The sequence below is a fragment of the Dipodomys spectabilis genome, unplaced genomic scaffold (genome assembly GCF_019054845.1).
Source record: "Dipodomys spectabilis isolate Male_0828 unplaced genomic scaffold, ASM1905484v1 ptg000098l, whole genome shotgun sequence".
Classification (NCBI taxonomy): Eukaryota; Metazoa; Chordata; class Mammalia; order Rodentia; family Heteromyidae; genus Dipodomys; species Dipodomys spectabilis.
This window is the reverse complement of record NW_024870775.1, coordinates 9,600,191-9,740,736: the sequence shown is the minus strand read 5'-3', so window position 1 is coordinate 9,740,736 and position 140,546 is coordinate 9,600,191. Positions and strand designations below refer to the sequence as shown.

Below are 140,546 nucleotides of genomic sequence, written 5' to 3'. Positions count from 1 at the left end.
CATGGTTTGTTTTCTTGCTTCAAATGGCTTCTACCAGAGTACAAAGTTCACCGAAGAAACCTTACGAGTTGAGGTCACCTACCCCTTGCAGAACACTTGGCTTCTGGTAAGCAGGAATGTGTGTTTATAAAACTGGCTGGCTACTAGATGATAGGGAGAGGCATGTCTGCCAGTGAAAACAGCCAGGAGCCTGAGGCTGGTGCATTCCAGGTAAGAAATGAGTAGGGACTGAAATCAGACACTAGGCTGTTTAGGGCTGGAGGGCTCGAGGATCACAAACAGGAACCTCTTTGATGGCTTTTTTCCCCCAGTGTGACAGGACAGACACAATTTGATCTGTATCGATATGGGTGAAATTACACTGTAACAGATAACTTTGGGACTTTTCTTTTTAAATTTTTTACTTTTTTTTTATGAGATGAAGGTTTATGTTACCCAGGCTAGGCTTAAATGATTCTCCCATCTCATCCTCCCAAGGTGCTGGGGCTACAGGTGGCACCACAGTGCCTGGCTCTGTCTAAGTTGTTCCAAGGATGTACTGTGCGGCTTTAAGTAGGCTCACTTCGGGCAGCTGTCACCTCAATCCACCAAGGGAACTTTCCCTAAGATCAAGTCGCTGTCTTCCCAAGCCTGCACTAGTGACTGTTCTAGGGAGCTCAGGAGTATAAAATCACTCATGCAGACTCTCCGGCTCTTTCCTTCCCTCCCCTTTCTTGTGAGGTCCAGGCTGGTCTTGAGCCACAGACCCCCCTCCAGCCTCAGTCTTGTTCCCAGTGTTAGGATTAGGCCATGCTAACAATACAGTCCTTTTGTGACTGGCTTATTTTTCTTTTTAATATTCTTTTTTTTTTGGGGGGGGGGTCCAGTCATGGGGCCTGAACTCTGGGCCTGGGTGCTGTCCCTCAGCTCTTCAGCTCAAGGGTAGCGCTCTACCACTTGAGCCACAGCACCACTTCTGGCTTTTTTTTTTTCTGGTTATGCGGTGCTAAGGAATCGAACTCAGGGCCTCATGCATGCAAGGCAAGCGCTCTACCACTGAACCACCTTCCCAGCCCCTTTGGCTTATTTTTCTTAACACAAATGTCCTCACATTTCATCTAGCATAGCAAGTGTTCAGCATTTCCTTCCTCATTTTTAATGAAGCATGAGACGTAGCCCAAGTGGTACAGCACTCGCCTAGCAAGCAGGAGGCCTGGGTTCCGTCCCAGAAACAGTAAATAAACAAATTAACCAATCAGCAGCGCGCGGCTCCCGGTTCCTTCCCGGGCGAGCCGGCCGGACTGAACACGCTGAGCTGCGGGGCCGAGCCCACGGGGAGGGCAGCGGGCCTCATCCTCGACCTCTGGGCCTCCTTTCCAGGCCAGGACCCAGGAAGGGGTCGCCACAGAGTCCTCCGGGACCCCCAGAAGCACAGGAGAGGCCTAGGGTGAGCGGGAGCCTGGGAACCGCTCGGTCCCACCGCGGCCACACCCCACAGACACTGACTGCACCCGACTGCGCAAGCGCAGAAGGAGCCGCGCGGCTCAGGTACAGAGCGCATGCGTAGAAGGCTCCGCTCCCCCGAGTGGAAATCCGCCGATCCGGGGTTTCGACTCCACCGGGAGCTCTGTTTATAAACACACCGCGCGGCTACCAGCGAAGGGTAACCCTAAAGGCAGTGGGGTCGGAGGTCAGAGGTCACTGGGCCGGTGGTGTTGGGGATGCTGGTTGGTTGACCGGCCCTCTGCATTCTCAGGGGTCGCCGGCTGGACGGCCTGGCCAGCTAAGTGGCCTTGCCACATCCCTGCACAGCCGGGCGCCACGTGGTGCGCACGTGGTCTATCCCGGCGCAGCCCTCCCCTCCCCCACGGCTACTGCAGCGTCCCCTAGCGGCATCCGCTTCCCCATCGCGCATGCGCAGAACGCGGCGCGAGGCGCCTTCCGGTGTCCGGCCAGCGTGCGCCGTTGCCCCCTCGCGCAGGAGCTTCCCCTCCCACCCCTAGAGCCCACACGTGCAAGAGCGGGACAGACAGGGGCAGTAGGCGGGGCTTCTGTTTCTGGGAGGCGTGGCCTGCTCATGCCCCGCCCCTCCGTAGATGGTGGCGTGGACCGGGTGGATAGTCTCCATCACTTTAAATTTCTGAAGGGCAGGTCACTGTCTTCTGTCAGAGGCTGTGTTAAGTGTGCAATGGGCAGTTAACGAATGAATTCAGAGTTTTAAAAGTATTAATATATTCTAGGCTTTGTTTAAAAAATTATATCGGCTGGGCTGGGAAGGTGGCTCAGTGGGAGAGTGCTTGCCTTGCATGCCTGAGGCCCTGGGTTCGATTCCTCAGCACCACATAAGCAGATAAAGCCAGAAGTGGCGCTGTGGCTTAAGTGGTAGAGCGCTAGCCTTGAGCTGAAGAGCTGAAGGACAGCGCCCAGGCCCAGAGTTCAGGCCCCACAACCGGACCAAAAAAAACAAAAAGAGAGAGAGAGAAAGTTATATCACGGGGCTGGGAATGTGTCTTAGTGGTAGAGTGCTTGCCTAGCACACATGAAGCCCTGGGTTCGGTTCCTCAGTACCACATACACAGAAAAAACCGGAAGTGGCATTGTAGCTCAAATGGTAGAGTGCTAGCCTTGAGCAAAAGAAGCTCAGGGACAGTGCCCAGGCCCTGAGTTCAAGCCCCAGGACTGGCAAAAAAAAAAAAAAGTAAAGTTATATCACTTACTCTGTATATTTAATACAGATTAAAATCTGCATAAATCCTGTTTGGTGCTCCTCAGCATTCAGTCAGTGGTAGTTCTTATGGTTGATACTTGAAGAGGTTAAACTAAGTGCAAGTAGCTCACACCTGTAAACCTAGCTACTCAGGAGATTGAGAGCTGAGGATCCTGGATTGTAGCAAATCCCATGATTATTATCTCCAATTAACCAGGAAAAAGCTAGACCTGTGTTAAGTGATAGCATGAAGCCCTGAGTTCAAATCCCAGTATGGCACACATTTAAAAAAAATTTTTTTTAATTTAATTTTATTTTATTTGAGAACATACTGTACAGAGGGGTTACAATTACATGGGCAGGATAATGCATACATTTCTTACCAAGCATTGCAGCCTCCTCCTTTGTTTACCCTTCATCTCCCTTCCCAGCCTCCCCCCTCCCCCCCACCCAATCCTTCCCCCCCTCCCCCCCCCCCACACCAACATTGTAAAACTCGTTTTTGACATGACATTTTGTACTTCTCATTGTTGCAACAGGTCCACCTGAATCCTTAAACGACTTGTTTGTCCCCATCTCCACAAGTTATACTGACATCAAATATAGTAAAAGCGGGGGTTACACTGTGGGGGAGGGACATACAAAGCAACAAAGAAATAATCTTATAAATGCGTTAGAAACATATGCATGAAAGAAAAAAAAACATTAAAATACATATTTAAGGGTTCGTTTTCCTAACATCACATTATCTGACCTTTTCCGCTTGACTCATACATATACTAGATATTGCAAATAAGGGAAACCATGGGACCTATGTTTCTTTGGGCCTGGCTTACTTCACTTAATATAATTTTTTCCAAGCCTTTCCATTTCCTAACAAATGGGGCAATGTCATTCTTTCTGATGGAGGCATAGAATTCCATTGTGTATATATACCACATTTTCTTGATCCATTCATCTACTGAGGGGCATCTGGGTTGGTTCCATATCTTAGCTATGGTAAATAATGCTGCAATAAACATAGTTGTGCTGGTAGCTTTATTTAAAGAGACTTGCAAAGACACAAAACAAGCAAGCAGGCATAAAGCATACACACCTGCAATCCCAGCAATAGAGAGGCTGAGAAAGGAGGAAGACAAGTTCAAGGCCTGCCTGGAATACATAAGGAGACCCAGTCTGAGAGAGATGAGAGGAGAGAAGAAGAGAAGAGAAGAGGAAAAAAGAGGAGGAGACCAGAGGTAAGGTTAGTTTCCATGTTGAATAGCCAGCCAGTCTAAGAGTGCTTGTATATACGTGCATATATTATAAATTTGATTGGTATGAAGAACTCATATACATCACCTACAAATAATAAGTATATCCTTTTTTTTTCTTTGCCAGTCCTAGGGCTTGAACTCACTGCCTGAGCTTCTTTTGCTCAAGGCTAGCACTCTACCACTTGAGCCACAGCGCCACTTCTGGCTTTTTCTGTATATGTGGTACTGAGTAACAAAACCCAGGGCTTAATGCATGTGAGGCAAGCACTCTTACCACTATGTCACATTCCTAGCAGACTCCCTTCCCCCCCCCCCTTTTTTTTTTTTGCTGGTCGTTGGGCCTGAACTCTGGGTCTGGCCATTGTCCCTCAGCTTTCAGCTCAAAGCTAGTGCTCTACCACCTGAGCCATAGCACCACTTCTGGCTTTTTCTGCTTATGTGGTGCTGAGGAATTGAACCCAGAGCCTCATGCATGCAAGGCAAGCGCTCTACCACTGAGCCACCTTCCCAGCCCCCCTCCCTTTTTTTTTCAATGATAGTCCTAGGGCTTCAACACTGAGCCTGGGCATTGTCACTGAGCTTCTTTTATTCAAGGCTAGCACTCTACCACTTGAGCCACAGCTCCATTTCTGGCTTTTTTGGTAATTTAGTGGAGATAAGAATCTCAGAGTTTCCTGCCTGGGCTTGCTTCAATGCTGAGATCTCAGCCTCCAGAGTAACAAGGATTACAGGGATGAGCCAAGGAGCCTCCTCAATACTTTTTTTTTTTTTTTCTTTTAACTCCATAGAGCCAACTGATTACAGAGAATATTTTTCCTTTAGTTTTGCTGAATTCTTATAGCTATAGACAACCTGTGGTTGAAATCTAATAATTTGTCAGACTGAGCTGTCTCCTAACCTGCTATTTTCCTAGTAGATTATTGTCATTAAATGTAATCCATGACTTGAATATTGGTTGATTTTTAAACTTATATTAACCAGGAAGAAATGAAGCAAATAAAAAAAATAGGCTTAGGTCGGAGCCTTGATCATTCAAATATGAGCAATTTATTTGCTACATTGGATTGCAGTTTTCCATTATGTGATGAATGCTTTCTATTCCTGCTATTCACAATATACTAGTAACAGACTTGACATAATGTTAAGTTTAACCATGGTATTAATTTTCCCATTACTTTCTTGTATCTAGATTAGGGGTTAACCAATATGTTCTTCAAGCAATTGGATAGTAAACATGGTCACCTGTTCCCATAATGATATTTTACTCAATACTGGACCACATATATAACTTACATTAATTTATATTCAGCAGGGACATCACACCTAGCTTGAAAGTGCTCTCTATGAGGTTTGTACACATGAAAAAAATCAGCTAGGTGCCTGTGGTGGCTCATACCTGTAATCCTAGCTACTCAGGAGGCTGAAGTCTAGAGGTTCACGATTGGAAGAAAAGTCTGAAAGACTCCATCTCCAAAATAATCAGCAAAGCAAGGGATTGGTAGCTCATGCTTGTATTTCTAGTTACTCAAGAGGTGGATACCTGAAATTTTGGGTTAAAAGCCAGCCCACGCAGACAAATCCATGAAATGCTTATCACTAATTAGCCAGCAAAAAGCTGCAAGTAGAGGTATGGCTCAAGTGGTAGTGTACCAGTCTGGAGCAAATAAAGCCAAGAGAGAGCAGAGGCTCTGTGTTCAAGCATCAGTACTGGCACACAAAAAAAGTAAAAATGGAGAAAGCAAGGGCAGTTGGCAGGATTCACATAGCCCATTGTTTTCAATGAACCAGGTTGAATGGCCATCCCTTATGACCCTCCTCTCCGCTACATGCACACTTACTATGGAGCCATTGAGGGTCAGGAGGGCTGGCTCCAGCGCTGGGTGGGCCTAGGAGGTCATACACTAGTGATGTTCACCTATCCCTCTGCCAGTGACCTGGCCAGGTATGGAAGCCAGTTCTTGTCCTTTATTCCCAAAGGCACTTGGGAAAGATCAGGCACACAAGTCACAGGGACCTAGCTAGAAGGTTCTAGAAATGGTTTCCTAAGGTTTAAGAGGGAGCAGTGAAAAGAGCTGACCTCTCCCTCCCAGGATGCCTTGTGAGAGGGTAAGCTATGGACAGCTCAGGGCAAGGCATCTGCTTCCATCCCTGCTTCTGTGGATTAATGCATCTCAGCAGGAGGTAGCCCGTGTCTGAGCTGGGTTTCCCAGGACTGGGTGGGCTCAGTTTGCATGGTGATTGAGACCCAACCCCTTACCAAGGGCTGTCCCCGGGCTGGCAGGGGACTGCAGTGAGAGGCACTTGATACTGGGTGCATTGGAAGAGATGGGAAGGGCAGGAAAGAAAGCACCATACCTTGTATTTTGTGAACCTTCCGTGCCTTGGCTCCAGTTATTTCCCTGCTAAGCTCAAGGCTGCCTGCCTGACCGATGTCTCCCTGCTTTTCTTGTTTTCTCCCTCTTTCCAGCTTTTGCATTCTTTTCTTTGTGGTGCTGGGGAATCGAACTCAGGTCTTGGTTTGGTATGGGTGCTGTACCCCTTGAGACACACTCAGTCAGTCCTTTGGCTTTTGCGAGAGAGGCTCTCGCTAACTTTTCTCCCAGGATTGCTTTGAATAGTGGTGCTCCTACCTCACCTCTTCAGTAGCTGGCATTACAGACATGTGCTGCCACACCCGGCTTGATGTTTCCCTCTCTGTGTATCACTGCCCCCCCCCCCCCATCACTTTCCACTAGCCTCCTTCCCTAAGTCACTCCCACTCCTGTTGTGATATTTGGCAGTCTGAAAGTCAAGCCTTGTCCCTGTTTCCAGGCCACCTTGGTCACGGAGCTCTCCCCTCCCTTCCCTTCCCCCCGCGCCCCCCCCCCCCCCCCCCCCCGCCCCCAGGAACTCCTTCATCCTTAGAATTTCCACAAAAGAGCCCTCCTACCCCCTCCTTCCTCAGAGACCAGCCCTGTCCTTGTGCACGCTCTCTGCTCAGTAAGATCACAAAAGAAACCCAAGGTCCCTGGTACTTAGCTCCAGCCCTAAGCACTTTGCCAAGCGAAAGGCTCTGCTCATTCAACTCCTCCCCCACCCCCTGTCGTGCAGGCAGGCAGATATTCCCAGGCTGTTCAGGTCCTGGGGTTGGCCTGGTAAAGAAGACAGAACCGCCAGCACGGGACCAGGGTTATAAGCAAGCAGCCATGCAGGCTTTATCCTCTTTTTTTTTCCCCCTGTGGAACAAAGGCCTGGCTGGCCCTGGGAGCTCATGCTGCGGCTCTATTGAAATGTCGAGGTGGCTGTCTATTAATCAATCCCCCCACCCCCACCCTGGTGCCTCAGAGGCTGAGAAGAGAGTCAGACAAAACCCCTTTTCTAAGCAGGAAGAGCTTTGCAGAGGCCCAGCAGCAAGATTTCCTCCTTGCCCCTCTCGGAGGCTGACAGGAGACTAATCAGAGGCTGTGGCCTCCCGGAACAAGAGCTGCCTGGCTGTGCAGAGGGGCTGAGGAATGTGACCACCTCCACTTCCAGCTCCCTGGAGCTCTGGGGGAGAAGCAGGGTGGGTGTCTGACCTTCCTGAAGCCCCTCCTTTGTCTTATTCTAGAAGCCACAAAGACCCTGTTGAGTGATTTTTTTTTTTTTTAAAGACCGATATCCTAGGAGCATGGGAAAACAGAAATAAAAATAGTTTCCTTTCCTCCTCCAATGTAATCTTGGCCGGAGACTTCCCGATGCTGCTCATTAACAACTCATACTGTTCTTCATTCATCTAGGAATATGAAGTTTGGCTTCCATTGTTTGTTTATTTGCTGTTTTGGTGCCAGCACTGGGTCTTGGGTTCACTCTCTCACTCGGCTTTCTTCATTCATGGCTGGCTTCTACCACTTCAGCCCCATCTCTGGCTTTCTGGGGGTTCATTGGAGATAAAAAGTCCCATGGGCTTTCCAGCCCAGACTGGCTTTGAAGTGCAGTGCTCAGATCTCAGCATCCTGACTAGCTAGAATTACGGATGTAAGCTGCAGTGCCTGGCCTTGGCTTCTGTTTTTAAATCAAAGACACTAAGCTGTCCTGTTCCCAGATATGTCCTAATCACCCAGGTTTGTTATCTGTGGGTGTCCTGTTATAGAGAGTTGGCCACCTTTGTGATCCTGTGGTTCCTGTCAGGGATAAAGAGTGAGGATCTTAGACTTGTATGCCTGTGAATAGAGCTATATTCTGTTTCATATAATGTTGTAAAAGGGAGAAGAAGGAGCTGGCTGTTAAAGAAACATTGAATGACAGACATTCATAGCCATTGTCTTTTTTTTTTTTTTTAACTTTTTTTTTTTGTCTTTTTTGGTACTGGGGACCAAACCCAGGACGTTGCACTTGCTAGGCAAGCGCTTTGCCACTGAGCTACATCCCAGCCCCATAGCCATTGTCAAGGGGGAAAAATTAATCTAAAACAAGTGCCTGCCATTAGCTTGCAAAAGCAGATGAAAGGGCAGGGTGTCCATGGCTCACGCCTACAACCCTAACTACTCAGGAGGCTGAGATCTGGGGATTGCAGTGTGAAGCCAGCCTGGGCAGGAAAGTCCATGAGACCCTTATCTCCAATCTATCACCAAAAATCCAAAAGTGAAGCTGTGGCTCAAGTGGTAGAGTACCAACCAGCCTTGAGTCAAAAGGCAAGGAAGAGTGTGAGGCACGCGCGCACACACACACACACACACACACACACACACACACACACACACCACAAATCAGATGAAGGAAGAAACAAGAAATTATTGCAAAAACATTGTCCTTGGCTTATTGAAAGCAGGAGTAGAAATTTAGGAATGACTGCATATGTGGAGCACTGGCCTTGTGAGTCCCAAATGGAGCTGTTATTAATAGGAGGCAGGATGTGCCACAAGGAGCAAAAGTGTGTCCATTAGAGAGATTGCCACCCATGGAAAGGTGGCACTGGTTGATTGTTTTGTTTTGTTTTGCCAGTCCTGGGACTTGAACTCAAGGCATAAGTGCTTTCCCTGAGCTTTTGTGCTCAAGGCTAGCACTCTATCACTTGAGCTTTACTTCCAATTTTTTTGATGGTTAATTAGAAATAAGAGTCTCATAGATTTTTCTGCCTAGGCTGGCTTCAAACTGCAATCCTCAGATCTTAGCCTCCTGAATGGCTAGGATATAGGCTTGAGCCACCGGCGCCTGGCAAGGGTTCATAGTTTGATGGCTTTATTGGGAGGTGCTGGAAGTGAGGCGGTGGGGCCTGTTTGGAGGAAGTAGGCTGCTGGAAGTATGTCTTGGGAAGACATACCTTATTCTGTCCCTTTCCTGTTCTTCCTCCTTCTCCTGCTGCTTCCTGGCTGCCAGGAGGTGATCAGCCTCCTGACACCATGCTCCTTCCTCCTGCCTGCTGTTCTGTCTCACCTCAGGCTCAGAGCAATGGAGCCAGCTGACCCAATCATGTGCCAAAATAAATCCTTCCTTAGTGATAGAGTGCTTGCCTAGCATGCATGAAGCCCTGGGTTCAATTCCTCAGTACTGGTGCTGTGGCTCAAGTGGTAGAGTGCTAGCCTTGAGCAAAAGAAGGTCTGGACAGTTCCCAGGTCCTGAGTTCAAGCCCCAGGACTACCAAAAAAAAAAAAAGAGTAAGAAATTGTGACAGCATCTTTTGCCTAACTCTGCAGGACCCCCAGGAGAACAGGGGGCTTGGACAGTGTCTTCCCTGCAGGCTTAGGGACTAGCGGTGTGTGTAACCTGATTTGTCTAGTAGACTAGAAATAGAAGTTCCAAACTGAGGTGTAGTGAAGGCTAACACATTTTTTTTTCAGTTATGGGACTTGAACTCTAGGCCTGGACACTGTCCCTGAGTTCTTCAACTCAAGGCTAGCACTCTACCACTTGAGCCACAGCATCCCTTCTGGTTTTTTGGTGGTTTACTGGAGATAAGAGTCTCACGGAGGGACTGGGAAGGTGGCTCAGTGGTAGAGCGCTTCCTTGCATGCCTGAGGCCCTGGGTTAGATTCCTCAGCACCACATAAGCAAAAAGAAAAAGGCCGGAAGTGGTGCTATGGCTCAAGTGGTAGAGTGCTAGCCTTGAGCTGAAGAGCTGAGGGACAGCGCCCAGGCCCAGAGTTCAGGCCCCACGATCAGACCCCCCCCAAAAAAAGAGAGTCTCACGGAGCCGGGTGCTGGTGGTTCACACCTGTAATCCTAGCTACTCAGGAAGCTGAGATCTGAGGATCATGGTTCAAAGCCAGCCTGGGCAGGAAAGTCCATGAGACTCTTATCTCCAATAAACCACTAGAAAACTGGAAGTGGCGCTGTGGCTCAAGCAGTAGAGCGCTGGCCTTGAGCTGAAGAGCGCAGGGACAGTGCCCAAGCCCAGAGTTCAAGCCCCATGACCAAAGAAAAAAAGGGTCTCACGGACTTTCCTGCCCATGCTGACTTTGAACTGCGATCCTCAGATCTCAGCCCCCCTAGTAGCTAGGATTACAGGCATGAGTCACCAGCACCTGTATTTTTTTTTTTTTGGTCCGGTCATGGGGCCTGAACTCTGGGTGTGGGTGCTGTCCCTTAGCTCTTCAGCTCAAGGCTACCACTTGAGCTATAACACCACTTCTGGCCTTTTCTGCTTATGTGGTGCTGAAGAATCAAACCCAGGGCCTCATGCATGCAAGGCAAGCACTCTACCACTGAGCCACCTGCCCAGCCCCCGCCCCCCTTTTTTGTTAATAGGTTGTGGGACTTGAATTCTGGGCCTGGGCTCTGCCCCTAAGCTCTTCTTCAGCTCAAGGCAATTGCTCTACCACTTGAACCATAGTGCCACTTCCAGTTTTCTGGTGGTTAACTGGAGATAAGAGTCTCATGAACATTCTTGCCCAGGCTGGCTTTGAACCACATTCCTCAGATCTTGGCCTCTTGAGTAGCTAGGATTACAGGAGTGGCTTGAGCCACTAGCTTCCAGCAGAGTATATCTTCTTTAATCACTGTAGTGACTAATCTTTCCCAGAGACACCCTCCTGGAGACCCTTCTTAGAAATAGTGCTTAACCAGCTAACAGGGCACCCGATACTCTAGTCAAATTGGCACACAGAATTAGCCAAGCCTATGCTGGGACCAAATAGCAGGGCTACCATTTCCCTCCAGAAATACTTCTGGAGTTACAAGGTAATACAGAAGATTAGTATGTCTCAGCCAGGCACTGGTGGCTCACTCCTGTAATCCTAGCTACTCAGACTGAGATTTGAGGATCAGGGTTCAAAGCCAGCCCATGCAGAAAAGTCCATGAGACTCTTTTTTTTTTTCCCTCCCAGTCATGGGGCTTGAACTCTGGGCCTGGGCGCTGTCCCTCATCTCTTCAGCTCAAGGCTAGCACTCTACCACTTGAGCCACAGCGCCACTCTGGCTTTTTTCTTTTTGCTTATGTGGTGCTGAGGAATCGAACCCAGAGCCCCATGCATGTGAGGCAAGCACTCTACCACTGAGCCACCTTCCCAGCCCCCATGAGGCTCTTATCTCCAATTAACCATCAGAAAACAGGAAGTGGCACTATGGCTCAAGTGGTAGAGCACTAGCCTTGAGCTGAAGAGCTCAGAGACAGGGCCGAGGCCCAGAGTTCAAGCCCCACGACCAACAACAACAAAGAAGTTTAGTATGTCTCTTCTATTTTCCTAATTTTCAGCTGTGAACATAGGTTGTGGTCCTAAATGGTGGAAGGGAGGTTTTGAAAATGACGTTAAAGAGAAACTGGAACATCTTTCTAATATTCTGTCTTCCCCATATGTTCCCTCTTTTTAATGGTCAACATTTGTTGTCCACTGATGTTCCTTTAGTTCACTGTTGCTTAGTAACAATCATCTTTAATGAGTCCTTTATCTTGCTGGTACACTTGAGTAAGTCTGTATCTCAAAGCAATCTGGTGTGAAATGGTTTCTGGCCAGGGCAATAATGAAACTATCTGGCTTTCTGAATTACTGCATGAGAATGTGTGTATTGCTGCCAACTTCCCAAAACATTACATTTAACAAATGGACTAGAAAGAACAACAGCTTAAGAATCCAGGGTTCCTGGCTATTATCTCTATAAACTCACCCAGGAATATCCCTCCTTCCACATATTGCTGGACCTGAGATTTAGCTCATGACCCTATCATAACAAATGACTGCCAATTCCAGTTGGCTCATGTTGGTAATCCTGGCTACTCAGGAGGCTGGGAGCTGAGGATCACAGGTGGAATCTGGCCTGGTCACTAAGAGGAACATGCAGATTACAAATATCCTCCTCTCCCCCTCCACTCCGGGGGCTTGAACTCAGGAGGGCCTGGGCACTGTCGTGAGTTTCTTTTTCTCAAGGCTAGTGCTCTACCTCTTGAGCCACAGTGCCACTTCTGGCTTTTTTTTTTGTCTATGTGGTACTGAGGAATCAAACCCAGGGTTTCATGCATGCTAGACAAGCACTCTACCACTAAGCCAATTCTCAGCCCTCTATCTTTCGTTTTGTGTCTACCCAGCATGCTTCTTTGTGAATGGAAGTCCAGTGTTCAAGCTTATAATTTTGAGAGAACTTTGGGAATCCTGTGTGCTCTATCTTCTCTTCATTTTGTATGTTGATGCTATGTTTTGGTGCTTAGTATTTTTCTCAGATACTAATTATTATTTTCCTTTGGTACCTGGAACTTCTGTAATTGACTGGAGAGGAAAATGTTTGCAAGGCACCTAGGTCCTGGTAGCTCACACCTGTAATCCCAGCGACTTGAGAGGCTGAGAGTGGGGGGACCCAAGTTCAAGGTCAACCCAAGGCAGAAAAGTCTGTGATACTCCATCTCCATGGAAGGATTCTAGGTTCACTTGGTCAGAAGTGGAGGTATGGCTTCAGTGATAGAATGTCATCCTTGAGGGGGGAAAGCTAAGTGAGAGCTTGAGGCCTTGAGTTTAAGCCCCAGAACATTCTCTGGGTCTCTGGGTTTCTGGGTCTCTCTCTCCCCCCTTCTCCCTCCCTCCCTCCCTCTCTCTCCCTCCCCCTCTTCCTCTCTTTCTCTTCCCCTTCTGTCTCCCTCTCTCCTTCCTTCTCCCTCCCTCTCCCTCTGCCTCTCCCTCCCTCTCCTTCTTCCTTTTCTCCCCCTCCCCCCACCTCTCTCTCACTGGCTCCTATGATCCCCTGGATGAGAAGAAGCCTGTAAATTGGTGGCTCAAGGCTCAAGTGTACTGCATGAGAAGCAAGACTCTATCCTAAAATTAACCAATAAAAAACAGGGCTGGTGGCATGGTCCAGCAGTATCATGCCAGCCTAGCAAATATAAAGCCCTGTGGGTTCCAATCCTAAGTACTCTGCCCCAAATAAAATAATTACCAGGGAAGGTTTAAACCCCATAATTCCAGTATCATTTTGGCAGTTAGATAAACTGCATCTTATCTGTTTCCAATTATCCCAGCACTGGGCATGTTTAGTGTTATGAAGGGTACCAGGAACCAGGCATCTCAGATTCCATTTCTCCCTCTAGGCCATGAATGTCTTCTCCACTGCGGGGGTGGGGGGGTGGAGGGGGTGGGGGGGTGGCGGAGAGTCCCTGGTGCTTTTTCTGCTTGGCTTCCTCTTCAAATCAGGAAAGATTTCCCTATTCATTCATTCATTCGCTAATACTAGGACTTGAATTTAGGGCCTGGGTGCTGTCCCTGACTCAGAGCTGGTCCTCTATCATCACTTAAATCACAGCTCCACTTCTAGATTTTTTTGGTGGTTAATTCACGCCTGTAATCCTAGATACTCAGGAGGCTAAGATCTGAGGATCATTGTTCAAAGTCAGCATGGGCAGAAAAGTCTGTGAGACTCTTATCTCCAATTAACCACCAGAAAGCTGGAAGTGGCACTGTGACTTAAGTGGTAGAGCGCTTGCCTTGAGCTGAAGATCTGAAGTACAGCACCTAGGCCCAGAGTTTAAGCCCCACAGCTGACAAAAAAAAAAAAAAAAAGTCTCAGACTTTCTTGCCAGGGCTGACAATCCTCAGACCTCAGCCTCCTGAGTAGCTAGGATTAAAGTTGTGACTACCAGTGCCCTGTCCCCATATATTGAGAGTAGAAAGAGGAACAAGCCACCTACAGCATGTAGCTCACTATAGTCTGATCTCCTTTTCTCTCATTGTCTCTATGTAATTTCTTTCTTTTTTTTCCTACTTCACAACTCTGAGGATTTCTTGTTGGCTGCCTTTGGTTTTAGTTTAAACTTTGATTATAAGTGACTATAATTTGATTGTAATTTTAGTTGAATCATATGAAATAAATCGACTACATTTGGCCTTATTTATTTATTTTTACATTTTTGAGGCAGAGTCTCTGAAATGTAACCCAGACTGGCTTTGAACTCCCAATTTGAGATGACAGGGGTATGTTACCATACCCAGCTCCACTTGACCATTTTTTAGACAAACAATTGCATCTCATTCAACCTAATAATAAGTAGTATAGATTGAGAATTTGGAGATTTGGGGGAGGGGGAGCACTCAGTACTGAGATTTGAATTCTGAGCTTTGTCCTTACTAGGCATGTACTTTATTCTTGAGCCACACTTCCCAGTCTTTTTGCTTTTATTTTTTCAGATAGGTCTTGCATTTTGCCTAGACTAGCTTCATACAAAGATCCTCCTGGAAGCAGATGCTGATGGCTCATACCTGTAATCCTAGCTACTCAGGAGGCTGAGCTCTGAGCATTGTCTCTCAGAGCCAGCTTGGGCAGGAAAGTCCATGAGACTCTTACCTCCAATTAACCACCAGAAAACCAGAAGTGGAGCTATGGCTCAAAGTGGTAGAGCACTAGTCTTGAGCAGAAAAAGCTCTAGGACAGCACCCAGGCCCTGAGTTCAAGCAAAAAAAAGAAAAATATCCTTCTGTATTACAGATGTGTACCACCACTCCCAGCCCCGTATGTTGGGATGTTGCTGACATGCTAGACACTGCACCAGGTCCTTCTACATTTGACCATCATTTAATCTAGAGACCTGTGCCAACTGGAGAAACTGAGGCACATAAAGAGATTAATTTGCCTAGGGGCATGTGGTTAGTAAGTTTCTGGTAGGCAGTCAGAATTTGATGGCCCTGGCTCCCAGCTTGTCTGACATGTCTGATTCCAACAGGTCTCCTGACTCAGGATAGAGCTATGATATAGGGTTGTATTCTCCAAAGTGATACTTTGTTTCAAACATTTGTTATTTTCTTTTTAGGTTACAAAGTTTTTCCTAGAAAAAAGCACTATGTAGGAAGTGGAGTTGTGACTCAAAGTGATAGAGCTCTATCTAGCCTTGAGCACAAAAGCTCAGGCAAAACGTCCAGGCCCAGAGTTCAAGCCTCAGAACCACCACTACTACCACCACCACCACTAACAAAAGCACTATGTGAAAGCTCTGTGTATATGCACGCACGTACACGTGCATACACCGAAGCTCATATACACAAGCATGCTCAGGGCCTGGACATTGTCCCTTGGCTTTTTTTGCTCAAGCTGAAGCTCTACCACTTGAGTCACAACTTTACTTCTGGCTTTTTGATTATTAACTAGAGGTGAGAGCCTCAAGAACTTTGCTATGCAGGCTGGTTTTGAACTGTGATACTTAGATCTGTCTCCTGAGTAGCTGGCATTGCAGGTGTGAGCCACCAGCCCTTGCCACCATGTGGAGATGTCCACCGTCATCCCTTCTTCTTACTCACAGAGAGCCTCCAAGCAAGGTCTGGAGAAGATTCTGGGTCCCATTAAGGAGGCCTCTGCCCTGTGAAGAAGGGCCTTCCATACTCTCAAACTGGGTGTGGGGTGGGGAATTTGTAGGCTGAGATCCCAGAACCATTCCCCATCTTGGAACCATACCCACCACCTCTGAGCCACATCTCCAGCTAGGTTAATGTTGCCTTCTTGGACTTGGAATCTAAGGTCTGGCTTTTTATTTCAGATCCCAAAGAAATCCCCTGCCAGGCTGGGAATGTGGCTTAGTGGTAGAGTGCTTGCCTAGTATGGACCACATAAACAAAAAAGTCCAGAAGTGGCACTGTGGTTCAAGTGGTAGAGCGCTAGCCTTATGCAAAAGAACCTCAGGGGGCTGGGAAGATGGCTCAGTGGTAGAGCGCTTGCCTTGCATGCATGAGGCCCTGGGTTCAATTCCTCAGCACCACATAAGCAAAAAGAAAAAAGCCAGAAGTGGCACTGTGGCTCAAGTGGTAGAGCGCTAGCCTTGAGCTGAAGAGCTGAGGGACAGCGTCCCGGCCCAGAGTTCAGGCCCCACGACCTGACCCCCCCCAAAAAAAGAACCTCAGGGACAGTGGCCAGGCCCTGAGTTCAAGCCCCAGGACTGGCAAAGAAAAAAAAAAAAAAAAAGAAAGAAAGAAATCTCCTACCATCTGCTGCTGAAGTCCCTCTTCGCCACTGTGTGCTGGCCTGTGAACTCCTCCCATATCTGTAAGAAGTAGATAGAAGTGCCTCATGCCTGTAATTCCAGCTGCTCAGAAGGCTGACATACCTGAAGGATCGCAGTTTGAAGCCAGCCTCAGTAGACAATCACAGAAACTTATCTTCAAGCAGTAGAAAGCTAGAAATGGAGGTGTGGCTCAAATGGCAGAACACCACTTGTGACTTTAAATGAGCATCATTATTCCACAATACTGTGAAATTCGGGAAATTATGTAATCACTTAATCACAATCAAAAAAAAAAAAAAGAACCTGGGGAAGGTAGGGAGAGAAGGGATGGTAGGGGGAAAACAATGGAGGGGGTAACAATGCTCAATAGGAAGTGTACTCATTACCTTACTCATGTAACTGTAACCCTCTGTATAGTATCTTTACAATAAAAAAATATTTAAAAAATGGCAGAACACCAGCTGTGAACAAAAAAGCCAAGTGAGAATGTGAGGCACTGAGTTCAAATTTTGATGCTGGCGCTTGAGCACACACACACATGAAAGACTAGTCTGTGAGCACTAATTGTGGTAGCCTTACTCATAAAGCCAAAAACTGGAAACAAGCCATACATCCATCAAATTAGTGGGTTGATTGTCTTTTTACAAGTGCAGTATATTTATCCAATAAAGTACTAACAGCAATAAAAAAGGATGGATTGCTGATACAACATAAATGAACCCCAACACCTTGAGAAAAGACACAGGGGCTGAGAATGTGGCCTAGTGGTAGAGCGCTTGCCTAGCATGCATGAAGCCCTGGGCTCCATTCCTCAGTACCACATAAATAGAAAAAGCCAGAAGTGGCACTGTGGCTCAAGTGGTAGAGCACTAGCCTTGAGCAAAAGCTCAGGAACAGTGCCCAGGCCTTGAATTCAAGCCCTAAGACTAGCAAAAACAAACAAAAAAAACCATCTACCCTCCCCAACAATATAACCCCTGCTTTCACTGTATTTGATGTCAGTATAATTTGTGGAGGGGAAGGGGAAAAACAAATCGTTTAAATAGGGATACAGGTGGACCTATTGCAACAATGAGATGTACAAGTCGTTATGTCCAAAAAGAACTTTACAACTTTGGTGTGTGGGGGGGAGGGGGCGGGGAGGAATGGGGGGGTGGGGGGAGGATAGGAAGGGATGGGAAGGGGAAACAAAGGAGGCTACAATGCTTGATAAGAAATGTACTCATTATCTTGCCCATGTAATTGTAACCCCTCTGTACAGTATTTTCACAATAAAAAAACCCATCTAAACAACAACAGAAATCCCCACAGAAACAATAGATTATTCAGCTTTGCATAGGTCACTGAGGAATGTTCTTACCTGCCTCTGACTTTACCCAGTTTTTGCTGAGAATAAGCAGAATAGCAGCACTCTGCAGCAGTACTTACAGGGTGCCTGATGAGCTGGTGGGGTACAGAACCTTTTTTTTTTTGGTCAGTCATGGGGCTTGAACTCTGAGCCTGAGCACCATCCCTGAGCTCTTCAGCTCAAGGCTAGAATTCTACCACTTGAGCAACAGCACCACTTTTGGTTTTCTGAGTGGTTTATTGGAGGTGAGAATCTCATGGAATTTTCTGCCTGTGCTGACTTTGAACCATAATCCTCAGATCTCAGCCTCCTGAGTAGCTAGGATTACAGACTTGAGCCATCAGCAACTGGCCATACAGAACCTTTACTAAAGTCAAGCAGTGTCTCTCCTCCGGGAAATCTGATGTAAGAAGTGGAAAACTTGGAGTGGATTCCCTCCAGAGACACAATCCCAGGGGCCAGCCTTGGGATTTTGCTACTAACATTTCCTTGGCTGCCCTGGCTTCTGCCCTTTCTAGAACCTGGATCTGACTCTTGATTCCACAAACTCCCTAATGTCGGGCTCATGGATTTCCTTTCTGTTTAAGCTGGCTTGAAACCAATGAACCTTGTGGCCATCAACTATTCATGTGGTTCCTTTTCTATTCTCCACTTTGCTTAGTAAAATTCAGGCAGCATTAAGACTTAGTCCAGCATGGCACTGGTGGCCTGTAATCCTAGCTACTCAGGAGGCCAGCCCAGGCAGGAAAGTCTGTGAAACTCTTATCTCCAATAAACCACCAGAAGACCAGAAATGGTGCTGTAGCTCAAGTGGTAGAGCTCTAGCCTTGAGCTGAAGAGCTGAGGGATAGTGCTCAGGCCCAGAGTTCAAGCCCCATGACTGACCAAAAAAAAAAAAAGCTAGCCCAAGCAAGCAAGACAGTCTGTGAGACTCTCTCTCTCTTTCTCTCTCTTTTTTTTTGTCCATTGTGGGGCTTGAACTCTGGACCTGGGCGCTGTCCCTCAACTCTTCAGCTCAAGGCTAATGCTCTACCACTTGAGCCACAGCGCCACTTCCGGCGTTTTCTGTTTATGCAGTGCTGAGGAATCGAACCCAGGGCCTCATGCATGCAAGGCAAGCGCTCTACCACTGAGCCACCTTCCTAGCCCAAGTCTGTGAGACTCAACCCCAATGAACCACCAGAAAACCACAAGTGGTGCTGTGGCTCAAAGTGGTAGAGCGTTAGCCTTGAGCAAAAAGAGAGCCCAGGGACAGTGCCCAGGCCTGAGTTCAAACTCCACTACTGACCAAAAAAACAAAAAACAAAAACTAATAAACTTGGTCCAACTGAGCCAAGTGCTGTGACTCCCACTTATAATCCCAGCTACTCAGGAGGCTGAGATCTGAAGACTGAGTTTTGAGAGAAGCCTGGGCAGGAAGTCTAGGAGATTCTTATCTTCAGTTAACTAACAAAAAGATGGAAGTGGAGCTGTGGTTCAAGTAGTAGAGTGCCAACCTTGAGCAAAAGAGGTAAATGACAGCACCCAGACCCTGACTTCAAATCCCAGTACTGCCACATTTTTTTTTTTCTCTGAAGTCATGCATCACATAGCAATATCTATCTCTTGGTAAATCTTGGTAAGCCTCAACCTGAACATACTCTGTTAAGAGTATAATCTGGCCATGCTTTGGATGGAACACATTTCCTGTGGTATGTAACTCAAACATATCTCTTCCTGAATTGGTGCTTAAAAATATGTATGAGTTTTAAATGACAGGGCAGCTGTAAAAGCAAACCATATTTGCATTTTGGAAGCTAACTGAGAAAACAAGTTTATGTTACTGCTTGCTTGTTTCTTCCTTTATTTTTGCAGTATTAGGATTTGAATTCAGAACCTGATTCTTGGTGTTCTACCACCTGAGTCACACAGCCAGTATCTTTTTTTTGTGTTGGTTTTGGGGCTTAAACTCAGGTCCTGGAATGCTGTCCCTGAGCCTCGTTGTACTCCAGGCTAGTAATCTACCACTTGAGTTATGGTACCACTTCTGTTTTTTGTTTTGTTTTGTTTTGGTCAGTTGCGGGGCTTGCACCCTGGGCCTGGGCACTGTCCCTCAGCTCTTCAGCTCAAGGCAAGCGTTCTACCACTTGAACCACAGCACCACTTCCTGTTTTCTGGTGATTAATTGGAGATAAAAGTCTCACAGACTTTCCTGCCTGGGCTGGCTTGGAACCATGATCCTCAGATCTCAGCCTCTTGAGTAGCTAGGATTATAGGCATGCCACCAGCGCCCAGCTGTTTTTATTTTTTCTTGAGTGGTTAATTGGAGATGAGTTTCACGAGGACTTTTCTGCCCAGGCTGTTTTCGAACTACAATCCTCAACTCTCAGCCTTCTGAGAAGCTAGGATTACAGGCATGAGCCTCTGGTCTCTACTGTGTTTCTTTGGGTTTATTGTGCCTTGCACACACACACACACACACACACACACACACACACACACCAGACACACTTTTTTTGGTTTGTGCCTTTTGCAGTTTTCCCCTCACCCCCAGATTAGTTTTTCTGCTCCCTCCCTCATTTCTGGGTTTGATCTCAGGGCTTTATGCTTGCTAGGCAGGTGCTCTACTACTTGAGCCTCAAATCTTTTTGCTTTATTTTTCAGGTACCATGTAGAGTTTCTATCCTGAGGTAGCCTTGGTCCATGATTTCCCTACCTTTACCTCCTGTGCAGCTGGGATTACAGGAGTACCATACCAAGCTCAGTAGAGGACATAAAGTTCTCCAGAATGATCAAAGTGCTCATCACTGTGTGATGTGAAATCCCAGGGGCTCAGCAACAGGCAGGAAGTGATATTTAAGATGCAAGAGGACTTGAGAATGATCTAAGGCAGCAGGATGCGCCACTCAGCTGACAGGAAAAGGAAGAGGTCAATGAGAAGATGGAAGAATGACCAGGGTTCCCCCACCATACACCAAATATTTACAGAGCTCTGGACTTTCTAAGATATGATCTCTTTCTCTCTCCTATCTCTCCCCATCTCCCAAACACACTTTGTGAGATAACACATCCTGCAGGGAGAGGTAGAACACAGTTTCTATTTTTAATTTTAATTTTTGCTATTCCCAGGGGCTGGAACTCAGGGCCTGGGCACTGTCTCTGAGCTGTATGGCATGAGCCACTGGTTCCTGGTGGCCTTGCTCTTCTTGCTTGGACTTGAACTTCAATCCTCCTACCTCAGCCTCCCCAGCAGCTGGAATTACAAGTATGTACCACCATGCCTGGCTAGAGATTAAAATTTCTTGAATCCCCTGGCTTCTCTCCATCTCCTTCCTTAATCCTGTCTTGCATGCTCTAACAGCTTCCTAACTAGACTTCCCCAGTCATTCCTTTATTTTTTTAATTTTTATTTATTTTTTTATTGTGAAAATACTGTAGAGGGGTTACAATTACATGGGCAAGATAATGAGTACATTTCTTATCAAGCATTGTAGCCTCCTCCTTTGTTTCCCCTTCCCATCCTCCCTCCCCCCACCCACCAAATCCTCCCTGCCCCCTCCCCAGTCATTCTGATCCCTCTCCTGCCTGGGAACCATGACAGCCACAGTCACTAGATTTCAGATACATGGATGTCTGTGTGTTCCACCTATGGCTCACATCCCTTCCATGGCTTTCCTCTGCTCCTGGGCTCAGACCTAGATCTGTATTAGGACTCAGTTTGCCCCTCTGTCCTCCTTAGCCTCATCTGGCTCAGTTGACTTGGTCATGTGGTTGGGGGTTCTGGAATTTTTTTTGGTCAAGGCTAGCACTCTACCATTTGAGCCACAGTGCCACTTCTGGTTTGCTGGTGGTTAATTGGAGATAAGAGTCTGAACTACAATCCTCAGATCTCAGCCTCCTGAGTAGTTAGGATTACAGGTGTGAGCCACCAGTGCCAGGCAGTTCTGGAATTTGAACTCAGGATCTCAATATTATTAGGCAGGTGCTCTTTAATCATACCCTAGCCCTTGATTTGGTCACTGTTCCACACACAGTGGTCTTGTCTCCACACCTCCATGGCACCATGCTTCAGTCTTAGATGAATGAGGTCTCTGACCCTCCCTCCCGCCTCCCCCTTCAGTGCCACTCATCTCTTGAACTCAGCTCAAGTTCTCAGTTGTGCTGTCCTTTCCACCAATCAGATAGGTTCTCTAGCTACAGCTCCTTATAAAAGGTGTCCCTTCCTTCTCAAGCTCATATTTACCTGTTGGCATTCATATAGTCAATAACAGAATGCTTAGAACAATGCCTGTTTCTGCCAGAAGCAAGGAAGTTCCTGCCTTGGAGAAGCCATATCTCCCTTCTACACCCCAAGTCACCACACTGCCCACCTGACCATACCAGGTCAGGTTGTGATTACTCATTTATTAGTATGTGTCTTTGAGTGATGATGTCATTATCTCTGACTAGAACCAGCTTACTTTCTCACACTCAGTAATTATCAAATGATGGCTGGAGGCATGGCTCAAGTGGTAGGGCACGTGCCTAGTAAGTAAAGTTCAAGCTTAAACCTTAGTTAACCACAAAAGAAAACTATCAAATGAGCGGTATTTCATTATTTATTTAAATACTCATTTTTGGTCTCAGATAGCAATGTAGGATCAGAACACTGAATTCCATCCTCCTCCCCCCACATATGACTTTATATGCCTGGATAGGACACAGAAATCTTAAGGTGATTTTTTTTTTTTTGGTCGGTCGTGGGGCTTGAACTCTGGGCCTGGGCACTGTCCCTCAGCTCTTCAGCTCAAGGCGAGCGCTCTACCACTTGAGCCACAGCGCCACTTCCGGTTTTCTAGTGGTTTATTGGAGGTAAGAGTCTCACGGACTTTCCTGCCGGGGCTGGCTTTGAACCCTGATCCTCAGATCAGCCTCCTGAGTAGCTAGGATTACAGGCGTGCGCCACCAGTGCCCGGCTTAAGGTGATTTTTTTTTTTAAACAATGATGTCCAAATTTGCCAATCTGAGTTTTCAGCTATGAATTTTCTCCGGGGGGCGGGGAGAGGGGGGCTGGGAAGGTAGCTCAGTGGTAGAGCGCTTGCCTTGCATGCTTGAGGCCCTGGGTTCGATTCCTCAGCACCACATAAGCAAAAAAAAAAAAAAAAGGATTGGGGATGGGGCTCCAGTGGCTCACGCCTGTCATCCTAGTTACTCAGGAGGCTGAGATCTGAGGATCGCAGTTCAAAGCCAGCCTGAGCAGCAAAGTCCATGAAACCCTAATCTTCAACGAAGCACCAGAAAGAGTCAGGAGGGGAGCTGCGGCTCAGGTGGTCGAGCACTAGCCCTGAGCGAAGCAGCAGCTCAGGGACAGCGTCCAGGCTGAGTTCAAGCCTCAGGACACACACCAGAGAAAAAAAAAGGATCGGGATGGGCTGGACGCAGGTAGGGAGCCCGAGGACAGGGAGTCCTTGATTGTGGCTGTGGAGGGGGCCACGTTCTCGGGTGGCGGACGGGAGCGCGTCCCCTGCCCATTTGCTCCTGTCTGCAACGATCCGGGAAGACAGCTTCCCGCGAGCCGCGGAATCCTCCAGGACCGTCGGTCGCCGTCCCGTTCCGCGGCTCCAGCGCGCCGGCTCCGCTCCGCTCCGGCCGCAATCCGGTCCGGGTTTCCGCGCGCGCCCCGCGCCGCCCCGCCCCGCGCCGCCTCGCCACCGCCGCCGCCGCCGCCGCCGCCGCCGGAGCCGCTCGGAGCTGCGCGAACATGGCCGAAGTCGGCGAGGACAGCGGCGCCCGCGCCCTGCTGGCGCTGCGCTCGGCGCCCTGCAGCCCCGTGCTGTGCGCCGCGGCCGCCGCCGCCGCCTTCCCCGCCGCCGCGCCGCCGCCGCCGCCGCCGCCCGGGCCCGCCGCGTCCCCGCCGCCGCCGCCGCCGCCCGCCCAGCCCCCGCCCGGGCCTCCGCCGCCCGCGCTGCCGCCGCTGCCGCCCGGCGCGGCCCCGGCCCCGGCCCCCGACCCGGCCCCGGCCCCGGGCGCGGGCGCGGCGCCGGCGCTGGTGGCCGCGGCGGCCGCTTCGGTGCGGCAGAGCCCGGGGCCGGCGCTAGCGCGCCTCGAGGGCCGCGAGTTCGAGTTCCTCATGCGGCAGCCCAGCGTCACCATCGGCCGCAACTCGTCGCAGGGCTCGGTGGACCTGAACATGGGGCTGTCGAGCTTCATCTCGCGGCGCCACCTGCAGCTCAGCTTCCAGGAGCCGCACTTCTACCTGCGCTGCCTCGGCAAGAACGGCGTCTTCGTGGACGGGGCCTTCCAGCGGCGCGGCGCGCCCGCCCTGCAGCTGCCCCAGCAGTGAGTGTCCCGGGCCCCGCGGCCCGGCCCCGGCGTCACCCCGGCCCCGCGGCCTGAGTCCCGGGGTCACCCCCGTTCCGGCGGCCGGACCGTCCCGGCCCCGCGGCCTGAACCCTGGGGTCACCTCTTCCGGATCCCTCCAATCTGAACTCTCAGGGTTACTTGTGACCCCCCCCCCCCTCTAGCCTGAAACCCCTGGAGTCATTCCTTCTGTAACTTCACTGAGCCTGACCCCTCCCGCCAGTCACCTCCAGTCTCTCCCAACCTAAACCTTAGGGTCCTTCTCATGCCCTAAGCTCCTCATTCTGGACCCCCCCCACCCCCCAGAGTCATTCCTGTGTGACGCCTGATGATCCTCACCCCCTCTTACCCACATACCTGCTGCTGCCGGCTTGAACCAAGAGAGACGCTCCTCAGTCTGACCTCCGCCAGCCCCAGGGCATACCCCTGGCCCCACAGGTTTGGCCCTGGTGGTCGTTCCTCGTAGCCTGGATCGGTGGGCCACGCCACCCCTGCCGCCCAATCTAGGGGATGCTCTGGTGGGAAATCAGGCTTCATTCACTGTAGTCCAGCCTCAAGGGCATGTCTTGAAGGCATAGACTCAGCAGGGAGGGGCAGGGACAGGAAGTACCCTGCCTTAGTTTCCCCCCAGGAGGCCTGCAGGGGGCATTACCCCCTGGGTATAGACCTGAGTCCAAGGAGTCTCCAGCATTTCTACCCCGGCCCTTCCCTGTCCTCCCTGGCCCACACTCCCGTTTCTCTGTCCTCCTTACCAACCCCAGAGATCCCAACCTCAGGGTTTGTAGGCCTGGAGAAAGCCTATTTAATTACTCACTTCCTCTGTGGCACTTTCTTTTTCTACTCAGTAATTGCTGGTAACCCTTACTAGTGTTTGTGTTCCTCAAGTGCCTTCACGTTTAAGAGTGACTGACTGTCTCATTACCTGCTTTTATGAGGACCTGGAGTCCAGGGAGTTTCTGCTCCCAGGCCTCAAGCTCCTTTCTGTAAATGTCCCCGGTTCCTAAGGTCTGGGTAGGGTTGTGTGTGCACCTCTTTGAATAAAATTCAACCCCAACAGTGACTCATCCTATTAGGGCGTGAGAAGGAAGGTGTACTCCTGTTTTGCCAAACCTGAAAAGCGGGCACTTGTAAAGTCAGGACCCAGAGGAACAGTTGTCTGCCCAAGTGGTTTTCTTTCTTCCATAAGCTCTGCAGTATCTCCCACACTTCCTTTCCTTCTGTATTAGATGAATTCCTGGGTCTATGTCTTCCAGGAAAAAAAATGGCAGGTGAACACTCACTCTGCCTCTCCTGGATGCCCAGAGCCTGCCTGCACCATCATGTAACAAACATTTTGTATGCACCCCCATTGTACACTTATGTTCATGGGGTTCCTGCCTCTCACCCCTCAGCTTACTGGATCTTGAATGAAGCTTGCTTTTTCTCTGAAGGTTTTTCCTTCAGGGTGCTCAGCATCTGAATAGGGCAACGCCCAGCCCAGCATGGTAGGTAGGAAAAGTTACTGGTGTACACAGCTCTCCAGTGTTGGTGTGGTTGGTGGAGCATTTTAGAACAGTGGCTTAGCTGGCAAAGAGGCTTTTGCTAGCCCCCGAGTTGGTGCTTTTGATATGTGCAGACTGCATTGCCTTCCGTCGCTGTCTAAAAGGGGCTGTGCTTTGGAGCACCAGCCCTATCACCAGAGATGTCACCTGTAGAGAACAGAAGCATTGTGCCTAAGGAAACCAGTGGGAGGTGTGGTAACTGCCCTTCTAGGGACAAAAAGGAGCCTTCTAGAAGTTTTGCTTTCTTTGTTTTGGGAAGCTAACCTATGCATTTATTTGTACAGAACCCAATGTTGTCAACTTCTCTTTTAGCCTGTGTCATTGAAAACAAAACATTGAATGCAGAGCCAGGAAGGTAGATGAGTACACGTTTGTCACCCTGAAATGAGAAATTTCATTATTGACTTTATAAATAATGGCAGTATTGTGTGTTTGTTCCCAGGCTTCAGTATCATTTGTTGTTGTTTTGTTTTGTTTGTCTGTTTCATTTTGAGACAAAATCTTACTACTTAGGCTAAGCTGGCATCAAATTTGCTATGTAGTCCAGATTATTCCTTGAACTCATTATCTGCCTACCTTAGCCTCTTCAGTATTGGGATTATAAGTGTGTATCACTAAGCCCGGCTGACACCCAGTTGTAATGTTTGGAGTTTCAGATTCCTTCACTGTAAGCTGCCAGCTCTCATGTTGTGTAGGGATTTTGTTGACTTGACTGTGTTTGGATTTAGTCAGCTGCAGGTCTGGTTTTGCTCACATGGATTCCCAAAGCAGTCTTGTCCACAGCCACCTTCCCTGTCCTAAGGAGAGGTGATAGCCACGTGGGTGACATTTGTACATATCATTCTCCTGGGTGGATTCCATTCCATCTCCCTCCATCACTATCATCCTATATATTCAACTCAATTTATTTATTTATTTATTTTGGTGGTACTGGGATTAAAATCCAGGGCCTTGAGCTTGCCAGGTAAGTGCCCTAGCACTTGAGTCATGCATGCAGTCCTTTTGGCTTTTGTTAGTTTTTCAGTAGGGTCCCTTGTTTATGTTCAGGCTGCCTTGGGCTACAATCTTTTGTGTGTGTGGTGGGGGGGGGTCACAGGGCTTGAGCTCTGGGCCTGGGCACTGTCCCTCAGCTCTTCAGCTCAAGGCTAGTGCTCTACCACTTGAGCCACAGTGCCACTTCTGGTTTTCTATCTATTGGAGATAAGAGTCTCATAGACTTTCTGCGGGGGCTGGCTTTGAACCGTGATCCTCAGATCTCAGCCTCCCGAGTAACTAGGATTACAGGTGTGAGCCACCAGCATCCAGCTTGGGCTACCATCTTCTTATTTGTGCTTTTTATGTAACTGGGATGATAGGCTCAGACCACCACACCCAGGTTTTTATTTATTTTATTTGTTTTTTTTCTGTCAGTCGTGAGGGCTGAACTTTGGGCCTGGGCACTGTTCCTCAGCTCTTCAACTCAAGGCAAGCTGTTCTACCACTTGAGCCACAGTGCCACTTCCGGCTTTTTTCTGCCTATGTGGTGTTGAGGAATGGAACCCAAGGCCTCATGCATGCAAGGCAAGCGCTCTACCACTGAGCCACCTTCCCAGCCCCCACACCCAGGTTTTTATTGGTTAAAATTGGATCTCCTGAACTTTTTGCCCAGGCTGGCCTTGGATCTCAGTCCTTGTAATCACTGCCTTCTGACCTGCTAGGATCACTGGCTGCTAGAAATACCAGGTGGCACGGGCCACCTTGTTCAGCACAGATCTTCAGTATTTTTTATGACTCTTGAATCAGTTTGGAGCTGAATTTGTTTTGTCAGGTGTGGGGCCTGAGCTCAGGATCTAGGTACTGTTCCTGAGCTCTTTTACTCAAGGCTAGTGCTCTATCACTTTGAGCCTCAGTGCCACTTCTGCTTTTCTGGCAGTTCATTGGAGTTAAGAGTCTTACAGACTTTCCTGCTCAGGCTGGCTTTGAACCACAATCCTCAGACCTTAGCCTCCTGAGTAGCTAGGATTACAGGTGAGATCTACTAGCACCTAGTGGAGCTGATCTTAAACTGCTATGTATAACCCAGTGGAGCACAGTCGCATGGACCTGAATGTGCTTGGTCTTTTCTCATCTCAGAAGCTAAGCAGGGTTGAGCCTGGTTAGTACTTGCATGGGAGAATCACCAAGAACTGCCAGGTGGCTGGAGGGAGTGTGCTCAGGTGAACCTGGCACACTCTAGTACACCAGTGGAAGCATTTCTTGTGGACTTTAAGCACTTGACAGGGGCAGACTCTGCCAGGCTGGCGGGAGGTAACCATGACTGTGTTTTCTTTGTTGAATGAACAGATTGACACCTAATTTCACACATGTGCTTCTGTAGGGGAAACCCAGGTTTGTACGGTGGCTGCCTTTGGTCATTGTGCATGTGTGTTATGTATATAGGTCTTTGAGCCATTTAATTCAGAAGATGAATGAAATATGATTTGCCAATTTAAAAAGACTTTCTTGGCTCCTTCTTTGTCCTTCCTCCTTTTCTTATCTTTTTGTTGTTGTTGTTGTTGTTGTTGAGATATTAAGGATTTGAACCCAGGGTCCCACACGTGCTGAACAAGCATCCTACAGCCTGAGCCATGCGCCCTTGCCCCATCCATCTCTTTCTGCAGCCTGTCCCAGGTCCCTTGTAGGAAGAAGCCTGGGTTCCTCCAGAGATGAAACCAACTTTCCTGACCATAGCTTTAGGGACTAGGAGTAACCAAGTCTTTTCTACTTCTAGTCTGTTTTCAATGAGCATAGATATATGTATTTTTTTTTGGTCATCAGTCGTGGGGCCTGAACTCTGGGCCTGGGCGCTGTCCCTCAGCTCTTCAGCTCAAGGCTAGCGCTCTACCACTTGAGCCACAGCCCCATTTCCGGCTTTTCTTTTCTGCTTATGTGGTGCTGAGGAATCGAACCCAGGGCCTCATGCATGCAAGGCAAGCGCTCTACCACTGAGCCACCTTCCCAGCCCCGATGATATATGTATTTTTTTAATACCAGTCCTGGGGTTTGAACTCATGGCCTGGCCACTGTCCCTGAGTTTCTTTTGCTCAAAGGTAGCACTCTACCATTTGAACCACAGCACTACTTCTGCCTTTTTTTGTGTATGTAGTACTGAGGAATCAAACCCAGGGCTTCATGAATACTAGGCAAGCACTCTAGGACACATTCCCAGCCCCAGATAATTAAAAAAAACAAAAACAAAACACTTCACTACAAAAAGTTTCAAAACATAAACAGTAACACAATCCCATTTTCAAAAAAAAAAAAAAAATCCCATGTTCCCATTGCCCAGAGACATAGTTGCTGTCTGAGCTGTTTGATGATCAGCTAGACTTGTTCCAAATCTGTTCTAGCCCCAACTACAAAAAGTAAAGTGAATCCTGGGTGTCATATCAGGCTCAGAAAGATAAGGGTCCTTAAAGAGCCTCACCCCCAGTGTCCTTATCACCCCGCAGATTGGTCCCCAGCACTGCACTCAGGCTCCCTGGTTGGCTCGTGACTACTTCTCTATCTCATGGTGTTTATTTGGATCAGGATCCAAGGAAGAGCCCTGCACAGCTGGCTTTGTGTGGCCCTTGTGTCTCCTAACCTGAGTTTATTCATTAAAAGAGCAGGGTCACTTGTCCTGTTCCCCTGTCCCTTACAGATTGGATTCCCTTGGCAGTGATTAGCATGGCCTTCTTCCCTCCTTGCTGTAAATGGGCTGTTGGTCCCAGAAATTTGATCAAAGTCCAGTGTGATTTTTCTCCCCCAGAACTTGTGTGTGTGTGTGTGTGTGTGTGTGTGTGTGTGTGTGTGTGTGTGTGTGTGTGTGTCTTGCCAAAGTATCTGCTTGTTTCCCCTTTTTGTAACATGAGAGGCTTTGGGTAGTTGTTGCTTGGGGTCTCTCTCTTGTGGAAAGTGGCTAGATGAATGACTAGCCTGTTGACCCAGTGTGGGAAGTAAAGGGTAACGAATTGTTACTGAGGAATTGTTGGTAGACATGTAGATGTAACATAGTTTCTCATGATATTTCCATTTGATGTGGGTTTACCCAGGAACCAGCATCCAGCCACTTCTCAGTCAGACATCATTTTGAAATTAATGGGAAAGTGCCCTGGACTTAAGGCAGCAAGTTTGTCTCAGTGCCCACTGTGCACCTCGATCTGGCATTTCTCACCCTCAGCACCACTTTCCCAGTCTTTTTTTTTTTTTTTAAATAGTGTAATAGTACAGCTAAACTTTTGCCTCTTTTTTTTGGGGGGGGGGGGTCCGGTCGTGGGGCCTGAACTCTGGGCCTGGGCGCTGTCCCTCAGCTCTTCAGCTCAAGGCTAGCACTCTACCACTTGAGCCACAGCGCCACTTCGGCTTTTTTTTTTTTTTTTCTTTTTGCTTATGTGGTGCTGAGGAATCGAACCCAGGGCCTCAGGCATGCAAGGCAAGTGCTCTACCACTGAGCCACCTTCCCAGCCCCTGCTTCTTTTTTTTAATGTTTTTTATTGTGAAAATACTGTACAGAGGGGTTACAATCACATGAGCAAGGTAATGAGTACATTTCTTATCAAGCATTGTTGCTTCCTCCTTTGTTTTTCCCCTACCATCCCTTCCCTCCTGTCTCCAACTACATCCCCCCCCCCCTCTACTTTCCCAGTCCTGAGGTGTCAGGTAGGGCTCTTTCCAGGGGAGCTAGGGCTGTGTCTATTCCTAGCTGCCGTAGGGAGGGAGCTCCATTTAGAGCCAGAGAAGGTGGGCAGAGATGTGATTGGGAGGGCTCCAGAATGGGCCAGTTTTGTTGTAGCTGGGGTGGCAATAGAAGCTATCTGGGGGAGGGGAGAGGAAAGAGGAGATGGGTTGGACCTGGGCTCTAGTGGCCCTGGAAGACCAGAAGAAGTAAGTCCTGAGGGGCTTTATTTGTAGAGGAAAGCTGACCCGAGAATGTAGCCCTGCAGATCCAGGCCAGTAGCGCTGAAGTAGGCTGCCTGAGGCAGGGAGGAGAACAGGAAATCCAGCCTGGTCTCCAACCATAGGCTTTATTCTATTTTGCTAGCTGGCTGTTATGTGGATTAGCTGTGTTTGTTCAGTTACTGTGATCAGTCAAGCTACCTTGCGGAGTGGGAGCTGGCACATGGAGTGAGCTGCACATGTGATGCTCCGGCTCCACAGCAGGAGATTCTCTAAAACAGTTTTTATAGAATTTGAAGACAGCCCATGCGTGGAAATGAATTCCTGCTACATGTGAGGGAGCCTTTGTCACGGGTGGAGCCTTAGGCCTTGGGGGAGTGGCTTTGTGGGGTTCGTACTTCATCCTTGTGAAAAGACGCAGCTATGTTTAAAAGTATGTGCCTAAATGAAACACACATCTGATTTGCCGACAGGGTAATTTACTGCTGGTGGTTTTTGAGTATTGTGAAGGTCAGGGGGAAAACTTGCTGAATTAATGACAGCTTAAACGGCTCAGTGCCTCACTTGCATGATCACCCTGCCTTGCTTGCAGCACTTGGTTAGAGCCAGGCTTCTGTGAAGCCCTTTTACTTTCGCTTCCTGGAAAGGACCCCGGCGTGGACTCTGGCAGCCATGCAGCTGCTTTCCCTGCCATGGTGGCTCCTCCTGAGCTCCTGGTTTCCTGTACAGTGATGCTGCCTAATTGAGAAGGAGAAATGCACGTGGGAGCATAGTCTGTGGCTCTATGAACAGAAACCCAGAAGGCGAGCTGTACGTTGCTAGGGGTCTGAGGCCTGGCCAGGCTGCTGTGCAAAGCACTGGCCTCGCGTGGCTGTTTCTAGACCATTGTTCATGGTTCCTGCCTCCCTGCTTCCCTTGGACATAGTGAAGATGCCTGACGCATGCCTCATTGTTTTATTTACATAGAGCAGTTCCCACTGCTCGCCCTGTGTATCTGTGCTCTTCTAGGAGTGGCTTCTCCTAGGTAGCCAAGGCTGGTCCTCAAATGAACATTTTATGTGTGGTTCCTTGAAAAGAAGGGTGGAAACTGTCTTCCATTTGTTCTCTCTTCCCTAGTACTGCAGGGCTCCCTCTCCAGTACCTTGGGAGTCTGCCTCATGTGCTGTACATTCTTCTCTGACATATAGCTGCCAACTGGGGGGGGGGGGGGGGGGAAGGCAAAATTGCTCTGGATTTTTTTTTTTTTTTGCCAGTCCTGGGGCTTGAACTCAGCTTGGACGCTGTCCCTGGGCTCCTTTTGCTCAATGCTAGCCCTCTACCACAGCACACATCTGTTTTTGTTGTTGTTGTTGTTGTTGTTTCTTTCTGTGATTAATTGGAGATAAGAGTAACAGACTTTCCTGCTCAGGTTGGTTTTGAACCACAATCCTCAGATCTCAGCCTCCTGAGTAGCTAGGATGAGCTACCAGCACATGGCTTCTGTACTTTTCTGGTAGAGTTTTTAACTTTGTTGTTCGTCTGTACTGAGGTTTGAAATCAGGGTGTTGTGTTAGCTAGGTAGATGCTTTACTATTTGAATCATTTCCTCTTTTTCATTGGTTATTTTCTAGGTAGGGTCTTGCTTTATTTCTGCCCAAGCTGGCCTGCATTGGGATCTTCCTGTTTGTGCTTCCCCACATCTCTGCGAAGACTGTGTGCTCTACCTCATAGTCATAGAAATTCTCAAATAGTTTGGTCTCAGATCTCTTGATCCCCTTCCATGTCACCTGGGACCCCAGAGCATTTTGTTTATGTTCAGCACTGTTTTGATCAGTTGATGCTTCACCCAGAAGTTAAAACATTAATAATCTACTCAAGATGTAAGCAATAATAAAACTTATTTCAAAAGTAACTTTTTCTGGAAAAAGACTCTATATTTGACTGGGTGTAGAAGTACAGCATGACTCCAAGCACTTTGGAGATGGGGGCAGGAAGGTTGTGATCCGAAGCCAGCCAGGGCTGCACAGGAAGATCCTGTCTAGAAACAAAACAAACAAGCCCCCCCTCCATATTTTCTAAAACAAAACAAAAATTAGAATAAGGTTTATATTGTAAACCTCAGTGTCTGGCTTGCTAGAGGCAGCTGGACTCTGCTGGCTACTTCTAGTGCTATCTGTGTTATGTTGGCTGCAGTGCATGGGGTTAGACTCAGCCACAGCTAGGGAGGCTCTTTCTCTTCTGAGTCTGTGGATACTGCTCTGTGTCTCACCTGCACCTTACAGAGCCTGTTCTCAGGAGGAAGCCCTGCTTTGTGCTCTGCTTACATGACGTCCACTGCTCAGAAGTGTGGTGTGGAATTTGTTTTGTTTGTTTTCTTGCTTTTGTTTTTGTTTTTTGCTGGTCCTGAGTGTGAACTCAGGGCCTAGGTCCTGGCCTGAGCTTTTCTAGATCAAGGCTAGCACTCTACCACTTGAGCAACAGTTCTTCTTCAGGCTTTTTTTTTTTTTTAATTTTCCTGTTCAGGCAGACTTTGAACCACAATCCTCAGATCTCAGCCTCCTGAGTAGCTAGGATTACAGGTGTGAGCCATTGGTGCCCTGCACCACTCGCTTTTTAAATGTTTTACAAGTTCAGTAATATACAGTATATAGTTGTTTTGTTTTTTTGTTTTTTGTCTCCTGGGCCCTGTCCCTCAGCTCTTCAGCTCAAGGCTACTGCTCTACCACATGAGTCACAGTGCCACTTCCGGGCTTTTCTGTTTATGTGGTGCTGAGGAATCGAACCCAGGGCCTCATGCATGCAAGGCAAGTGCTCTACCACTAAGCCACCTTCCCAGCCCCATATAGTTTTAAAATAGATTTTTATTTTTGCCAGTCCTGGAGCTTCAACTCAGGGCCTGGGCACTATGAGCTCTTTTGCTCAAGATCTACCACTTGGGTCACAGTGCCACTTTTGACTTTTTCTGTTTATGTAGTACTGAGGAAACAAACCCAGGGCTTCATGCATGCTAACCAAGCACTCTACCACTAAGCCACATTCCCAGCCCCTTAAAATAGATTTTGAAAGCACTTTGAAGTTCACAGCAAAGCATATTTTTACCAAAAATTTAAAAAGTTACATAATTTAGTCATTGCCTCATTAGCCATCTTGTGCTACATTTAATTTTGTGTTTGTTCAATGTGTGTGTGTGTGTGTGTGTGTATTACAGCATTGGGGTTTGAACTGAGGGCTTCATGTTTACTCAGTAGGTGCTCTGTTACTTAAGCCAGGCCCCCCAGTCCTTTTTGCTTTACTTGTTCTTTTGAACAGGGCCTCACGTTCTTGCCAAGGCTGGCCTGGATTGTGAGCTTCCTATTCGTGTCTCGGGTAGGTGAGACCACAGGCACATAGCACCACCCCAAGCTTGTTGCTTGAGACAGGTCCCCACTAACTTTTTGCCAGGTCTGGTCTTGAACTTCCATCTTCCTGATCTTTCCCTTCTGACAGTTGAGGTTTATAGGTATGAGCTACCACACCAGGCTAAATTTAGCACTGGCATTTATTCCGGCCTTGGTTCTTCCAGATTGTCATTTCCCATAAGCAGGCGGGCTCCTGCTCGCCTTCTGCTCTCTGGTGACCCCTGTCCTTTTAGTGGCAGGTTAGGGCCCCTGGAGGAATATGGGCAGAGGGACTGTGGGCAGGCTGGGCACGGCAAGCAGGTGCCCTGTAAAAGTCTCCAGCAGTACAAGCCACATGCTGGGTTTTATGGGCAAAGTGGTGATTGTTTGGAACCTCCTTCATGAAACCTAGCATGCATACTTTAAAACACTACCACTTTTGTGACATAGCTGCATCTTTTCGTCTGACTCAGATACACTCCCTGTGGGCTGCTTCTGTCTCCGTTCCCCCCCCCCCCCCCCCCAGAAGTCATGTGGATAAGGCCTGGCTTTCCTGTGTGTGTGGTCAGGGTCTTCTGTTCTCCACAGGCAAGCCCAGCTGGGGAGGGCTGGCGGCTTCAGGATTTCAGAGCAGCTTCCCAGTTGACAGTCATATTTGTGCACGTGACAATGTGTCTACCTGTCTGGTGTGGGGCATCCACAGAGATCTGCAGCTGCACGTCAGTGCTGCCCTCCTGCCTGCTGGGGGCAGCACTGGGCCAGGCTTGGAGGCGCCACACACAGGGCACTGGGACCTGAGCTTCCCAGAAATGCCACCTCTGTCACATCAGCCATGGTCACGTGGCATGCTAGGCACAGCCTCCTTGGATAACAGAAGCTGTGGCCTGTGTGCTGGCAGGCCTTGAGCTGGGCTGGAAGGGTGTGAGGCTGGCTGCAAGGCTGCAGGGAGCCAGAGAGAAAAGTTCCTCGCTGCTCTGGATGCACGTATCCTGTCTGCCTGGCAGGTATGGCCCTGCGGTTGGGAACCAACAGTGACTCATCACCATTGCCGCAGCTTAGGGAAAACACCTCCCCCTCCTCTTCCAGAACAGCAGTTTCCCTGCTACTGCAGCAGCCATGTCAGCCCAGGAACTGGGGAGCCCTGGAACTGGGGCGTCCTGGTTTGGTCCTAGCCTGGCATAGCCCTGCCTGTCCAGTGCACGGGTCCCTTTGCAGTTGGTGTTTTCTCTGTAAACTGGGGATGAGGAATATTCCAGCCTGTCTAGTCCAGTTGGACCACCAGGGATGCTCTTGTAGAGTTTAGAACTTTCTCCAGCTGCACCGTTGCTGTGTGGCAGCCACAGGCCAGCAAGGGCTGTTGGGGTTTGGGGATATGGCTGACATGACCGAGGAACCACATCTTATTCTAATTTAGTTTTTCAGTCAAGTTGGAGTAGTCTCAGAGGCTGCTGCTGGCTGCAGGCCCGTGGTCCCCTGGCTGCTGGGCGTGGCTGCCATCTCACTTTGCCTAGTCACCTCAGCAGCACAGTGTGGCCCCTCACAGTGGAGGGGAGGCAAAAGTCATCCACAGGTCCGGCCCAGGTTCCCCGAGACACACCATACATAGCTGCGAGGGAAGGCACCTGCCAGCCAGCCCTTGCTGAAGGCTCCCCTGGAATGTCCTTCTGCTTATCACAGATTGGGTGGTAAGCCACCTGCACACCTCCCCTCCCCTCTGTCATCCTACAGTTCAGGTAGGGCAGGTGGGCACGGTGTGTCTGCTGTTGTTGTCCATGCAGCCCACATTCATCCCTAATAAGCTTTACTGGGCCTGTGCCTTTAGCTCGTGGGGCCTGCCATGGCAGGTCACTATGTGTGTGATGAATATTGAGTGTTGCCTGATGTGTTGTCCCATGAGAGCAGTGTGCTGTCTGGAGTCTGTAGCGGCATCTGTTCTGACTGGGCCTGCCTGGCTGCTGGCAGGAGAGGTGAGGGTAGGTTGCAGGGAGAGGAGCCAGTGAAGTTTGTTCTCATACCAGTGAGCAGAGCTCAGGCCCCTAACTTCAGGGAAGGGCAGGCTGCCAGGGTAAGAAGAGGACAGTGGTTCCCTGAACAGCTGACCAGTCCATTAGATCAGAGTAGCCAGCTCAGCTTGTGGCCTCCAAACCCACTAGTATCTGTGTTTATGAATAAGTTTTATAGGCACACATCATACCTGTGGATTTTTGAGCTGTTTCTAGTTGCTTACCCAAGTTAGGCCTATGGTCTTTGTGGCCTGTGCTATTTACTGTCTGCCCTGGATTGTGGCAGAGTCCATGTCAGCACATGTTACTAAGATACTTGTTTTGTAGGAGATAGGAGTAAGAGCAGATTCTTTTTCTTGATACCAATCTCGCTGTGTTTCAGTCCTCTTAGCCTTAGCTTCACAAGTTCTAGTCCACTAGTGTGCACTACCATACTGGCTCCTGTGACGCCCTTCAGAGCATCCTGTCCCTGGTAAGCTATGGGAGGTCTCTGGTATGGGATCCCACCTAGAACTGTTTTATTTATTGGCATGTCTCTTTCTAGGCTCCTTCACCCAGAGAAGTTCCTCTGCTTTTCTTAGGCGTTATTTATTTTGGTAGCACTGGGCTTCGAGCTTGCTGGGCAGGTGCTCTACCACTTGACCCATGCCCTAGTCCTTTTGCTGTTTAGTGTGTTCTTAAGATAGAGTCTTGTGCATTTGCTGGACCCATTCTCAGACCACAGTCCTCCTTACCTCTGCCTTGTGAGTAGCTGGGATGTGTTCTTAGACCCTGATCCTCCTGATGGCTGCCTCCTGAGTAGCCGAGATGACAAGCATGTACCACCATATTCAACTTTTTTTTTGGGTCCGGTCATGGGGCCTGAACTCTGGGCCTGGGCGCTGTCCCTCAGCTCTTCAGCTCAAGGCTAGCACTCTACCACTTGAGCCACAGTTCCACTTCCGGCTTTTTTCTTTTTGCTTATGTGGTGCTGAGGAATCGAACCCAGGGCCTCTGGCATGCAAGGCAAGTGCTCTACCACTGAGCCACCTTCCCAGCCCCATATTCAACTGTTTTGTGTGTGTCTGTGTGCCAGTACTGGGACTTGAACTGAGTAAGGGTCTTAGCTTTTTTGCTTGAGACTAGCACTTTGCCTCTTCAGCTAAGCCTTCACTTCTGGCTTTTTGGTAGTTAATTGGAGTTAAAAATCTCACATTACTTTTCTAGCTTTGAACATCAGTCATCACTTCTCAGCTACTCAGAACTAGCTAGGCTTACAGCATAAGGCACCAGTGCCTGCCTTCAACTTGATTTTATTTTATTTTTTGCCAGACCTGGGATTTGAACTCAGGGTCTTGCCATTTCGTTGTCCCTGAGCTTCTTTTGCTCAAGGATAGCACTCTACCACTTGAGCCACAGTGCCACTTCTGGCTTTTTCTGTTTATGTGGTACTGAGGAATTGGACCCAGGGCTTCAGGCATGCTAGGCAAGCACTCTACCAGCTGCTCAATTTGATTTTTGAGATAGTGTTTTACAGTCTTGCCCAGATTGGCCTCAAACTATAATCCTACAAATTTCCACTCTGCCCCCAAGTATTTTCCCAGTGGCTGGGAAAATAGGCCAGTTGGGCATTGGTGGCGCATGCCTATAATCCTAGCTACTCAGGAGGCTGAGATCTGAGGATCATGGGTCAAAGCCAGCCTGGGCAGGAAACTCCGTGAGACTTATTTCTAATAAACCACTCAGAAAACCGGAAGTGGTGCTGTGGCTCAAGTGATAGAGCGCTTGTCTTGAGCTGAAGAGTTCAGGGACAGTGTCCAGGCCCAGTGTCCAAGCCCCATGACCGGCAAAAAAAAAAAAAAAAAGAAAAAGAAAAAAGAAAATAGGCTGGATATTTTGTAGACTATCTCTCAGTTTAGAGTCTTCTGATTAGAATCAGATCAAGCCACCTTAGCTAGTATAGTAGAAAAGGGACATGTGGCTTCTCTGGGTATCCCTGAGAGCATTCATTTATATCACTCTTTTCCTAGTTCCCTAGTCTCCCTTTGCAGTTAATAAGTAACATTTGTAACATTTGTAACCATCACTGGTATAAATGTTTGGCAATTCCTGCTTGCCTCTATCAGCAGTGATTGTTTTGTCTTCCTTCTACTGTTGTATCTCTTTTCTCTTTGTTGTCTTCAGTTGGCTAGAACCTCTAAATAAACACTGCAGTGAAGCCTTCCTTTCTTTGTGTTCTTTGGAGGCACTAGGTTTTGAACTCAGTGCCTCGTACTTGATGGACAGGAGCCTTATCACTTGAGCCATACCTCCAGTGATTTTTCCCTGCAGGTGTTCTCCCCCTCCTCTCCTCTTAGAGTCTCACTAGCTTTTGCTTCTGTTGGCCTTGGAGGATGATTCTTCTACTGCTTCCTGTGTAGCTGGGAATACAGGTTTGTAGTGCCATGCTGGGCTTGTTTTTTGTTTTTGGGGGGGACAGTGCTGGGGTTTGAATTTAGTGCTGCTTCTCACTTGCTAAGCAGGTACTCTTCTGCTTGGACCATGTCCATAGTCTTTTTTTTTTTTGGCTTAATTTTACAGATAGGGCCTTGCATTTTTTGTTTAGACTGGGCCTTAGAAGCGAAGATCTTCATACCTCCTCTTCCTGAGTGGCTACTGTGCCACTGCACCTGGCTCAAAGTGCTCCTTTCTTGCTGCTAGGTGGACAAGAAATGCTTAGGAGGCGTTTCATAGTGAATATAGTTTAGCTGCTTAAGAATGACTTCCTAAGTGGCGCTGTAGCTCAAGTGGTAGAGCGCTTGCTTTGAGCTAAAGAGCTGAGGGACAGCGCCCAGGCCCAGAGTTCAAGCCCCACGACCGACCAAAACAAAAAAAAAAAAAAAAGAATGACTTCCTAGGGGTTGGGAAGGTGGCTCAGCGGTAGAGTGCTTGCCTCACATGCATAAGGCCCTGGGTTCCATTCCTCAGCATTTCATAAACAGAAAAAGTGGGAAGTAGCACTGTGGCTGAAGTAGTAGAGAGCTAGACTTGAGCTGAAGAGCTCAGGGACAGCGCCCAGGCTCAGAGTTCAAGCCTCATGACCCACAAAAAAAAAAAAAAAAAAAAAGAAGAAGAAGAAGAATGGCTTCCTAGCCAGGTGTGGAGTACAGTCTCAGCACTGCAGCTGAGGCAGAGGCTTTGGAGCCAGCCTGGGCAACAAAATGAAACACTATCTCCAAGTATGAAACAAAAGCAACTTTCTTCAAGAGGCCCTTGGTTATGTATTCTGCACCCACAGAGCCCTGTGATTATTGTGGTCTTTTGTAGCTACATTTTTCTGATATGCTTTTAATTTTTGGAGAGTAGGACCACATTTTTCCTGTTGATTTCTATAATCACAGTATATGCCAGTATGCTGGGCATATAGTTGGTACTTTGGAGGTAAAAGGAAAACCAAATAGTTCTGAAGAACTAGGAATCACCTTGGACCTGGTTGGGTTATGAGGGTTAATTCACTTAGCTTTTTGTAGTTGTGAGGAGACTGGTCCTGGAGCTTGATATTAGGACCTGGGTATTGTCCCTGTGCTTTTTGTGCTCAAGGCTAATGTTCTACCACTTGATCCACAGCTCCACTTCTGGCCTTTTGGTGGTTAATTGGAAATAAAAGTTTTATAGACTTTCTTGCCTGGGCTGGCTCTGAACTGCAGTTCTTAGCTCTCAGCCTCCGGAGTAGCTAGGATTACAGGCATGAGCCTCTGAGCCCACCAATTCACTTTAAAAGATGAGGCTTGGCTGGGCTGGGAATGTGTCTTAGTGGTAGAGTGTTTGCCTCACATGCATGCTGCCCTAGGTTTGATTCCTCAATACCACATAAACAGAAAAAGCCAGAAGTGGCACTGTAGCTTAAGTGGTAGACCGCTAGCCTTGAGTACAGAGAGGCTCAAGCCCCAGGAATGGCAAAAAACAAAACAAACAGATGAGGCACCGTCAGGTGAGTTGCATGTTGTCCAGTGAGGGGCCTAACCTGGGATCCTAGTCCCCTTACCTGTCAAGTGGGAGCACTGTCCACTAAGACACCAGAATGCATGTTAGAAGTTCAGCCTCAGGGCTGGCATGGAGGAAGTGCCCATGGCCCCCACACCCAGGTCTTCACTGCCCTCTCTGTTTTCATTGCCCTCATGCATGCCCAGTGTGGAAGACGTGGCCCGTACCCACGTCTCCACCCCACCAGCTTGTGCTGTCACTGCACATACCAGAAGGAGCCTAGGGTAGGAAGTGCCAGAGCTCTTTGCTGTGCTCAGGGCTGCTCCTGTGGAGCCCGCCAGCCCCCTCTGCACCAGCAGAGGGGCTCATCAGCTGATAGGTACACTAGTTGGTTCACATTCTTGCACCAGCTGCTGGGTCAGCCAAGTATCTCCAAGCTCCCTTCAGACTCTGGAGCTTGTATGATCCGAGCAAAACAGTGGCTTTTGTCTCCTTTGTTGTCGTGCAGCTATCTAGAAAACGGGAGCTCAAAGTGCAAGGCATGTGAAAAGACAAGCAAGCTTTACCTTGAATTTGTTTAAATAACCTTTGAAAGGGCTGGGAATGTGGCCTAAGCAGTAGAGCACTTACCTAGCCCTGAATTCAGTCCCCACAAGTTCTGTGTAACCACCGAGAATCATTGCATTTTGTTATATTTTTCTATATCCCCTTTTTGGATGGCACTGGTCTTTGAACCCAGACCCTTAGAGTTGCTAGGCAGGTATACTATCACGTGAGACAGTCCCCAGCCACGTTTGCTTCAGTTATTTTCCAGATAGGGTCTACACTTTCATCTAGGCTGGCTTAGGACCTCGATCCTCCCTAACTCTGTCTTCTGCATGACTGGGGTAACAGATGTGCACTGCTGTATACTGCCTCATGCCTTTTTAAGTAAGAAAAACACATTGCTGATGAACGGAGGTCCCCAGCATCCCCCTTCCTTCCTGCAGTGTTTCTCATCATCAGCAGCCACCCTGTGGCTGGCTTAACTGCCCTGTCCCAAACCTTTTTTTTTTTTTGGTTGTAGGGCTTGAACTCTGGGCCTGGGCACTGTCCCTGAGCTCTTCAGCTCAAGGTTAGAGCTCTACCACTTGAGCCACAGCACCACTTTTGCTGCTAACTGAAGATAAGAGGCTCATGGACATTCCCACCCCATTTGACTCTGAACCTTGAACCTCAGATCTCAGCCTTCTGAGTAGCTAGGATTACAGGTGTGAGCCACCAGCGCCCGGCTTCTCTCTCCCAAACTTTTTGTTTGTTTGTTGGTTTGTTTTTGCCAGTCATAGGACTGGAACTCAGGACCTGGGCACTGTCTCTGAGCTTCATTTGCTCAAGGCTAGCACTCTATGCTTGAGACACAGTATCACTTCCAGCTTTTTCTGTTTATGTGGTACTAAGGAATAGAACCCAGGGCTTCATGCATGCCTGGCAAGCACTCTACCACTAGTCATATTCCCAGCCCCTGTCCCAAACTTTTAAGAACAAAAATATCTAAGAGTAAGAGAGCTCAGTTTTGTGTGGGTTCCTAATTTACATTGGTGGTTTTTATACAGTTCTCTTCAGTAGACTGTTTCTGTTTGCTTTGCTATGACGCTATTGTTACTCATATCCAGGAATACCTGATACTCCTACTCTGGTCCTAGCTATGGCCACCACCCTGCTTTTGTTTTCTGAGTGGCATTGTGGCTTCCTGTTCATGGAAGGCCCTGACCACCTCTGCCTTGGGTTCCTCAGGGGTCAGACATGGCCTCCCTCCTTGAAACTGTGTGCCCCATTCTGAGGTTACACCCAACCTTCCTGTGTCTTTGGAGCTAGCAGTCTACCAACCTTTCTGGGCATACCTAGCATCCTTTGTTCCTCCCGTCTAGACCCCATTACTTTCATCCTGGGTTCCCAGAACCCATGGGCTGCTCCTGGACACTTCCTTGCTGAACTAGGTGGATGGGAAAATGTTCCTTCCCACTCTCCCCTCCCTTCAGCAAAGAGAGGGTGCCTTTTTTCACACCTTGGCTGGTGAAAGGTGGAGTTCTTGGCATGTGTCAGGCCTGTGTCTCTGAGGTCTTGCTCACTGGCCTGAGCTGCTAGGTACAGTGGGATGGGCAGAGGGACACAGCCCAGAGTGAGGTGGTCTTGGGGTCTGCAGAAGGCTTGAAGGACAGGAGGAGTATCATTCAACTTGGGTGGTTGGCAAGGCCCTGGTACAGAGACCAGGCAGGATCTCCCAGGTGCTTTGTGCATTGGGTGGAGGGCGACTTGGTAAAGGGACAGAGCAGTGGGCCTCCATGTGGAAGGAGGGTCCTAGGGCCTGACATGGACCATGGAGAAGGGGTGCCAGGACTCGGCTAGCAGATGTTTGGTAAGGGTGGGGATCTGTGCATTTTAGACTTGAGGACGGAATATCATCCAGGATTGCTTTTATTATCTATGGAAAAGTAAGATGGTTGAAAATGAAAACCAAATTATGCCTGGCATGGTGGTGCATACCACTAAATTCTAAACCTCTAATCCCAGCACTAGAGGCTGCGGTAGAGGGATTTCAAGTTCAGGTCCAGTCTGGGATACATAGTGAGACTCTGTCTCTGAGGAGAAAACCAAACCACAAACCCCCAAGTTATCTCCAGAAAGTCAAGGCACACTGGGTACACAGCATGTTCAAAAACCGAGGCAGAAGACTGGGTGTCTCTGGCGCTCTGCTGCAGACGCTTCCAGAAGCTTTCGGAACATCGTGCCATTGTGGCCATGTAAAAGTGATATCAGAGCCTCAGTCCACTGGCAGCTGTACAGGACTTGGAGAACAAGGGCTTCATCCCCATGGGGATGTGACAGGAGCACAGAGAGCCCAGGGCTTCAGAGAAGCATGTAGAGCCCAATTAGGAATGGGCTACTACTGGGGTCACAGTTAGGGCTCAGACCTTGCATGCTGCTGTCCCCCTCCTTCAGGTGACGGGGCTGCTTGGAGCAGTGCTGGCAGGTCCCCTCTGGCCACCCACAAGGAATAGAGCTAGCCCCATCCTGGCCGCTCATGCACCCCAGTGCCAGGTGGAGGTTGGTGCCATCAGGAGCTCACAGAATGGAAGGATGTGTCTGAGCAGGGGGTTCCTGTGCCAGTGGGTATGGTCTCTGGCATGGTCAAATGGGGGGGGGGGTGAAGACCGATGGGGCATACTTGTGTGTTGGGAGCGTCTCAGGATGAGGGACCCTTGCCAGGCCCTCTTAGGGTGACAGGTTGGACAAAGATGAAGGACAATACTCAGCATGGCCTGTGGGGTCAGGGGGCACTCCGAAGTGACAGCGGGGCAGTCAGGAGCCTTAAGTGACTTCTCTGCCATTCACCTACTCCACCCCGGCACCCGGGCTGCAGCCACTCACTCCTCAACGCCTCCCAAGTGATGGTCTATTGTTGTCACCATTGCCGTGGTAGGATGGAAATGAGCTGCCTTTCTGAATGTCCAATAAAGGGACCTGAAGCATGTGAACACTGTTGTGTAGCCATCACTGCTGTCCATCTCCAGAACTTTCCATCTTTCCACACTGGAGTTGTGTACCACTACATGCTGAGACCCCATCAGTGCTCAACCCTGACTGCCACCTTGTTCCGCCCTGTGGCTGTGGCCTTGCAGCCAGACTCCAGCACTCACCTACTTACTGTGCATACATGCATGCAGTGTTTGTGTCTGCCCCTCAGGGCCCCACCTGCCCATGCTGCTCGCTGCCACTTGCCCTTTGCCCTTTGCCCTTTGCTCTCACACTGCTGCCCCTGCCACTCTCTTCCATGCAGTGACCCTCGTCATTACGCCCTCAGATCCCCATGTGGGGTTCTAGTGTAGGTGGTGGCTGTCCATGTGCTCCACCTCCTCCTCCTGTCCTCAGCTGTCAGGGTTTACTTGGTCCCTACCCCTACCAAGTGGCAGGGAAGAGGCGAGGCTGCCTGTGGAGCCAGTGTCCTGGCAGCTCCACGGCACAGAGGCCTTCAGCCCTGGCCAGGAGGTCCTGGTGTCGGCACTGTCTGCTTTGGTGATACCTCACCTGCCTCTGGTGATGCGAGGGTCATCTGCAGACACCTGACTGCCAGCTCTACTCCACACTCCCCTCTGGTGCTCACCTCTCACTTTTCACCTGCCTTCCTATGGCTTCCAGCCTTTTGTTTGTTTTGTTCTTTTCTTGCCAGTCCTGAATTCAGGGCCTCTAATTTTTGCTCAGCCCTTTTATCCTATAGCAGTTGTTCTACTACTTGAGGCCCTCCTTCCCCCTTTCTGGCTCTATGCTTGTTAACTGGAGATGTTCCTTTAAAAGGAGTCCTCAGATCTCAGCTCTGTGTGAAGAGTATGTGACACTGCTTTAGCCAGGCACTGGAAAGGTGGCCCCAAGAGGATCCAGGAGGGCAGGTCCTGAAGGCAGTTGCAGCCCCAGGCTCAGGCCCAGCACAGTCCTGCCTGGGCTGTTTCTGTCATCCTCTCTCACCAAGGAGCCCAGGAGGATCAGGTGATGATGGATCAGATGCCCTTCAAAGGGCAGAACAGAGCAGAAGGTGATTGATTGCTGGTTCTCTGTGTGTCTTCTTGGTGGAGAGATGTCCAAGGTCAGCAGACATCTTAATAGAGACCTATCACAGTGGCCTAAGGGCAGATGTGACCTGAGTGAGGGTTATTTCTGTCCTAAGGTATTGGGTAAATTACCCTCAGCCCCTTCCTGGCCTGGACACCGCTGGGTTTGTCACCTTGTCTCCCCTGAGGGTCCCCTCTACAGGTCTGGCCTGCCACGGGCTTGCTCTGGTCCCACTGTGCTTCAGTGGTTGTGCAAAAATTACTGCAGGAACTAATTTGTCTGCTTCCCGGGCTAGTTGAGTTCTGCTGCCCTTTCTGCATCAAAACTGAGCACAAGGGGAAAGGCAGAGCATGGATACGTGGGTCTCTGGTAGGCCCTGGCTGAAGTTGGGGGGTGGGGCTGGGCACCCCCAGTGGTGTAGGGAGAGCTCTGGACTCTGGACTTCGGGGAGGGCGGTGGGGGACACTGGTGAGCATCTGGCTCATTTTTTATTCCAGAGAAAACTGTGCTGATGAATTGGCCGTCAGGGATGAATTGATGGGACTGAGGATGCAATTTACATAACAATTAAACTAGTTTAGTGTGTCCTGAAATGCTGCTGGAAGAGGGCTTCTCCCTGGGTGATTTTCAGTGTTGTTAATCTGCTTTATGACCCAGTTTCCCCAACTGGGTAATTGCTCCTTCATAGCATTAAATCTGTTTAGAGATTTGGGATTCTGCCATAGCAGGAAGTGGCATGGGAGGAGTCCATGGAGTTTTCTTTTTTAAATTTATTTTATTTCCTCCCATTCTCTCCCCCCCCCCTTTCTCTCTCTCTTTCTTTCTCTCCCTCTTTCTCTAGCTGTCTTTCTTTGCCTGTCCTGGGGCTTGAACTCAAGGCTTGGTTGCTGTCCTTAAGCCTCTTTCTGTGCTCGAGGCTAGTGCCCTACCACTTGAGCTACAGCATCACTCCAGCCTTTTCTGAATAGTTTATTAGAGATAAGAGGCTGGGGGACTTCCCTGTCCAGGCTGTCTTTGAATCATGATCCTCAGATCTCAGCCTCCTGAGTAGCTAGGATTATAGGCATGAACCACCAGCACCTGGTTTCTTTTTTCTTTTTTTAAGACAGTCTCACTGTGTAGTCTGGGCTGGTCTTGAACTCTCAATCTTCCTGCTTAATCCTGGGAGTTGGGGTTATAGGCATGTACCATTATACCCAGCCAGAGTTATTACTGGTGTTTCCTGATGCTTTTCACCTTGCTTGTCCTTCAGGTGGTGTGCCCTGAAAGACATCCTGTCCCTTTGACTTAGGTGTGTCACTAATTCTTAGTTGCACACGTGCTGAAATTTGGGCAAATGTGGAGGTAATGACTATAGACAATGATGCCACAGGACACCTGAGGTGTCTGGACCCAGCTCCACCTGCTGGGCTGGCTTCCAGGAGCCTGTGGAGTGGATCGCATCCTTAGAGGGTCGGCGCTCCCACACAATAGAGGCCCTTCCCAGTTCTCACTGGGGCTGTGGACAGGGCCCTTGGTTTGTTTGGGTTTTGATCTGGCTGGTGGGGAGGTCTCTGAGCTGCTCTGTGCACCAAGATGGTTGTTGATGCCTGGTCACCAGGGCGTCCACTGCCTTGGGCCCATTTCACCAGTGGCTGCTGTGAAGTGGTTTTGCAGTATCCTAAGACACTTACATAAACTTGTATCATATGAATGGCTCTTGGTTCCAAAAGGTAAAATTGGACTTTCCTGGGCCAGGGAAGGAATTCTGCCGTGATTCTGGTTGATGCTGGATGCATTGGCCTAGAGGCCGTGCCTCACCCTAGTCCCCAGCCAATTGGTAGCGCCCTTCCCCCCCCATCTCCAGCTTCTTGTTCCAAGGCTGGATGGCAGCAAATGCCACAAGGACTGGTGGGAAATTCTGCCTCCTGAGAGCATCTTGGGGTTGTGGACGCCCCAGCTTCTTGCCCATGCTGTTGGGTTTACTCTGGCCTTGCCACCTGGAGAGCACCACCCAGCCCTCAAGTCTGCCCAGTCCTCACCAGGTTTGTCTTGTCTCCCTGTGGATCCAGGGCCTCTCTGGCTAGCTAGCTGCCCTGCCTCTCAGGGGTCCTCTTTTCTTCCCATTCTTTAGAAGCTCTGAAGTCAAGGCTCACTGTGCAGCTGAGCAGTCCATGGAGGACTCATGCTGCCATCTCCACCTGCTGGATGAGGCCTCACCTTCCACCAAGCAGGCAGATGTGCTTGCTTTGCCACAGGAAAGTGTCCTTTGCCTGGTAAAAGCAGTCAGGTCTCGTGCTAGTCCAGTGCACAGGAAACCCACAGGGCACTGGTCATTTGGTCCTGGTCACATGGGTAATGGCCTGTGGGTCCCTCACTGGAAAATGGATCTGCCTCCAGTCATCCTGTGGAGAGGACTGTGTGCATTAGTGCTCATGTTGGCTGTAAGCCTCCTGTCACAGGTTGGGATGGAACAACAGGCAAAACACATGACTTTTAGTAATTAACTGTATGGTGTTGACAATTCAGCAGCACTTTCTGTGGTTTTAATTATATCATCTAACAAATGTTGAAGAATATTCAGTGTCTTAGTTTCTTCATCGGCATTTGAGAGTGGGAGTTGAGTACAATCTGTCACTTACTGCTTTGCTGATTCAGGCGCTTGCCTGCTTCTGGGAGATCCGTGTCCCAAGACACAGTCCCGGTGGGCCTCCCTTCTGCGGTGGGAGATACAGAGCTAGATTCCTTCCTGGATCTGACTGCTTGCCTGGCAAGACCAGAGCCACACACACACCCTTCTCTAATGTGGCACTCATCTGTCTTCACGAAGCTTTTTTAAAAAAAATTTTTGACAGTACTGGGGTTTGAACTCAAGATCTTGTGCTTGTTAGGCAGGGCCTGGCCTACTTGAGCCACACTCCTAACCCTTCAAAACTGCTTTGACTTTTTTTTTTTGGGGGGGTCCCAGTTGACTAAATTTGCCTTTGTTCAAAGAGCCTGATTGAATAATCTGCTGAGCTAGAATCCTACTAAAAATTATAATAAACAGGGCAAGCATGGTAAGTCATGCCTGTAATCCTAGCTACTCAGGAAGTGGCAATTGGGAGTATTAAAGATTGAGATCAGTCCAAGCAAATAGTTATTAAAACCCCATCTTAACAAAAAAGCTGGGTGTACATAGATCTAGCTGTGCAGAAGGTGTAAATGGAATTGAAGTCTATAGAGTACCCCATGACAATCTGGGGGCTTATCTGGTAAACAGAGCAGAAAGGACTGGTATGTGGATCAAGTGGTAGAGCACCTGTCTAGCAAGCATAAAGTTCTGAGTTCAAGCCCCAGTACTGTTGGATGAGATGCTCTTAATAGCCATGATAATAACGGTGAGCAGCAGAGCCCTGGTGCGTCTCCGTGGCCTGCCAGGCCCTGAGCCTGCTCCTGCTCCTTGCAGCCCTGCCTCTTGTGGTGTGGGATGCACTGTGAGAACCTGCAGGAGTCTTTCATGCACATGTTGAGAGTCAGTGCCTTGGAGCTGTTTTTTTTGTTTGTTTGTTTGTTTTTTACTTATTTTTGTCAGTTGTGGGGGCTGAACTCTGGGCACTGTCCCTCAGCTCTTCACCTCAAGGCTAGCACCCTACCACTTGCGCCACAACGCCACTTCCGGCTTTTTTCTGTTTGTGTGGTGCTGAGGAATCGAACCCAAGGCCTCATACATGGCAAGGCAAGCACTCTACCACTGAGCCACCTTCCCAGCCCCTCTTGGAGCTTTAAGACATAGTGGCCTTGTGTAGTTGGCGTCTTCCTTTTCTGAGCACTCCACAAACTCGTGGCCCTGGACAGTGTCTGCCTGCCCACTGGCTGCCCTTGTGTGGCCCTTGTTTTTCTTTAGTAAACTATAGCTCAGGCTTCTTTTCCTTCTTACTGCCAAGCGATTTTGGTTTGCCAAAATGTTGGATGGATGAGATTTTGTGCCTGGTGTGAGGATGTGGTCTAGCCGCCTCTGTGGGGACCATGGTTCTGATGCAGCTCCAGGCACAGCAGACACCCAGCTGTTCCCACCTGTCAGCTCACCAGTAAACCAGTGTAGGCTCCAGCTGGCAGGCGACCTTGCCACTCAGGGTAGCTGCTGGTGCACAGCCACTGCATTTCCATTCTTGGTGAGGAGTGGGAGGAAGGGCTGACAGGCACTGGTCCTCACTTCAGAGATCCTGTGTGGGCTGCCTCCTGGCTCTGCTTGCTTCCACTGCTCATCCCCACCTGCAGAGAAGTGGAAATGGAATTGTTACCAGGTCATGGGCACTGGAAGATGGGTGGGGGCCAGGAGATGGGGAGGTGGGTCTAATGAATGTTCTGCCCTCTGCCCTAGCTGGAGCTTGACTGTCCTGTCCTTGCTTATCACATCCCACTGTCAACTCTGCCACAGCATCCTGGCCTGTGTTCCTTACTCACTGCCTTTCCCTGGTTGTGTGCCCTCCCAGTGACTCAAGTTGCCCTCACTGCTGGGATGTAGGGGCATGTGTCCTCTCTGTGACTCAATTTCCCTCCGCTGCTAGGATGTAGGGGTATGTATGCACTCTGCAACTCAGTTTCCCTCCACTGCTGGGATGTGGGGTCATGTGTCTGCTGGGTGACTTGGTTTTCCTCTGGAAGCACCTCCCCCCGCCCTCCTTTACTGAAGCAGGGAACGGGATAGCTGCTCCTTAGGATGTGCAGGGGCAGCTTCTGTGGATGGAGGGGAGGGGGGAGGGGAGATCATGTTTCCAGCTGGTAGCTCACAGCAAAAGGTCAGGGGTACAGACATCTTCTGCTCCTTCTCCATCCCCAGCACACAGAACTCAGTTTCCTCTATGCCACAGCCTTGGCTGTCTGTTCCCACTGATGCTGGCCCGGCGTAGGCCTGGGTGGGACCGTGTATGGAGAGCAGGGACTGTCAGACTAGCACCTCCATGCCCCATGCCAGCATCCTGTCCTGGATTCTCCAGGAGCGTGGGTGCTGTGTGTGCTGCTTCTGTCCTGCCTGAGCCTGGGCCTGGCTGGGACTTCCATATTAGGAAGAGCAGTGGCCTCACTGCATTAGACATAGCCCTGGCTATTTAGACAGATGGAGCTCTTTTTTAAAGCATCAGAGCCTGGCTCCTCATGAGGTGTGGTTGAGTGTGGTCTCCCAGTTTGGCGACTGGCTCTTGAGAGAGAAGACAGGAAGTCTTAAAGCTAGTGAAAGTTTGGATGGGAATGTCTGCCAGGCCAGGCTGGGCCAGGCCAGGATCTGTCATTGGCCCACCTAGAACATTACTGTTCTGTGGAGGCTGGCTCTCTTTCTAGAAGATGAGGCTTTGCGGTAAGCCACCCTGCAGACTGCTTGTAGTGGGGACCCAGAAACTCCCATAAGCCTTCCTCAGCTCCTCAAAGGTTTCTGGGCCATGTTGGACAACCTGAGCAGGTAGTTGCAATGGAGAAAATAGCAGTTTGCCTGGGTCCCCTCCCTCATCCAGCTGCTGCTTCATCCTGGCTCTCTGTACCCCCCAAGAGTAGGGACACCAAGCCCCTTCTGTGAGACATGGGGCACTGGGACAGTTAATAGACTCATACCCGCTGTGTACATATACTGCAGGCATTATGTGTATTCTTGCATCTGCTCTGTAAAAGTCTATCCCTATAGAGACACACATGTATGTGTATATACATGTAGGTACGTAAGTAAATATAGCAGATTTTGTGGTATGTCCTAGGTCCTAGAACTCAGGGTTCTTATCCCTGAGCCTTTTTTTTGGGCTTAAGGCTAAAGCTCTTACCAATTGAGCCACAGCTCCACTTCTGGCTTTTTTGGTAGTTCATTGGAGCTAAGAGTCTCACAGACTTTCCTGCCTGGACTGGCATCCTCCGATCTCAGCCTCCTGAGTAGCTGGGATTACAGGTGTGAACCACTGGCACCCAGATAGATTTTTTTTTTTGGTCACTCATGGGCCTGAACTCTATCCCTTAGCTCTGTCCCTTAGCTCTTCAGTTCAAGACTTCTATCACTTGAGCCACAGCGCCACTTCCAGCTTTTTCTGCCTATGTGGTGCTGAGGAAGCGAACCCAGGGCCTCATGCATGCAAGGCAAGCACTCTACCACTGAGCCACCTTCCCAGCCCCTGGATACTTTTTAAATTTCTTTATTGAAATTGAGTGCTTATGTAAATTTCACATTATTGTGGGTCGTGATACTCAGCTAAAGTCACAAACGTATCTTAACTTTCACAAGGCAAATTGTCATTATAGTGTTCTATAAAGCTTTTGAACTCTACAGACTTTGTATTTCTTCCAAATTGGGTGATATGTCCATTTCTTTTTGTTTAGTGTGAGTTCCTCCTTTCTCTCTCAATCGCTTCCTCCTATCACTGCCCTTGAGTTGCTTAGTTCACTTTCATTCATGTCCAGGGCAGCTGATGGGCCCCTCTGCTGTATTTTTTTCACCTGTTTCTCTCTGATTCTGTTCAGCTAGATTTTATTTAAAAAAAAAAACAACTATTATTATTTCATGTTAACAAGGCAAATGATTTTGCAGATTCTCGTAAACTGTGAGGTTCCTGCCTTCCTGTGGAGGGCCAACGGCAGAGGCTGACTTCAGGTTTTGCCAGCCAGTCTACTGTCCACAGGGGCTGCCTGGCCAGCACTGTCTGGGCTGGGCACAAGTTAAATGAGGTTCAAAGCCAGTGCCCCCGAGGCGCAGTTGCACACCTGGCTCTTGGGCCCCTCTGGGTCTTAGGTCCAGGTATCTGGCAAAGTGCCCAGGCTCTTTCTTGCCTGCCAAACGTTCCCTGAGTCTTTGGCTAGTTGATTCAACATAGCCATACCTTTCTGAACTTAACCTGGTTCAGAAAGGCCTGGTGACTCCAGGGTAGTTTTGGAGGCTGAAGAGAACATTGTAGCCCCCAAGGCTGTGGCCCTGCACAGGCCTCACCCTGCGTCAATCTGGCAAGCCTGATACACATTGGCCTCTAGCCAGCTAAGAGTTCCCAGAAGACCTGCATCCCTGTGGCTTCCCTTTGCTGTGTGCCTTCCCTGTGTCGTGTGTCCTTTGTGCTGTGTGCCTTCCCTGTTCTGTGAATGAATGCCCTCCCTGGACCACGGAAGAGTAGAGCTGCCCGAAAGGAAACCCCACTGGCCATGATGAGCCAGCAGAGATGGGATTTTAAGGAGAGTGGTTTGACATGCATAGAGCAGGGGGTTCTTGCAGTCTTTTTTTTTTTTTTAAGGTACTGGTGGGACTCAGGACCTTGCATTTGTCAGACAGGCACACGACCTGAGCCATGCCACCAGCCTTTTTGCTTTTAGTGTGTTGGATAGGGTCTCAGGTTTGCTTTTAGTCTTTCAGGTAGGGTATCTCCCTTTTGCCTAGGGTCAACTTTGGATTGTGATCTTCCCATCTCCACCTCCCATGGCATTGTGATTGCAGGTGCATGCTGGCTTGCTGGAGGGTGGGTGGAAGTCGGGCTGAGCTAGTGTCTTGTTTAGCAACTATTGGACCTGGGGAGTAATGCTTCAGTCATTTAGGCTTTTTAATGTGCAGCATTTTCTTTAAATAAGCATAGGATAGAAATGAATGTGAACAAACACAGTCCCATGGCTGCTGAGAATCTGGCCTCTGCACCTGTCCAGTCTTTCTGCAGATGCTCAGCTGTGCAGGACGGGACATCCACAAATACGCTGTTACATTTGGGACTGAGTGTTAGGAAGCCAGGACCCCTAGAGGTCTGCCATTCACCTACCTGACTACGAGGAGACCCTTAAAGGAACCTACCTGTGCGGGTGGATTTTGCATTCTGCTCCATCTGATACAGCATGGGAGCTCTCCTTACCCCACCCCCCACCCCCAGCATTGTGTTTTACATAAATCCCACAAGCCCCTAAGGATGGTGAGATTCTCCCTGGGAAGGGTAGATGGAGGTTCCCTGACTGCTCCATCCGTGTCTGTGTGTGGCCCACTGCGCCCTGGGCCAAGCTTCCCTTCCTCACAGCTTCTCTCACCCCAGATGGATCTTCAGAGTATCTGGTTCCCTTCAGCTCTGCAGACTTGCCCAAGTCCCAACTCTCAAAAAGAGTCCCTTGTAGAGGCATGCTGTAAATGAGGATCCTTGGAGTGGCCGGGGTTGGATGCATCCCAGTCACCAGTGTCTCTTGGCACTGGCAAATGCCCTCTGAGATCACAGGCCTTGTCAAAGCCCTGGCCTCCTCCCTTCATCTTGAGAGTGTTCTGGCAAAAGTGTGTGTGTATTTGGCTGCACCATGTTTTAAACTTTGAGCTTGTTAGGTAGGTACTCTACTACTTGAGCCACACCTCCAGACCAAAATTGCTGTTTTCAGAAGAAGATATTTGGGGCTGTCGTGATGCTTTGCTTTGGGATTGGATATGAGGAGGACAGCATTTCACAGTGTGTAGTTTTGGTTCTTGTTTTTTGTAAGCTCACAGAGGCAGTGCCTCTCAGTCAGGCTCTGTTAGTCCTTGCCAGTCTTACCCTTATGCAGAACATAGGGGCTGCCTGGAGGGAGAGAGGAAAAAAGGGAGGAAGGCACCCTGCACCATCCCAGTGGCCTGGCAGTTCCCCCTCCCCCAGTGGCCTGGTGGTTCCCACCCAGTGGCTTTATAGTCTCTGCCCACTCCCAGTAGCTCAGCAGTTCCTGGCAGGCATATCCTTCCCTGGTGCCTGTCCCCCATAGGACTGGGCCCTCTCAGTGCATTGCTGGGCCCAGGAGCCACTTAACACCACACAAAATCTGAGTACCTGTTGCCAAGTTTCTAACAGCTTTTCCCAGTCTTAAATCCTTCTTGCTTTACTGGAAGCAACATATAAATCCTCCTGTTTGTGACTTTTGGTGATTCAGAGGTTCCCAAAGCTGTGCAACCAGCCATTCACACAGTCGGTGGCCTCACCCTGGCCAGGCAGGCACTCTACCACTCAGTCATACCTCTAGCTATTTCTGCTTTTGTTGTGTTTCCAATAGAGTCTCATATTTATACCCAGGTCAGCCTGGACTGTGATCCTCCTGTTTATGCTTCCTGGGCAGCTGAGGTGATAGCGACACACCATCTCACTTGCCTTTTTCTTGATTGAGACAGAATCTTGCAAACTTTTTGCCTGGGCTAGCCTCAAATGTCCATTCTCCCAGTTTCAGCCTCCTTTAAGTAGCTAGAATTACATGTATGAGTCACTATACCAGGCTGTTAGAACATTCCATACCTGCTGCCAGCCATTTTCCTCTGTCCAACCCAGGCAGCTGTGGGTCTGCCTTCTGTCTGTGCTGAGCAGGAGCTTGGGGGAGGGTGCCTGCTTACGCCCTTCCTTGCCAGGCATGTTGCTGGTCTGTCTTCACAGGGAAGAACTGGTGGCATATGTGATCAAGACAGTGTAAAACTTTCAGAAAGGACTTTAATTACAACCAACTCATTAAAATTCCACCTAGGAATCAGATGAGCTGGTTCCATCAGGTACTTGAGGCAGATGGATGGAGTTTGAGGGCAGGCAGCCTGGGGTATCTAGCAAGAACCTGTATTAAAAAAAATGATTGAAGCCGGGCACCGGTGGCTCACGCCTGTAATCCTAGCTACTCAGGAGGCTGAAATCTGAGGATCACAATTCAAAGCCAGACTGGGCACAAAAATCCATATGACATTTATCTCCAGCAAACCACTAGAAAACCGGAAGTGGTGCTATGGCTCAAGTGGTAGAGCACTCACCTTGAGCTGAAGGGTGCAGGGAAAGCGCCTAGGCCCAGAGTTCAAGCCCCACGACCGACCAAAAAAAAAAAAAAGCTGGTGGCTCACGCCTGTAATCCTAACTGTTCAGGAGGCTGAGATCTGAGGATTGCTGGTCAAAGTCTGCCTGGGCAGGAAAGTCCATGAGACTCTTACCACCAATTAACCACCAGAAAACCGGAAGTGGCGCTGTAGCTCAAATGGTAGAGTGTTCGCCTTGAGTTGGAGAGTTCAGGGACAGTGCCTAGGCCCAGAGAATTCAAGCCCCACAACCAACCAAAAAATAAAAAAAAGAATCAAGGGCTGGGAATGTGGCCTGGTGGTAGAGTGCTTGTCTAGCATGTATGTATCACATACACAAAAAAAGCCAGAAGTGGTACTGTGGCTCAAGTGGTAAAGTGCTAGTCCTTGAGCAAAAGAAGCTCAGGGACGGTGCCTAGGCCCTGAGTTCAAGCTCCAGAACTGGCCCATATGCACGAGCGCACACACACACACACACACACACACACACACACACACACACACACACACACACACACACACAAAACGAATGAATGTTCTGCTAGGCTCTCAACATGTCAGGGAGCGCGCACACACACACACACACGCACACAGAGAAAACGAATGAATGTTCTGCTAGGCTCCCAACATGTCAGGGAGCGCACACACACACACACACACACACACACACACACACACACACACACACACACACACACAGAAAACGAATGAATGTTCTGCTAGGCTCCCAACATGTCAGGGAGCGCGCACACACACACACACACACACACGCACACAGAGAAAACGAATGAATGTTCTGCTAGGCTCCCAACATGTCAGGGAGCGCACACACACACACACACACACACACACGCACACAGAGAAAACGAATGAATGTTCTGCTAGGCTCCCAACATGTCAGGGAGCGCGCACACACACACACACACACACACACACAGAGAAAACGAATGAATGTTCTGCTAGGCTCCCAACATGTCAGGGAGCGATGTGACTTACAGAGGCTGCAAGCACCCCACACTCCCAGGTAAGCAAGGCTGAGGGGCAGGCCAGACTTGCTGGGGTGATGGATGTAGTGCGCCTCCTCCCCCTTCATTGTCCTCCTCTTCCTCCCTCCGCCTCTCCTAGTAACAGGATGTCTGGCTGGCTCACTATGAGATTTAGAAAAGTGAGTCAGGAGCTGGTATTAAAATAGCTGTCACCACAGTTATTAGGACTGTGCTTATGGTTAGGTCTTAATTGGGAAGTAGCAGTTACAGGAGATTGTCCTGGGGCCGGGCTTAGGCTTTACTGACAGCTCAGTGTACACTCAGGGTACACCCCAGTGCAGGCAGGATGGGGTTCTGTGCTGTCAGTTGCACAGCACCTCCTTGTGTAATGTCCATCACTCCCTCCTGGCCAGGGAGCTGGTTAAAGCGTGGAGGAAGGTCTGTGATTCATCTGGAGTGGAGTCAGGCCCAGGTCTAGAGCCCTACACACCATGTCCTCTCGCCTCCCCTCTTGTCTCCCCACCCACGTGTGGCCAGGGTGTATCCTTGTCCTGGCTGGCCTTGGTGACTGATGTGATGGGATCTCATGCTAACTCAGGGCCTTTGCGGTGCAGGAGCTCAGCCGCTTCCACTGAGCTCTCCTGGCAGACTGCGGTGAGGTGCAGTGGCGTGGACACAGCTGATGTATAGGGCTGTCCTCCTGTGGGATGTAGGGCAACAGGGGTGTGTCACATACACACCACACGCTCCCTGTGCATTCACACATGGGCCCCTCCTTAGCCAGCCCCAGCCAGGCTCCTGGCGACAAACCGTTTCTTTTCTTCTTTTTTTTTTTTTCCATAAACTTTTCTTTAGGTCTCTGTCTTGGGTGGGTAGATGTGGGCTGTGTGACTCATAAAGACCGCTTGGCCTTCAGGACTGAGGAGCCACAGTTTAGGAGAAGGCCACTGGCTCTTTGTTGAGAAAGTGGAAATGACTCTGTATACTCTCAAACCTGTGACATCTCAGGGTCCCCCCCCCCCCATCCCCGCCCCAGCAAATGGAACTCTAGGAGTGATGCCGACTCAACACTGCAGACCCCCACCCCGTCTGCAGTATTGGGGCACCCAGCCTGTCTTCCAGAATGCCTGTTACCCCTGGTTTTACATATGGGAATATAAACATGCCTCCCACATTTTTGCTGAATGGCTGAAGCCTGGCTGGGTGCTTTCCAGCTCCTCTGCCAGGTGTACAAGTGGCTCCCAAGCAGGTGAGGGGAAGAGCTCTGTGGTAGATCTCCAGTAAAGACCTCCACCTCTGCAGTGGGTCCCCCTATAAAGAGCCCCTCATCTCTGCAGGGGATCCTTATATAAAGTCACCAGTTGTTCACCACATCTCACTGTTGTTGGACACAGATACAAGACCTGCCCTTAAGTCTTGTTCATGAAACACTTAGTGTGAAGAAGATGGAATGAGAGCTGTGTGCACAAGCACGTTCACAGGGCCGGGTGGCTTTGCCAGCATCAGGCTCCCTGGGCGGCCACTCCCGCTCAGGCCCAGCTGCATCAGGCCAGGGCATCTCCACCAGCCTCCAGCATGCTGGCCGTCTTTGCTGTGGGGATGTGGGCACCAGAGGGGGCTGTGCACAGTGCAGCCCATGTGTGCAGCTAGCTTGGCAGGTTTTGTTGTGATACTCTCAAGCTAGCAGCGTAGTAGGTGGCAATTTCTCTGTTTAGAAATTGGAAGGTGTCCTAGGCAAACTGCCCAGACTGTGACAGGCTGCAGTTTCTTAGAAAAGAGGACCATGCACATAGTCCTTGCCTATCTTGAGCCCCTGGCATGGTCTTGGTGCCTTTTTTTTTTTTGGTCGGTCGTGGGGCCTGAACTCTGGGCCTGGGTCTGGGCGCTGTCCCTCAGCTCTTCAGCTGAAGGCTAGCGCTCTACCACTTGAGCCACAGCACCACTTCTGGCTTTTTTCTTTTTGCTTATGTGGTGCTGAGGAATCGAACCCAGGGCCTCATGCATGCAAGGCAAGCACTCTACCACTGAGCCACCTTGGTGCTGCTTAAGGCCAAGTATATTGGCATGCTGCCTTGAGTAGGAAAGCCACAGGCTGGAGGCAGGGAAGCCCAGAGCATTTGTCAGGCATTGTTTGCGTTAGCCCTTCCTCAGCTATCGGGGAAGGACTGACATCTCTGTCCTTTCTGTTCTTTTCCCTGTGAACCACACACAAACCACATCTGGCATCACCACAGCTGCTGGCAGACCGATAGGGCCGCGTCTGCTGAGAGCTCTGTGTACGGCCTTGTGGTGTGTTGCAGGGCTATTTGGGTCTGTGCTGTTCCTGTGCACAGGCAGGGGCTAGCTGATGCCGTAGTGGCCCTATGCTTGTGTCCATAGGGGTCTTAAGGAGAGCACAGGAAGTGCCATCCCCATACCAGTCCTGTGAGCACAAGGGTTGTGTTGGAGCAGTCATGTGGTGATCAGGATCCATGTGATCAGGCCCCACTGGACCTCAGCCTCCTCCTTTCAGGACCTGACTTGCTGTTCTCCTCTTGTTACAGGTGTACCTTCCGGTTCCCCAGCACAGCCATCAAGATCCAGTTCACATCCCTGTACCATAAAGAAGAGGCTCCAGCTTCTCCCCTGCGACCGCTCTACCCTCAGATCTCCCCACTGAAGATCCACATTCCGGAGCCGGATCTCCGCAGCCTGGTCAGCCCCATCCCCTCCCCAACCGGCACCATCAGGTAAGCTGCCTTGCAGGAGCCCAGACTCTTCTTACCAACCTGGGTGGGCCTGGCTGTGGAAGTGGGCTCTGGTGGGTTCTCCTCGAAGGCTCGTCCCCTAACCCACCCCTCTTCAACTCAGGACTTACATGTTAGAGCCTGCTCAGAGAAAGTAACAGACGTTGAAAATGTTTAAAGTCATGTTGACATGCTAGGGTGAGGTGAACTTTGCTTCTGTAACCTTCATTTGTGGAAGTTCCTAGTTATCATTTGATTCTATTCTGTGAAGGAAAAACCCTAGAGCACAGCTTCAGGGGGGACTGGAGTAGCCAAAGCTCCACACAGAGCCCCCACTCTGATTTCACAAGTGTTCCTGGGTACTGCCACACGCCCCTGCCCCCAGCACAAGCCCTTCTGTGGACACCCACATCCTCATCCAGAAGAAAGATAGGGAAACAAGGGTTTCTCCATCTTAAGGTGTTCTACTGTTTTATCTCCGAGGTCTCTGCTTCTCTCTGTCTTGAAAGCGGTATGTGGCCCTCAAGGTGCAGTGTCCCATGGAGCCAGTACAGAGGCTGCGGCTGTTGTGACCTAGCAGCTTCTGCCGGCGCTTCTGTCTTACCAGCAAAGCTCACCCTGATGGGAAAGGAGCACGGTGGCTCCATGTTGTAAAAGGCTTCACCCAGCCCTGCTGGGCTCAGGGCTCTCAGCTACCCACCAGCCACACTCTGTAAAAAAACACTTCCCAGTGGGACAGGGTTGTGCAGCTGTCCCTGGGTCTCAGATGTGGGACCCTCCTGTAGCCAGCCTCACCTGATCCCCTGCATCTTGTACCTCACACCTCACCAGGTTCAGTTTGAAGCATCATATCTCCCTTTCCCTCTTTCCCTCCTATCTCTGTCCTGAAGATGGAACCCAGGTCCTGTTCCATGCTAGGCAAGAGAGCTCCAGCCTAGAGCTGCACTCCAAGGCCTTGGGTTTTTTTTGTTTTTGTTTTGTTTTGTTTTTGTCGGTAGTGGGGCTTGAACTCTGAGCCTCAGCTCTTCAGCTCAAGGCTAGCGCTCTACCACTTGAGCCACAGTGCCACTTCCTGTTTTCTGAATAGTTTATTGGAGATAAGGGTCTCATGGACTTTTCCTTCCCCGGGCTGGCTTTGAACTGTGATCCCCAGATCTCGGCCTCCTGAGTAGCTAGGATTACAGGGGTGAGCCACTGCGCGCCTGGCTGGTCTTGGTTTTTTTTTTTTTTTTTTGAGATAGGGTTTTTTCTTTGTAGCCCAGGCTGGCCTGGCTCCGCCTCCTACATACCAGTAAGGGCCACCACACTAGGCTGGACTTGTCTCTTGACTCACTGAGCAGCAACCAGATTGGCTTCCTGCACTAGTTTTCCATTGTTGGCTTTGTTTTCCAGTGATGAAATGTGCTCCTCGGGGAATCATTTGTGTTGGAGTTGGAGTTGATGTCCTCTTTCCCAGAGCCAGAGTGGGGGTTGTCCTCCTCAGGTCCTGGCCTTGGAGCCAGCCTGAACTTCATAGATGATGATGGTGGTGGTGAATGACTAGCAAAGCCCAGCGTTGCATTGGCTGTGCGGTACCATTCAGTGCCTGTATCTTTATGAGAGATTACTTTTATTCTCGGCCTCCCATTCTAATGCCCAAATTCTGTATGTGACCTTGTGCTCCAGATGTCTAACTTGGCTGCAATCCCACACAACAAGGCTCTGCAGGGGCTCTGTCCTCAGAGCCATGGCAATGTTCTCTCCTTCCCAGATGTATATGTAAGTTACACACGGATAAATGCTCGGTGGTGACATGATGCAGCTGCTGTGGAACAAAAAGGCTACACAGAGGGCCCCCCTATGACCTAGCAGTTCATAGTCACATAGCCTTAGCCTGGGTGTTGTGGCCCCACTGCTCACGATGGCCCCGGGGTGGGACTCACAGCCACATACCTGGGGAAAGTTACGGTGTGTGGCCTGATGTAAGAGGAAATCACAAGGGCGTGAGGAGGGTATAAGACCTGCATACCTGGTCCCAGTGGGTCAGCCTTGAAGACCTAATGCCCATATGAGAAGTGCCAGTCACAAAGGGCCACCTAGTACATGGTCTCATGGATATATTATGTGGTTGCGTGGATGTATTGTATGGTCGTAGTGCGTGGTGCCATTTGCATGGGATAGCCAGGGTGGGCATTGGCCACAGTCAGGAAGCAGGAATTGCTCTCACAGGTTTGAGGTTCAGGGGGTCCATGTGGCCTGGTAAGGATGTTTTAAACTAAATACGGTAAAGGCTCTGCAGCTTTGTGAACACGCTAAAACCCACTGAGTTGTGTGCCATAGTGGGCAGTATGGACAGTGTGTGATATGGTTTAGGCTATTAAAACCTCACGTGTGCTTAAATCTACTTCCAGTGTCACCTTAACGCAGCCGCTGGGACAAAGCTAAGCCATACCAATGCTGCAGGGGCTCAGATGTGAGTGCCCTGCTGCTTGTGGCCTATGGAAGTCAAACCAGGTGGCCACTAAGGGGCCTTGGCTAGTGTATCTGGCCCAGCTGAAGGAACTGTTTCTGGTAGAGTCAGGCATTGTGGATCCCCAGAGGCCTCGTGTGCCAGCATGTACCCAGTGGCAGAGGTGGTGGCAGCTCTGCTGTCAGTGAGTCCTCAGCTGAGTGCTTCCTTCCCTTCTGGTCCCAGGTGTCCGTGCTGCCTACCTGCTCTTCCCCATCCTCCTGTCTGTCCCCATCTTTGTCCCCCTGCTGCTTCCCATTGGCTCCTCTTGGGTTCCTGGTCAACTACCGGGACTAAGGGACCTGCTCTCTGGCTTGTGGACCTTTAATTAAGCCTTACAGCAGTGGGCCTCTGTGGACATCTGTGATTCTTCTCGTGTAGAGTTCTGCTGGGTGTTAGAAACCTCAGAATCTTGGTGGTTTTGCTGGCCTAGAGACTTCAGTTTTTCTTCCTGGGGCGGGGTTGCCATGTTTACAAACATGCCCGGCCTTTCCTCCCCTGATCCTGGGAGGAGAGGGTGGGGGCTGGCTGAGTGATTTCCTAATTTGGTGCTCCTGCACTTGGCGGTCCCCATTGGCTGCTGGCGCTAGGCTTGGGGATCTCGCTCCTCCCTAGAGCTGTGGGCACTGCCTTCCCTCCAGAGGCCCCTGAGGGGCGGCGGCCCTGCCTAAACCCCACCCCTACCCACCCTGGTTTTGCTTTGCGGGCAGGAGGCTCCAAGTTTCTCAGGGTGGGTGTGTATGTTGCGCTGTGGTTTTGTGTGTGTATATTGGGTGGATTTTTTTTCTGCCTTGAAGTACTCCACCCAGTAAATGAATGAGCTCTTTGAACTAAATTCTGTGACCTTTAGCAGCTTTATGACCTTTCTCTTGCTGTAAAGGAACCGTGTTTTTAGGAAAAAGGAACTCAGTTAATCATTTTCTAGGTCTTGCTGAAACCCTGACCAGTCTAAGCCGGGCTTCTTAGAGCTGCAGTTTGAAGAAAACTGTTGGGGTTGTACCAAGGGAAGAGGCCAAGAGAGAAAAGCTGGGGATTGGCAGGGAGAGAAAGTAGAGGCTGTGCTGGCTCCTAAGGGCAGGGTTTTTGAAGTTGCTTCTATAAAGCTTTGCTTGGTGGTTTGTGAAATCAAGTAAAGGTTAAGCTGTATATCCTATAAAATAAACAGTAGGTAGGTGGCTTCAGAGTCCTGGCCATCTTAATCAGGATCTTTAGTGTGATACTGCTTTACTGCCAGGTAATGCAGACTTTTTTCATTTTTCTTTTTAAATTTTGGTTAGCCCTGGGGTTTGAACTTAGGGCCTAGGCACTGTCCCTAAGCTTCTTTTTGCTCAAGGTTAGTATTCTACCAGTTGAGCCACAGTGCCATTTACAGCTTCTTCTGTTTATGTGGTACTGAAGAATGGAACCAGGGCTTCATGCATGCTAGGCAAGCACTCTACCACTAAGCCACATTCCCAGCCCTGATGTAACCTTTTTTTTTTTTTTTTTAGTCAGTCGGGCTTGAACTCTTGGCCTTGGCACTGTCCCTCAAGGCAAGCATTCTACCACTTGAGCCACAGCTCCACTTTCAGTTTTCTGGTAGTTAATTGGAGATAAGAGTCTCACAGACTTTCCTGCCTGGGCTGGCTTTGAACCGTGATCCTCAGATCTCAGACTCCTGAGTAGCTAGGATTACAGGTGTGAGCCACTGGCACCTGGCAATGCCGCCCCTTTTGAAGCAAGATCTTTTGGGTTTGGAGACCATGGGGTCTGTGTGTATACCATCTCTCCCTGCCCCATCCTTAGGTTCACTGTCCATGGTTTTAATTATTTACAGTCAGCTAGTACCACAAATAACAAATAGAATTTTTCAGAAGGGAACAATTTGTAAGTTTTGATGGAGTGCCATACTCAGCAGTGGGATGATTCCCTCCCCCTGTAGACCATCTCCCTGCTCATCCCCCCCCCCCCCCCCCCTCAGGCACTGCCTACCCCTGCGTACCTTAGTAGCAGGCTGGGTCATCAAGTCTCTCCTGAGATCCTGGGCAAGTGATTGAAAGTAATTCCTATTTTACTTAACAGTAGAGCATAGGTGTCGGATGCTACAATGATTTAAATATGCTGAAGCTAAGCCACAAAGCACTTCCTTAGGCGAAAGGTGAACATTACCATTACCATAGGTGCCTGCGCAGGGCCTGGAGGGGGTCTGGTACAGACTGAGGCTTCACCCATTCAGTAGGAGGCTTGTACTCCATCCCATGGATAAAGGGCTCTGGACTCTTGATTTTCTGGCAAACTCTGGATCCTTCAGGGTGATGTTTTCATGATGACTTGAGGATGAATGTGTAGAAATGTTCTAGAGTGTGTGGGTCACTGGAGTTCTGACTTGTTTCCTGCTTGAACTTGCAGCTCCTTCCAGCTTACCTTGTCCTTTTCCATTTCTGAGAGCCCTGGCTCTTCTGCACTAGGCGGTGGGCACCATTGTGCTCCTTCTCTCCACCTTCCCTCCTTGCCCTGCTCCTGGGGCTTGAACTCTGGGCTTGGGCGCTATCCCTCAGCTCTTCAGCTCAAGGCAAGCACTCTATCATTTGAGTACATTTCCAGTTTTCTGAGTGATTTATTGGAGATAAAAGTCTCAGGGACTTTCCTGCCTGGGCTGGCTTTGAATCGAGATCCTCAGATCTCAGTCTCCTGAGTAGCTAGGATTACAGGTGTAAGCCACCGACACCCATCCTGTGTACTCCTTTTATATGTCTGGGACATTTGTGTGGACTAGTGAAGCTGGGTGGAGACTTGCCACATGCGATCACATTGTGTCTTCTCAAGTATACCTGTGTGGCATCACCTGGACTCTGACGGGCCTGCTGTGTGCTTTTGGTGCCCACCAAAAGGATGTAGGGTACAGCCCTTCCCAGATTGCTTGCTTAGGGGAAGCAGGGCCCCTGCCATGCACCAATCTGCCGGCCCTCATCTGCAGAATGCCTTCCTGCCTTAAGCCTGTCCCAGAAGAGCTGATGTTCAGGCTGCCAGTCTTTTTCTCTGAGGAAAAAAATGTGTTTCAAAAACTAGTTAATCTTAAAGGAGCGCCCAGGTTTCTGGGGTTTTTTGTTTCTTGTTTTTGGCACTCCTGGGGGTTGAATCAGGGCCTTATGTTTGCTAGGCTGTCACTCTTCACCTGATCCCCGCCCCTAGGCGTGTTGTCTTATTATTTTTCACATAGGGTTTTGCCAACTTCTGGGCTATCCTGGGCCCACAATCTTGTTGCTGAGCCCAGGTTCTCAAACTCTAGTCCCAACCCTCTATTAGTCCAGCCACTTGCCCCCATATGCAAAAAAAGAAAGAAAGAAATTTATGAAGGGCTGAGAAAGGAGATTCATTACATGGCACCCATGGGAAGCCAGCACTTCCGTACATCTTCAGCATCTTCATCTTCAGTGGTGTTGGGAGAATTGGGACAGCGGGTGAGGTAGGTATGCATGTTTAAAACCATTCCAGGTCACAGGTATTGACCATTAGCTCAGTCTTTGTCTCTGGAGCAGTTCTGGAGAAGTTATCATCTTACCCCTGGAGTGAAACTGCACAAGTTGCCTGGAGGGTAGTCACCTGGGCTTTACAACAGTAAGACTATGGCATTGCTTATTTGAGGATCAGTTTTGCCCTCTGTCATATGTCACCAGGTGCTTATCGGTAAATCCTGTTCCTCCAAGAGCCCAAAGTGACTGCAAAACAGGGAAAGTCAGATCAAAGGGCATGAGATGCTGCCTCTGTGTGTGTGTGTGTGTGTGTGTGTGTGTGTGTGTGTGTGTGAGAGACAGAGAGAGAGAGAGAGAGAGAGAGAGAGGGAAAGAGAATATCCACATTTTAGTTAATTTACAGGCTTAGAAAAAAGCATCTTTATATAAATATAAATATATATATAAAATTTGAATTTTTGGAAACTTTAGCTGTGCTGTCAACTTTGGAAAAAGTATCCCAGTTTACTGTGTTGAGTTGGCATTGTAGAGAAATTAATAGCCATATTGGTCTAGAAATGTTTAATTTTTTTCCATTTGTACAGGGGTAAACGCACTGTATTAAATATGTAAGGTTTTATCTACTTGGGTTTGATTACAGAACCTAATAAAGTATTCTCTAAATTAAAAAAGAAAAAAGAAAAAAGCATCTTTTGGGTTGCCCCTTACACTGTCCCTGACTCCCAAGGAGCTGGGATTACAAATGTGCCCCAGAATTGTATAATATTGAACTTGTGTTTGGGGACCATAACTCTTTCAGGGTAGATCCAGAAAAAAAATTCCTCTGAAAATATGCTGGTCCTATTCTTTTTTCTCAAAGTTAGAGCTTCTGTGTACGCACCCTGTGATGAAAAACCCTTAAGATGAAAACCCCATGGGATGCTGCACTCAGGGCCTCTCACTTCCCACTGCCTCTTCCGGCTGTTGCTGGTTGGCTTCTGTGCCGAGGCCTGGCCTCAGCAGGCCCTGGCCTTTTGGTTTTAGGCAGTATACTTGGACTTCCTCCATGGAAACGAAGGAAGCTTTTCCTCCCCCACCCCATCCTCCCGATAAAGTCACATGGGTTTTGGTTCAGTTAGTGTCAGCATTTTCTTTATTGTAACTGTGTCATAATTATTGGGCCCAGCTATTTCCTTCCTTGTACTTTGGTTTGTTTTTCTCCTCCTTGAAGTTTGGAATTCCTCTTTTCAGTCAGTAAGCTCTGCCAGTGGCCATGAATATCCCTGGGAAGCCATTCCTCTGCAGCCAGCCCTGTTCCAGCCAGAGCCAGCGTCTGGCCCCTGCTCACCCTGGACTTTCCCCACCACCCTGGGGAGCCTCAGGTGGAAGAGGGCCTTTGCTGGCCTGGGTGGGTGGCTTCCTTTCTTGATTTGCTCTTTTTTTTTTTTTTTTTTTAAATTTTTAAGGCACATCCTTGATTCTCTTCCTAGAAAAGGGCACAAGAGAAGGAAACATGCATGCCTGTAATCCCGGCTACTAGTCAAAGGCAGGAGAATGGCAAGTGTGAGGCTGGCCAGGGTAAAGTTAGGAAGGTCAGGTAGTGGGAGTCGGGCCCCAGGATTGTTGAAGGGAGGGAGGGAGGGAGGAGGAGCAGGAGAAAGAGGAGGGAAAAAAGGAAGGAAGGAAGGGAGGGAGGGAGGGAGGGAGGGAGGGAGGGAGGAAGGGAAAAGAAAAGAAAAGGAAGAGCAAGCAGGCAGGGCGCTGGTGGCTCACACCTATAATCCTAGCTACTCAGGAGGCTGAGATCTGAGGATCATGGTTCAAAATCAGCCCAGGCAGGAAAGTCCATGAGACTCTTTTTTTTTTTTGGGTCCAGTCATGGGGCCTGAACTTTTGCCTGGGCGCTGTCCCTTAGCTCTTCAGCTCAAGGCTAGCACTCTACCACTTGAGCCACAGCGCCACTTCCGGCTTTCTTTTTGCTTATGTGGTGCTGGGGAATCAAACCCAGGGCCTCAGGCATGCAAGGCAAGCGCGTTACCACTGAGCCACCTTCCCAGCCCTGTCCATGAGACTCTTATCTCCAATTAACCACCAGAAAACCAGATGTGGCTCAAGTGATAGAGTACTGGCTAGCCTATTGCTGAAGAGCTGAAGGACAGCTCCCAGGCTCAGAGTTCAAACCCCATGACTGACCAAAAAAAAAAAAAAAAAGAAGAAGAAAAGAAGCAGGTCCTTGTTTTCCAGTGGCTTATTAGTGTCTCTCCTCCGTGCAGCTGTTAGCTCCATCTGGTTTTCATTTGGTGTTTTGTCTTTTTCTCCGGTGCGTGGTGGCCTACTCTGTGTCCTGTGCCCCCTGTTTGGTTCTGTGTGTCCCACCTGTAGAGGCTGGCCTGGACTACGGGTGTCTAGGTTGGCTGTTATACTTGAGAATGGAGTGGCCAGGGTCAAGGCTTGGTCAGGATCCTGGGCAGCCTCTGCATAAGGCTGGCCCCCTGAGGATGTTGCTTGAGCAGAGCCAGCCCAGAGCTGGCCAGAGTCCAGGGCTCTCCGGTAGCCTCTCAGCTCGCCAGACTTGTGGGCATTGACATCCCCTTCCTGGGGCAGCAGTCTCGGGTACGAGGGTCCCCTGTCTGGCCTACCTTGCAGACTATAGTCCCCCTTTATGCAACAACATAATATTCCTGACTTGAGTAATTTTAGGAGCTCCAACTGCATTGCTGGGATTGGTGCTGGAGGATGATGACCAGAGGTCCCTAATCCTCTAGGGCTCCTGGGCCAGTCCCCAGAGAGCAGGAACAGCAGCAATGTGGCTGCCATTGATGGCTCCAAGGGTAGTGAGGGGCTTAATTCCATTGGTTCTCAGTGAGATGGAGAAGTGTGTGTGCCTGGGCAGGCCGCAATGCCCGTGGGTCCCCTGGCCACGCTGAGCAGTGGTGAATGACCAGGCACTCTGCACTTACCTAGTACAAAAGCAGCTTCTGGGCCCGGCACTACGGGCCAGTGTGGGCTTGTCCAGGCCAGACCCAGGAAGCCCATATCAGGGTTTCCCCCAATTCTCACCCAAGGGAAAATGCAGAATGTGGCTTGTTAGTGGCCATCTTTCTCCACTAAAAGAAGAAAATTTACCACTGTTGGCCCAACGTGCACACCTCCAGTCTCACCTCAGCCTTAAAGAGAGGGACAGGAATTTATTTTAGGGCAGGACTCCTTCCTTCCCTCTCTCCCAATTTTTCCCTCCCATCCCCATCTATAAATTGTATAATTCATTTTCAGCATAGTGCCTAGTGAGTACCACGGCTGCATTTGTTTACCTTGAGGGAGGGGAATTTAATCCATGCAACAGTGGTGGCTCTCATTGTTCTACTTGGCCTCTACTGGGACCCTGAATACAGTCCCCCAAACATGGGGCCTAGTGGAGGGTTTTGGCCAAGTCCCCCGGGTTTGGGGCTCTTCCCCTTTCCATGAGAGATATTGGCTTATTCTGCCTTTTGGAGAGAGAGAGAGAAAAAGAGAGAGTCTGTCCGTCCCCATGTCCTTGTGCACTCTATCACTTAAACCACAGCTCCACTTCTGGCCTTTTGTTGGTTAATTGGAGATAAGAATCTCAGACTTTCCTGCCTGGTCTGGCTCTGAACCTCAGTCCTCAAATCTCAGCCTGCTGAGTAGCTGATATTACAGGCATGAGCCATTGTTGCCTGGCTCCTGCACAGTTTTTATTAGCTTAGGCCGCCCACGGCCATCTCAAAGGGTGTAGCATTTTTTAATGCTGGTAGTGGGACTTGAACTCAGTGCCTCACACTCTTGCTTAGCTTTTTTCTACTTAAGACTGATTTTTTTGTAGGTTAATGGAAGATAAAAAATATTTCAGATTTGCCTGTTGCCTTCAAACTGTGATCCTCAGATCTCAGCCTCCTGAGCCACAAAGTTTACAGTATGCGACACCAGAGCCACTGCCAGGAAAGCTGCTATATTTTCCCCTTCTTCCTCTCACAAACTAGTTTATAAGTACGGATTAAACTTTCTGTGAAAGTAGCCTTACTTGGGTATAAGTAGCTACCTACCAGTGCTCAACTCCTATATATTTTTTTTTCAAGGCTGGTCTGTAACTGCAGTCTTCTGAGCTTAGACTGAGCCTGGCTCGACAAGATTGCCTCTGACCTGGGTCTCGTTGATTTTCCCTGAATAGTTTCAGCAACAGACATTTTCAGAATCAAGATTTTGATGAGGTCTGATGACCAAAGCCAGTCCTAGTTCATTGGGGCAATTGGCCAAAGCTCCCGACCAGCTGAGCCAAGGGAGAGCCAGTGTCCCACTCCTGCCCTTGATTGGAAGTCCTCAGCACAGCCCAGCACCTTTCTTGTATCTAACTATGGCTCTTCTCCACTTCAGGCCTGTTCCTGGGGTGCCATCTTGTGGACACCTTGGCACTGACCAGCAGCTCCTGTGGCTGTGGACTCAGGTCTCTGCCAGGGAGAGGCTTCAATCCCCTCAGGTTCAACTCTTCACAGAGATCCTTGTGGGAAGCTGCATGGGTGCCAGCCGGGAGAGGCTGGGCACTGCCACCTGTGGCACTGGGGATGAGGTACCTTGGCCCTGGAGAGGGATTGCTGCTGGATAAAGCTTGCTTGCTGCCCCTGGTCCTGCACCAGGGTACACATTGTTGAGAGAAGTGAACCCTTATTATCCAATGGTGGTCCTGAGACCATGGCAGGCCCAAGCCCATCTCTGCAGGGAGAACTCACGGTGTGTCCTCTCTCTTCAGCGTCCCCAACTCCTGCCCTGCCAGCCCTCGAGGAGCCGGGTCCTCTGGCTACCGCTTTGTCCAGAACGTGACCTCAGACCTGCAGCTGGCTGCTGAGTTTGCTGCAAAGGCCGCCTCTGAGCAGCAGGCAGATACATCGGGCGGGGACAGCCCCAAGGTATGAGGAGCACACTATGGTGACCCACACAGGTAGAAGAGAGGGACCCCAAGGGCAGCAGACAGAGCAGTCACCTCTCCCCACTTGCCAAACACGATCGTGACATTGCTCCCTCTTCCCCTCTCCCTGTCCCATCTCCTGCCAAGTGTGGGGTTTAATGACAGTCATCCAGTGGGGTGATACATGCTTTCTTATGTCTGATAACTGATCGGTGTGTTGAGGGGGTACGGAATTTCAGGATTAAATTATGATAAAAGCCTGACTTTTCCGTCCTCCAAGGCAAAGCAGCTAATACATGAAATTTCATGAAAGTGGCCCACCAGCGATCATGGGGATGGGTTTAGTCTGGGAGCAGGCGGTGGGGGGCGTGGCACCTTGTCTTCTTCTCACCCCAGCACTCTGCTTCTCCCCAGGACGAGTCGAAACCACCATACTCCTATGCACAGCTCATAGTGCAGGCCATCTCCTCCGCCCAGGACCGGCAGCTAACACTAAGCGGCATCTACGCCCACATCACCAAGCATTACCCATACTACAGGACGGCCGACAAAGGCTGGCAGGTGAGGCCATGCAGTAAACAGGAAAGACATGGGGGTCCTTCTATAGAGGATGACCCACAGCACCTCTAAAATGTCAGGCTGCAGTACACGAAGCCTACAATGGGTGCCTGGTGCACTCTCCTGCTTCCTGCCCGGCATTGTAAGCACCAGGCACATGGCCGATCCAGCACCGGATGGGTGTCGCCACTGTGGCCCCATGGCACCACCAGCCCTCGGTGTAGTAGGTGCACTGGTATGTGTTGTTCCCTCATTCCCTTGTGTTTTCCCATAGTTACTGTTTGCTGCTTGCTAGCTTACTCAAGATGAGTTGTGTGTGCTGTGGGACTCAAGTCTTTGCTTTTCATTTTTCTTTTTTTGCCAGTCCTGGGGCTTGAACTCAGGACCTAGGCACTGTCCCTGAGCTTCTTTTGCTCAAGGCTAGCATTCTACCACTTGAGCCACAGTGCCACTTCTGGCCTTTTCTGTATTGAGAAATCAAACCCAGGGCTTCATGCATGCTAGGCAAGCACTCTACCACTAAACCACATTCCCAGCCCCTATTTTTTTATTTTTTATATTTTTTTTGCGGGGGCAGTGTCATACTGTGTAGCCTGGGCTGGTCTCAAACTCATGATCCTCCTGCGTTAGTCTCCTGAGTGTAGATTTTACAGATGAGTGCCACCATGCCCAGCAATATGTAGGTGGCTATTTCCAGATTCTTTTTTTTTTGGGGGGGGAGGGGAGGTCCAGTCGTGGGCCTGAACTTTGGCCTGGGCACTGTTCCTCAGCTCTTTAGCTCAAGGCTAGCGCTCTACCACTTGAGCCACAGCGTCACTTCCGGCTTTTTTTCCCCACTGCTTATGTGGTGATGAGGAATCGAACCCAGGGCCTCATGCATGCAAGGCAAGCGCTCTACCACTGAACCACCTTCCCAGCCCCTATTTCTAGATTCTTCTTTTCCCTTCCCTCCTCTCCTGGGTTCTGGGAATCAAATCTAAACCCTCGTGCATGTTAGGTAAGCATTTGAACTCTGAGCCAAATTCCTCTTTTTTGTTGTGGGTTTTGCAGTACTGAGGATTGAACTTAGGGCGCTACCACTGGAGCCATGCTCCTACCACTTGAGCCACACCTCTAGCTAAGTCTTTTCTTTTTTCCTGAAATGCTTTTAACACTATTCTGCTTTGCTCTATAATGATGGTGATGGAGGGCTGGGGATGTGGCTCAGCAGTAGAGCGGCTGCCTTGCAAGACCCTGAGTTCAAACCCCAGTATTACAAAAAGAAAAGAAAGCAAAACAAAATAACAGTGGTAGGTTTCACTGTGGGATCCAGGGAGGAAAGCCTGGGCTTTGCATATGAGGTGCAGTACCTGTGCAGCCACAGCACAGAGGGCTGGTGGTTCCTGTTACCCCTGTTGCTGCAGTTGGCTGCAGGCATGAGTCAGTAGGGTCTGTGGTCTGTGCTCAGCTGGCTGTGACAGTGACTATCTCTCCCTTCCTGCAGAACTCTATCCGACACAACCTCTCTCTGAACCGCTACTTCATCAAAGTCCCACGCTCCCAGGAGGAGCCTGGGAAAGGCTCTTTTTGGCGCATAGACCCTGCCTCAGAAGCCAAGCTTGTGGAACAGGCATTCCGCAAACGGAGGCAGAGGGGTGTATCCTGCTTCCGCACCCCCTTTGGGCCTCTGTCCTCACGGTAAGCCCCTGCTGCTGTCCTGAGTGTTCAAGAAGATGAGGTCCCGGGGCTGGTCTTGGCTTGTCAGACTGCCCCTTGACTGGGAGGCTGCCCCGGGACCAGTGCACAACTTCCAGACTATAGGCATCAGAACTTCTCCAGTGTGTACTCCCATGGCAGGGTCTCTGCCAGGGAAAAAGGGATAGAAGGCTCAGTGGATCCACTCTTTGTTGGCATGAGGAGACTCAGGGAAGCAGCAGCTGGCCCCTCTCTGGCACAGTGTAGGACCTTTGAGGGCAGATAGGAAGTGAGACTGGCATTGTCCAGAGTCTCCTCTGCTCTCTGGTGACGGGGCGAGTGTGGGGGTGCAGCGCAGTGCTGGTGGGCACGGTCACCAGCAGGCCCAAGCCTTCATCCTCCTGGCTGATGAATGCCTGGCCTTGCCTTTCCTGCTTGCTTTCTCCTGGCCATGCCCAATCCAGAGGAGCAGGCAACAATGGCTACGTGCTTCTTCCTACTTTGTAATCAGAAGGATGGCTGCTGGCACGGGCAGGAGTGGAGAGCACTCAGGAATTCCTCTGTGTTGCAGCCACCTCATTCTATAAGAGCTGGAGGCCCGATGGAGGTCTGGCCTGGGCTCCTCTCAGAGGAGCTGGTCCCAGTGACACAGCAGGAGCAGGGTCCTTGGACACAGGCAGCTGCCACTGGATCTCTCATTTGCTGGGAGCACAGATAACACAGTGTGTCCTCTTAATGGAGCCCCCTTCTTCCCTCTCCTCCCCCCCCCCCCCCCCCCCCCGGATTCCCACGTACAATATTGGCCATGGCCCACAGTGACACAGTGTTAGAGAAGCACCTGGAACGGGAGAGTTGACAGAGGAGCCCCAGGAAGGTGGGTGGGGATGGGGGATGGATACTGGGGTCACGTCCTGTCTGAGGTTCTCTATCCATGGCACACTTAGCACCGTGGTCCCTTCTGGCTCTTTGTCCTCTGTAGGAGCGCCCCAGCTTCACCCACTCACCCTGGGCTGATGTCCCCTCGTTCCAGCGGCCTGCAGACTCCAGAGTGCCTGTCTCGAGAGGGCTCCCCCATTCCACATGACCCAGACCTAGGGTCAAAGTTAGCCTCCGTTCCTGAGTACCGCTATTCCCAGAGTGCCCCCGGTAAGGCTTGCTTTCATCCACTTCTTGAAGATGACAGAATTCATCTAGCACTTGGAGTGGGTCTGGGCCTGTCCAGGTGATGATCAAGTGACTCTCTTCTCTCTCTGCTCCCTCCAGGCTCCCCTGTCAGCGCCCAGCCCGTGATTATGGCTGTACCTCCTCGACCTTCTAACTTAGTGGCCAAGCCTGTGGCCTATATGCCAGCCTCCATAGTGACCTCGCAGCAGCCCTCGGGCCACGCCATCCATGTGGTGCAGCAAGCCCCGACTGTCACCATGGTCAGGGTGGTCACCACCTCTGCCAACTCAGCCAACGGCTACATCCTTGCCAGCCAGGGCCCGGCAGGTGGTGCCCATGACACGGCAGGCACAGCTGTGCTGGACCTGGGCAGCGAAGCAAGAGGTAACAGTGCTGCTGCTGGCCTGTCTACCAGGGTGTGGCCCAGCCGGCTAGCCTGGCACTGTGGGCCCGAGCCTCAGGTTCAGAGCCACCCTGTGGGGCAGCACTCGGCCCCGTGTGGCAGGGCCTCGGACACACAGTGGCATGATTGGTTCCCTCCAGGCAATGCTGAGTTAGGTTGTGCAGTCTCTCTCCTCTCTCCTTCTCTTCTCTCTCCATTTGGAATCGGGGTCCCACCGATCTCCCTGCCTCAGCCTCCTGAGTGCTGGGGTGACGGGTATGGTCGCCATGCCTGCTGCACAGATCTGGAATTTAGTGTTTTCAAAGGAAGGGGGCGCATGCCGGGAGGAAGTCTCTGCCAAGGCCTCGAGTGCCAAGTTTTTGGGAGACATTAGGACTGAGAGTCAGGTCTGGTTCCCTAGGATAAACCTGATCTTGAGGACTTCCAGGGTGGGTATACCTAATTCCGAAACACGCCCTCTTGGGAGGCCTTGGGTTGACTCAGTCTCAGCTCATTTTATCTTAAAGTTGTGGTGGGAACTCTGTCTCAGTGAATGAATGGCTTTAGGAGCCAATCCTCGCATTTCCAAAGAATGTTTTCTTGCCCAGAGTAAATTTAAGCCAAGCATGGTAGCTCATACCTGTAATTCTAGCTACTTGAGAGGCAGAGATTGGGAGGATGGTGGTTTGTGGTCCAGTTGGGCAGAAAAGTTAGTGCCCCCATCTCAGTCAGCAAGCTGGGGTACATGCCCATAATTCAACCTACCCAGGAGGCGTAGGCGAGAACCGGAATCAGGCTGGTCCCTGGCAGAAGTGACCCTATCTCCATAACACCTAAAGCAGAGAGGCTGGAGTATGGCTCAAGTGGTAGAGCATCTATGGAGCAAGCTTGAGGCTCTGAGTTCAAACCCCACCCCAGTAGACAGACACACACACACACACACACACACACACACACACACACACACACACACACACACACACACACACACACACACACACACACACACACACACACACACACACACACACACACACACACACGTACGTGCTTAAAGTTCAAGGTCTATTCTAAAACCCAACGAATGGGTCTTCTTTGGCAACCTGTTTCCATGGTGAGGATCTCCTCGGAGCAGTTTTCCCCACTGCCACTCTGTCCTCACCCAGATCCTCTGCCAAGGCCACATGGGAGCTGATGGCCTCTCTGCCCTGGAGTGTTTCTCATCCACTGCTGCCCCACAGGTTTGGAAGAGAAACCCACCATTGCATTTGCCACGATCCCTGCAGCCAGTCGTGTCATCCAGACAGTAGCCAGCCAGATGACCCCAGGCGTCCCTGGGCACACGGTCACCATCCTGCAGCCAGCCACGCCAGTGACCATCGGGCAGCACCACCTCCCGGTCAGGGCCGTCACGCAGAACGGGAAGCACACTGTGCCCACGAACAGCTTAGCCGGCAACACTTACGGTGAGGCCTGGCCCATCCTCCAGCCCCATCTGGCCTAGCCACATGGCCTCCCACCCCATCAGAGCACCCTCGTGCCAGGCCCTGCCAGTGATACAGGAAAGGCCCCGAGGGTACCTGTGCCCTACCTGCCATAAGGCTGCTTCCCCCTTGACTGACTGGGGTGAGGCCAGTGGTTAGAGAAGGTCGGCCAGCACAGGGCAGGGAGCCGGGGGTAAGGGGGAGCCAGGATGTCTCAGGTCCAGGCAGAAGCAGAGGTGTGGGGGCCCAAGGCCAGGCTCCGGCCAGCTGGAGGGGTGAGCATGGGGCTTCCCCCCTGCATGGCGGGGGATAGAGGGCAGTGTGGGGGTCTGCTGAGTCCACTGAGCATTCTGTGTCAGACCTGCCAGGGTTGGTCCTGCCAGACCCCCGTGTGACCTCCTCTCCCTCCACCCCCAGCCCTCACCAGTCCCCTGCAGCTCCTGGCAGCCCAGGCGAGTTCATCCACGCCGGTGGTGGTCACCCGGGTGTGCGAGGTGGGGCCCGAGGAGCCAGCTGCAGTTGTTGCCGCCACAGCGGCCAGTACCACGCCGACCCCAGCCACCTCCACTGCCGCCCCCAGCTCTTCCAGCGGGGAGCCCGAGGTCAAGAGGTCCCGGGTGGAGGAGCCCAGTGGGACAGCCGCCACGCAGGCCACAGTGATGGCAGCCGCCGGCTCCCAGGGCCCCGGTACTGGGGAGTGACGCCACCCGCAGAAAGGTGGAGTGGGCCTCGCATACAAGAGCCCGCACGTGGGCCGCATGGTGGGCCGAGGTGAGACGCGCAGCCACTGCTGCACCCAGACGCTTTGCATTTTATCTCCTGTCCTCCCATGGTTTGAAACAAAACATAAATCCGTTCAGACAACTGATTGTATGTTCTGGGGGTTCTGTGTGCTTATTTCCCTCTTCCTCGCACCACCACCACCTCCCCCAGCCCCTGGGGCCTGGAGAAGGGCATCCGGAGAAGGTTCTAGCCCAGAGCCTCAGCAACCACCATGGCCCCCTGCCTGCAAGGACGACGGCGCCCCAGCTTCAGGTCTGTGGCGGTAGCTGCCACATGGGACTGGACGAAGCACAGCGAGTGCATGCCGAGACTGCCCCCCACAGGACTGGCACGAACCCCTGCTTGTGGTCATTGGGAACAGCCAAGAGAAAGGCCGGACTGCCAAACTGCACGCTGCTTTGTGGGGTCCCTTCCCCCAAAGCCACAGAAAACATCGGCATTAACTGGGGTACAAGCATCGACTTCAGCTTTGGGCCCTGAGCACTTCTTGATACATTTAGCCCTGGAAGCGGGGCTCCTCCCACAGAATGGGGCACAGGTCCAGGTGCCTGAGCATCAGCTCCTGCGAGGCCACCCTGCCGCTCTGCTCGCTAACTTAAAGAAGGATCAGCAGCTCCACTGGGTCCCACACCAGCCAGGCCTGACCCTAAGGGCTCAGGTGAACGTGACTCACCAGGGCAGAAGGGATGGCCTTGCAGGCCTGCCGCTCCAGCATCCTCCCCTCCATATTCCAGCTTGCCTGGATGTCAAAGCCGCCCATGGTTTGGAACTGGGACTGTCTCTGCCGAAGCCCAGGCTCAGGTCAGTGAGTGGAAAAGAGGCAACCTCCTCACCTTTCTGGTTGTGCTGGTCAACCCACCCATTGTAACCCAAGAGCAGGAGACTCAGGTCTCGAGTCCATCGCCGGATGTTCCTGTGGTCCCCCAATGAGATCAGAGCCCCTCTTGTGAAGTAGCTGAGTGAAAGCTGGCTCTGTGGTATTCCGCCAAGATGGACCGCAAGGGACAGCAGCACACTGGACATGGAGTTCCCAGAAATACAACCTGAGCGGGGCACAGCGCCCCCTGCTGGGGACGTTTCCGGGGCAGCACTGGGGCACCACAACCAGCCCCTGGCAGACAGGCCCAGTAGGGCCCACTGTCTGCTGGTAGAGGGAACCCACCTGGACGTTGAGCAGGAATCCAGCTGTACTCCGGTTCCCAGGCAGGAGGGCAGGTAGGCAGCAGGGAGCAGCCCCTGCCTCTCAACACCAAAGTCACTGGCCCTACCGGAGACCAGTGCTAAGTGTCTGAGGTGAGAAGTGGCGGCCTGGGCCTGGTGTGCGCCTGAGCTTTCCATGTGGCGTGCGTGGGAGGGGTGGCGGGTGGGGGGGGGGTCAAGAGGGCAGGAATGGGCAGCTAGGTCTGAGAGAAAGTTGTTTCTGTGGGCTGAGGCCACCACAGCCAGAGCCAGCCCTGCCAGTCGAGGACAAGGTCACCTTGTCACACTGTTCTCTTCCTCAGTCACCATCTCTTCGCAGAGTGCACATAGTCTCCGAGATGGATTCCTTGTCTTGGATTGTCCCTATGTGGTGGCCCCACACAGAACCCCATGCAGTGGCTGTGCAAGGTCTTGGCAGTTGGGCTCTATTTGTTGTGGTGGCTGCTGAATTACTCTGATCTCCATCACCACTGCCACGGCCTGGGAGAAGCGGGGAGGAGGCAGGAATGGGAGGGAGTTTGCAGCTTGATTGGGGTGACGGGGCATGTCTCGAGGATGTTGGGTCATCCCCAGTGGGCTTGTGTCAGAATCTGTCCTGGAATCAGTAGGCAGAGGCCCAGAGCAGCCAGCGCCCGGAGGGCACCGTCCAGCAGAAGGTTTCTGATGAGCTGTGGGATGGCAGGCAGAGCGCAGTGGGCTCTGCCAGGGCGGCCTGGGACCCCGCAGCATGGGCGCACATCCGGTGAAGGTGGGCTGGCCCAGCCAAAGGGTCACATGGGGCTCCAAACCTTAGCGGTCTGTGGTCCAGCCGGCAGAGCTCTGAGCAGGCCCCTCTCATCCTGCTGTTGACTGGGCACCCTCACCTGCCAGGCACCTGGTTACCCACCCTCCGCTTTCGCTGTCTGCACCCCACAGACCCCACACCTGCAACAGGGCATCATGGCCAGGCAGGGAGTCACAGAAGAAATGAGCGTGAAAGTGGAGCACATCCCACGCAGGCCAGCTGGTGTGCGGCGTGCACGTGCACGGAGCTGAGGACCCCTTCTCCCCACACACCACCATGCTCAGGCCGCGGGTGCCAGCCTGGCATCTCAGGCACAGCTTGTGTTTCTGCCTGCTGTTGTGGCACTTTTCCTTCAGGCAGACACACCGGGGTGGTCCTGTGGAGTGAGCATGGGGAGCGGTGGGCTTCTCTCCTTCTTTTTACCCCTAAAGAGCTCAAGGCTGATCACAGGTACCTTGCAGGTATCCCTGGGCGCATGGAGGGACCCGGGCTACAATGTCACCTGAGGCTGGCGAGGGGTCCTCCTTGGTTAGAGACCAGTACAAGAAGACACAGGGAGCTGTGGCTGGGAGCGAGCGCTCCGCCTCAACTCACCCCTTGCCTCACCTCATTCCCCCTCATTTCCCCCTCACCTCGCCCCCGTCCCACCCCTGACTTGCTTGCTGTTGGGCTGCCCAAGGTTCTGCTCGGGTTGGCCAGCCCAGGCTGCTGTGCCCTCACCTTGGCTTAGGATGGCAGAGCGTTCACCCAAAGCCCAGCACCCTGGGCCGGGCCTCCTTTAGAATACCTCTGCCTAGAAGCAATATTACCCAGAGAACAACTACAGTTGTTCCCACTGCTGCTATGAAGACAGGGCTGCTATGGATAGGCTCGGCTCAGGGCCCTCGGGGTGAGGGCTGAGCACGGGCGGTCACAGCGCTGCCCCGCCTCGTTTCCATCTGTCATTTTCACATTTGTCCCCGTCCTGTCGCTCCTGTTCCCTTTTCTAAGTCCCTTGCTCTGGGCCTTGTTCTCACAGTGGAGTTTTTAAGTGCTCAGGACACAGTTCTCACTGGGGCGCTGTGCAAGATATCAGTACCAAAAGCTGCTGTGTTGGCTCGGGAGGGTGTGGTCCCCATGCTGGCCAGATGGGTCACCAGGGCCGCAACTATAAGCTGACACACTGGGCTGTGTGCCTCATGAGGCGCCCAGGGCCTGTGGTGTGGGCAGTTAGATGAGTGTCCTGTTCAGAGCTGCTTTCCTTCCGCTCTCCTGCCTCCCTCCAGCCCCAGGCCAGTGCCGCTTGCTGAGTGACCACACATTGCCTCTGAACTGACGCTAAAACTCAGCCCATGTCACTGATATGGTTTAGAGAAAGTATATTTCATGTTGAAAAAATAAGAGTCACTGGTTGTGTTGGGGTACTGGTGGCTGTGGTCTGCCCAGCGTGGTTTCTCTGTGGTCTTTCTGTTGGAGGGAACGTTCTAGAATCACATCCCAGGTGGTCAGGGTGCAGCAGCCAGGGCACTGCTGCCCTAGAGGCCAGGCCAGCCAGAAGTGCCACTTGGGGTCCCCTGGGAGTGGTGTATAGTGTGGGGTGTGGAGGGCAGCTGGGAAGAGCTGTAGGGGAGGGCAGTCAGCGGTGCTGCTGTCAGTTGACAGTTTTTGTGCTTTTTAGTCTCTTTCTGGGCTGCTACGTGTGTGTAGTCCACAGGAAAGCAGGCATGCGCTTTGCTTTATTTTTAGGCATTCCCCACTCCTGGGAGAGACCTCATCCCCAGGACATGCTTCTGTACCTGCCTGGCATTCCAGCAACAGGGAAAATGCATGGGTTTCCAAGCGCGTATCTGTCCTTGGGTCAGGAGCTCAGCATTGGCTGCATAGGACCCCAGGAGCCCAGATCACCCCAAACCTCTTCAGCCCAAGGTGTCTGAATAGAAGAGAAAGTCAGAGGAGAATCCAAGGAGTGCTGCTTTTTATTCTTACCCTGGTTTTGGTTTCTGGAAAAATCCAACATTGCTTGGATGTGTCCTCCAGGACATGAGGCAGCCAGGGGACAAGTCTGGGTAGTGTGGTGTCCCAGGGCCCGGCTCCACCAAGGGACCTTCTCCCCTCCCCACACAGAAGGCACTTGTCCAGAGTAGGCCACGACTGGCACTGTCCCCAAATTCCTGGATGTGGTGGTTTTCCTGCGTGGTCTCCCAACTGAGCCCACAGCTTCTGAGATCCTGGCTTAGCGGGATCAATAAAATGAAATCTTTGAAATTCGCCCTTCTCCCCCTTCTTCTCCCGGGAGGCATTATGGACCCCTCGAGACCTTGGCTTGGTTCCTGTTTCAGGAAAGGGTTGTGTAGGGAGGAAAGGAGACACCAAAAGCTGGGTTCCAGACTTTTTGCAGCTCTGCAGGAGGGGTTAAAGCCAATACTGAGATTGTTCTTCTTACCTGAATAATTTTCCTGTAAAAAATTTTTTGGGGGGGCAGGTGATGTTTGGGAAGTATGTATGAATGTGTGTGTGTGTGCGTGTGTGTGTGTGTGTGTGTGTTTTATTTTTACATTGGCTGTCTAAAGTATTTTCATGATATGTTTAATTATCAATGCTTTTAAAAAGCAGTGGTATCCGTGGAATTCCGTGGGGGTTCTGGTTCCAGGGCATAGGGTGTGCCCCCTATTTGTGGGTGACACACCACCCAGGGGCAGAGTACCCCAGCTCCTGGGATCAGGAAAATCAACCAGCCCACGTGGCATGCAGCCCACCCACTTGGGTTCATTTCAAATGGGATACAGTATTTTTTTATTACGGAGCCATACATTTTTTTTTTTTAAGTTTGAGATCTGAATGTGATTTCTAATTGTATCAGACGTTAATGTTTTAAAGCTATAACAAAGGTTTAAAATTTCTACTTTTTGTTTTTCATTTAACTGTTCTTTTATCTATTAAATTGTTGTATGTGGATGGGGAAGTTTTGTTTCTCCTCTTAGCATTTGTTTCTATAACCAGAAATAAAATTATATATTAAAGAAACAACAGCAAGGCTGTGTGGGTCCTTGTGAGTGGGTGGCTGTGGACCCCTAAGGGATGGACGGGACAGGTGAGGGGACATGACTAGTTTCTCTCTCTATCTCTCTGTCTCTTTCTCTCACCATCCCCCTCACTCCCACCCCATTTGGGGAGTACTCCCATGATAGACTTTGGGACCGAGGGTGGAGAGGGGTACAGAGAACCTCCACGTAGTCAGGAACTGTATGGAAATCAGCCCTGGCCAGAAAAGAGCAAAGGTTACAACAGCAGTGTAACACTCCCTGTTGAAGCTGCAGATAGCATGGTGGGAGAGCAATCACTTGCCCAGCATGTACAAAGGCTCTGGGTTCCATCCTGAAGCACCACCAACAAAACAAACCTCTCAATTTACCTTCGGTACGTGGACATTGAGTTCGTTTAAGATTTGTGCACCTTGGAAGTGGCTCTGTGGCTCAAGTGGTAGAGCACTAGCCTTGAGCTGAAGAGCTCAGGAACAGCATCCAGGCCTCTGGAGTTCAAGCCCCATGACCAACTAAAAAAAAAAAAAAAAAGATTTTTGCATCACACTGCACTTTACCTTACCCAGCACGAAACATGAGCACATGTAAAGCTTCCCTTCCTGTAAATGTGCAGCTTCCCAGGCTTCTAGTCCTGCCCCACTCCTGTCTCTCTCCATACTCAGCATCAGCTCCTCAAAACCATGTATGGATTTCTCCTGTCCCTTTCCATCCCCCCCCCCCCCCCCTCCCAGCATCTTCTCAGTGTTGTCTTCTCAAAAGCCTAACCCTGGGTCTAAAGAACACCCATATCTAAGCCCTGTGCTGCTCCAGGAACCTAAACATTGCCCAGCCTGGGTGAGGTGCAGTTTGTGCTTGCTCACCGAATCCTTTTCTGCCCCAATACCACATGGGGAGCAGCAGCCAGTGCTCATCCAGTCTGCTGCTTGCCCTCTACTCCCACTCTTCCTCCTGCTCCACCATCCAGATGTCAAATCATCAGGGCCTTACAAGTCCCAAACCAGGTTTTTAGACCTCAGGCTTCCAAGACCCGAGAGATTCAAATTAGGTCTGGCTACTCATTCCCACGTGCCAAATCAAGAAACAGGATCAAAGGCAGAGAAAGGAGATTTATTCCATGGCATCCTTGCGAAGACAGCGCTTCAGAGCTTCAGTGTCCTCAGGGTACAGGGAGTTGAGGCCGGGGTGAGGAAGGTACGCATAGTTAAAACCGTCCCAAATCGCAGGTGTGGCTTGGTTGACTCAGTCTTTGACCTTGGAGGAGTGTCTGAGAAATTGTCAGAACAATTGTTAAACATTACTTGTTTGAGAGGCAGTCTACCTTCCACACAAGGTGGTCATCAGGGACTGCGGTCTTTCTTGGAGCCCATGGTGATGTAAAGTTGACTGTGGCAGAGTCTAGCTCCGACCACGAGGATAGGTACAAAGTGGGGAACTTGGCTACTTCACAGGGGCGGCAAAAGTAGCCTTGATAGATTGGTGACTGAATCCCCTCCAGCGCCATCCGCCATCCGCGCAGCCTCCACCCCGCCGGGCCTGACCGCGGCCGGACACCGCCGCGCCCCGAGGCCGGCCCAGGCCTCACCTTCGAGAACGCAGTGACGCCCTGCCGTGGGAGGGGAGGGGGCGAATAAAGCTTTCACTTGATTTGGTTTATTCTCTTGGGGGGGGGGGGGGAGAGGGCACAGGACTGGAGGGAAGGTTTTTAACGCGGTACAGTCCAAGGCCGGGGCTAAATATACCGAGGAGCCTTAAAAAATAAGCTGCTAAATGCGGCGGTGGCGGCCGCGCCCCGCGCCCCGCGCCCCGCAGGAGGGAGGCCTGCTCCGCGGGCCGCGCAGCTCGCGCCATTTCTCCAGACACGTGCACAAACGAGCCAGCACCGGGACAAGGGCTCTTTAAGGGCCGAGTCGCCCCCGGAGGCCCCGCCCCCCGGAGTCCATCGCGAGATGTCCCGAGGTCGAGGAGTGAGTGCCAAGGAAGGCTACAGTTCCGGAACGCAGAGGTTTCGTGGCCCACGAGGACACCGGGTGGGGCGCTTCCAGGCCCGCCCCCATAGGCTCTTCCCCGAAGTCCATTGGCTGGGAAGCTAGCTGCCGGTCACTCACGTGAGGCGGCACCGGAAACCGTGCCGCTCGCGCTACCGTTCGCCCGGATTGGGTGGTGTGTCACACGTGACACCACCCCAGCAACCAGAGACAGGTCTGCCCCTCCCCGTGACGTGCTCAAGGCGAAGCCTTCGCGTGCGTGCGGAGGCGCGACTCGGTCACATGATGCGTCACGTGACACGACCCGGAAGTCCTGGAAAGGCGGGGGATGTTCACGGCCGCCGCGGAGAATCTGCTCCACCAGGCCAGGTGCGCGCAGCCGCGGGCGGGCGAGGACGGGAGCTGCTCTGTGCCACGCCGGGGCCGCCGCCGGCAGGGAGTTCCAGAAGGGGCGAGCGGAGGCGGGCAGGACCCGCCGCGGGGAGCGGCCAAAGGCTTGGAGCGGCCTGGGTCGTTCGACTGCGGCTAGGCAGGCCCAGCTGCCCCCGAGCTGCGGAGCCCAGCGTCGGGCTGTGACGCTCGGCCGAGAAGTAACCCCCCCACCCCCCCACCTCACCCATCTCCAGGCCCTAGTAGTCGATAGCCTGCAGAACCCCAAACCACTGGGAGTAGTTTAAAATGTAAACAGGCCTGTAGCCCGACGCTGGTGGCTCACGCCTGTAATGCTAGCTACTCAGGAGGCTGAGATCTGAGAACCGTAGTTCAAAGCCAGTCAGGGCAGGAAAATCTCTGAGACTCTGATCTCCAATTAACCTCCGAAAGAGCCAGAAGTGGAGCTGTGGGTCAAGTGGTGCAGCCTTGAGCTTAACAAAGCTCAGGGACAGTGCCCAAGCCCTGAGTTCAAGCCCCAGAAGTGGCACGCTCACGCGCGTGCGCGCACACACACCACCAAAACATGGGGGGAAAAGGTCCCCGTCTAGAGAGGGGGACTGTGTTAGAGGCCCCTCATAGTCACCCTAAGTCTCCCAGGATTGAAAATCCATACTCTTAGCTTTCTCCACTAGTTAGGAACATGGCTGGCAGATCCTTGTCACTCAGCACCTACCCAGGGTTCCTGGGTGGGTGACGCCTCCTGACGCTTTTTCTTCCTCAGGGAAATCCAGGATGAGGAGCTGGGTAGATTCTGCGCCGGAGTCAGTAAGCTGCTGCAGGAGGCCCCTGGGCCTGCCACTGTGGATGCCTTGCAGAGGCTTTTCCTCATTGTCTCTGCCACCAAGTACCCCCGAAGGTGAGTACACCAGCAGACCCCAAATCTATACCCAACACGACTGGGGAGATTGACTACAGGTTGATGCTTTGGTGTCTCAGTGTGAAAAGTGTTCAGAAACACTGTTCATGGCAATGAGTGGCCTAATGATAGAGTACATGCTTAGCATGCATGACACCCTGGATTTGATTCCTTGGTACCACATAAATACAATAATAAATAATTTTAAAACAAAAGAAAAAATATTTTTTGGTCGGTCATGGGGCTTAAACTCTGGGCCTGGGCACTGTCCCTCAGCTCTAAAGCTCAAGGCAAGCATTCTACCACTTGAGCCACAGCTCCACTTCCTGTTTTCTGGTGGTCAGTTGGAGATAAGAGTCTCATGGGCTTTCCTGCCCAGGCTGGCTTTGAACCGCAATCCCCAGATCTCAGCCTCCTGAGTAGCTAGGATTACAGGCATGAGTCACTGGTGCCCAGCAGAAGTGTATTCTTTATCTGACTTACATACTGTAACTCCTCTGCACGTCACCTTAAAAAAAAAAAAAAGAGGGCTGGGAAGGTGGCTCAGTGGTAGAGCGCTTGCCTTGCATGCCTGAGGCTCTGGGTTTGATTCCTCAGCACCACATAAGCAAAAAGAAAAAAGCCGGAAGTGGCGCTGTGGTTCAAGTGGTAGAGTGCTAACCTTGAGCTAAAGAGCTGAGGGACAGTGCCCAGGCCGAGGTCAGGCCCCACAACCAGATCCAAAAAAAATTAAAAAAAAAAAAAAAAAAAAGAAACACTTCATCTCTAGACACACTCAGGCCAGCTCTCCTGAGCTTGCTGTGACTTGACGTGTCACCCGTGGGTTGCTGGGGGGTCTCATTTTCAGGTTAGAGAAGTCATGCGTGGACTTGCTGCAGACCACTCTCTGCCAGCCCTCCTGCCCCGAGCAGCTCCAGGTCCTCTGTGCCGCCATCCTGAGGGAGATGTCCCCCTCGGACAGCCTGACCCTTTCCTGTGAGCATGCCCAGAAAACCCAGCAGTTGAGCCTCGTGGCCTCTGTGCTTCTGGCCCAGGTAACACATTTTCATCACTTGGGGTGACCATCCTGTCTGCTGATGGTCCTGGGGCCTCTTGGTTTAATTTTTTTTTTTTTTTGATCAGTTGTGGGGCCTGAACCCTGGGCCTGGGCGCTGTCCCTCAGCTCTTCAGCTCAAGGCTAGCGCTCTACCATTTGAGCCACAGCGCCACTTCTGGCTTTTTTCTTTTTGCTTATGTGGTGCTGAGGAATTGAACCCAGGGCCTCATGCATGCAAGGCAAGCACTCTACCACTGAGCCACCTTCCCAGCCCCTCCTGGGGCCTCTTGGAAGGGCAGCCAGGGGCATCCATCTCGGAGTGTCCCTGAATGTTTCCCATTCTGTCACCAGTTGTTACCACTGTCGCTAAAAAGAGCCCACTCCTGCCTGCCTGGGAAGCCACCCCAGGCACTGTTGAAAGCTAAGTCAGGCCTCAAGGTCTGCGCTGCCCAGGTGACATTCCTGGGCACACGTGACCGTGGCATTGGAGCAGCAGTCCCCTTTCCAGATGTTTCCAGAGCAAATGCCATGCTGCTGGGAGTGCTGGGCACAGGAGGTGGCTCTGCAAGGGAGAGGACATGGGTGACTGGGAAAGTGGGTCCAGAAGCTTCCCTTCTAGAAGCTGATCCCTCCCTCATGTGTCCCAGAAGGGCAAGGGAGCCCTTGTCTTAAGTGATGAAGGCACCCACTGGGGTACATGTGATAGTCACGTAAGGCACTCATGTGGCTGACTAGTGACCCGGGCTGTGACAGTGGTAGGCAGAAGCAAGCTGTTTCTGTCCCCTGACTCCCGAATCACAGGGAGCAACCCCCCCCCCCCCCCCCAAATAGCACATCTCCACCTGCTTCCCTCCATTTTTCTTTCTTTCTTTCCTTTTTTTTTTGTCATCTGGGCCTGGGTGCTGCCCCCGAACTCTTTAGCTCAAGGCGAGTGCTCTACCACTTGAGCCACAGCACCACTTCCAGTTTTCTGGTGGTTTATTGGAGATAAGAGTCTCATGGACTTCCCTGCCCAGACTGGCTTTGAACCGTGATCCTCAGATCTCAGCCTCCTGAGTAGCTAGGATTACAGGTGTGAGCCACCAGTGCTTGGCTGTTTATTCTATTTATTTATTTATTTATTTTTGAGACAGGACATCGCTGTGTAGCCCAGCTTGGCCTGGGATTACAGGTGTGCACCACTGCACCCAGCAGCTATGTTTATCTTCAAGTACTGGCTTTTCTTTTTCCAGCAGCTTCCTTGTGGAAAAGCCTGGGTCCATCCTCTATGGTCCCCTTGGCCTGGACTGAGTGGATAGCCTTGGGGTGGGGTCTCCTGTACCCCCTCACTGGAGGAATTGGGCCACATCCAGGCTGGGAGGCTTTTCAGAGGGGCTTCGGGGATTTGGCACTGTCAACCCTTGCTCTACAACAGGAGCAGATCGGGATGCTTTGCTGGGGCCAGCCCTGCAGTCCCCATGGGAGAGGCTTTGCTTCTTCCCATCTTAGGTGCCAGGTGCACTGCAGCTGCCTGTGAAGTGCACACCTGGGCAGGGTCCTCCTGGGAAGGCGGGGCAGACTCCTCCCTCTTGGCTAAGTTTCCACCCAGTACCTGAGTCACCGAGGTGCCTGATCCCCCTGGAGGCAGTCACTTCCCTCTCCTCCGAGTTCACATCCTGGACCATCCCTAGTCAAGCAGGTACTGGAAAGAGACTTAGCCAGGAGGAGGCAGGAGTCTGCCCCAGCTTCCTGCCTAGCAGTTGCACTGATAGATTGACTGATTGATTGAGTGCCTGGAACTCAGGGCTTTGTGCTTTCACTTGACCTTTTTGCTGAAGGTGGCACTCTGCCACTTGACCCACAGCTACACATATAGTGGCTTTATGCTGGTTCATTGGAGAGAAGAGTCTCACACACTTTCCTGCCTGGGCTGGCTTCAAACCATGAATCTTTGTATCTCAGCCCTCCTGAGTCGCTTGGATTATAGTTGTGAGCCACTGACCCCTGGATGCCCAGAACTTCTACAGCCACCTGTCTGCCAGGCCCCAGCAACTGATGTGCTGTGCCCACTGTGAGGCAGATGACATTGGAGCCCCTTGACCATGTGGCCCAGCCTTGTCCCCTGTGGGGGTTGCTTGTCTCTGCCATGGGTTGTCTCTGGATATTCCCCTCTTCTGGAGAAGGGGACCCACTCCTGTGTGTGGGTGAGTTGTTGCTTAGCGCTTGCTTTGTTTGGTTTGCAGGGTGACAGGAGACAGGAGGTCAGAAGTGTGGGGCAGCGCATCTGCACTGTCCTCGAAAGCCGGCAGCTGGATGGATCCAGCCTCAGACCTCTCCTCCCCATCGTGTCCAAGGTTGTGGGCCTTGCCCCAGACACCCTCCAGAGTGGTGCGTGCCCCTGCCACGTTGCCAGGGGAGGTGGGAGAGTGGGGCTTCTGCATGGCCCGGCTTGTGCATGAGCAAGCTCAGTGAGCAAGCTCAGGGGAGGCCGTGGATCTGCAGTACCTCACCCTGCTCCTCCCTGAACCCCACTCCCACAGACCACACTGACCTGCTCAGCAAGAGGCTGGTGGACTGGCTCCGCTACGCCAGTGTCCAGCAGGGGCCTCCACACTCGGGGGGCTTCTTCTCCACACCCCGGGCCCGGCAGGTGAGGCCTGAAGATGTCAGGGAGCCCCTGACACCCTGCCCCCAAGCAGCCTCTAGTCCATCCTTCTCCTCCATCTGCGGTCTGTGTGGTCAGGGCCAGCCCTGTAGAGGCCGCGTGACACGGACCCTGGGGACAGTGTGGTGTTCCTGCATGTTGAGGCGTAGTGCTGTCACATCCTGTGCTCTCTTAGGATGGGGCAGTGGTGTGGACCCCATCCCCTGCAGCTTCCCCCCGTCCTTCCTCCCGCAGCCAGGCCCCATCACTGAGGTGGACGGGGCAGTGGCCTCAGACTTCTTCACAGTGCTGTCCACGGGCCAACACTTCACGGAGGACCAGTGGCTCAACGTGCAGGCCTTCTCCCTGCTGCGGGCCTGGCTGCTGCACAGCGGGCCTGTGGACCCGGGGAGCCCTGACACAGGTGTGCCCCAAGGAAGGCAAAGATCCGGTGAGGGTGGGGAAAGGTTGCCGGGCCCAGATGCCCCAGACGTGCTGCAGACTACCGAGAGCCTGCCTGGCACGGGTCAGTCGCCACCCAGCTGCCCTGGGATGCCTTCACACACCCAGGGTCCCCCTACAGAGGTGGCAAGGCTTGGGAGATTTTGGAGACAATGTCAACCAAATTCCACCTTGTCCATAAGTCCTTGGTTTATAGGTTCAAAACCAGCCCGGGCAGGAAAGTCCGTGAAACTCTGATCTCCAATTAACTACCAGAAAACCAGAAGTGGTGCTATGGCTTAAGTGGCAGAGCACTCACCTTGAGCAAAAGAGCTCAAGGACAGAGCCCAGGCCCCAAGACCAACAGAAAGCAAACAAAAAAATCAAGTGTTTCAGACAGTGTAGACTTAGCATGAGAAATGTCAGCTAATAGCCAAGTGTGGTGCTGCATGTCTAATCCTAGGATCCCGTGCTGCCCATCTACACCTGCCATCCCCTCAGCCCTGTTTCCCCACAGATGACAAATCGGAGCTGGAGGGCTCCACCCTGTCGGTGCTGTCCGCGGCCTCAACAGCCAGCCGTCTGCTGCCCCCGAGGGAGCGGCTGCGGGAGGTGGCCTTCGAGTACTGCCAGCGCCTCCTCGAGCAGAGCAATCGGCGTGAGTCCCTGGGGCCAGGGCCCGTCTTGTGGGGTGCTGCCCAGAGGCCGGGCCCCACCCCTGCGCGCTCCCTGGCTCTGGTGGGCAATCACTGTCCCCGAATGCAGGACCAGGACGTCTTCTCTCAGGGCAGCATTGAGGTTGACCTCCCTCTTCCCTCCCTCCCTCTTCCCCCCCCATCCTCTACCCTCCCTCTCCCATTCTCTCTCCTGCCTCCTCCCTCCCAGGAGCACTGAGGAAGGGGGACTCTGACCTGCAGAAAGCTGTAAGTGGCCAGTGGGGCAGGATGGGATGGTGGGGGATGAGACAGTGGGGGGTGCAGAGCCAAGCCCCTGTGACACAGCCTGGTGCCCCCTCAGTGTGTGGTGGAGGCCGTGCTGGTTGTGGACGTGCTGTGCCGGCAGGAGCCGTCCTTCCTCTACCGCGCCCTGTCCTGCCTAAAGGCCCTACACACACAGCTGGGCACAGACGAAGGCAGTGAGCGGGCCCTGCTAGCACTCGCCCAGTTCTTCCTGAACCACGGTGAGGCCTGGGGTGGGGAGGCCAGGGCTGGGAGGCTGATGTCGGGAGGCCCTCCTGCGGAGGCTCTTAAGCTTCACTCGGGAAGCGAGGTTTATTCCAGGCCCTCTTGGCACCAAATGGTGTCACAGTTACATTTTTGAATAGCAGAATGAAAGTGTCATGCTTGGACATCTCTGCTCAGTCGTGGATGGGCTGTGAAGCCCTGTGTGGCCTTGAAGGATGGCTGGGGACAGCCCTGTGGGATGTGTCCTGAAAGGAAGCACAGACAGCCCTAGACTGCGCTGACGTGCCAGCAGGTGGAAAGCGTCCTGCAGCCACTTTGCCCTGATGAGGTTGCGCTTTCCAGGGGAGGCGGCTGTCGTGGGCGCAGACGCGGTATACCAGCGCCTCTTCACCCGGCTGCCCGCGGAGCACTTCCACAGCCCCGTGCTGGCCTTCGAGGTGGTCCGGTTCTGTGTGGACAACCTGGGCCTGTTCCCCTCCCCCCTCCTCGGCCTTCTCAAGTCCAGCTTCCCTAATCTCTTCAAGGTACTGGGGGGGGGGGGGGTGGATGCCAGGGCCCAGTGCTCTGCCCTCTAGTTAGTCTCAGCAAGAACGGCGAGGCACATGGCACCATCCCTGGCTTTGTTATCTTGTCTTTATAAAGTTTGCGTGGACAGGTGGGTCATCTGTGGTACAGGGATTTGAACTCAGCGCCTCACGATTCCTAGCAGGCGCCCTGCAATTGAGTTATGTCCCCCCCCAGCCCTTTTTGCTTTATTTTTCAGGTAGAGTTTTGAATTTTTGCTCTGGGATATCCTTGGTCTTTGATTTTCAACTTAGGCTTCTTGAGTAGCTGATATTACAGACAGAACTGCCATACCTGGCTTGATGTGGAGATGGGGGGTCCTGAGTTTGGGCCCAGGCTGACCTCAAACTGCGATCCTCCTGATCTCTACCTCCTGGCTTTTTTGCTTTTGGGATAGGATCTTACCAACTTCACCCAGGCTGGCTTCTACTCAGTGATCTCCCTGCCACAGCTTCCCAAGCGCTGAGATTACAGATGGATGCTACCACACCTGGCTTAGCCATGAGGTCTCCGTGCCTGGCACATTCAGCCCTTAAATGCTGTAACTTGTAAACTGGCACTTCAGTGGGCATCTGTAGTAGAAAATGATTGATTTGATCTCCAGTATAAACATGGCTGCAGAAGAAAAACTAAAACAGTAGAAGGAGGGTTGCGATGGAACAGTTAGAAACAAGTCTAGGCCAGGGAAGGTGGCTCAGTAGAGTGTTTGCTTTGCATGCATGAGGCTCTAGGTTCGATTCCTTAGCACCTCATAAGCAGAAAAAGTGGGAAGTGGCACTGTGGCTCAAGTGGTAGAGCGCTAGCCTTGAGCTGAAGAGCTGAGGGACAGCGCCCAGGCCCAGAGTTCAGGCCCCATGACCGACCAAAAAAAAAAAAAAGTCTAGGCCAAAGAGACCCCTTCCTCGCTCAGTACCCCACCTCGCTCAGTACCCCCACCACGCTCAGTACCCCAGCTGCTCAGGCGGCACAGGTAGAAGGACCATGGTGTGAGGCAGTCCAGGGTCAAAAACAATGAGCCTGTGGCTTGAATGGTTGAGGCCCGCCTACCAAGCAATGAAGCCCTGAGTTCAAGTTAAACAAAAATGAAAAGAGCGAGCAAGCAGAAGGAGAACAGGAGCAGGCGTGTCCACACCCCTACCTGGTAGAGGGGGGGCAGATTCCATGCCCCTGCCTGGGGGTGGCTGGCCTCGTGGCTGTGGCCAGAGCCTCTGTGTCCCGCAGCTCCTGGCGTGGCACAGTGCACCCCTCACATCGGAGTTCGTGGCGCTGCTCCCGGGCCTGGTGGACGCCAGCCTGGCTGTGGAGATGCTGCACGCCCTGTTGGACCTGCCCTGCCTTACCGCCGCGCTGGACCTGCAGCTCAGGTGACCAGGACACCCCCCTCCCCGCTCCTCTGTACCTGGGGAGGAGAACCTGGAGAGGCCATGAAGCACCATGGCATTGCCCTGGAGTCTGGGGTTACTTTTTGTTGTTGGTGGTCCTGAGGCTTGAACTCTGGGCCTGGGTGCTGTCCCTCAGCTCCTCAGCTCAAGGCGAGTGCTCTACCACTTGAGCCATGACACCACCACTTCCAGTTTTCTGGTGGTTTATTGGAGATAAGAGTCTCACAGATTTTCCTGCCTGGGCTGGCTTTGAACTGTGATCCTCAGATCTCAGCTTCCTGAGTAGTTAGGATGACAGGCATGAGCCACTGGCGCCCAGCTGGGTCAAGGGTTACTTTGACCACAGTTGGTCTGGGCCAAGAGCCACATCCCAATGAGGCCTTGGGTCTCCATCCACCCAGGAACTCAGCCACCCCATCGGACAGGCCGCTGTGGGACACCTCCCTCAGGAACCCCAGCTGCCTAGAAGCTTTCAGGAGCCCCCAGTTCCAAGGACTCTTTCAGCACCTGCTACGCACCAAGGCCAGCGGCTCTGTGGAGAGGTCAGGTGCTCGGGTGCGGCGGGGCGGGGCGGGCTGGTGGCCCTGTGCTGACCCTGATGTCCTAGGCTCAGAGCTGGGCACAGGACCTGGCTGCTCACCGGCCCCTCGGCCCCCAGCCCCTGCCACCAGTGCAGCTCTGCTTTCCCGAGCCTGAGGACTAGCACCTCCAGAAGGGGAAGGGAGGGCGGGAGAGGGGATCCCAGGCTCAACTAACTAGGTCGCAGTGGTCTCCCCAAGCCCAGGACAGTGGCAAGAATTGGGCTTGGCGTAAATGTGGTGGGATGGCACTCAGGAGCCGCTGTCCTGCTGCCCGCATGGGCCTGTGGGCAGGCACTCAGTGGTCCGGCCATGTCCCAGGCTGACACCACTCCACCAGCTGCTGCAGCCCATGGCCAGCTGTGCCCGCGTGGTCCAGTGCGCCCAGGCGGTGCCCACCCTGCTCCACGCGCTCTTCGCCGCCGTGACCCAGGTGAGCCCACCGCCAGTCTCAAGAACCCCCCTCACCCCCATTCCTGCAGGCAGGGGTGCTGCCTGCTGGCCCCTACCTGATGTCTGGCTGCTGGGCACGGGCGCAGGGCAGTCTGGGAAAACTCTTTTGCCATGGCCTTGCAGTGCTGCGTCACAGGGGGCGCAAACGGAGTTGGGGGCTCAGACAACCCTCCCACATGTCCTGCCCTGGCCCAAGGCAGGGGACAAGACCTCCCTGGGCCTGGCTACCCCCTCCCTAAGCGTGGAGGATGGTGAGGTGGATGGAGCCCCTCTCTCTCCTCACCCCCAGTTCGCCGATGGTGCCCTGACCAACCAGCTAGCGCTGCTGATCCTGGAAAGAAGCGACTCGCTCTATCAGGTGGCGGGGTTCGAGGCCCGCGTGCACAGGTGCGCCTCACCTGCCGGTCTACCCCAGGCCAGCCTGAACCCCTCCCCCCTCCAGAGCATTCTCTTTCTGCACTAACTCCACCTTCAGGGCTGGTTCAAGTCCCCTTTCCAGGACCCCATGCCCTCTGGGTGCGTTCTAAGACCTCAAGGTACATGAGCCAGGGTCGACGTGCCCCGGTGTGAGGTTCTGGGGACAGGACAATCCTCAGCTGCTGACCCGAGTGTGGTGGAGCAGCTGTATCGAGGGGCTCCCCGATCCTCTCCAGTTGTGGGCCTGGGCTCTGTGCAGAACAGGCCGGCCCACAGCGCCCGCTGTCCCAGCAGGGTGCTGAGCAGCCAGCTCCTGGCACTGTGCCAGCAGAAGCCGGCGCTGGTGGTGGAGCTGGCCAGGGAGCTGCTGGGTGTCGGGGGAAGCGTGAGCAGCATCCGCAGCCATGGGAGCGTGCTCACCTGCGTGGTAAGCCAGGGCACGGTGGGCTCACCTGCCTCCTCCCCTCGAGGCCTGGGCTGGGCTGAGCCTCCTCCATCCGGAGCCTAGGTGTGGGCCGTGGGCGAGTACCTGTCAGTGGCCTGCGACCGGCGGTGCACAGTGGAGCAGATCAACAAGTTCTTTGAAGCCCTGGAGGCCCTGCTGTTCGAGGTCACCCAGTCCCGCCCCTCAGCTGACCTGCCCAGGTGTCCCCCGCAGGTCATCACTGGGCTCATGACCACACTGACCAAGCTGGCTTCCCGGAGCCAAGACCTGATCCCCAGGTACCCACGTAGGGATGCCATGGGACGCCCTGCCCTGCCAAGTACCATGCTGGCTGAGTACTCTGAGCTGGCTGCCTTGCAGCCTGGGGGAGGCTGGGCCTCCACTAGGGGTCCCAGCTAATTAATTGAGACACACACACACCCCACCCTGGCCCCTAGGGTGTCTTTGTTCTTGTCCAAGATGAGGACGCTGACCCAGAACCCAGTCCCCGGCTTTGCGCACCAGGAGGAGGGCACAGAGGCCATCCGCACACGGGCCACCGAGCTCCTGACCCTGCTGAAGATGCCCAGTGTGGCCCAGTTTGTGTTCACGCCAAGTGCAGACGTGTGCCACCCCCGCTACCACCGTGACACCAACACGGCCCTGCCCCTGGCCCTATGTACTGTCAGCCGGCTGGTGGAGAAGGAGGCCGGCCAGCCTGGGTGAAGGCACGGTGCCAGGGATACAGGCTGCTGATTCAGAGCCTGGTCTCCAACCAGGTCTTAGGGCCAAATCTGGGCCGAAGTGGTCAGTTATGTGAGGGGAGCAGAGGCTGCTGGGAGAGGCAGGAAGCCTCCAGAGCCTTTTCTCCACTCCTGCCTGCATGGCTGGGCTGAGCTGGGCCTTGGAGTGGCTTGGCCACCTTTGGGTTTTCTTTGGGCTGGACTCAAGCTGTGTGACCCGTTTCCTCTTCCTTGTCTCTTGTTTTAGACACATACTAAAATAAACCTTTAAAATCCAAGCACATCATGGGTCGCCCCTTCTGCACCCCGGGAGATGGCCGGGTCCCAGGAACCTGCAGCCTTCCAGCCTGGCCTCCAGTGCAGGACTGGCTCTGGCTGAGTCCCAGCACCCATCAAGATAAGACACTCCCAGGTAACCCAAGGGGTGTGGAGGCTGCTGCCTGGGCCCAGCACCAGCCCTAGGGCCCTGTGTAGTTGGTGTGGACTCTGCACTGGGGCATAGAGCAGCCAAACCTGCAGGTCCTGAATTCTGTGTTCCAGAAGCTTCAGGCCCCAAAGTCCCGGCTAGAGCCAGATATGGCCACCAGGTGGCGCTGCCCACCAGCTCCTGGCCAGCCAGGGCCCCACCCCATTGTCCAGGCCTCAGCACCCCTCTCCTAGTCTATCCGTGGGACCGGTGGGATCATGGACTGGGATGCCCTAGAGCAAGCACTTAAAGCAGTAGTAGGCCCACAGGCCATGCCTTCAGAGTTGAGCAAGAAGAGGTGCTGTTGCTTCAAGAGGCTTGGCACTGACACTGGCAGCAGCAGGGGAGGAGAGGACTTGGCAACTGGGTACCCATAGGAGCAGCACCCTCCCTGGATGTGGGCGCTGGCTCTAAGGATCTTCCTCTGGGTCCAGCCATGCATCTCCCACCCCTTGTTCATTCTCAGCTGGCATTCTACCACTTGAGCTATGCCTCCAGATTAGCTTTTTGCTAGCTAACTGTAGATGGAATTTCACTGATTTTTTTTTCTGCCTGGGCTGGATTAGAACTAGAGTTACAGATATGGGCCACTGGTACCTGGCTCAGCCACTTCACAGCTATCCAGCATTTTGAGTAGCAGCTTGCAGGGCTATGTCTGGCTGCTGCACCTCCCCTTCCTGGTCAGCAGGGGGCAGCATAGAGCGGCGAGGCCCTACCACTGGGGTTCCCCCAGGACACTGCAATAGGGGCTGGGCTCTGCGGCTTGTGCTGGGATCCCCTCACCTGGCCCAGAGCTTGACCACCCATTGGTGGTCACGTCAGCCATCACCTGCCACCATGTTTCACTGGCTGGTGAGGTGAAGCTGGTGAGGTGTGGCCAGCTAGAAGGGTACAGGTTGAGAGCCTGGGCCTCCAACTAGGTTGAACCTGGGCTGTGGTGAGTGGAGGCCAGCTGGGAGAAGCCAGAGCCCAGGATGAACTAAGGGTACTGAGCTGGTCTGATCTTAGGGACAAGGGTTTCTAGACCCTCTCTGGGGACATGCCCTGGCCCTTTATCCTAGCTGTGGTCCTGGGGCAGGAAGGGTGGGTCACTGTCACGCAGCCACTGCTACAATATCAAACATAGTTTATTCAATCTAAACTCTCATGAAAGTCTTTAAACATAAAGCTCTGTAAGAAACATCACAACTTAGTGTCATCTGTCATAAATAAAATATACACTAGGATATACACTATCAACAGGTGTGTCCTCGAGGATGCACACAACTCAAAGACCAGCCACGGGGTGGTGGCAGGTGCCAGGCGAGTAGAGCGCCTGAGGATGGGCGTGAGCGGGTACGCAGCTCCCTAGGTGGGGGGTGTGCGGAAGCGGATCTTCTTGGCAGTTTCTGTGTCAGACTTGGCAACCAAAAACCGCATCTTCTTGCCACCATGCCGGATGAGATCCACAGCTCTAAGACGGAGGAGGAGGTGAGGCTGGGGAGCTGAGGCCACCACCATGCAGATCCCCATCCCTCCCCCACCCCTAGTCCCATGCAGGCCCCATGCACAGAGGACCTGGGGGGCTGGTGAGCCCAGCGCCCCTCCTGCAGACCCCATTGCTGGTCCTACCTCATGTAGCCAACCCCCATCAGGCTGCTGCCGTTCACCTCCAGGATGCGGTCACCCAGCGACAGCCGCCCATCAGATGCCGCGGGGCTGCCCGGAAGCAGAGTCTGAATGTAGAGTCCGGGGGCGCCCAGGGGTGTGTGCTGGAGAGAAGCAGAGGCTTCAGGGCTTGGGTGGCTGGCACCCTTTCCCAGCAGGTGGCAGGGCAGCACAGGATACCCTTCTGAACCCCAGGATGGTCCTGAGGGCCCAGAGCCTGGACAGCTGCCCCAGGCCTCCGCTGCCCTGGGGCTCCCCAGCCCTGACCCTGGCTTGTCTGGGAGCAGGAGGGATTGGGGCAGCCCGGCCTCACCATCCCGTCAATCAGGCCCATGCCCAGCCCCACTGGGCCTCGCTCCAGCTCCACCATGAACACGTAGCAGAAGTCATCAGTGCTGGAGCTGCGGCTGGAGGGCACGGTTGGCTCGTCCGCTGCCTCAGCTGCATCTCCTGGATGGGGTAAGGAGGGGAACGGGATGAGGCCCAGGGGTCAGCATCCCCAGAGGATGGAGATCCGAAGAGCCCAGGGAACCCGTGTGCAGAATGAGATACCAGAGGAAGGGGTCACGTCCACCAGTGGGGCACCCCTCCCCCGGTGTCTGGAAGGGCACGTCTGGTCCTGCGCAGGTCTCCCCAGGCCAGGGTCTTGTGCAAACACCCCAGCACAGCCTCCTCCCTTGACTCCCTGCACACCCACATGGCAACTCTGTCCATCCTCTGGAGGGTGGCACCCATGCCCAGCCCCGTCCTCAGCCCCACTCTCCTCCTCCAAGCCGGCACTCACGCCCCGCCCAGGTGACCCTGGGTCTGCAGCACCTGAGAAGGTGGCTGGCCTTGGGCCCCTCTGCAGATGATGGACTTGCAGGCTCCTCCAAGCTCAGTCCTGAGGCTGGGCTCCCAGGGGTGACTGCTTGGCCCTGGTGCCCTGCCTGGCTCAGCCACATTCAGGCACATGCAGCACACGAGCACATGCTCCCAGCCAGGCGTGCCTCCACCTCCCTCCCCCTGTGCAGAGGCAATTCTCTGGTTCCCACATATCTCCTGGCCAGTGCCTGGAAGTGGCAGCCCATGGACCATACCCGCCCGGGGGCGGGGCCTCGTGCACCTTCCCACCTGGCCACACCCTCTGGGCCTAAGCCCTGGGGTTGGTTCTGGAAACCCAGTGGCCATGGGTAAGACCCACACCAGAGGCCTGCCGACTGGACATGAGCAAGGCCTGACCTCACCTTCTAGAACTGCGGCTGGAGGGCCATGAGGGCCATTTCTCTGTCCTTCAGGAGCTATTTTTCCAGAGTGACCACCAGGCTCTGGCCAGCTGGGGCCTCCAGGCTCCAGGCCTAGTGGGGTGCTGGGGGGTGTGAGCAGGCACGAAGAGTCGGGCTGTGGGGGGCCGGCTTGGGAGCCCCTACGGCCAGACTGCCTTACTGGGGGGCCCTGTACCCCCAGAGGCCCAGCAGCAGGAGCACGCCCTGGGGCAGCTTCGAGGGCTCCTCTGCTGGCGTCCCTGGATGCCACGGGGCAGCCCTGGCCCTCCAGCGGCCCCTGGAGAGTGGTGCGGTATGCACTGCCCTGGGGGGGGACAGAGGGACAGATAAGATCAGGCCCTAAGGACGAGCAGCCTCGCTGCTTCTAGACCTCTGCCCGCTGCCGCCCTCATCACCAAAGGAGGGCTGTACCCGGCTCATCCTGCCTCCATACCTCAAGGGCCCCCGGGTGGGTGGGCGTGGCACCAGGACTGCCTGGGCCCCGCAGGCCCCACAGGAAGTGACGGACGTAGAGCAGGTGCTGGTAGATGCCGTCGTCCACACAGTCGGACTCCAAGTCCACCTGGAAGCCCTCACTGGGCAGGACAATGGGCGGGGGGTGCTCGTAGGATTCCAGCACATCCTCTGCATGGGACAAGGCCACTGTGACCAGCCCACCCTCACTGGGGGCACAGATACCCGCAAGCACGTGGGCCCAGTGCACTACAACGTGACCCCCCCCACACACACAGGATTTCAACCAGGTTTCAACCACCACGTGTTAAGGGCACAGGGTCCCAGGGGCACTGAGGCCACCAGGCCTGAGGGACAAAACAGCAAAAGCTCCAACTGCATCCACAGGGAATCTCCTAGCACCTTCTCTGTGTCTACACATGAGGTGAAGAAAGACACGTGAAAATGCATGCATGTATACCACGTGAAGCCACGCAACCCACACACGTGCTCAGCACTGGAACTGACCCCTTGAGGCTCTGGGCCTGTGCCAGCTGAGCCCCAACAAGAGCCTCCACAAGAGGCAGAGGGACCTTTGGGCTGAGCCTGGGGCTCAGGGCTGGGTGTGGCCCTGGGCCTGGGAGCCCCTGGCTGCTCACAGGCCAGGCTGCCCCGCACTATCTGGGCCTGGATGATGAAGATCCCGGCCTTCCTCTGCCCTGTCACTCCACCCTGCCACAGTCTCACCTGATTGGAAGGCGTCGGGGCTGTCTTGCGCTCCTGGCTCCCAGGCACTCATGGGACCCATGGCCGAGGCCAGCTGGTACTGAGTCAGCAGCCGGTGCAGCTGTGCAGGGCTCAGGGCTGGAAAGGCAGCCCGGAGGGTGACCCAGCTCATCTGCGCATGGGGAGCTCAGGTCAGAGGCATCCTGGTGCCTACTGCAGCCGGCTTCCGGAGGCCCTGGCTCGAAAGCCCAGCACCCACAAGGAGCACTAGGGAACCAGGTGGGCCGGCAGGGGGCTCAGAGGGGGGCCCTTCACCCCAGCTGCCTCATGGGGCAGTGCCTGAGGGCCTGCAGCACAGCAGGCATCATGTCACCGGGCCTCTGGCAGAGGATGACTGGGAATCTGCAGCAAACAGGATCCCCACCTCACACCATAGGAAGCAAGGTAGCAGTGGACATGGGAGCTCAAGCCTATAATCCTAGTTAAGACTTTGGATCATGGTTCGAGGCCAGGCCCCACTTTCTGGATCCAAACTGCATCCTCTCGCCCTGCTCGGTTCTGTCAGGTGCAGATCCCACAGCAATGCGCATGGCCCCAGCCCTCCGCTCCCCTGCTGGCTGCCCACCATGTGGTGCCCTCCTAACCTGGATGAGCTGAGCGCTGGGCGTGGCCAGCAGGTGGAGGGTGCAGGAAAGCTTCCGGAAGAAGCGCTCACCGGCCGCCCCGAGGCCCTCGCTCCTCGTCCATTCCAGAAGCTGTTGCAAGCGGGCAGAGGCCTGGACCCCCCGGGGCCAGTGGAAGCAACTCAGGGAAGGGCCTGGGAGATGGAGATGAGGGTATATGTCCCGTCCACCAGCACAGGACAGCATGCTTGTCTGACGCAAGTCTGCCTCAGTCTCCAAGGTGACGGGCTACTGCGCAGGTCTGGATGGGGATGGGGTGCGGCTCCTCCCTGCTCCGCCCTCTGCCCCAGAGGCCCTGTTGGCTGGAAGGAACCTGTGCTCATCCCCCCCACCCCCCCGCCCACCACAGGGCACCCTGACAGCTGGAGTTGAAGTGGGGCACCTCTGTGGCTTCACCTGGTTGCTTTTGGCTCACGTGGGCACTGGGCAGTTCTGAAAAGGGCATGGGTCACCCCCTCGCCTTCTTCGAAGCTCCTGTGGGACCTGCCTGGGGCACATGTGCCACCCCCGGCCCGGCCTGCCCCCGCCTGGCACGGGGTGACTGGGGAGTGGCACTCAGCATCCCCACAGGTCCCCGGCACTCACCCTTGTCCAGGAGTTGGTTGAAGAGCAGCGTGCCCGAGAAGAAGAAGAGGTAGGCGAGCATCTGGGAGGCCACCTCGGGGTGCACCTGCAGCTGCCGCAGGAGGTCCAGCGCGGCCTGGTACACAGACACGACGCGGCGCAGCTCTTCGGGGAGCGCAGGTGCCGGGCGCCAGCTCTCCCAGCGCTCCGTCTGGAATGGGGGGCACTCCAGGAGGGCCGGGAGGCAGACATACAGGCACTGGGGGAAAGAGAGAACCCCAAGAAGCACTTTACAGGGCTGTGGGAGCTGAGTTAGGCCTCGACCTCAAGTTCCTGGCCCAGCCCCACCAGGGCCATCTGGGCACACGGCCACCCATGGGTGATGCCTCCCAGGACTGCTAGGGACCAAAACCAGGCAGGTCTCAGCCGAGCTGGCCATGGGGGTCACTTGGAGGCAGAGACAGTGCAGTGACCCGGGCTCTGACTGGGGAGGCCCACACCTGTGGGTTATCGGGTCCCTGACACTCTGGCACTGGCTAGACCAGGGACAAGCACCAGCTTGGCTGGAGCGGCGGGCTCAGGGGACAGCACTGTATCTTCTACGACCAGGCTGTGGCTCAGTCGTAGGACCTTGTGGGAAGGGTGGGAGAAGGGGTGCACCCAGAGTAGTGTCCAGCTCTATTGGCCTCTGCTGGTGCCCACCTTGGACAGGTAGTAGACGCTCTGCTGGAAGGCGTAGAGCACCACTTCCTCCAGCACTGCCATGGCCTCCTCGCTGGCCGTCAGCGCACACGAGAACAGTGACTCCTTGGAGCCTGTGGGGAAGGGCAGAGATCTCAGGCAGCAGCAAGGGACCTAGGGATCCTGACTCAGGGTCTGGCAATGCCAGTCTGCCCCATCTGGGCCGGTTCGGAGCCCTCCCAGCAATGGCAGGCAGGGGCAGGGAGGCAGCTCCCGCCCAGCCCAGCCATGCGTCACATGGCCTGGACACATTTCCCATCAGATCCCGCATCATCTGCAGCACCTGACCCTGCCCAGCCCCACAAGGGACCTCTACTGGGACACAGCAGAGGAACCCACACACCGGGGGGGAGGAGGGTTGGGCGTGTCACACTCAACCACCAGGAAACCCCAATCCCCTACATGGCCACCTAGCATGGGAACACAAATGACAGGCTACGTGGTTTTCCTGAGGACAGGGTTGCAAAGGGGACAGGAGCGGGTGGGGCTTGCAAGGCAGACCCCAACACTCCATACAAGGGAGACAGCCCCCAAGGCCATGCGAGACAAGCAGCAGAGTCCCAAGGTCTTGGAGGATTAGCCTGGCCACGGCACTGCAGGCACCAGATCGTCACCAAGGAAGTCAGGGCTAGGAGGAGGGAACGGCCAAGCAGCGCTTCCAGTGGGCAGCGTCACTGGACGGATGGCAGGGACCCATCAAGCTCGACATGTCTCCACCCTCTCACGGACACGATGTCCTGAGTGCAGTGGCTGCCATACTTGTCCATACCCTGGGTCCTGGGCTCAGCCCCACTAGCCAGTGCCAGACCAGGACTGGAGGTGCCGGCTGAGAAAGTGGCACCCCAGCAACACATGGCAACTCTGCCCATGAAAGGCAGCCAGGCATGGTGGGTGCAGCCTGTAATCTCAGCAGTGCTCAGAGGCTGAGAATGGAGAACCAAGAACACAAGAACAGCCTGGGCTATGTAGGAAGAGCAAAGAAAGAAGGAAAGGCGGGAGGAAGGGCAACGGGAAGGGGAAGGGGAAGGGAGGGAAGGGGTGAAGCTGTGCACAGCTGGAGCGGGTCCTGATGTGTGACCCAGTGTCTCCCAACGCAGCGCGCGGGGCCTCTACCCAACTATTCCCAGCCACAGGCTGTGCTCATGGCTTCCCGGTGCCGGCCTCGGCACTATTCCTGCGCTGGTGGGTGCCAGGCCTGGTTCCCAGCACAGAGCCCTGGGAGGCAGCCTGCCGGGGCCTCTGCCCAGCTGTACCTGTGACATCCAGTTCATCCTCCATGCTCTGCACGTACAGCGGGCACTTCTGCTGGATGAAGTACAGGAGCTCCACTGAGTTAGACATCCAGAAAAGAATGTGCTGCAGGTCTGGAACCAGGTCAGCCATGGTGCAGCTGGCCCAGGAGATGGGTTCCTGGCTACCAAGACAGAAAGACTAAGAGTTAGGGCTGGGGGCATCGCTCAAGTGGTAGGAGCGCCTGTTCAAATCTCGAAACACACATATGCACACACACACACACACACACAGGCATGCACACATCCAGGAGCCTGGTGCTGGTAGCTCATGCCTGCAATCCTAGCTCCTTAGGAGGCAGATACTGATTAGGAGGTTTGTGGTTTGAGGCCAGCCCCAGTAGACATCTGAGAGGCCCTTTCTCGACCCACAGCTGGGTGCAATGATACATACATGTCATCTATTACAACAGGAAGCCTAATCATGCTCCTATCTCAAAAATAAATGGCAAAAAGCTGGGCTGGAAGCCAGGAGCTGTTGGCTCACGCCTGTAATCCTAGCTATGCAGGAGGCTGAGATCTGAGAATCACGGTTCAAAGCCAGCCCAGGCAGAAAAGCAGGTAAGACTCCTCACAGTTCAAAGCCAGCTTGGGCAGGAAAGTAGATGAGACTTTTATCTCCAAGAAACCACCAGAAAACTGGAAGTGGCTGTGGCTCAAGTGGTAGAGTTCAGCCTTGAGCTGAAGAACTCCACTGTCTCTCACAGTGCGCAGGCTCAGAGTTCAAGCCCCACAACTGACAAAAAAAGCTGGGCTGGAGGCATGTCTCAGTGATAAGAGTGGCAGCCCAGAAGGTGTGAAACTCAGGACCCAGCTCTGTCCACATGGACACAGTTGTTCTCATACAGCAAATTGCTGTCAGCAAGCCACACAGGGCTGCCAAGCGAGACACTGCACACACACACACACACACACACACACACACACACACACACACACACACACACACACACCCTCCACTCCTAGGCCAGGGAAGATCCTAGCTTCCAGAACAAGAGCTTAGAGCCTCAGTGGATTAAGTTAAATGAGGCAATCCCAGAGGAGAGGTATGGTGTGCACTAAATATCATGTGAAAGCAGGGGGCGTTCGACATTGCCAAGCTTGATCCTAGCCCCTCAGGAAAAAATAAAAAGGCAGAAATGAAACAAAGTTCCTAGGAGACTCAGAGACAACCATGGTCTGAGATCTGCAGGCAGAGAGCGGAGCCAGCCAGGCAAGTTCCCGCCACAGACACGCTTTGTCCACTGGGGGGCGCTGTTACTCTGGTTAATTGAAACAGGACTAGCTGGCACTAATCAAGGCCCTGGGGAAGCTCATACCCTCCCTGGCCCAGGGTGGGGCTATGGAAGCCTGCCATCTGGACGGAGGGGGGGGTGGGGTGGCGTCTGCCTTTTCTGGGAACAGTGGTGAAGTTGAGGGTAAAGCCAATGGCAGCTGCCTGTCACTCAACAGTCACCCCATCTGGCCATCTCTCCCACCAGCCCTGGGCAGTGTCAACCACCCAGTGTGATGGGAGTCCTGGGGAAACAGGCCACACCCACAGGAAAAGTCCTGGGACCCTGCAGGAAGCTGGTTTGAGGGGGTCAGGAGAGGCGGAGTTTTGTTTCTCTCCCTCGGTCCCTGGCTCTCCCCTGGGGCCTGAGGTTCCGCTAGTTCCCTCTGACGTAATCTCACTTTTGTCCCCAAACAACACTGACCTCTCTCTGTCCTGCTCCTGGGCAGGGCAGGAACTAGCTGCAGCCCATCGCTGCCTGCTTCTGCTGCAGGCCAAGCCCTTCTTGTTCACCCTGCACCACACCAAGCCTGCTCCTCACAGGTTCTCCCCACAGGCACCCAGTTATTTCATGGATAGGGTCTCATGATCTCGCCAGAGGCTGGCCTTGGATCACGATTCTATTTACATTTTCAATGTGACGAATTATAACCTCCACCCCCACCCCCCCACGATAAATGCCTGCTTGCTGACATGGGGTCTAAATGTTTGCTCAGGCTGGTAAAAATGTAATACTCCTGGATCTTCAATTCATTTGGTTTTCAAAGCCAAATTCTATCTTGCTCCCAACATTCATTACCTTTCTCAATTTCCCCCACAACTCAAAGCAATGTGCAGGCCTGTACCAGAAAACAAATACCAGGCACTGCCAGCTGGAGTTCCCGTATCAGACTGAGTCAACAGCAAGTTTACCCCACTTGCCACCTGGGCATATGACACAGAGGCCCCTCTGAGCAGGGCATCGAAGACCCATCTCATCCCACCCAGGCCTGATGGGAAACACGACACACGGGCCCGAGCGAGGAATGCAGTGGTGAAGGCCGCACCGCACAGCCTGCTCATCCTGTGCATGGGGCAGGCGGGCAGCGCCGCACTATCAGGCAGGTTCCGTCTGAGCAGGGAGTGCAGACACAGCTCCCAGTGTGCACAGTGGCGGGCTGGCCTGCAGCTGCCTGTTGTGGCCAGCCTGCACCCAGGCGCGCAGGGAACTTGGTGCACAGTACAAGAGGTAGAGCCACTCTTGCAGCCCGGCGAGGCCAAGCACCACAGTGTCAGACCACCCCGAGCCCGGCGAGGCCAAGCACCAGTGTCAGACCACCCCGAGAGAGGGAGAGAAATTCACACCGAGCTGTGAGCAGGGCAGGCGCTCTTGCCTCCTCACGAATCCTGGGGACAGGAGGCCACGGGGGGCTCTAAGCTGCAGAGCAGAGCAGGGCCCGACTGGGGGGTAACCAGCAGCCAGGACGAGCCCAACACAGGGGAATCCCAAAGTGGTGAAGAGGTCCCTCAAGGCCAAGCAGTCCGGCAGCACTGCCTGGAGTCTAGGGGAGGGACAAAGATGGAGGCACAGAGCAGCTGCTGGCTCCTCCCCGGTCCCTAGGAGGGAGGGGAGGTGGGAAGGAGGCGGCCAGACAAGCCAAGGGGGATTGGCTGTCTCCTGTCTTTTCTGGGGCTGAAGAAAGCTGTCTGTGGACCAACACTACGAAATGAATGAGCAAAGATGGTTACTGGTGGCCCACACCTATAATCCTAGCTTCTCAGGACGCTGAGATCTGACCATGGAGGGTCAAAGCCAGTCTGGGCCACAGGAAGAAGGCAATTTGGAAATCTGAAACAAAAGGGACCAGCCCGGAAATCAATAAGCCAGATTAACACAGACAAGAAGCACGTGACACTCAAGTGGACTCATAGGAGTTGAGTGGCATGGTGGGCCCCAAGACTGGACACTAGAGGAAGAAGGAAGCCCTGAGCACAGGGTCACCAGCTCCTGCTCCTCCACATCCTTCCCGTAATGCTCTGCTTCACCACCGCCAGTGAACCGTAGATGAATCCTCTGAAAGCCTCCTTTTAAACTATTTCTGGGTACTTATAATAAAAACCTGACGGAACCACAACAAATCGTTGCTTGCTGTTCATTAAGCCACCAATGGACCAGGCCATGGCCAGGAAAAGGCAGGTGTATTCCAAAAAGCCCAACACACCTCGCCGACAGGCGCAGGGAGGGACGGTTACTGACGTGGACCAGGCCTTCTGTGAAGCTGAGACCGCAGGCAATTAATAAAGAAAGGCAACAGCGATCTGAAGCAAACTGGGCGGGATGTGAGTGTCACCAAGCCCAGGGGTGGCTGCATCGCCACTGCTGGACTGTTCTGTAGTTTGGAAGGGATCCATTATTTTTAAAAGGAAAAGAGAAAGAAAAAAAAAAAGCAACAAGTGCACATCAGAGGTGACAACAGGACTGTTTTCACACTGAAACATGGAAAGTTCTGGAAATTTCCCTCCAGCAGCAGCAGCTGCTAAGGGAAGACGGGCTCTTCCTGTCAGCAGGAAGCTGGGTCCATGTCCAACCTCACCTCGGCCTGGAGGTGCCAGGGGCCCCAGGCTACCCCAACAGACAGGCCCTGTGAGAAAGGCTCTGTATGCACAGGGAGCTGGGGAGTTCCTGCATCTGTATGCCCCCTCAGCCTGGGAGCAGAGCAGGTGGGGGTTCCCCGCCTCGTCCACCAGACCCTCACCACTGCACCCCCACAGGCCACAGTGCTGCCACCACCACAGCAGAACCTGTGCGTCTGCTGCCCTTCTGCCAAGTGGGAGGCGTGGTTTCCCTGCAGAGGGTGGGGAGGGGTGTGGTCTCCAGGGCAAAGGGTGGGGGGAGGGGCATGGTCTCCTGGACAAAGGGCAGAGGTCTCCCAGACCTCCCAACCTGGGCTCCTGTGAGGTGCATCATGCAAAGGAGCTTGGAGCAGACATCTGTGCAAGAGGAATCCTGAACTCAGCTCTCAACTCTACCTGGTTCAGGCAGTGGCCTGGGTCAGCCCCGCTAACCCAACACGAGGTCTCTGTCTCTGTGCTTTGCTCCTACCTGGGAAGCTTTCAGGACCCTGGAGTGCACACGTGGCCAGTGTGCTCTGCTTTCTTGGACAAGGGCAGTACTGGGGTTTGACCTCAGGCCCTCGCCCATGCTAGGGCGGTGTTTCATGTCAGACGCCATGTCCCCAGCCTTTTGCCTTAGTGTGATTTGCAGAGAGTCTCATGCTTTTGCTGGGGCCAGCCTTGGATTTCAAAACTGCAATACCCTACACCTCTTGAATAGCTGGGGCATGCACCACCACACCCAGCCCACGCGCTCTGACAGGAGAGGCATGAACAGGAATGGAGCTGGCTCTGCACAGTGATCTGACTTAAGGAAGATGTCACCAGCACAGGAAGCCCCCAGTGCCACAGGTCCTGTTCCCCCATGTGCTGCCTGACATGACCCCTCTGGTGTGTATGTGGCTCTCAGGTGGGTGGCTTCAATAAGGCGTGCAGGGAGCCATGTCTCTCACTGCTTTCTTTGGCATGGGTTTAGGCCAACTACACTGGGAGAAAAGGCAGCAGATCCAGGGGAGAGCCTCTACTGCCCATCTACACAGTGCACTGGGGCAACCGCTGAGTGCCTCCAACTTTGCCCAGGTACGAGTTGGCTTCCCATGGCAGCTGGTGCCGGGGAAGGCAATGCTACCACCTCCCTCCTAGGCAGGGAGGCTGCTGCACTAAAGGGAAGGGGATTCTCAGGGATGGGGGCTGGGGGAGGACGCAACGCCTCTCAGGGGTAGGATGCACTGGGCAATTTCCCACAATACCCCAGTGGGAAGGAAAGGCAGGCTGCTCTGGGGGAGGGCAGTGAGTGAAACCCAGATCCAACGCCAGGCCCCAGGAGGCCCCAAGGGACTCAGCCCTGGGGGAGCAGGGGCCTCTGGGAGCTGAATGCCATAAGGCAAGTACAATGACAAGTCCATACTTACAGTTGTGCCTGTTTCTCTGCCAGTTCTTTGGTTTTCTCCTAAAAGGAAAAAAAGTGTGGAAACAGAGTAACGCAAGGATACATAAAAACACACACTGATCCCACTCCACAAAACACACACTGATCCCACTCCACAAAACACACACTGATCCCACTCCACAAAACACACACTGATCCCACTCCACAAAACACACACTGATCCCACTCCACAAAACACACACTGATCCCACTCCACAAAACACACTGATCCCACTCCACAAAACACACACTGATCCCACTCCACAAAACACACACTGATCCCACTCCACAAAAACACACACTGATCCCACTCCACAAAAACACACACTGATCCCACTCCACAAAAACACACACTGATCCCACTCCACAAAAACACACACTGATCCCACTCCACAAAAACACACACTGATCCCACTCCACAAAAACACACACTGATCCCACTCCACAAAAACACACACTGATCCCACTCCACAAAAACACACACTGATCCCACTCCACAAAAACACACACTGATCCCACTCCACAAAAACACACACTGATCCCACTCCACAAAAACACACACTGATCCCACTCCACAAAACCACACACTGATCCCACTCCACAAAACCACACACTGATCCCACTCCACAAAAACACACACTGATCCCACTCCACAACACACACTGATCCCACTCCACAAAACACACACTGATCCCACTCCACAAAACACACACTGATCCCACTCCACAAAACACACACTGATCCCACTCCACAAAACACACACTGATCCCACTCCACAAAACCACACACTGATCCCACTCCACAAAACACACACTGATCCCACTCCACAAAAACACACACTGATCCCACTCCACAAAAACACACACTGATCCCACTCCACAAAAACACACACTGATCCCACTCCACAAAAACACACACTGATCCCACTCCACAAAAACACACACTGATCCCACTCCACAAAAACACACACTGATCCCACTCCACAAAAACACACACTGATCCCACTCCACAAAAACACACACTGATCCCACTCCACAAAACCACACACTGATCCCACTCCACAAAAACACACACTGATCCCACTCCACAAAACACACACTGATCCCACTCCACAAAAACACACACTGATCCCACTCCACAAAAACACACACTGATCCCACTCCACAAAAACACACACTGATCCCACTCCACAAAAACACACACTGATCCCACTCCACAAAAACACACACTGATCCCACTCCACAAAAACACACACTGATCCCACTCCACAAAAACACACACTGATCCCACTCCACAAAAACAGTCACTGATCCCACTCCACAAAAACACACACTGATCCCACTCCACAAAACCAGGCACACGGCCCCAGACACCCCATTCTGTTTATTCTAGGCTTGACTGGAAAGAACACGTTCTGTTGACTTAGCCATCTTCTGTTCACGCCCTTGCTGAATATGACCCACACGCTTCTTGCAGAAGAAATGGCCCACTCCCCCAGAGCGCATTAACAGCGTTGCTTTGTTTTGTTTTGTTTTTTGAATGGTGACTCTGGCATTGGCCCAGGTGATCCTGGAATTCATGATTCTCCTGCCTCAGCCTCTTGGGGATCTGGACACAAATGTGCATCACCGCACTCAGCTTGCTTGGGTCTTACTTTTTGCCTAGGGCTGGCTGTGACTGTGATCCTGCTGTTCTCTGTCTCCTGAATAGTTGGGATTACAGACATGAACTACTATGCCCAGATTTGTGTTGCCACTCTTAAGAAATCTTTCTTGAGGCTGGGAAGGTGGCTCATTGGTAGAGTGCTTGCCTTGCATGCCTGAGGCCCTGGGTTTGATTCCTCACCACCACATAAGCAAAAAGCAAAAAGCCGGAAGTGGCGCTGTGGCTCAAGTGGTAGAGCGCTAGCCTTGAGCTGAAGAGCTGAGGGACAGCGCCCAGGCCCAGAGTTCAGGCCCCATGACCGGACCCCCCCCCCCCCCAAAAAAAAAAGAAACTTTCTTGACTAGGAGTGTGGCTCAAATAATAGAGTACTTGCTTAATGAGCAGGAAGCCCTAAATTCAAATCCCAGTACTGCTAAAATTAAAAAAAAAAAAAAAAAGGGAGAGGAGATAAAAAGCCATCTTTTGGGTCCTTGTGAGCTATCACCACGGGGCAGGAGCTGGTAGAGAACCTGAGACCATGGGAACTACCCCCATATCGCAGGCAGCCTGTGCTAGCACTTCCAAGTCCAGCCCATCACGGGACCTGGAGTTATGTGTGTGCATGCACGTATGCATATGTGTGTGCATGTGTATGTGCGCATGCTTGTGTGTACATATGCATATGTGTGTGCATGTGTATGTGTGCATGCTTGTGTGTACATATGCAAATGTGTGTGCATGCATTTGTGTATGTGTGTGCAAGTTGTGTAAGTGAACGTGGGGTAGCAGAGGGGCCAGGTCTGGGGGGAGAAACCACAGATGTTGTTCCCTGCCCCACAATGCTTTTCTCCAGCTTACAGGCCACCATTCAGCTTGGAGGGCAGTGTCAGAAGACAAACTGCCCTGCAGCCAATATGCATGCATGCCTCCATGCCTGCCTCCCTCCCTCCCTCCCTTTCCCTCACTCCCTATGCTGGCCCTGCTGGTGCCTGAAACTGGGCCTTGGAGGTGGGGCAGTGTTGAGGCTCAAGGTGGCTTGTATCCAGCCTGGCACCAGCAAAGGGGTGCATTGGGGAGATGACAGGCCTTCCTTCCAAGGCAAGCAGAGCCCGGCCCTCACCCCCCACCCAGCACCATGCACGCACCCACACGGTGTCTCGGATCTGCCTGGCTATCTTGAGCAGGAGCTGTCCGAATGCGCCTGGCGTGAAGTGGGTGGCTGAGTGCTGGATACAGAGGCAGAGGAGGAAGGCGGGTGTCAGTTTGTGGTCGTCACCCCCCGGCTCGATCAGTGTCATGATTCTCTGTAGCAGCAGGTCTTCCAGGTCAGGCTCAAACTCCAGGACCAGCTGCCGTCGCCGTGAAAGGCCAGCCTGTGCGGAGGGGGCCCCTCGCCCTTTCAGTGCTGCCCCACACATCCTACAGCTCTGAGGCACAGCCCCAAGGCGGGCCAGGGCCCCAGGGGGCAGGGGCTGGGCCTGCTCAGGGTCCTTGAACAGCAGCAAGTAGTAGAGGCCCAAGGAAAGCAGGTCACCATGGCGCAGCACCACGGGGCCCCGCCCCACCTCCGAAAAGTTGATGGAGATGGGGGCACCCACAATGGGCTCCAGGACCAGCCTGGCCCTGGCCTGGTCACCGTCAGGGGGTTGATGGCGGCGGATGGTGCAATGCAGGGGCAGGATGTCAGGGGCCGACAGGCTGATGCTGGGCTTGCTGGAGGGTGTGCGCTGGCCCACAGTGTGCCGCTCCCGGCTGAGCACATACACCAAGCTGTCCTGAAACACACAACACCATCAACCCATCAGAGCGGCAAGGAGGGGAAGGGCAGCGGCCACCTCTGCAGCTGGGCCTGTTGTCCCTGGGACCCTCCAGGGCTTAGGCCACACACCCCAGGGCCCCCAGGCATGAGCGGCCAGCCTCCCAGAGCTACCCCCAGCAAACAGTGGAGTCAGGACAAGGCACCCCGGGACACCTGGGGGTAGCTGAGGAGTAACTTACATGCTGCTGGCTGTAGCCCTGCAGGAGAAGCAGGTGAGGGCACTGGTACAGGGAGAAGCGCATGGCGTCGGGCCCAGACTCCTCAGGGACTGGGGCAGCGTCCGGTAGGCTGGTGGCGGCGCTCAGGCTGGTCTCGCTGACTGTGCGGCGCAGCCCGGGTGGAGGGGAGCTTGGCACTGCTTCTGCAAGCAGAGCTGGGGTTCCCTTGGCGCGGATCCGTTGCAGCCTCCGGGCCTGGGCATTTATCCCTGCAACAGCACACGGGGTGTAGCTGGTCCTATGGCCTCAGTGCCACCGGGCACACCTTGACCCCAATCCCACCAGGACACCACAGCGCCACCAGGCAAGCTTCAACTCAGATTCCACCGAGGTGCCATCCATTACAACAGATCTGGAGAAAATCAGGACTGCTGTCCATGTCCTGTGGCTCAGGGGCAGTGCCTGCCCTCCAGGAGTCCATGGCACAAACCTCAGCCTATGCCATGCCTTGGCATCAAGCCCACCAAATGCTTGCCCATGCTGGTCACTCTGTCTCCCAGAGCTGTCCTCCCAGCCCACCTGCATGCCAGCTAAGCTCCCCTGGGAGGACGCCCGGAACCAAATGGTCAGCCACTTCACAAGGTGGCACGCACCCACAAGCCTGCACTGTCACAGCCAGCTGTCCCCTTCCTGAAGCTGCAGTGACACTCTCAGGCCACAGCAGACGCGCGCGTGCACACACGCACACACACACACACAGAAACACAAACACACAGAAACACATGTACTCACAACCACACAGGACCATCACATATGCATTTAGATCACAACACAGACACACAAACATAAGCACATACACCTGTGTTCCCATGTACACACACACACACACACACACACACACACACACACACACACACACGCCCCAACCAATGCACACAGAGCCCGGAAGGAAAGGCATTTCAAACGCGTGCTTACAAGCAGCAGCGCTCTGGGCTTCCTAAGCCATGGCCGCTGGGAGCGCTGACAGGCGGGAGGGATGGCGCCGCAGCCCCGGCCTCCTGCGCCTCTGCTCTATCCTCTCCGCACAGCCTATGCGAGGCAGCTTTTCCTCCAGCCTGTCCAGAGGAAGGGAGGCCAGCAAGCAGCTGGGCTGTGCCTCACCCGGGGCTGGCGCTGGATCTGCCCTTCCTTCCAGAAGGCTGTCTGCGCACCTGCAGCCTGGGGGGGGCCCAGGCACAGGAGGGAAGCTGGCCAGCCGCAGAGCCAGGCTGCGAGGCTGCTCTGCCTGCTGCAGAGCCTAGCTCAGCCCAGAGAACAGGCAGCAGGTGCCCGGCAGGGGGGGCTGGAGCCCCAGGACCGGCCCACTCTCCACTCCAAGAAGACAACACAGTCCCAAAGAATGCTCTCACCCTCAAGTGCTCCCCAAATCCTGGCAAGGGGGGTTGGAGATTGCAGGAGAAAATGATGAGATCTGCCTCGCCCAGAGTCCCAGCCCACTCCAGGCCAGGGTCCCCTGGGGCTGCTCCCCTTGCTTAGAGGCTGGCTGGACCCCTTCTCTCCAATGACCGTCTCTGGGACCAGCTCTCATCTGCCTGATCCCAGTGGCCAGTAGGTCAGAGCTGAGGCACCTTGCTGGGCACTGGCCACAGCCCAGGAAAGGCTCTTGCTCAAGGTGGTGGCAGCACGTGACTGTGCCCAGGGCCCTGGCACAGGGGAGCCTGAGGACAGGGATGGCCATGGAGCAGCTGCCTTGTCCATGGTGACACCAGCACAGCCCCCGAAGACAGGCCTCTCCTTGGATCCCCTGCTGTCCCACGTTTGCAAACTCACGCACCTTCCTCAAGTCCCCTGCTATCCTGCACTTTTGCACACTCAAGGTGCACACACACAGGGTTGGCCCCTGCAAAGGACCACCCATAGGGCAGCCTAGCCCAGGCCTATGGATGGCAGGCGGTGCACACTTCTGCAGCCCTCGCCCGCTGTGGGGTACAGTGACCCCTTGCCTCTGTTACTGGGTGTAGAAAAATGCACACCACACCTCATTTTCAAACAGCTGTTGAGAGCTGCAGCTGTGGCAGTGGGGAGGGGGGGTGGAGGCCGTGGCTTTAAGGTTGGGGGAGCTGTGCTGTGCGCAGGAGGGAGTGGTTGACTATAACACAGGCACAAGGTCTTCATCACCCTCATGCTTTGATTTTAAAACTCTCAGCAAATGTGACTGGAAGGTAACTAACTAATTCCTTACCCTTTGATTTTTTAAATCTATTTTGGGGGTGATCTTTGAGACAGAGTCTCACTACACAGCCCAACGATTTCAAACTGGCCACCTTCTGCCTTAGCCTCCTGGATGCTATCATCTTTACCTGAAAGAAAGCCTGCCTGCCTTTCCTTCCATTTATTTAATTTATTTATTTATCGGTGGTACTGTTGTGTAAACTCAGGGCTTTGCACTCAACAGGCAGATGCTCTACCACCTGGCCTCACCTCCAGCCTTTTTGCTTTAGCTGTTTTTCAGATGGCTTCACTATGATCTTCCTACCTCCACTTCCCGAGGTGCTGGAATTATGGGTATGTGCTCAAAGCCTCTCTTCAGGTAATAACCACAGAAGCCTTAAAGTTCTCCCCGCTCCCAACCCTGAGAGGAAGCTGCAGGAGTTAAGGTCCAGTGTTGTGGGGCCGGGGGACCTGGGCTCTTCCACCCAGGGACTCCCTCTGCCTGTATCAGGAGCCCTGGACCCTGAGGAAAATAAACACTTGCCAACACTCTAAGACCACTGCCCACCCAGGTGAGGCAGCTCGATGGGGTTTAAACAGAACAGCTGGGCTACAGGCCCAAGCGGAAGGTCACATAGCTATAGCTATGATGGAGGCTGGGCGGGCCCAGTGGCCTCTCCTCACCCCCAACACCTTCAGAGCTTTCCTGGGAGTACTGAGCCTAGCATCTCTGAGCACCTGCATGGTGTGGCTCCCTGGCTCCTGAAGTGAGCTGACACTGAGGTACCACTCTCCCCTCTGGCCCTCCACTGAAGGTAGTGGCCAGCACACGTCATTCTCCACCGGCAGAGACTGTGGTTCAGGATGGTAAATTCACCCGGCAGCAGCTGGAGTGGTCATCAGGGCCGCCACCAGGGCTGCTCCGGTTCTTCCTGAACGTCACTGGGTTCCTCCATAAATTCACCCCGTGGTTTCCCCTGTGGCTCCTGGAAGGGCATCTGTGCTCGCCCCTCCCTGCTACCCGGCACACAAATGCCATCTAGTCATAGCTAAAGCATTATTCATGACAACGAACTCATTCCAGACTTCAGAACGCTACAGTCCAAACTGAAAAGAACATATCTCATTTGGACACACATGGGAATTTACAAAGGTGGGCCATACAATCTCTACAAACTTAAAAAAACTCAGCGGAACAATGTTATCTAACAATAAAGAAATCAAGCTAAAAACAATTCTTAGAAAAATCACCAAAGGTTACCACTAAGCTTTTTTTTTTTTTTGGGGGGGAGGTCCGGTCGTGGGGCCTGAACTCTGGGCCTGAGCGCTGTCCCTCAGCTCTTCAGCTCAAGGCAAGCGTTCTGCCACTTGAGCCACAGCACCACTTCCAGTTTTCTAGTTGTTTATTGGAGATAAGAGTCTCACAGACTTTCCCGCACAAGCTGGCTTTGAACTGTGATCCTCAGGCGTGAGCCACTGGCACCCGGCTGAAGCATGCTTTTTTTGGGGGGGGGGTCCGGTTGTGGGGCCTGAACTCTGGGCCTGGGCACTGTCCCTCATCTCTTCAGCTCAAGGCTAGTGCTCTACCACTTGAGCCACAATGCCACTTCCAGCTTTTTTTTTTCCTGCTTATGTGGTGCTGAGGAATTGAACCCAGGGCCTCATGCATGCAGGGCAAGTGCTCTACCACTGAGCCACCTTCCCAGCCCCTGAAGCATGCTTATTATAAATATGTTATTGTCAAAGAAAAGTCCTACTGGTAAACCAAGAAGTGTTTGGTATTGGGTAAAAACTAGTTATTAACTATCAATACTGTGGGATTTAGCCAAGGAACTTGGATGAGCATGGACAGCTTTAAAAGTATATGTTAGAAGAGAAAAAACAGGAATCAACTGAATCTCAAAAAGTTAAAACAAGCAAGAAAAAAAAAGCCAAACAAAACAAAATCACCCAGAAATGAATAAAATCAGAGTAGAAGGTAAGAAATTATGTTAGGAGTAGAAATTAATAAAACAAAAAACAAACATAAAGCACATAAACAAAATAGGGAAACTAATAAAACTGACCCATTTCTGGCACTTCTATGAACAAGAGAAGCCAGGTGCTAGTGGCTTACACCTATAATCCTAGCTACTCAGGAGGCTGAGATCTAAGGATTGCAGTTCAAAGGCAGACTGGGCAAGAAAGTCCATGAGACTCTCATTGCCAATTAGCCACCAGAACACCAGAAGTGGTGCTGTGGTTCAAAGTGGTAGAGAGAGTGCTAACCTTGAGCAAAAGAGCTGAGGGACAGCACCCAGGCCTGAGTTCCATCCCCGCTAAAAAAAGAAAAAAAAGATAGAACCCCATGGATCACGAAAAAGATGGGTGCTATTAGAATATCCCACCCAATTATTGGAAGCATCAAGGTCAGAGTTCATTTCTGACAATGTAAAGGAAATTATATTAAACTTTAGACAAAATGGACAAATTCTTAGAAAAAAAAGACTTACCAAAGCTGATTCCAAAAGAAAGAGGGCCCTCGTAGACTGTTGATATGGTCACTGAACTGTGGACCCTGGCCCACCGCATTGGGAGTCTCTCAGAGATACTGTTCGCTATAAATTAGATACAGATATGCCTGCACTTGAAAGTTATGTCCATCTCTCCACAAAGGCACCTGAATGTTAAGTTGCTAAAGAAATAACCACAAGTTGAACATTCCTATACAAAGATACTAATAAAACAAATATTTAAAAGTAAAGAAAGATGGGAAAAACTCCACAAACCCCACATGGATCAGGGTCAATTGCACTATTCAGTAGCACTAAAAAGATGTACACAAGCCAGGCATGGTGGCTCATGCCTATAATTCCAGCTACTGGGCCAGTCTAGGCAACAAGTTCAAGAGACTCTAGCCCCAAAACAGAGTGAGGCACCAGTGGTTCACTCCTATAATCCTAGCTATTCAGGAGGCTGAGATCTGAGAATTGGAGTTCAAAGCCAGCTCGGACAGGAAGTCCATGAGACTCTTATCTCCAATTAACCACCAGAAAATGGAAGCAGCACTGTGTCTGACTGGTAGAGCACTAGCCTTGAGTGAAAAAGCTCAAGGACAGCACTCAGGCCTGAGTTCAATCCCCACAACCGGAAAAAGGAAGGAAGGAAGGAAGGAAGGAAGGAAGGAAGGAAGGAAGGAAGGAAGGAAGGAAGGAAGGGAGGGAGGGAGGGAGGGAGGGAGGGAGGGAGGAAGGGAGGAAGGGAGGAAGGGAGGAAGGGAGGAAGGGAGGGAAGGAGGGAAGGAGGGAAAGAAAGAAAGAGAGAAAGAGAAAGAAAGAAAGGAAGAAAGAAAGAAAGAAAGAAAGAAAGAAAGAAAGAAAGAAAGAAAGAAAGAAAGAAAGAAAGAAAGAAAGAAAGAAAGAAAGAAAAGCCAGGTCCCTATCTCTCACACCTTTATTTCTAGCTACTCAAGGAGACTGAAATCTGTAGATGGCAGTTCAAAGACAGCAGAAAATAAGACTCTTATCTCCAATCTAAGCAGCAAAAAAGCTGGACTAGAGGTGTTGCCCAAGTTGTGGAGTGCCAGACATGAACAAAATGCTAGGCAAGAGTGGAAAGTCCTAAGATGAAGCACCAGTATTGCAAATAAAGACAAATAAATATACAATATATAAATTTTAAAATCAACTAATTAACCACAGCAAAAAGAGGTAGTAAAGTACCTATCTAGAAAGTACACAGCCCTAAGTTACAAACCCAGCACCACTAACCACCAAAAAAGACACTTATAACATGAGGAAAGAAATGTTAAAGTTTTTTTTTTAATCCAGAGGGTAGTAAGTGGGAATAACTCAAGTGGAAGGAAGGAAGGAAGGGAGGGAGGAAGGAAGGAAGGAAGGAAGGAAGGAAGGAAGGAAGGAAGGAAGGAAGGAAGGAAGGAAGGAAGGAAGGAAGGAAGGAAGGAAGAAAGGGAGGGAAGGAGGGAAAGATGGAAGGAGGGAAAGAGAGAAAGAGAAAGAGAGAAAGAAAGAAGAAAGAAAGAAAGAAAAGCCAGGTCCCTATCTCTCACACCTTTATTTCTAGCTACTCAAGGAGACTGAGATCTGTAGATGGCAGTGAAAAAGCCAAGGTGGATTGAGAGTCCCTGATTTCAAGCCCAGTACCAGCACAGACATAAGACACAGACACTGACATCGACACACACACACACACAGAAAGCATGTAACAATGCACACAGATTGGATTAAGTTATGTGAGGAAAGACACATATCCATAGAAAAGACTGGATGAGAAGTGTCAGACTGTTGGGCATGCTTGGCCTTGGGGTAACGGTGCTCTCTTCCTAATGCATTCCCAGCTGGCAAGTTTTCCATATCAAAGCTGTGAAGCTGGTACTTCTGATAAATGTGGCTGTGTCTCTCTGCCCAAAGTCCTAGCTGGGCAAAGCCCTCTTCCAGGAGCAACTAGAAACCCAATCAAGATAACAGGGAAGTGAAGAGATAAAATGCCTGGAAACAGAGCCCTCCAGGGCTGTTGTCATCCCTCAATGTTCAATCTTTCCTGTTCCCTTGTCCCTGCAGGCAGGCCTGAGCACAGCAGTCCCAGGCAGCTGGAAGGAAGCCACAGCCACAGGCACACACTTGTCCTTCACCCAAAATCATCCCCACTTTGAGCAGCCCTGAGGATGGATGACAGGAGCTACGGGGGGGGGGGGGGGGGCCTATAATTGCAAGCATTCTGGATCCCTGGTGACCAGGAAATCCATCTCATCATCTCTCCACTCACTAGCTGGTATGTGGCAAGAAAGCAGTCTTGCATTGCATTCACATTCACATTCACTATTACCTCCTGACTGGTAAGCAGGCTTAACATCTCACTTTTGGGTAAGTGAGTGAGGTGGCTATGCCTGTAATCCTGGGCACCTGGGAGGCAGCAATCAGGAGGATTGCAGTTCAAAGCCAGTTCAGGCAAATATACTCCACCTCAACCAATAAAGCTGGGCATGGTGCCACAACTACAGGGAAGGCAGAAATAACAGGATCATGGTCCAGAGTGGCCAGGACAAAAATGCTAGTAAGACCCCATCTCAACCCCTTACAGCTGGATGTAGTGTCATACAGCTACACACACGTGTGTGTGCATGCACCCACACAAGGTATTGCTTTGGTATTGTTTTAACTATAAAATATTTCAAACACATGTATAACTTGGACTGTAACCAAAATAAACATCCTTGCATTTGCCACTCAACCTAAAAATCATGGCTTATTCCTCTCACCCCATCAAAGAACCACTATTGTGGATTTTGTGCTTAACAGCCCCCAATTTTTCACTTACACTTTCTTAGGCCATACTATTTCTTTTCTTTTCACTTTGCAGCCCAAGCTGGCCTCACACTTGTGATCCTTGAGCCTCAGTCTCCAGGGTGCTATGATCGCAAGGTGTATTCTTCCACACTAAGCTTGACATACACGTTTTTAACTGGAACCTATACTGCTTTACTTTATATTCATTATATAATCTGTATCACACCATGAATTTTTCAGGCACATGCTTTTTCCCTCAGCACGGTGAGACCTGAATGTCAGAAACTATGGTTTAGAGTCACACTCTACACTTGTACTGCAGGAAAACTGGCTGGCCAGCCCCTCCCCACTGATAGATATGTAGATGTCTTAAGCTTTGGACAATTACAAAACACTGTTGTTGTTATCAATACAGTGTACCTGCTTCCTGGTTACCCATGGGACGGAGTCCCGTGGAAAGTGCTTCCTGGTTTTCTGATACCAAGGCCTATATAGAAAATGATTTTGGGGGCTGGGAAGGTGGCTCAGTGGTAGAGCACTTGCCTTGCATGCCTGAGGTCCCAGGTTCGATTCCTCAGCACCACATAAGCAAAAAGAAAAAAGCCGGAAGTGGCGCTGTGGCTCAAGTGGTAGAGCGCCAGCCTTGAGCTGAAGAACTGAAGGACAGCGCCCAGGCCCAGAGTTCAGGCCCCACGACTGGACCCCCCCCCCCCAAAAAAAAAAAAAAGAAAAGAAAATGATTTTGTACACATGGCACATTGGAAATAACCAGAGTAAGAGGATACTGGACATGGCCATGGGCTCTCTAAGAGGGCCTGAGAGGAATATCAGCGCCCACAGTACCACATAGAGACCAGCCAGCAGAACAAATGGAACCCCAGATGTGGGCCTATCACTTCTGTGAAATGCACACATTTTTCTTAAAAGAGGGTCTCTGGAGGCTGGGAAGGCGGCTCAGTGGTAGAGTGCTTGCCTTGCATGCAAGAGGCCCTGGGTTCAACTCCTCAGCACCACATAAGCAGAAAAAGCCGGAAGTGGCGCTGTGGCTCAAGTGGTAGAACACTAGCCTTGAGCTGAAGAGCTCAAGGACAGCGCCCAGGCCCAGAGTTCAGGCACCATGACTGGCAAAAAAAAAAAAAAAAAAAAAAAATCTCAGTCATATCAGTCTCTCAGCTTTCCTGAGTCTTCCTTAGGAAATTCTTACCCTATTTGTTACTGACTTATTTGTTCATTAATTTATACATACACATACACACACACACACACACACACACACACACACACACATTTTTTTTTTTTGGTGCTGGTCTTAGGGCTTAAACTCAGGGCCTGGGCGCTGTCCCTGAGTTTTTATGCTCAAGGCTAGCACTCTGCCACTTGAGCCATAGCTCCACTTCCCAGCTTTTTTGGTACTTCATTGGAGATAAGAATCTCACAGACTGGGCTGGGAAGGTGGCTCAGTGGTAGAGCACTTGCCTTGCATGCTCGAGGCCCTGGGTTCAATTCCTCAGCACCACATAAGTGAAAAAAGAAAAAAGCTGGAAGTGGTGCTCTGGCTCAAGTGGTAGAGCACTAGCCTTGAGCTGAAGAGCTGAGGGACAGCGCCCAGGCCCAGAGTTCAGGCCCCACAACCGGACCCAAAAAAAAAAAAAAAAAAAAAGAATCTCACAGACTTAGGGCTGGGAAGGTGGCTCAGTGGTAGAGCGCATGCCTTGCATGCCAGAGGCCCTGGGTTCGATTCCTCAGCACCACAGAAGCAAAAAGAAAAAAGCCAGAAGTGGCACTGTGGCTCAAGTGGTAGAGCGCTAGCCTTGAGCTGAAGAGCTGAAGGAAAGCGCCCAGGCCCAGAGTTCAGGCCCCACAACCGGACCCAAAAAAAAAACTCAGACTTGTCTTGGCCTGGATGGCTCGGATGCACAATCCTCAGATCTCAGCATCCTGAGTATCTAGCATTAGATGGGCTTAGTCATTTATCTTTGAAACAATGTCTCACTACAGCTGGCTCAAATTCTAGATTCTCCTACCTCGGCCTCCCAAGTGCTGCAATTACAGGTGCAGACCACCATATCTGGCTTAGTGATTCATAACTTACAATACTATAAACAGAGAATATGCTCTATACATCAGACCCTGAAATATATTGAGTATTGCTTTCCAGTCTACCATGGTTAATTTTTATGATGCCCATTCTATACTTTTTTTTTTTGGTGGTACTGGGGTTTGAACTCAGAGTCCCATGCTTGCTAGGCACAGGGTCTATCACTTGACTCATGCTTGTAGGCCTTGTTTTTGTATTTTTCTGCTAATGTCTAGACGTCTAGTGTTTCTGCCTGAGGCCAGCCTCAGACCTCCATCTTCCTTTTTTTTTTTTTTTTGGTCAGTCCTGGGGCTTGATCTCTGGGCTTGAGCGCTGTTCCTGCACTCTGCAGCTCAAGGTGACTGCATTACTGCTTGAGCCACAGCGCCACTTCCGGTTTTCTAGTGGTTTATTGGAGATAAGAGTCTCACGGATTTTCCTGCCCAGGCTGGCTTTGAACCACGATCCTCAGACGTCAGCCTCCTGAGTAGCTAGGATTACAGGCATGAGCCACCGGCACCCGGCTCCATCTTCCTACTTATGCCTGAGATTAGAGACATGAGTCACTTCACCTTGTTTATTGATTAATCCAAGGCTGGCCTCAAACTGAGATCCTCCTAGTTTCTGAGTATCTGAGACTACAAGTATGAGCCACTACACCTGACCCTGCCCGATTCTTGAGAAATACTTTCCAATTGTTGGGTGAAGGGTTCTATAATAAATGCCCACAAAATTATTGAAGGCAAACAATTTGGCCAGGAATAGGTCCTGGCCATCTGCCAACGTGTCATCTGTCTGCTTCCACTATAAGGTAGTTGAATGGTTATGGCAGAGACCCTGTGGCTGAACGTATTTAGCAACTGGCCCTTTACAGAAAAAGTTCACCAGCTACTGCACTAGACTGTGTTAAACATGGTTCCCTTCTTTTGGTCTGTTCCCTAACAAGTTACAAAGAGCTGCTTTTAAATTTTCTGTGAGGGCTGGGAAGATGGCTCAGTGGTAGAGCACTTGTCTTGCATGCTTGAGGCCCTGGGTTCGATTCCTCAGCACCACATAAGAAAAAAGCCAGAAGTGGGGCTGTGGCTCAAGTGGTAGAGTGCTAGCCTTGAGCTGAAGAGCTGAGGGACAGCGCCCAGGCCCAGAGTTCAGGCCCCATGACTGGACTGCCCCCCCAAAATTTTTTCTGTGATAAGCACACATTTGAAAAAGCACACATTTGAAAATCCCTGTTATTCTTCACTTTTTAAAAATCAAAGCCAATGTGTCTGGCGCAGTGAAATTTACCAACTTGCTCCATTTTCCTGGTGCCTTGTTTTTTCTCTCATTAACACCAGCTGCCCCTTGTCTCAAGTAACTCTTTTGCTGTTTAACTTGTCTGAACAGCCACTGAACCTGCTTTTTTCCATTAGCGTATCATCTTTTCATTTTCACATCATTACATTTTGGACAGATCTCTTGAAACTAAAAGAGCATGCGCCGTGTGCAATGGCTCATGCCTATAATCCTGGCTTATTCATGAGGCACAGGGCAGGAGGATCTCATTCTAAGCAGGTCTGGACAGGAAAAGTGAGACCTCACCTGAACAATATAAAGCAAAAAGAACTGGAGACATGGCTCAGGCAGTAGAACGCTTGCCTAGCAAGTGCCAAGTGCCCTGAGCTCAAACCCCAATACCACCCAAAATGAAAAAAAAATCAAGAACAGTGCACAGCTGGACTTACTTTAATAGCGTGTCACTCTGTATGCTCCACCCAAGAGTGGTGGTGTACAGGGCCTCCCTGGTATTACCCCAGGCTCTTCTCCCTTTACCTTGTTCTGATTCCTCACTTTTTCATCTCTTTTTCTTTTCTTTGAGATGTGGCCTTAGGCTAGCCTTGAACTGAGATCCAGTGATCTCAGTATAGCCATCCACCACGGAGCAGGCTTCCTGGTTTCCTTCTTTGAATTTTAACTCCCTTTTACAAGTCAATATTGCGTTGACACGTTAACTTTCTGTGTTTCTCTTAACTGTTTTCTATGCATCTTTGGCCCAATATCACTGATACTCAGCAGTGCCCTTGTCCCTCCTGCAGAACAACACACCAAACCACCTGAATCCATAGCTGCAGAGCTAAACATTACTGGCCAGGATTTTAGTTTCACTTTGTTTGTTTGCCATTTATTTTTATTATGTTTGTAATGGAGAAATACATTATCTGTTTTCAAAATAGTGCTTGAAAATACAAGGAGTACAGATACTATATAACAAACAAACTCTAGTCATGAGACACAACGTACATCACATGAAAAAAAAATAAGTCAGATATTCAGGTAAGAAAAACTAGAGTTAAAAATCCCAAGTTTCCAGCTTGGTAAAAACAGGTACAGTTACATGAAGTAGTTAATAAACTAAAAGGACAAGACTAGATCTGTGGCCAGCGGTGTGAGGCAGTCAATGGCAGCTACTCAGAATGCAGACACCAGGCACCCTTCACCTGATTCCTCCCTCGTGTGGTAGAAGGGCAGGGTGGCCACACAGGGCAAAGATTCGAGAAAGAGAAATGTGGTCCACTAGACATGGCAAAGTCTCAAGTACTGCAGAGCCTAATAGGAAGAGGACTAGAGGCCAACTTTGAAAAGTTAATCTGGAAGGGCAAAAAGAGAGTTTAAATAGTTGCAGTGTTAGCTTTAAGAAAAATGTATGTGTGACAGAAAGGAAGGCAGCTGGGAAGACAGAACCAGGCTATGTGGGACAGATGCTGGGTCCACATTGAAAGCAAGTGGTCAGTCATCTGCATCTGCTATCCCTCAGTTCCTAGACATGGATGGGCTGCTACTCCATTATCTTTTCCTTTTCCTTTTCTTTCTTGGGAGTATTCCTAATCTTTGGCAGGATAAAACAGAAACAGTAAAAAGCTGATTAGATGTCAAGTTCTGTAAATGTTTCCTCTCAAGTCTACTGATAGTTGACTGTGGGTAAGTCATGAAGAAATAAGAATTGATTTAAAATTCTGCCCCCCTCCCCAAAAAAAGGCCTCTGTTGCCTGCATGTGTGTGATTGGGCAAAAGCTTTCTTACATAGCAGGGTAATGTGGTGAACAAAATGTCTGGAACATAGAGATCAGACAACATCCAAATCAGCAATGAGCTTCAGCTACGGGCCCTAAGGACACAAGCCTGCTGGTTTCACATCTTGGCTTGGAAAACACAACTGGTCTGGGTTTTAAAGAAACAACATACAGCATTGTGCAGCAAAGAAAAAAAGGGTGAAGGCAAAAAAGTTTTATGACAAATGATTGAGGATGAGAGAATATGGATCTTTGTTAGCTCAAAGAAAACGAATGTCTGATCGCTGATTATACACTCTCTGAAACATTCTATAGATAACACCATCACTTCTTGATCACGTCCCATCAGAACCAAAGACTTAGTAACTACTGTTCTGAAGACAAAACACTACCTTAGCAGTGGACATTTCGTTTGAAAGGGCTGCTGCTAATTCACAGGGATTGAGCTGTGTGTACTTTTGTTCTTTGTGAGTATATTATGCTGCCACACAATGGCATCTGCTTAAGATTAAGAGTGAAGAAACCTACTCAGGAGAAAAAAATAAAATGAAATTAAAATTCACCAAGTTGAAAAAAAAATCCAAAATTAGTTCTAGTTCCTAACTTAAAAAAAAAAACCATAAAGTGCATCATTAATATAAGGAATTCTGATACTAGTTTGTATTGCAAATTTTTTCCCAACAATGCATCAAACATAAATCCAGTCCTGATGTAATCAGGGTTACAAATATAGCTGGAGGGATTTTTCTTTTTTTATAAGTAGTCCTTTGACAGAGCTAATATAACTGTTGCTGACACGTTAATAATCTGAAGCGTTAATAAATAGTACTTCGAGAATTTCACCAACTAATCTGGACTTCTGATCAAAATTAGGCCAGTAAAGGAAGTTACCAAATGAGCATAAAGCTATTTTGAGTCCTATCTAGTCTGGTTACCCTCATCCTCCTCCTTCAGTACTTGAAGACAATGGGCTGAGCTGGTAGCAGTTTATAGGCCCTTGTGGTGGTTTTTATTCGTCCAATCTTTTATTGATTTCTTGATAGAACAGGACTGGATCTGCAGGGAGACCAGGGGTACTGGATATATCTGTGCTGGGTATTTCCTGAGAGGCCAACAGAGAGGCTGCTGTTGGAACACTTGCTGAGCTGAACTTAACTGGTTGTTCCACTGTTTTGGTTTTCTTGGTCCCTTCTTTACATGAGAACGTCCTCTAGACTCCTACTATAGGATTAGATATGTTTGTAGCTGTGTTTCCTGAAGGTATTGGTGGATGGTTTACCATATGTGTTGAAGAAACCACTCTGGTCACTGTGGGCTTTGGTGGCGCAGAAATGGTAGGCTGCGAGGGGGCTTGAGGAATGTTTTCACTCAGTGCAACACCTGAGCTTTCACTGGGGCTCACGTGTTGCAGGGAAACCTCGGGAGCCTGTATGGTACTCAAAGATGCTGCCATGACAGCTAGGGCAGGACTGTTTCTGCCCTGAGAGCTGCTCAATGGGCCAGCCTTCACAGTGCTAGTGGCTAAAGGTACAGTTATGTTGTTTTCACTGTCTACAGACATGTGGAGGCTGCTGTCATTTACAGTTGTCAATCTCACGCCTTCTGTTAAATGTGCTTTCTTTTCCTGAAGAACATGATTAGGAAGCAGCTGATGAAGTTCCTTCCTTCTTAAATGCATGGCGGCAATTTTCATATCCATCTCAAACATCTTACTATTCATCGCTTGCCTATAAACTGTATCTGTGAAAGACTGAATATCGTAAGTGAGATCGATATTGAGAATGTCAGAGTCTTCTGGCTTTTTTAACACTAGCCCAATCACCCACATTGTACGGAATTCTTCCTTGTCGGCATTTTCTTTGGGTGCTGGAAAGGACTGGGGATTCACATGTGCCAGCGTGATAAACTCGTTCTTTTCCAAGTTCCCAACCAGGATTCGAATCTTTGATTCCACCAAGCCCACCCACTCCAGATGCTGTTTTTCTGTTGGCGCACTTGCCAGAAGTACAATGTAATGCTTGTACTTTTGAAAGAAGCTTGGGGCTTCAAAAAGCTTGGACCAGTCTGCTTTATTCAGCAAAATTTCATGTGTGATAGCTAGCCCTTGCTTAAATTCCTCAATCATAACCATCCTGGTTGAAACGGACACGTTGTACGTGGAGTTCTGCTGTGGGTACGCTGGTGTGATTATGGGCATAAGATGGTACCGGTCGCTGGGATTCACTCTTGGGTCCCATACAGGCAAGTTAAGATTGCGTTCTTCAGGCTCTTTGAGTAACACCGGATTTGGCCATTCCCACTCGGAAAATACCAAGAAAAATTTACGTACAAGCGTGGATGCTACTGCATTTGGATAAAGCTGACAAGTTCTGGCTACTAGCATGGCCCAGGAAACCCCTCCGAGGAAACCTAGTATGTTGGAATAAATATTGTGGCATTTGGCCCACAATTTAATAGCTCTCAGGGTTAACCGGAAGTTGTCGATGTTTGGTACTAGATGTAAAATTTCATCAGTTACCCTGCAACCGTTAAGGCTTCGTATGCATCTAATATCTAAGTTTTTAAGCAAACTGTCATCTCTTAGGTCCAAATCCTCTGGAATGGTTTGTAGTGCTAATCTTGCAAACAAAATATCGATTTCTATCCCGTCAAAGCACAGCTTGATAACTGGCACAAACGCCTCCTCAACCGCCCTCAAGTCTTTCACTTCTTCCTGCAGCTTCAATTTGTCGTAGAAGGAGGTGAAGAAGTCGCTTCTGTCCACGTGTCTGGGGGCGACGCAGAGCGCGTCGATGTCGGCCCCCTTCGTGTGGACGCCCAGCCTGCAGGAGCCGAAGGTGAAGATCTTCCCCCCGACACTGTCCACCACGGCCTGCGGGAGGCTGCGGCTCTCGCTGATCTCCCGGATCCAGGCCTTCACCAGATTATTTAATTTTTCCAAAATTAGAATCCTGCGCTGCAGTTCCTCTTCCTCTTCGAACACCCCGAAGGGCTTCAGGGTCTCCACCAGCCTCCGGGTGAGCTCGCGGTCCGTGTCCTTGGGGGCGGCCAGGCTGATCGGGGAGGAGATGCCCCAGTGCTTCTGCGGCGGCGCGGCCGGCGGAGGCGCTCCCGGGGCGGCCGTCGGAAACGGCATCATCTCTAGCGCCCGCGCCGCAGGGGCTGCTGCCCCGCCACCGCGACCTCGGCGGCCGCCGCCCGGCTCATGATCCGTAGGCGGGAGGGGCGGGCTCCTGCCGCCCCGCCGGCCGCGCTCCGCGCCCGCCGCCTCAAGCGCTTCCCCTCCTTCCCCTAGGAGCCAACATGGCGCCGGGCCCTCCGCGGCCGCCTTCCTGAACGGGCCGCGCACGCGCGCGAGTGCGCACCGGCCGCCGCCGCCGGTCTCGCGAGAGCAGGAGCTCTCGGCCTGGCGGGGCTGGGGGACGCGCGCTCTACGGGCGCGAGCGCAGAACGACCCCGGCGCCGTCCCGCGGGCCCTGGCTCGCCGCGCCCCCGCCGCCCCACCCGGCAAGCGCGCGCCCCTCGACACCCCGGCGTGGAACCTACTGTGAAAGGCCGCCGGGGCGCGAGGTGGAGCCGCCACCGAGGTCGGCCCCGGGTCCGCGGTCCCCGCGGCGCCAGGGAGCCGTCGGCGATCTGCGCTGCGCTGCTCGGTACCGGGAAGCCGGGCCCCAGGATCCTGCGGTCGTCTCGTGACCTCAGGCTCCCACGCCGCTCTGATATGTTCTGTCTTCACTAGACAAAGAACCTTCCAGCCTGTTCTCCTGGCCTCCGCACCCACGGCACCTCCCGCTTGCCTCCCTGCAGCCCCGGCCTGTCAGCAAATCAAGCATCACTGGAGCATTCCAGCAAATGCGCGCACTTTAATTACCATAAGCATCACCTCCAATTCCTTTCGTCTTCTGGTTCATCTTTTGTTCTTCCGTGTTCTCCTTAACTATATCCCACATACTTGTTCAGTGGTTACAAGCAACGGTGCCAATGCCTAATGCTGTCGAAAATCCAGCCCCATGGTTTGCTTTTTTACTGACAGGGAGATAATACCGTTTGTCCTGTGATTTTGGCTCGCGAGCTCATTTCTGGTGAGGTGGGTATATCCTTCCAAAGATGATTTGCTTTGCTCTTGCAAGAAGCCCTTCTACACTATCACTGTGTGCACTGTAGCTGAATTTCTTAACCAGAAATGGCCGACACCCTAATGGGTGCAATTTTGAATTCCAGATGCATGTGGTTGACAAAGGCTAGTTCTCAAATACTTGTTTTCCCCATCAAGAGCCTAGATCAAGACAAATAACCTTCTTCCGTGTCTTCTTTCACCATGCAGCAGATCCCCTTCCATCTCTGTACTCAACGTGCCTTGCTTCCACCATTCCGACTCAAACTTGGAACCCAGAGTCTCAATTTTAACTCCCTACCTTGTTAAGTTTTTGTATTTTCTTGGCAGCTGGTAAACTTAGCCATCAAAAGGGACAGATGCTAGCTGGGCACTAGTGGCCTATGGCTGCAATCCTAGCTACTCTGGAGGCTGAGATCTGACAATCTTAGTTCAAAGCCAGCAGAAAGGTCCATGAGACTCCTATCTCTGATGAGCCACCAAAAAAGAGGAAGCAGAGCTGTAGCTCATCTAGTAGAACACTAGCCTTGAGTGGAAAAATCAGGGACAGTGCCCAGGCCCTAAATTCAAACCCCAGGGGGGAAAAGTGCCAGGTATGGTTTCAGAAACAGCTTAGATTCTGTGGTTTTTCAGGACTTTTTTTCTCCAGTCTTATAAATGTTCCTATCTTGGGTATTCACCCATGCACTTATAAGATGATGCATGATGTTTGCTCAACAGAAAGATTTCACAGAATAATTAAAACATCCCCAGAAGCCGGGCACCGATGGCTCACACCTGCAATCCTAGCTATTCAGGAGGCTAAGATATATGAGCATTGCGGTTCAAAGGCAGCCCAGGCAGTAAAGTCTGTAAGACTCTTATCTCCAATTAACCACCAGAAAACCGGAAGTGGCGCTGTGGGTCAAGTGGTAGAGCATTTGCCCTGAACTGAAAAGCTGAGGGACAGCGCCTAGGACCAGAGTTCAAACCCCACAACTGACCCCCCCCCTGCCCCCCCCCCCAACCAAATCACCAGAAATTGAAGTCCTTCCCCTCCCCATTTCAATTTACCTTGCAAGCTTAACATCACAGAAAAACTTTCCCACAAAAAATCTTTTGGGGCCTCATGCTTGCTGGGCTGGCTTTACCCAGGAAATACTCTCAGCTAATACCACACTTCCAGCCTGGTTTTTGCTGGTTATTTTGGAGATGGGAGTCTTGGACTTTTCTACTCAAGCTAGCTTCAACCCATGATCCTCTAGATCTTAGCTTCCTGAGTAGCTAGGATTACAGGAATGAACCAACGGCACCTGCCCAGTAAAGTCTTTGGGTATCATTCCAATGACCCCAAAAGGCTGCATATTTTTTGCCTGTAGAAGCTTCTTCCTGGCCTCTAGGACACCTCATTCTTCATGTTGTCTTTGTATCTCAGGCCACTTTCTACCTTTCTCAGCATCCTCATTACATGGCCTCTAAATGTTGGAGTCCCTCCAGTTTCCATACTAAGCCCTCACCAGTATACACTGTATGTACGTTAACTACCTGAGTAAACTGTCCATTTCCACAGCCTTATCACCTACTTACTGTTAAGCCCCTACTCCCACCCCAGTAGTGGGGCTTGAACTCTGGGCCTGAGTACTCTACCACTTGAGCCACAGCACCACTTCCGGTTTTCTGAGTGGTTATTGGAGATAAGAGTCTCAAGGACTTTTCTGCCTAGGCTGGCTTTGAACCATGATCCTCAGATCTCAGCCTCCTGAGTAGCTAGGATTACAGGCATGAGCCACTGGCACCGGGCAAGTATTAAGTTTTATAATGAGACCTCTTATGACCACCGATCTATTCATATCATCTGGTTACCATATGTGCCACTTGTATTTGGATGTCACAAACTTCACACAGTTCAAAGAGAACTCTTGCTCTTCCTCAATTTCTGCTTCTTTCCGTCACCTCCATTTTAGAACTGGTGACTCCCACCATATACAGAGACTTAGGGATAATTCTTTTTTCTGGTCTGTCTTGGCTTGAACTCTGGGCCTAGGCGCTGTCCCTCAGTTCTTCACCTTAAGGTGAGTGCTCTACTACCTGACCCACAGCGCCACTTCCAGTTTTCTGGTGGTTTATTGGACATGAGTCTCATGGACTTCCCTGCCAGGCTGGCTTTGAACCTTGATCCTCAGATCTCAGCCTCCTGAGCAGCCAGGATTACAGGTGTGAGCCACCAGCACCTGGCTTAGGAGTAATTCTTGACACCTCTCTTTTCCATTTCCAAATACTGTCCATTTCCAAATACTTTCACAACATATGTGGAATCCATCCATTTCGCTCCACCTTGTAACTAACGACAGTCCACACCTCCATTAGTTCTCATTAGTCAGTCAGAGCTGGGCTTCTACAATCAGCCTACCACTCTGACTTCTCAAAGACTCTGTTTCAGTGGCCTCTCAGTACACTTGATCTAATGTCCAAAACAATTTCCCAGTACCACTAAGAAAAAATCCAAAATGCCTACCAGCCCATTTTGTTCTCTCTCCTTTTTCAGTTCTTTGGCCGCTCACTACTTATTAAGTGTGCTATCAGGTTTAGTATTGTATTAGAATTTCCTTTCAGTAGATCACAAGCCTTTCCATCTCATCTATGTAGCTAGGTTGTTTTTTTTTTTTTTTGGTCTGAACAGAAATACTCGGTTTTGATGTAGTCAAAACCCATCTACCATAAGATGTGGTTTGTACTTTTTTGTGTGTGGTACTAGAGTTTGAACTCGGGGATGTGCAAGACTGGCCCTCTACTACTTAAGGCATACCTCCACCCTTGTTTTTTCAAGATGGGGTTTTGAGAACTGTTTTGCCTGGCTGGCCTCCAACCAGATTGTCCAGATCTCAGGCTCCTCAATAGTTAGGATTAAACATGTGAGCCACTGGTGCCTGTTTGTATTTTTTAAGGGAAATTTATGAAATCCTTCTTTTGATTATATTGTTTTCCACTTGATATCTAGGTTTTTAGTGCATTTGGGATAAAGATATCTTTTTTTGGGGGGGGGGGCGGTCCGGTCATGGGGCCTGAACTCTCGGCCTGGGTGCTGTCCCTCAGCTCTTCAGCTCAAGACTAGCACTCTACCACTTGAGCCACAGCACCACTTCTGGCTTTTTCTGCTTATGTCGTACTGAGGAATGCATGCAAGGCTAGCGCTCTACCACTTGAGCCACAGCGCCACTTCCGGCTTTTTTCTTATGTGGTGCTGAGGAATTGAACCCAGGGCCTCATGCATGCAAGGCAAGCGCTCTACCACTGAGCTACCTTCCCAGCCCTGGGATAAAGATATCTTTTTTCTCCATGTAGTTCAAGCAAACTGTTCCCGTGCCATTTACAAAATCTTTTCTCCAGGATTTGTGGTGGTGTTTCTGTTCTGTGCCCTGGTTTCAACTTGTTTGTTCCTGCCTTTAAACTCACATGTTTTCCATTTCCATGGCTTTATAAATGCTGTCTTATGTTTTTGCCTGGGCTGGCTTCAAACAAGACCCTCCTGCCTCTACCTCCTGAGTAGCTGGATTACAGGCGTGCACCACCACCCCTGGTCTCATGCTTGCCTTCTTGTGAGGAAGACATCCCAAAGCAAATGAGAAGGCCTTACTCCCAGGAAGGAAGCTATGTCACCATCAGAACAGGCTTGATGGCCACAGTGGGCACCCAATGTTGAGGCACTGGTATGGAGGACAAACAGACTCATCTTAACTGAGTCCAGCGGCTCCCAACCCAGGGCAGGCCTGCTTCCCAGGGGACATGTGGCAAATGTCCAGAGATCTATGTGGGTGTGCAGGAAAAGGGTCAGGAGGGCAGATGCTGGTCTGTGCCCTGCAATACACAGGTTGCCTCCCACAGCAAGGTGTCAAGAGGGATGGGGAAGGATGGGGAAGAGACTGCTCTCCATGTACTCCAGCTGGAAGAAAGGAGACAAAGTAGACAGAAAGACCTCCAGAAGCTTTGTACTGGCGACCTGCACAAACATTTCTTCTCCCTCACCCTTCCCAAGCTGCTGACAAAACCCACATGGCCTGGCTGTCACCTTCCCCACAATCCACATAAGTGATTGTCATCTTTATCTTGGTGACAGGACCCAGGCCCTCTCCAAATGGCACAAGCCTGAAGTCCCCGCCCCTGGGAAACTAGGGAGAGATAGACAGTGCTCCAAGCCCCAGTGCATCCCAAAACAGAGACTGCATTTTCATAGGCTGGAAATCAGGAACACAGCAGCCGTGAAAAGCTGAGAAAACAAGGCACTCATATGCCCTCAGCACTGTGGATGTGCCCCAGTGACCCAGAGGATTCATGGGAATGGGAGGCACTCTTATTTCCATACCCTCAGAAGCTCCTGCAGCCTCCTCTACCCTGGGTTTGCTGGGGACCCCAGTGACTTGGCAGGAGCTGTGCCTGCTGTGTCCTGGGAGCCTCTGAGGGGCACTGAACTGCTCCTAGCCCCACAAGCTCTGACACTGCTCCAGCTGCAAAGCACCAACTCCTAATCCAGGAATGCAAAGGACCAGCTGATACCATCTCTGTGACAAGGGCCTGATACTGCCTCCGAGGAAAGCAGGCAGAGCCCAAATGAGGACCAACCCCAAATGAGGACAGCTCCCCAAGATGAGGAGGTGCACCCTGAAGTGACAGGAGTCACCTCATCGGGACCTGCTAGCTCCTCCCAAGCGATGACAGATAACAGGAAACAACTTCTCTGAACCCTACAGAACCCAAACTGAGATAAGGACCAACCAGGCCTCACTGAGACCTGTGACATTCCTTTCCCAGTGCCAGAGCAGCACAGGGTGCACAGGGCTATCCTGTGTGGACAGGCAGGCACCTGCAAGCCCCACTAGCACCCCAGGAGGCTCAAGACAGACAGGCTTCCCTGCCAGAGGGTGTAGTAAAGCAGAGAAGTCTCACAAGCTGCTGTCTTTCTCCACAGTCACCTAGCTGCTACAATGAACAACTCCTTGCATCTTGTCACCTCCCCATAGCCACTTGGGGTCTCTGTCTTTAGCTGTTCCTAAAGCAGGACAGAAGAGACACTGGGTGCTCAGCCACAAGATTCAGGGCACAGCCAAAATCCCTTCCAATCCTGCAAGCCACAGAAAGCTGCATCAGGTCCTTTGCTAAGGACAGCTGCGTATCAGATTCTGTGTGTCTGTGAGTACGTTCTAGGTCTGTGCATGCACACATAAGTCAAAAGATCTCAAGCAGAGGTCTGGGCTCCAAAGTGAGTGCTGCCTCACCATCAGATTCCTCTGGGGCCAATGTCTGCCAGCATTGTCAGCCCCTGGGCTGCCCTGCCCCTCTCCTCCATACTTCCCCTGGCCTAGCCCCCTACCCAACCCGTACGTGTGCCTAAGGACAGGCAGCATGGACATGCTGTGACAGCCAGCCTTGCTCAGTCCCTGCAGCCCTCACTCCTGGCAAAGCCACGGGCACAGCCAGCAGACACAGGGGTGTCCAGTCCACACCTGGAGAAGAATAGCAGCCAGGAAGGTCATCCCTGGTGCCAGGCCTGCCTGGGCAGGTAACATGACCCGTTCCATCCCAATAAGTGGGTCAGCTGGGCTGACAGCTCAATAGCCTCTTTATTGGATAGGTTTGAAAGCTACTAAGTTCAAGAGGCCATGAGCCATGGAACTTGTTCTTGCCATGCTTGATGCGAACCAGCAGCCTCCCCCAGGCCCATGAACTTGCACCAACCTGCGGCCACCACATAGCAACCACCCCATGTGGGCACAGTCAGCTACCCAAGGATCCACCCTGTGCAGGTGACACAGCACAGAGACCTTGGAATGGGCTGGGTTCAGGGGACAACCCTGTCCAGCCTGCTCTTTGCTGTCACTGAGCTCAAGGACTGACATGCTACCCCACACATCAAGGGTCTTCACCTCCTTGCAGATTGCTGTTCCACCCAGCTGACTCTTCCCTTTTGGATCTCCCTGACCTCATTGAGGGTGTTCAAAATGAGGCGTTGTCTAGATCCTTCCAAGCAGGGTCAGGCCAAAGCCAAGCTCCCATAAGCAGTGACTTCATGGGCAGAGGAGGGGGGGTCCCTATGCAAGCAGGAATTAGGGTGTTTGTCGGATGAGGAGGCTTTTTACTGTCACCCTGTGCCAGCAATTCTATTCAATGCCAAACTGAGCACCAGTGGCTCACTCCTGTGAGCCTAGCTACTCAGGAAGCTGAGATCTGAGGATCCTGGTATGAAGCCAGCCTGGACAAGAAAGTCTGTGAGGTTCTTATCTCCAATTAACCAGCAAAAAAACGAAAGTAGAGCTGTGGCTCAAGCAGCAGAATGCCAACATTAAACGAAAAAGCTACAGGACAGTACCAATACCAAAAATAATACATAAATTAAAAAGAAAAACAATGCCAGTAACAACAGCCTCCTCCCCATTAGAAGGACACGTCCCTGCCCACCCCACTCCAATACCAGTGCACCACTGCCTGTTATAATAATGACAACATGAGGCCAAGTATGTAACAATATTAGACCAGTTGTGGTCTCAACTACTTGGGAAATGTAAGTGAGAGGATCAAGACTTGAGAGGCTAGTCAGCCAAAATTAGCCAAGATGCTATCTGGAAAATAAACTAAAGGCAAAAAGCGGTGGAGCACTTACAGAGCAAACACAAAATCCTGAGTCCAATCCCAGTGCAATCAAAGAAAAAATTAGACACTGTAATTGCCACTTGCTGAGCCCCAAGGCCAGCACCACAGCTCAGGTACGTCACCAATCCCCTTGCGACTCTGTAGACCACCCCCATTCTCCAGATACAGAAATTGAGGTCAAAAGAGGTGACATGATTTCCCCAAAGTAACAGTGCTGCAGGTCCCCCAGGACACAGGGGTCAAGCCCAAGACCCAAGCCTCAGCCACTCTGCTGCCATGGCTCTTTTAAACATGGACACCATGATATAATGGACTGGCATGGGGGCCGAGCTGGAGGAACTGAACTGTCACAGCACCCTAAGGATCCACACAGGGCGCCAGCAAGAATGGGGCCTTTTCTACTGCAAAATGCCAAGAAACCAAGTGCTGAGTAGTGCAGGCTGTTAGCATTGTTTTGACTCTGGTGACAGATGCCAATTCCACTTTCTCATACAAAACAATGTGTACAATAGGGAGTGAAGAAAATGACAAACGTGACACCAAAAAGTTAAAAATACTTTGACATGTTAGATAGGAAGGTGGTTCAAGTCTATCATTCTACCTACTTGGGAGGCAGAGATGGGGGTAGGGGGGAATCACGATTTAAGGCCAGCCCAGGCATGAAAGATTGAGAAACTCTATCTCAACCAACTGCTGGGCATGATGGCACATGCCTGCCATCCCCAGTGACATGTGGATGCACAAGTAGGAGGATCACAACCCAGACAGTCCTGGGCATAAAGTGAGACTTTTATTTTGAAAATAATGCCAAAAGGATCTGGAGGTTAGGCTCCAGTGGCACAGCACCTGCTTAGGAAGCACAAGGCCCTGAGTATAGAAATATTACTAATAAACTAATATTTTTATGGCACATCTGTATTAAAATAACCAAGTTTGTTGGCAGTACAGGGTATGCATGTGCTAGGCAAGCCTTTATCTCTTGAGCTACATTCCTTAATTTTTTTTTTTTTTTGGTCCGGTCGTGGGGCCTGAACTCTGGGCCTGGGCGCTGTCCCTCAGCTCTTCAGCTCAAGGCTAGCGCTCTACCACTTGAGACACAGGGCCACTTCCGGCTTTTTTCCTTTTTGCTTATGTGGTGCTGGGGAATGGAACCCAGGGCCTCATGCATGCAAGGCAAGTGCTCTACCACTAAGCCACCTTCCCAGCCCCCATTCCTTAATTTTTTGAGACAGGGTCTCAGCAACTCTGCCAAGGCTGGCCTTGATCTCACAATCACCCTGCCTTCACTTCCTGAATAGCTGGGATTACAGGTGTGGACCACCAGGCCCAACCAATAGCCAACTTCTTTCCACCAACTGAATACCAACAGACACAAAGCAGCAGGACATCAAGGGCTGTGGAGACCTCAAGGCCAAGGCAAGCTAAGTAGCTAGTTCCTGTACCAGCTGCCTGTGGCCCCCCTCCCCCACCTCAAGAGCTGCCTCTGGCTGCTTTAGGTATCACTGTCCCACTGCACACTGGGGTACAGCCACTCACCATAGGCCACCTGGTGATGCCATGTGGATTTATGAAGAATTCCTCCACTGTCATTCATCTGACCACTTCCAAGGCCCAAAGCACATCTAGATAAGACTCTGTGACACAGAGTCCCAGGGCTACCAGGCACAAAGACTGGCTGCCCAAAAACTCTAGGAAAGGCCATTAGGAGCCACTGCAGTGTACCACCTGGTGCCCTGTCCCAGACCAGGAGGTCTCTCAGAGGAAATGTTCAAAGGCTCACACAGCAGCTCCACTGGCCCCAGAGCAACCCTGCCTTCGCCTGTACCCGTTCCTGTACCATACCTACCTCTGCTCCAAATCCCCAAGCCCCCAGCCTTCCTCACCTGCTGTGGTGGTGTCCACATCCTTGGCTGTGAGTGCTTCCACGTCGGATCTTTTTCTTAGCTCAAACCTCCGAGACAAACCTTCTCGGGGTTTCCATAACTCCTGGATCAGGAGGGGCTTCTCGTTGTCCCCAAATACCCGGAAGCACTGGGCTTGCCACCTCTGTCCAGAGTCCCCAGGCTGGCCCACCACATCACACAGCACATACTGGCTGGCATGCTCGGGGTCCAGCGAGTAGCGTTCGAGGGCCTCCTTCACCAGCTCCTGGGCACTGGAGGTTCCGGTAGCAAGAACACTCTTGTAATGAGTACCTGAGCACACACTGTCACCAAACACCTTCAAGACCCCAGGGGCTGAGAGCTGGGTGGAGAGTTCTGCTGGGTCATCGCTGGCACCCAGGCTACAGAAGGTGGCATCCAGGTCCCGGTACTTGTAGCTCAGCGTCCGGGACAGCATGCTTGACAGCAGCTGGCCCTGCCGCTTCAGCTTGCTCTTGGTGGGAGGAGACATGATGAAGTGAGTCCCATAAAACATGGTGGGCAGGTCTTCATGGATGATGTCCAAAGGCTTCAGCCAAAAGGTGTGGAAATGCCAGGGCCTGGGAGAACAAAGTGAGTGAGATCTGTCAGCACCAAATGTCACAAGCATCAGTGCAAATGAGGCTGGGAGGCAGTGGTAACACCTATAATTCCAGCTTTTTAGGAGGCAGAGATCAGGAGGACTGAGGTTGAGGCCAGCCCCAGCAAAAAGTTCGAGACCCCATCTCAATCAACAAGCCAGGCAGGATGGTACACTTGTGATCCTAGCTACACAGGAGGCCATAAGTAAGATCTTGGTTCACCCCAGGGAAAAATATGAGACCTCCCCCATCTAAGAAATAACCTGAAACTAAAGAGTCATGGAATGTTGCTCCAAGAGTAGAGCACTTTCCTAGCAAGCACAAGGCCCTGACTCCATCCAGCAGACATATACATTTGAGGCCAGACCCCAACAAAACTTCTAAGCAGAAGACAGGACTGGAGCCTACGGGCCCAAGTGAAACAGGTCTGATGGGCTGAAGCGTGCTTCTGGGAAAACCATTACTAAGAAGCAGGCTGAGGTCTCTGAAGGTAAGCCACTCCACCTAGGACTCCAAATTCTGGGAAGCACTGGGCCCCAGCACAGGAAGAGTGGCAGCCAGCTGAATATGGGAAGGTTCATGCACAATCTCAACAAGAGTGGCTCTGGTCCAAGGCCAAGCCCACCATCCAGCAAAATCACAGCAGAGAAACATGCTGAACAACCTGGAGGGCAAAGTCTGGCCTCTGTGGACTCGATTTCTCCTGTCACACACAGAGGAGCCAGGGAGAGGGCCAATCTGCTGGCACAGAAAGAGTGACAAGCAAGCAGACTCCCACAATCAGGCAGAAAAGCTGGGTCCTCATCGGAGGACACTACCCTGGGATGCATGTGGCTTAGCAGGTCCACAGCAGACACAATGGGCTCTTCCAGAAGGAGGGAGGCATGCCTGGAATGTGTGTATTCCACCCACCACAACCAGCAGCCGCCAGACCCAGAGAGCAGGGAGGACTCCGAGAAGCCTGTATCCTACGCTACAGACTCTTAATCCTAATGCGCTGGGTGCCCCATGGGTTTACAGGGAGCATTATCAGTCTCCGTCACAATCCAGGCCAGACAGGAGGGCAGAGAGAAAGGAGGGGACTCTACAGGCTTTGCTAGGAGACATACAAACTGTGAAAAACTAGGCACACGTCTCCTGGTGACCGCACTCCACTTCTGTGTTCATGTCCCAACACAGACCAGTGAGCCAGGCAAGAAGTCATTTCTAGAAGGCTCAGGAAAGAGTAGCTTAGGACCCAGTACATGGCACTTGTCACTGTGACTGTGGACAGCCAGCCTATGTAGGTCCCTAGCCTTGAAACTGGGTACTGAGGGCAGAGAATCTACAGGACCCCCTCCAAAGACCTCAGGAAGCCAACACAGGTTGCCATTGTGAACCAGGGCTCTACCACTGTCCAAAGCTGCAGTTGAGTTCCCTAACACTCACATTGCCACCTGGGCTTGAATGAAGCAACAAAGCAGACCACCATTCAGCTGGCCAGATCACTGGCCTGCTGACCTCCAGGCATTCTGGAGGCCTGTGCCCTTCTAAACACTTCTAATAGCTGCAGACACGGAGGCCTGAGTACCCAACACAGGCCTGAGTACCCAACGCACCAGGCTCCAACCACTCTTGGGAGTGACGCACATATTAACATTGTGATGTGTGTTCTCACAGTGAAAATGTTCAAGTTATGTGAGAGATCCATGAAGGAAAGCCAGAGCTAGCTCTGGGTGATCCCAGCTGCTTGGGGGGTAGAGAAAGGATGATCAGGAGTTCCAGGCCAACCCAGGCAAAGTTAGTGTGACAAAATACAAAAGGGCTGGGGTATGACTCAAGTGGTAGAGCACTTGCCTATTCAAATGCAAAGGCCTGCATTCAGTCCCCAGTACTTAAAAACAAGCAAACAAAGAATGTTTGGAAACAAAAGATTCAAGCAGCTTCTCAAAATCAGCCACAATCCTGCTCAAGAAATTCCCCACCTGCATGTCCCAATGTCCCCTGTTGGCATCAAGACGAATATACATCCTCATACCACAAGAACCTCCACAAACATTCACCTCTCTGAAGCTCAGTTGATCTCCCTGCCAGAGGGTCCCCCAATCTAGACCAAAGTGGGCAACCACCTCGACCACTAGAAGCCTTGGCCTCTGAAGATGGTGTCTAAGTTTTAGGAGTAAACACCAGTCCTTGAATAAACACCAGTGTTTAAAGGCCCAGATCCAATAGGGAAGTGACTAGCATCTTGTACTTGGGGGTAAATGCAGTTGGGAAATTGTCACTTCCATACTTCTGCTTTAATTTGAAAAAAGAAAAGAAATGGGAGCCAGGCACCAGTGGCTCATGTCATGCCTGTGATCCTAGCTACTCAGGAGGCTGAGATCTGAGAACTGAGGTTCAAAGCCAGCCTGAGCAGGAAAATCTGTGAGACTTTTATCTCCAATTAACCACCAAAAAGCTGAAATGGAGCTGTGGCTTGAGTGGTAGAGCACTAGCCTTGAGCAAAAATGTCCAGGGACAGCAGAACCTGAATTCAAATCCCTGGACTGACAAATACGAGAAAGAAAAATGGAAAACTGCAAGTATGCCCAATGCTAGGTTCCCTGAGCAATCCCTGCCCCAGCTTGAGCTTCAAGTGCACCTCTCCTTTTTTGCAGCAGCTTCTTGGGCCAGAGTCTAAGACAGAGTTGGGAAAATCTTAAAAAGTAGAAAGACCATGTAAGCTGGGAGAGGGTGACTCATGGCTCTGCAATACATCCTTAAGTCCAACCAGTCCCTGCTAACCCTGAGCCTTATCCATTTTTTTGGAGGGGGGGGTAGGTTCAGAAAACTCTTTTCCCCAGACCACACATGCCATTTCCCTTCCTCTAATGAAGTGCAGAATTCAGCCTGTTTGTCCAAATGGGACAGGAGTGCAGGAAAAAATCTTACAGAGTGGAGCATGCCCTGGGTAATCAGATCTGTTTTTTTCTGGAAGTGTGACCTGCCTTTGCCTTCACTGCCCAATTCTCACCTCGGTCACACAAACACTTGGGGACAGCTCAGGGCCCTGAGAGCTAGGATGCATGCTTTCAGCCAAAGTCTCATTTCTGATGGAAAAACAAGCTTAAGTCACAGCAGCAGGACAGTGAGGTCAGTGCCGGCTGACATGGGTGGAGGGACGTCTTTCAGTTCCAACAGGACAATGTGGAACCCATTATCATTCCAGCAGGAGGGAAGAGGAAGAGTAAGCTGTGCACACGGAGCCTTGTCCCCCAACTTCCATGTATCCTATCTGTACAGCTCCAGTCTGAGGGAGGCTTGTCATGTGAACCCCATTCCATCAGGTCTCATTTTCCCGGAGTTGCTCTCTTGGGAAGGCACTGCCTCCTCCACAGTGGGATTAAGAACTGCCTCCTCTCAGGAATGCATTAGGTGCCGAGACACTAGTAATCAAATTCTTTTTGGCAATTCAGATTAACCAAACACTTGACAGGCGACAGGAGCCGGGCGGGCAGGTCTGCAGCCCGCCAGGCCCCCACCCCTGGGTCCCCAGGGACCGAGGCTAGTCCTTTCCCCGGAGGAGGGGTGAGAGGGGGGGACAGGAGCTCCAGCTCAGCATCTGTCTCCTCAAACGCCACCCTTGATGGAGAGGGGGGGAGGTGGGAGGGGGGGAGGGCTGGAAGTGCTACAGAAATAGCTGGGAAACAAGGTCCGTCCCAGGCACCCGGGTGTGGGAACCGTGCGTGCAGCGGGACGGGGCGTGGGAGGGAGGGTGCGGGACCCCACGCAGCGCCCCTTCTAGGCACTCCGTGGGGGGGAGGGTGGGTAACCGAGGGCCGGGAGTCAGTCCCCTGGGGGGCCGGAAGTCATCCCGTCCCCTGGGGGGCCGGGAGTTCCTCGGAGCGGAGCGGGGCCCTCCGGGAGGAAGCGGAGGGCCAGGCCACGCGCGCCAGCCCGCCTAGGGGTTGCCGCCCCCCCCCCCGCCCCCGCCGCAGCGCTCGCCGGTTGCCATGGTAACCGTGCAAGCCGGCTTTCCCTCGCTCCCCCTCCCCCTCCCGCGCCCCAATTCGCCGCGGGAAAGATGCACCCGTGCGCCTCGCCCACCCCAAGCGCGCGCCCGGCCGCTCCTTCAGCCTCGGGCTTCCGCGCCCCCCAGGACCCGACGGTCTCCAAGTAGCACAACCCGGACGACCCTCGCCTCCTCCGTCCTTCCTCACGCGCCCCGCACTCACCTCCAGCACAGCCCGCTGCCGCTGCCGCCGCGTCCCCGCGAGGCTCCCACGGCCGCCGTTAACCGGAGCCGGTGCCCGCGACCAGCGCGTGCCGCGGCGCCTCCTGCCGGCCGCGCAACGGGCAAGGCGGGGCCTCTGAGGGGGAGGAGCCTTGAGAGGGCGTGGTCACGGGGCGTGGCTTCTGGGGTGCGACTTGAGAGGAAAGGGTGCGAGGAGAGCCGGCAGCGGGGATCCCGACGTTCGATAGGCAGACACAAGTCTCTAGGGGCGGAGCTTCACGTGAAGGGGCGGGGCTAGCCGACCAGGAAAGATGGGTTGTGCGCTGGCGCCCCCAACCGGGTAAGGAGATGGACTCGAGGGGGCGGGGCTTCTAGGAGAGGCCGGGCTGGTTTCAGACACCCCAAGGGGCGGAGCCTCTGTGGGAGGGGCGGGGTCTGTGCTGGACTGTGCCAGATGGGGGTGGTCCGCGTTCTTGCCTCCACATTCTTGCACTCAGAACCATGGCTGCCAGTTTCCTTTTCCCATCCAGTTTTATTACTTTTTGTGCCAGTACTGGGGCTCAAACTCAGGGCCTGTGCGCTATCCTTCAGTTTTTCCTCTTAATGCTGATGCTCTACCACTTGAAGCACAGTTCCACTTCCTTTCCTGCCAGGGCTGGCTTTGAACCATGATCCTCAGATCTCAGCTTCCTGATAGCAAGGATTACAGGTATGAGCCACCCAGTGCCCCGCTTAATGGGATATATTTTATGGTAATGGCCTCACATTCAAAGTAATGAGGTATTTATGGACCATCTATATGCCAGACTGTATATAGTTCATCTTGGTGGAAACTCACATCCACTCTTGTGAGGCATATGTTTATTTTTTTCAGATGAGGAGACAGAGGCTCAGAGTGATCAAGCTGTCTGATAAAATAATACGGGTGTGGGGCTGGGAGGGTGGCTCAGTGGTATAACGCTTGCCTTGCATGCATGAGGCCCTGGGTTCCATTCCTCAGCACCACATAAGCAGAAAAAGCCAGA

The 140,546-nt window shown here is 52.0% G+C and overlaps 4 protein-coding genes across 4 annotated transcripts; 2 read left to right on the top strand and 2 right to left on the bottom strand.

Annotated features, from left to right (window-relative positions):
* The first annotated feature begins 23,370 nt into the window (after positions 1 to 23,370).
* Positions 23,371 to 74,703, top strand: Foxk1 (forkhead box K1). The gene is made up of 9 exons (XM_042686799.1): positions 23,371 to 23,948; positions 57,554 to 57,739; positions 68,418 to 68,574; positions 68,988 to 69,134; positions 70,615 to 70,808; positions 71,785 to 71,951; positions 72,069 to 72,353; positions 73,593 to 73,817; positions 74,253 to 74,703. Exons 1-9 carry the CDS (start codon positions 23,371 to 23,373, stop codon positions 74,534 to 74,536), a joined length of 2,223 nt encoding a protein of 740 aa, XP_042542733.1. The 3' UTR covers positions 74,537 to 74,703.
* A 7,206-nt stretch (positions 74,704 to 81,909) lies between these two features.
* Ap5z1 (adaptor related protein complex 5 subunit zeta 1) lies at positions 81,910 to 93,018 on the top strand. Its single transcript, XM_042686823.1, has 17 exons — positions 81,910 to 81,976; positions 82,761 to 82,895; positions 83,743 to 83,929; positions 86,154 to 86,298; positions 86,451 to 86,560; positions 86,810 to 86,978; positions 87,513 to 87,653; positions 87,881 to 87,918; positions 88,013 to 88,175; positions 88,522 to 88,703; positions 89,965 to 90,107; positions 90,527 to 90,667; positions 91,025 to 91,136; positions 91,446 to 91,543; positions 91,868 to 92,000; positions 92,082 to 92,296; positions 92,456 to 93,018. The coding sequence occupies exons 1-17, from the start codon at positions 81,936 to 81,938 to the stop codon at positions 92,721 to 92,723; spliced, it is 2,421 nt and encodes an 806-aa protein (XP_042542757.1). The 5' UTR covers positions 81,910 to 81,935; the 3' UTR covers positions 92,724 to 93,018.
* Positions 93,019 to 94,355: 1,337 nt separating this feature from the next.
* Positions 94,356 to 139,588, bottom strand: Radil (Rap associating with DIL domain). Its single transcript, XM_042686825.1, has 15 exons — positions 139,523 to 139,588; positions 134,707 to 135,305; positions 109,490 to 109,737; positions 108,637 to 109,266; positions 105,831 to 105,868; positions 100,518 to 100,678; positions 99,226 to 99,338; positions 98,545 to 98,782; positions 97,921 to 98,093; positions 97,298 to 97,448; positions 96,552 to 96,742; positions 96,080 to 96,422; positions 95,167 to 95,303; positions 94,818 to 94,957; positions 94,356 to 94,659 (listed from the first exon to the last, which is right to left on the bottom strand). The coding sequence occupies exons 2-15, from the start codon at positions 135,239 to 135,241 to the stop codon at positions 94,554 to 94,556; spliced, it is 3,204 nt and encodes a 1,067-aa protein (XP_042542759.1). The 5' UTR covers positions 135,242 to 135,305; positions 139,523 to 139,588; the 3' UTR covers positions 94,356 to 94,553.
* Papolb (poly(A) polymerase beta) lies at positions 123,178 to 125,227 on the bottom strand. The gene is given in 2 exon segments (XM_042686824.1): positions 123,178 to 123,351; positions 123,353 to 125,227. Coding segments are annotated over 2 exon segments (1,917 nt in total). The 3' UTR covers positions 123,178 to 123,309.
* Positions 139,589 to 140,546: the final 958 nt, after the last annotated feature.

Excerpts from the sequence above, each read along its gene's own strand:
- Foxk1 (XM_042686799.1), top strand. The coding sequence starts at position 23,371 with ATGGCCGAAGTCGGCGAGGACAGCGGCGCCCGCGCCCTGCTGGCGCTG. Across the intron at positions 57,740-68,417 it reads TCCCCAACCGGCACCATCAG|CGTCCCCAACTCCTGCCCTG; the intron begins GTAAGCTGCCTT and ends CTCTCTCTTCAG. Across the intron at positions 73,818-74,252 it reads CTTAGCCGGCAACACTTACG|CCCTCACCAGTCCCCTGCAG; the intron begins GTGAGGCCTGGC and ends CTCCACCCCCAG.
- Ap5z1 (XM_042686823.1), top strand. The coding sequence starts at position 81,936 with ATGTTCACGGCCGCCGCGGAGAATCTGCTCCACCAGGCCAG. Across the intron at positions 88,176-88,521 it reads CCAGTTCTTCCTGAACCACG|GGGAGGCGGCTGTCGTGGGC; the intron begins GTGAGGCCTGGG and ends TGCGCTTTCCAG. Across the intron at positions 92,297-92,455 it reads AGCCAAGACCTGATCCCCAG|GGTGTCTTTGTTCTTGTCCA; the intron begins GTACCCACGTAG and ends CCTGGCCCCTAG.
- Radil (XM_042686825.1), bottom strand. The coding sequence starts at position 135,241 with ATGTTTTATGGGACTCACTTCATCATGTCTCCTCCCACCAAGAGCAAG. Across the intron at positions 109,738-134,706 it reads TGTGGACACCACCACAGCAG|GGATAAATGCCCAGGCCCGG; the intron begins GTGAGGAAGGCT and ends GTGCTGTTGCAG. Across the intron at positions 100,679-105,830 it reads GCAGAGAAACAGGCACAACT|CCAGGAACCCATCTCCTGGG; the intron begins GTAAGTATGGAC and ends CTGTCTTGGTAG.